Below are 144,179 nucleotides of genomic sequence, written 5' to 3' on the forward strand. Positions count from 1 at the left end.
GCCCTACCCAGATCCACTGTTCCCAGCTACTTAGGTGAGAGTGGATCAGTGTCACCATTGCTGTTGGCTATGGTTACATCTCCTAGAAATGCTGGATCCAGCACACATGATGGCAGTTGCCTTCCTAGCAATCACCTCTACACTGAGAGGATGGACTATCCCCATGCTCCTCCTTTTTCAACCTTGTTATATATGAAGTGTCAGATACCACAGTACCCTGAAAAACACCAGTCTGGACTGAGCATTTTGCCCATATGACCCTTTGCATGTTCTCATCTTCAGCCTCTTTCAGTAACGAGCAAACCACACACATGCTCAGACACACAGAGTCCACAGGTGACAGGTCTGTATTGGAATCACAGCTTCCAGCTACATTAGGGTGGGCAGTTCGTGAGCTGCTGTCCCCATGTGGAGACCAGCTCCCAGATCAGCACGTCTAGTCTATCCGTCTGGAAACAGGACAGCTGAAACACAGCTCTTCCGAGTAGCTGCATTTCTACAAACAGTGACCAGCTGATTAAACTCATTGTTTGGCACTTAAATACCTTACCCTAATTTAAAATTAGTGTCTGGTTTTGTAACACCAGTATTGATTTCAGTGACAGTGTTTGAGCTTAGGAGACAGGTTTGAAAATTTTGGCCCTAATACGTGTATTATTACCAGGTAACAGCCTTTCACTCACAGAGACAACCAGTTAAAATAAGCTCTCAGTGCAACAGTTCATACTGTCTGTGTCCTACAGGGATTGAAAGTCCTTTGGTTTCCTGTTTGTTGATCGGATGCTTTCACCAGTGCTCAAGTCCGTCAAAGGGAGGAAAAAAAATTAACAGAGCTTCATAGAAATATTGCATTCTTTCCTAGAGTGGAGGCAAAACAAACAGAAGTTTAAAGTAAACAGTCGCTACTAGCAGATCTTTCCCCCTTTTATTGCATGAATTACAATGCCCTTCAGCCAGCAGAAGGCAGAGAAAGCTCTGCCAGGAAGAAGAGTTATTTGAAAAAGTTTACTTTAGACTTCTGTTTGCTTTGTTGTGCACACACACACACACACACACAAAAAGAAAAAGAAAAGAAAGGCTTTCTTTTTCCATTTTAGTGCTAGGTAGAAAAAGTGCATTTCTCTTTATCGACTGGTATACGGCTGGCAGAAGTAAAGCCAAGTTTCCTCATGGTCATGCCTCTGTGCTCAACCATGATCTGGAAAAACACTGTAAGAGATAAAGCAGGACTCTCCTGTTCACCTAGGGCATGCAGACCAGTGGAAAAAACAAATGCGAGCGTCTCTGATAGTTCCACTGATATAAACAAGCACAAAGCTACCAAAGCCAAACAGCATCATTTTATTGTAATAAAACTGTTCGATGAATCTTTTTCTTCTAAATCTCTGTCCCTTTTGTAAGGAAGACAGAAGTTGCAGTCTGTTTTCATTCACACTCCTGTAAATCTAGAGTAACTGAAAGAGAGCTAAAAAAGCTCTGTTGTTGGTTAGGACAGAAATGCTGACTAAAAAGTAAAGTGGTCTCAAAACAACAGCCATCACCTTCTGTGAAAAATGCTTCAATTTCTGATCAGTTCTAATGTTTCTGTTTGAAACAAACTCCTTGATCAGAAGTTAATAAAAGCATGTCATGTGAAATACGCGGATCACTTTATAAAACACATATGAAAAATAGGGTTGTGTCCTGAAGACTTTATAACAGGCAGAATAAGAAAAAGAGACAAAGGAAGGTAAAAAGAGATCTCTAGCAATGTATAAGCAAAGCAGGATAAAGCTGAATAACAGTTGGATTAGTGCAGCGTGAGTTTGTTTTTAAAGTACATCCCTTTTCTGCACTTCCACCCTCTCCCGTCTGCCCCACGGCCCTGACCTTGTTCCTCCCCATTTCAAAAGAGCCGTCCATCCTTATTTCCCTTCTGACCCGCATTCCTCACTGCTGACTGTAATGTGGCAATAAAGGCACCAGTAAACCCAGCCAGCTTGCCTAAGATCAGAAGATACGGAGGGTGATGTTAGCAAATTAACTGATTGGGATAAAACAAAAGGGAAAAAAAAGGTTGTCAGGAAGCTGAGAACTTTTGAACCCATTTAAACAAATAAGTGGCAGAGGAGCAGGTTTGTCTTTCACAGGAACCTCGTCTGCAAGAGCCAAGCCAGAGCTTGGCAGCTACAATCAGATGCAGCCTCTGAGAGTAGCCCCTGGTAGGGGAACAGAGATGTTTAAGAAAGGGGAGTTCTTGCCTCACAAAAGGCAGGACAGGACAGGACAGGATGCCCCCCACTACCATTTCCACTGCTGCAGACCTGGGCTTGGTACCCTCAGGTAGCTTCAAGTCTGAAACACGTACAGAGAGACAATGAAGCCTCTTTGTGTGCTGCCCTTTTGGTTATGCTTTCCAGGGCCCTGGGCTAGTGGAGAAAGTGTGCTGTACTTAAAATTGCAGTAAGGCTTTGAGATACACACACAGACTCATTTATTTAGTAATATTAACTGACTTTCCTGCTTTTCCATCAGCACTAAGAGGGTTAATACCTTCCTCCTGGGCTGGCCTCCAGAGATTTTGCTCTCTGTGCCTCCAGATGGCTTTTAGAAATCTCTAAAGTTTTGCTGCCCTCATTAGTGACAGATGTGGGAATTCTAATTTGAAATTTAGGTTCACTAAAGTAAAGCATTGTGAAATCCCAGGAACTCACAGAAGCACCCTTAAATGCACCAGAGGTACAGATCACAGAAAACACGCTCTCACATAATGCTGAACAAGAGACTTTATTACTAACAACATCTCTTGCCTTTTCCTCCTCCACTTTCTCTCAGGCTTCCAGTGCAGCCTTCGCTGGGATCCTCCTGCTTGGCTTCTTGCTGCTCCCCTGCAGCAGCAGTGGCCACCCGTGGGGTCTTGCAGCTCACGGCAGTGGCCGCACCAGTAACAGACCCGGCAGCACTTGCTCCTGGACTGAGTCTTGCACGCCTCCCACCACCCCTGCCTCAGATGGTCACTTGCCCATATGGCCGGAGCCACACACTAACTCTATACTGCTATTAGCCCTGTTATTTCAGCACATTTATTTCAACCGGCACCTAAAGTAACGTGAACCAGAACCCATCTCAACCACTGCTTTGTCATAACAGCAGACACGTTTTTCATTACCTCCATGCAGCATGCTTGAGAACCACCTCAAGAGCATGCTTTAGTTACAAATTCCTTTCTTCCTGCTACAGAAACGGGAGATCCAAAATGTGACTACACTCCTGGAAAGGGTGTTTGCTTTGGCAATCAGCCTGCAACACTCACCTGCAGAACCCAACAGGTAAAGCCTCTGAGGTCAGCCTGCATTGGCACTGTATGAGGCCAAATATGTACAGCCCTTCACCAGCAGCTCTTGCACACAGAACAGCCACTGTACAACTGACACTTGTAACATTCTCCATTAGTATTGCTTGAATTTTGATCTGTGGGAGGAGGCCTAAAATAGCCATGCAACATGCGATCATTTCTGAATGGGCTTGAAGTAGAAAGTGCATAGTAGGGAGAATCTAATTTTTTGGTCATTCAAGTAGTTAAGATAACATTGACCACTTGGAAGGACAGCTTATTTTAAAAAATAGGTTTATGTAACTCTTGTACGCTATGTATAAGTACAGGGTATATTTCTATTCATCCTTCTCAACACAGACATGTAACACATGCAGAGAAAAGTATCTCTGAGATAGATGCACCCCAAGGTTGACAGATCCAGAAGGATACTACTTATTTGTATCTTACAGCATACATATTCCATGCACAAGTCTTTCTGAAGAAAGAAGTAGTTTTAAAGGAGAAAAACCAACCAAACAAGACTGTTCAAGCCATGTGACAGTATAAACAGATCTCAGACTTACATGGTTTCATGGAAGCTGAGCAGAACCACAGGATCTTTACCATTTCCTCTCTTATTGTAAGCTTTTTTCCTGCTGTTTCTGCAGGATTATGCTGTCTGATTCACTAGCCTGTAATATTTTTAGCCCAGAAATATTGCATACAAATAATTCATTAAAAAGGTAGCATATAGGATATCATTGGAAGTTGCTTTAAGATTCAGTTGATTATTCTTTTTCCCCACTTTCATTTAGTTCCAGAAGAGACATTTTTACCTTTGTATCCCAGTTCTTTCTCTTTCTGCCTCCCAGTTGCAGCACTGAGATCCCTTACCCACTGCACAGCCAGATGTTGCAGTCCGGCCTCCTCAGCTGTGTGGTTAGACTCAGGTTGGAAGGCACCTGCAGGTGGGCTGTGGGTGCTGGGTACACTGCAGAAGGGAGGATCCCTGGATAGGTACGTCCTCTTTAGTACCTGCCTGAGCAGGGTGGATACATTGCTCTGCCCCATCTCTTTAGAGAGGGGCTGTATGCACCACTGCTTCTCAGAACAAGGAGTCAAACCCTGAAGCCTTTAGGAGTTATATTGTGGGTATTAAGTGCTGACTGTAACAAAGATAAACCAAAGCTGAACATGAGAAGGTAGATTATACTTCACTATGACATGCACTATGATTTCAGTGAGGTTATATTTTGCTTTTCTCTTCTTCCATTTGACTCACCTGCTGAGAAGGTGTAGGAGCTGCCTCTCCCTTGGCTGGCATCTATGCTAAATGGGTTACAGCTGCTACTAATTTCATTTAGGGCTTAACCCCTTGATGACAGAAGCCATGACTTGTGCACAAGAGTTTGATGAGTTCTGGCTGGGTATGTGCACATGGTATTTCTGTAGCTCTCTTATACAGAAAGGAACATATTTTTAGATTAAGAAGTGTGACCCAATCTTTCATCACCAACATAAATGAGCTGATACTAACGTGGTTAAGGTGGGCATTTATAAGCATGTCAACAAGAGGAAAACCTCACATACATTAAGGAAGACAGCGACAAAACCAACACTGGCTCAGGAGTGACAAGAAAAGCAACCTTAAGTTCACATTAAAAAAAAGAAAAAGACTCATAACATCAGTGAATGGAAAAGAGTTAAACAAACTATTGATAATGAGAAGAAAACCCAGTGCTTGGGATCATGAGTTTATGCAAATCTGTTATTACTGCAAATTGGCATCCTAAGACCCCAATCATACAACACTTGCACATATGCTTAACTTATGTACATGAGCAGTCTCATTAACGCCAAAGACTTAGTCGTGCATAAAACTGAGCAAATCCATGAGTGTTTGTAAGACTGGGATTTAAACACAAGGGATAGAAAACAAATTTACTGTATCATCAACAATTATTTCTGAAACCCATCAGAAACTAAGGTGGTGCCAGAAGTCTGCTCAGTGTAGAAACATTCAAAGAGCAAGAGGAGTGGGATTTTGGAGATTGCTGCCTTTAACTCAATCTATTAGGCCCAATAATAGTGGGCCCAACACAGGAGGAAAACATCCCTGACCAGATTAAAATATAACTGATGATGGGTATTGGAGATACAGTATTTCCCATCTCAATTTACAAGACAAACTGGATTGCCCCTTAAAAACACAGATTTCAAACTTAGTTATTCTAAAGAAGTGCTTATAAACAACCCGGATTTGACTAAATTATTCAGCAGTATATCACAAAGTCTTACAAAATTAATTTAAATGGTGTTAGGTTTATGTGGACTCAGAGCTGACTGCAGCATTTATATAAATAGTTACAATAAATACAAAGGCTTACATTGGAGGAAGGTGCCTACTGTGCTGCAGTGAAGACTGATGGCTAGTCTTAGAGCTAGTTTTAATTAGAATATTCAGCAATGCTTCAGAACACAGAAGAGCTCGCTTATGTTATGAAGTCTGATGAAAATATGCTATTTCCTTGGGAATCCAAAAGAGTAAATACAATAAAATTTGAACACTTACCAGCAAGACAAGAAAAACCAAAGAGCTGTAAAACAATGTCTGTAGAAATGGAGCTTCTGCCAGATTTAAAGGGATAGCTCTCGAAAAGGAGTTCTGAGAAAAGTACAACCCCGCATTGGGAAGATGTAAAAATAAGTCCTCTACAAAAAGCAACATCTTGTTATCACAAATAGAATAAATAAGAAGTGATATTTATGTTTCATGATAATTTCTGTATGCTATTTAAGGTGTGCATGCTTCTTGTTTTGTTTTTTTTTGGTTTTCTCCCAGTTTGAAAAAAAGTAGTACATTCTCAACAGTCAATTTTACTGCTACTTTTTGTTGTGTGCAATTTTGCTGTGTAACAGTAAAGTTGATTGAATTATGGTACATTGCATCAGTCACATCTTGCAGCTTGTTTCCAAGCAGCAGTTCCAGGGCCTTTGGTCTGTATGTGTGGCCATGTATTTGACTCCTGGTGAAGTGGTTGCAAGGGGTCTTGATTCTCCATAGGGTTTGTTTGGGAGGTTTGTCATGGAAATACAGGGTCTGAAAGAGGCAGTAGGGTCTTTGAGGTACTGCAGTCTATCTGGACAGCCTGCTCACAGCAATGGCCAGAAGAGCTGAGCTGGCAGGACACCAGGCAACTTGTGAAACTGTTGTAGCACATTTGCACTTGACATTTTGATTGTAGTTAAATGGAGTATTGGTGCATTGATGACCAGCTGTTTTCAAATGTGCATCCATCTTAAAGGTTTAATTTTCTATAAAAATAGCTTTGGTGAGGTAGCATCTTTGCTTTCGTGAACTCATAGCACAAAAATGCTGCATGTCTGAAATGTATGAGAACAAAATGAAAAGTGTAACACAGGCTGGAGTAGGTTGTTGGCCAGGAGCCCTCCTCCCACTGGCTCTTTTACCAAAGGAAAGTTTTAACTTTCTTCATGGGTTAAGTTTTGGCTTATTTATCTCATCTATACAGGTTTTAAAGCAGGAGGTAGGACTTCTCCTGTCACTGGCATCTGGCAGGAGTGTGATTCTGAACTGGGCCTTAAGGGAACATCATGACAAAGATATAAAAAGTGGTATTATTGGTGATAAAAGTGATGCTGGAGATGTAGCAGCCAGAGGAATCAGCCCCACAGATATTTCTTTATTCTGCCTAATGTCACTGTGTGCAATATTGTTTTATATGGCTGGTCATTAAGACGCACAGTTTGCAAATTCCTGGCTTTGGGGTACCACCATGTTCTGAGCTGAAGGACTGTGACAGCTGAAGAGTGGAGGAAAGCCTGAAATAAATCTGAAAAGTGTTTATGGTGTTTTCTGCTTCATTCCAGTAGGCAAAGAGCACAGACGATCTGTTCATCAGCACAGCTCTGGCAGACTGAACCTCCCAAAGGCTGTGATGATAATTAACTCCTAAATGTTGCGGTTTCTTTGAAACACACTTCCAATTCTTTGAGGAAATAATTATTTCAGAATAAACCAGTCTTTTTTAATCCAGACCTTATTTATTATATTCTGAAGCACACCTTGAAATGCAACACTGAACACAAATTTCTCTTTGATTGGTTTAATGGAAACAATTTCTCCCTTCAGCAAGCACTTGCTTTCAGAGAGAAACCTTCACATTTTACTTTTTATCTGTCTTGTCAATCATTGATTTTTTCTTTTTCCTCTTGGCCCCACCTGGAGATGTCATATACGTCTCAAAAGCATGTAATCTGAAAAGATGCCGAACAACGTTTTTATTTTTCAAACCAGTCGACTAGTTACCAGTTGCTCTGACAACTATGTCACGCAAATTTATTTTTGGAAAAACAGTTTGTTCAGCTGATGCACAGCACTTGAGTGCAAATTTGCTTAACAAAATAATAACTAATGCCCAACTGTTATTTTTCTGATTTCGTATCATAAAGTCATAGAACAATTCAGGCTGGAAGGGACCTCAGAGGATCAGCTCATCCACCTTCCTGCTCAAAGCAGGGTCAGGTATGAGATCAGGTTGCTGCGGGCTTTAGAAACCTCCAAAGATTTTAACACAACTGCACAACCTCTCTGGGCAATCTTTTCCTACACCTGAATATACTCATGTTGAAAAAGTTTTCCCCCTTATCTTGCTGAAACCTCTCTTTTTTCAGTTTATATCCATTGTCTCTCCTCCTCTCTCTCTGCTGGGTTGGGGCTCATGTTAGTAAGGGCTGCAAAAAATAAACCCCTTTGATTTCTCATCAGTATTTCTGTATGCATGAAAATTAAAATATCCTTTAAGTTCTAGGGCAATGAATCTAAACAATTTTTCTACTCCTTACATGCTGTATCAAAAGATGAAAACTCATCCTTGCATGTAAGGAAAACAGAGTTTCAATGAAGATGTGACCCAGAGACTGGAGAGCATGGTTTTCCTATAAAAGATGTGCTTTCATTAAGAAGACCGTTGTAACCTAAACAGTTTATGATATATTTTCTTTCCAAGGAACTTTTTCAATCTCACTGAGCATGCTGAAGTCATTATATAGTTACTAGAGATGCTTTGTACAGACAGACTTACTATACGTTACATTTCTGCAGGAGATTAAAGATGATGTATTAGTAGATATCCTTCTAAAAATACTCTTGTAAGTAATATGGATCTGCGTCTTCCCAAACAAAGAAGAATATATACAACAGAAAAGGAAATACAGAAAACAATTCAGAGCAAATAATATAAAACCATGAGAACTTTTACCACTGTATTTATTTAAATGAAGGGAAATGTCAAAATGTGAAAGCTAAGCACTTCAGTTTATTCACATATTGTACATTCAAAGGACTGAGAATTTTTTTTTCAGAGAAAAAAGACTAATTTTGTGGTTTCCAAAATTTCGACAAAAACATGGAATATACATAATGAAGCATGTCACTGCAGTGCATATAATAAAAGGCTTGTGTATACAAAAAAAAAAGATGTAAACCAAACAGATTTGACCATTAAAAAAAAAGTTTCCTTTAATATAAATAAAACTCAGAGTAGTGCTTTATTTTAATAGACAGTACAACAGTGGGATTTATTAACAACAACCTATTTACAGTGCCTCACTGGTAAAAATAATGGACTTCATCTGAGATCTTAGACACTTCCTGAGAAGGCAATGTGGACTGAGGGTTGCTCAGTGCTTCACATAAGCTAGGTGCTAAATGGGTGAAATTAAAGCATAATTTTAAAATAAGCAAGATGGCAAAGGTGGAACTGCTGATACATCATGTTTGTGTCCTGATCCAGCAAAACTTGCACTTCAAGTACTCCCTTTGATTTCAGTAGATCTTTGTATTCTCCTACAGTTAAATGTAGGGTGCTTCAAAACCTGGAGCCTCAGAGGAAGACAAAGATGCCACAAGAAAACTGCTGTAATTACAATTTTATGTGGCACGGAGGCATATGACCTTGAATTTAAATTTGTATTCTTCTGTATGGGTAATTTCTAGCACTTTATTTTAATTTGATCCTACAAGGTCTGGATTCCAAATATCTCTATCAAGTGGCAAACCTGTGAAAGCATCTCCTTCCCAGAGCCTCCAAAATCATAGTGCCAGTTTAGCAGATCTCAGTCTTTTTGTCAATTAAATAAAACAAGAACTAGATCATTTTCAAAGTATTCACAAAATAATCTTTCACTTATAAAATGGCTGTCCCAGCATTCTTGTATCAGATCTGACCTCAGCTCTTTAGATCTAAACAGTTCTCTAAAAGTTATAAAAATAAAGAATTGATTAATATACAAATATATATTTCAGTGATAAGAGAATAATATTAAACAAATTCCTTTTTTAATCTACTTTAAATTAAAATAAATGTTTTCAAAAGTCTGGGCTGAAGCAGATCTTTATCTATTGACTCTTTAATGGAACCCATTCCCTGCAGATGGCCACATACAACTTAATGTAAGAAGTTCATTACTACAAAAAGACAGTGAACATATTTCCACTAGCAAAGCTATTCATAAAATCTGCTGTGCCAGTTGGTTTTTGGTATCTTGCTTTCAAGAAGTACAGATATTTCTAATATTAGAAGCAAACCCTAAGTAATGAAAAGTCGTGAGCTTCTTTAGAAATTTACTTCTTTCCCTGTTAATATTTGGTTTGCAATAATCCAATTTGGTTTGTATACTGTTTGTATACAGCATAATATAAACGCTCTGAATGAATGCACACATATGTACAAACCAGTCAGTGATTGAGTTAAAAGACATGGCTGCTCACTGGGTCATTTCAGACTTTCACAATAACACATTTTTCTGTAATATCCATGACAACATCATCTAGGTTGTTCCCTTCTTCCACTGATATGCTCATGCATGTTTTCCTTCCATTTATCGCAAGCAGCCAAAACAGCAAGGAACATTTTTGAACAATCTGTAATACTCTTCCTGAATCTGAAATAAAAATATTGAATTCAAATATTAAACAGATTTATTGATAGGTCTATAAGCCTTTAAACTCATTTTGTATTATTCCCGTCACTAGATGTTTTAAGATGAGGCTCCTTTTGACTTTAGGAGAGAATACTGAAGAATGTACCAAAACAGGTCCTGAAGAATATACCATGCTGCCAGCTGGAAAGACTGGAAGTGAGCTTAGTTGTACACATTGCTTTATTTCGTCAGGTTAATGGCACTACAACTAGTTTTAAAATTTAAAAAAACCATTTTTCCATGTTTCATAAATTGGTTTTAAACACAGCAGGAAATATGTGAGAAGGTAAAAATTGGTTAGAGATTCTGTCTCCACTGAAGGCAATAGCAAAATTTTCCTTCTTCCCTTCTCTCCCCCATCAATGGCACAAGAATTTCCTCCCTTGCCCTGATTTGCACCACAACTCCACTCCAGGGCTGGGCACCTGCCTGTGTAGGTACATGAGACTGCCCAAATCAGAATCCCACAAGGAATGGGGCACTTACCTTCCTAGACAACACGCAAAGAAATATGAAGATGAACATCCCCTGGAATGCGTTGAAGATTGTAAAAAGATATGCAGTAACCACAGATCCCTGGATGACATGGAGGACCCCAAAGATCCAGGTAGCCCCAAGGAGGAACAGGAGAGCAAGAGCACCTCGGGCACAGGATCTAGAGGGAAGGAAACATTGTAAACGGCATGTGGACATGTACTATTTTCCTTCCTTCACTGTCCCGGGTGATGAATGCTGCCCAGGCCATTTTTGCACAGCTGCAAGGGCCTGGGAAGCGCAAATGCATGGGCTGCTCTTTAGGGTGTGCTGTAGCACTGCGTCACGAATCGGCTCACATAATCACTGCAGAAGAGCAAAGGAGTAAAACTGGAGGGCCTGAAAACACTGGCTTCTTTAATCTTCAGATATGTTTTCTCTGGTGTACTGCAGCACCATATGATTTGATTTAAATCTACTGTTAGTGTAATTCCCCAAGGAAAAACATATGTCTGTTATGAAGCATTCCCCCACTTTGCCTCCTCCCCCTTATCTTCCTCAAAAAAAAAAATAACCCAGAAAAATGTACAGTATGCTCTTAGGTCAGTACGTGTGCATGACATCAAAGGATTCCCAGGCTGCCTCTCAGGTTCTCTGCAGAAGACAGTGCCAGTTGTAAAACTAGACTACCTTTCTTCCTTTCATTCTTTTTCTTAAAAAAAAAATAAAAAAATCTTGTTTTTAGAACACAAATACTCTCAAATAGTTCCTGGGTCGGCATATAGGCGCTTTAAAATTATAGAAACTGATTGGCTACGATTTTTTGTTTTCCAAGATGCTGTAGAGTCCTGCTCACAGGCTTGAGCAAATTACAGCGTGTTGTCTTGAAAATGAAGCCACTGATTACTTTCTTATTCATTTTCAGCCCAGTCGTTGCAGGACTTGCTTTGAACAACAGACATTTTTAGCACTATTCCTCTGAAAATGAATAATTTTCAATTTCATTAAAACCAGCTCACCACATGAAGCCATGAAGGGTGAGGAATAAGAGAAAGTAATCAATCAAACAATTGCTAAATCCTAACTATAAATCTAGTGAAATACATTGAAACTGCAGGAGTGTTCCTAAGCAACACAAACAGTAAGTTGTTTTCAATGTTCCCTGTAGTACACTTCAGCTTTTCCTGCACAAACGGTTTTCAAGGTCCCTATAAATCAGTTTTAAAGAGAGTGAGTTGATGGAAAAATCATAGCAGCATGCAAAGTAAAAATCCTGGAGAGAATCTCCCCACCCCCCCAATGCTCCAGAAGCACAATGTCCTACTGTAGACTTTTTACAAGTAACATGAATGGCTTGATTCTCTTATCACCAAATTCCTTGTTACTTCATGGCAAATATTTTGGTTCCAATTCAGGCATAAGTTTTGAAATCTGGTTTAGCTTGCATTGAGGCTGTGGAAAGTACTTAAGAAAATAGGACAATGACTGCTTTAACCTTGCCATCAGCCTTTACCCTCTGGTTGATACAGGCCACTGGAATTTGTCATACACCTCCCACACAACCCCAGTGGCACTGTACAAGGTATTGTTCAATGGGAATAAAGATTGCAAATCTACCTCCAAATCTATATGAGGGGATAACATGGGAAAAAAAAGGAGTTTATTTTTCTACAAATCTTCAAAAAATTAAACTGTTCTTTTTGAATACGCCCTTTCATCTCTCGCTGTATTTAAACTTACAGAATGTAGAATTTGAATTAAATGGCAAACTTACCTTATATTTTCATAACAACTAACTTCTGGCTTTAACATTGCAGTGTGTCGAAATACTTTATAAATAATCACTCCAAAAGCCAACAAATTGACCTGGGGGGAGTGAAGAAAGGCACTTTTAGTTCAAACCAGGATGCTTCTGAATTTCTGTAACTGTTACACATTTAAATGAAACAAGTCAGGTAATGTTTCTGTGTATATGAAACCTACAGAATTCAGTGCCGGGAGGAGAAAAAACCTACCCTTTTCTCATCCACTTCTATTAAAAAAATACAAGCCCTGTAATAAACATCGATCACACAGGGCTGTAACTCTACCTTATCTCAACAGTATCACTACCGAAAGTCTGCAAATGTTTATTGATTTTATTGGTAAATCGCTTTGATTTCCAGCTGAGATTTTTTTTTTCTCTAAGTAGAGTTGTTAAAGAAAAGGGAAAGGGAAAGAAAAAGGGAAAGGAAAAGGAAAAGGGAAAGGGACAAGGAAAGGGAAAGGACTCCTCATCTCCATGGAGTTTTTTAATTGTACTATATCACGTGGATCTTGACAAAATGTGTGTCTTTTGTTGCTGAATAACATTAATACCATCATATGTTCTAAGATCTTTGGGGTATGAAAACTTCAAAATGGCATATAAAAAGTTTGAGGTTTACACAAAGAATTTTTAAGAAACTAACTTTGGTTGAAAGGCTCCATGCTGGGTATTCTCCCTTATATTTTGTGTTTGTTTCATAGGTGAATAATTTCAGTGTGTTTTTCTCCTGACTTCATTATAATGGCATTGCTTTGAGTTTGAAACAGAAAAAAAGCAACTATAAGAAGCACTTTTGCAAATGATGCTCAATTGGGGTTCTGAACCTCTGTTTGCTCAGCTAGGCTTCACTGATCTTTCATTTAAATTTATACAGCATTCCTTTAACAATGAGGATGGGTTTGCTTTCTTGCATTTAAAAAAAATTCTTATCTTGCTTTGCAACATTTAACGTCAGAATCTATTAAAAATGTTAGTAAATGGACAAAATTTTAGCTGGATGTCATCCAGATACTATTTGTAGATCTTCAGCTGTAATCTCTTCGTTGGCTCCTGTGGGCTTCCAGCTGTAGACTGAAAAGAATTAATGTCTTCCCCAACTTGTTTCTCCAGAACGACTGTGTGGTTTTCCTCCCTCCTTCTTTTTCTTCAAAAAAAATTATCCAAAATGAAAACAAAAGGCTGCTGTAGGAACACAGCATCACTTTAAAAAGAATCACTTGCATTTGTTAACACTCGTTATGCACGTCCTTAGAACATTTTTGTTATGTCAAGGGGGGGGAGTATCTGATATTAAATGCAGGCTCGGCTTTAATTAGCTGCATGCTCATACTTTAATACAGCATGATGTATTTACAATTTGATAAGACAGGAGATAGAGCTGATTAGCAGTTTAGGGAATTAATCCTTCACTGAATACCTTGTACTTGCGCTGTTCGTGAGAGCTATTCTGAAGCTCCTTATATTTAAAATTGTAATCTATAATATCTCCTAAACCAGCAATTTTTCAAAGTTAATTATAAGTCAGTCAGCAGTTGTGGGTAATTATATGCAGACTTACTTTTTATCTTATATTTGTTGTTGAATAATATCTCAAATAACTTGGTGCGCACACTCTAATCTGCATAACCCACCTAATGTATTTATTAATCTGAAAAAGGTAGGGTGAAAAGTGATCAAAGTTCCATGATCACGGAGAACACACACCGCTACTTCTTCAGAAACCGCTATCAATATCGCAGCAGAAACCACGTGACCAACCTTCCTCTCTGCTGACCTGTCACCAAAAGCCCTAATGTCAATGAGAGCCTTCCTATTGCCATTAATATGTTCTGTAAGAAGCTCTGGAGCCAAACCCCCTTATCCTTTGGCCATAGAAACCAGCTGCAGACCCAGAGAGGTTTTGCTGAGCAAGGATGGGGCTGATGTGGGGCCTCGTGGCAGCAGACTTCATTTCTCTCTGTCCCAGTGGGGCTCCTTTACACAAATACTATTTACAATGTCTGTTGCACAGGATAATAGGATTTGGCCCTCTGCATTAAAGTAATACCCATTAAGTATGATCTTTTCATTCATCAATCCATTCCAATGGGAATAATCTGTACGTATCGGGGGAACAGGAGAGGTTAACACCGGCTTCTCAGAGTCAGCTGCCAGAACACAATTATTGTACAATACATCTCAGGTAGCCTCGCAAGAGGTAGTGTTACAGGGTAATGAGGGGGAGCTTAACTTCTGAAATACCCAGTCATTTCCAAGATTTATTAAAGTCTTAAGTTGTTTTTTGCCCCATTTCGAAACACTTCATTAATAAAAAATATCTATAGAAAAGTATACAGACTGCCTTTACACAATGTTCAGTATCTCAAAACAGTAGCTTTTGCACAACATAGTATTTTGGGTTTTTTTTTCCTTTGTTCCTTCCTTAGTTAGAGGCCTCTGGAACTGCATTTTGTCCTTTGAGGGACAAAATAGGCAACAACAAAGTAGTTGTAACTGTCTCATGACACAGAAATGCAACAAAACTTAAGGGAAAACAGTAACATGGACTCATGGGTAAATCCAGGAGAAATCACTAGTTAATGTCAATAATGTGTCATGTGTGACCTTTAGAGAAAACTGGTAATGTAACAGGTATCCTAAACTTTATATATTGTACTTCAAATTGATACTCTGTATATTCTTTGCTATGAACATACCAGTAGTCTCAGCTATCTCTAGGAAATGTAAAGTAAAAAGTTCACATTGGGCAGTTGGACTGAGTAGGAATACTGAGAAGATGGACTCAATAAGGACGGATATCCCCAAAGAGCCATACATATTTCAACAAATGGGATGGGAAATCAAATCACCCAAAATACCTAGTCAAAGATAAAACCATTTAATACATTTGAATTTGTATCCAAACCCAAACTTCTAAGGAGCATAAATGTAGGTAGTAGGCTGTAAAAGTCATCCAGAACATAGACAGGCAAAGGAATTCTGGACCCCCAAATCTTCCAGCTGAGATAAACTTGAGAGACATCCGCATGAGACACTGAAACATCTAAAAATGCTTCAGCTGCCACTTATAGCCAAATATTGTGTTTTATACTTATACTTCAGTTGTAATCGCATGTTTTCATTTTTGTAATTAAACCACAATCTTCAGATCTTGTTGAATAAACCTCTGATGACATTATAATTAATGCTGCCTTAAGGTGACAGGCAAGGTGAATGAGAATGAAATGGCAAACATAAGGCACGGTGTCTCCGGAGAGGCAGCACGCTGGAGCAGAGCAAGATGTGCAGGCAGCTGTGACAACACACTCAGACCAGGCTTTGCACAGGCCTGGGAAGGACCAGCCTGGGGACAGCTGCTGCCACTCGCCGGCTTTGGGGAGAAGTTACCTGTATAATGAGCAGAGCTACTCCGCGGCTTTGGGCAAACCCAAAGCGTGAAATGTTGTGGCATGGCCACAGTTCTGTCAAGTGAATAACGACATACAGTGTGACACGGTAAGTTCATGTGCCTTTGTTTTCAGTGTTATTACACGGCTGAGCAGTCAGAGAAACTGCTGCATGTCCTGAGAGGGGCTTCTCGGCAAGTCTAATAGGCTAAAGGGAAATTGCACTGATTCCAAGCCCAGACCTGAAGTTTTTTTTGTACTTAACAAACTGCTCCAAACTGCTGTTGGGCAAACAGGACACTCAGTGCTTGCTATTTCGCAACAGAAACCTCTGACTTTCCCCCTGTGACCCCAATTCTGTGACATGCTGAGCATCCCCAGCCCCACTCCCCAAGTGCAAATCAGCTTTCACTCAGGATGCTCAGGTGAACTACAGGATTAACAAGCTTTTTTTTTAAGTGGTTAATCAAAGACAAGAGCTGCTATAGGAACAGCCTCTGCTCATAGCATCTTCAGGGAATCATTTCTCAAAGATATTTGTAGAAGTATTTTTAACTTTCTTAAATTCTATAGATGTTGTGTTATATTTATGAGGAAATGGTAGGAAGCTTAAAATACGTTTACGTGAAACAGCCATTAAATAAGGGGAGTTATAAGGATCCCATAAAATCAGGGTCTTGTAGATACGGGCAGCTACATTTATGTATCTGTATGACCGAGGATAATCTCCAAGGAGTCACAAATCTGGATGAGCTAGGACTGATTGTACACTTGCGAGTTTAAAGGGAGGATGGTAAATGTTTGGTACATCTCTCTTGGGAGATGACCTGAGTGAAGGGTCATGAGGATTTAGGACTTTGGAGTGACTTCTGGCTCCACTAAACCAACAGCAGAACTCTGTTAAACGCCATGTTCGCAAATGTGACATTGGTGGTTAAGGTAAAGCAGGCACGCAAGGAATTGTTCAGAACCATCTGGAGTGGTACAAGTCCTCAGATCAGATCTGACCCACAGCCACAGCCTGGTCAGGAGAATTTCCTCTTGCAAAGAAATTCACAGGCGAGAAAGACCAATTGAAAATTCAAAGAAATTTCCTGGTCCTTTCCTAATCATCTTGTCAACAATAAGGAGGTTTTGCCAAAGGAATGAGCCTGGGGAGTTCTGTTCAATCAATCACATGTATTTTAGGATAGGATGGGAAAAGTTGTATGTGGTGTTAACATATCCACACCTAGAGCTAGGATGGCTCTGTAAATCTGTTTGCAGATGTGTCCCTCCCTCTGTCTCATTACTACCATGGCTAACTGAATGGAGTTCTTCTGCACAGGCTCTGTAAAGAAGGGAAACTGCCCAACAGTGGGCTTGGATAGTGCAAGATACTGCTGCTTTGGCTTCTACTAGCAGTTCTGGACCACCACAGCAGAATTTCACCCATCCACAATTTGTAGAAAAAAATAATAGAGTTGTATACATATCAAGACACAATATTTTTTTTTGTTTCTTTTTTCTAAAATGAGGATCCAGAAGAACACAGAAAAACAATCTCATCTATTATCTAAACAAATTACAAACATCCCTGTTGATTACTAACTGCATTTTGCAAGCTAAATAATAATATAAAAATGAGCACATAGGTCCTAAAATGCTAAATGTTCCAAGCTGTTGAAGTTCTGCTAATAGCACATTGCTTAGCAACTGCTGTATTTAAAATAGGTCCTTAATTCCACTTTTAAATGTACGTATTTTACATACTGGAAGACTAACATAATGTTCTATCCTCAAGTAAATATGATGTTAGTGCTTTGCACTGCATGAAACACTCTGTGTAGGTACAGAATGATAGTTATTTTTAGTTGAGCACTGAATGGTATGAAATACACTAAATTTAATAAAGCATGCAAAACATCTGCCTGCAAATAAAAATATTTGCACTCGTGTTGAAGAGTTGTAGTTTCTTTCATAATTAATTACAATTAAATTATAAGATACTGAGTGAAGTGATATCTCATCATTTTGCCCCATCAAGGTAGCTGACAGCTGCCAAATTTGGCAACTAAGAAATCTTCTTTTCCTTCCTCCTCATCACTATTTTTCTAAGCAACACAAAAGAGCACTTGAAGGCTCAGAGGGAAATGGTCCATCTTGCATGGTGGTGGCTCAGGTAGCACCTGGATATCTGGTAAAATGAAACAGATTGGGACGAGAAGCATTCAAGAAAATGTTGTCCAACTTTTTTTTTTTTGTCAAAAAATGTCAGTTCATTAGCACTAGAAGACATTAACTGTTTAAGACTCTACTTTCACCAGGCAAGGCTTCCTGGCCAGGATAGCTTTTCTGATTAAAACCAGAAAGGACACTCCTGAACAATGAAAATCCCTGTGGACAGGGCATTTATTCAGGATGTTGAAGACAAAGGCTCAATTTTCTGCTGTACTTAATATTCAGACTAGGCTATGACCCTTAGTTTCTGCAGCCTCCGTACCAAATATTCACTGCTATTGCTCTGTCAGCCCTGCTGGATCTATCCCATGCCATATAAATAATTAAATATTCACTGAAGGGAGCAGGGAGACCTGGATCTCCCTTATCCCCCTATTCCCCATCCAAGACAATGTGAAGACAGTTCTTTTTTTAACAGTGGAGTAATCGCTTAACGTGAGGCTGAGTTTTTGAAACTATTCCTATACACATGTATTTATAGAATGAAAAAGGAATTAGTAATTTCATCTATGATACCTTTGTGTAAAAGATACACTGCAGCCCTTCAAAAGTTATTAAAACATTTTAAATACCAGCCTTTAAAGGCTCTCTAGTGTCACAAAGAAGAGAAGGTATAAGAAAGAGGCAGCTAATTCTAAAGATTCAGGCACACGAGTTCTGATTCAGTCTGAGGACTTTACATTCAAACTTCAAAAATGAACCCCCCAAATCATTCCCTTTTCCTTTCTTAGTCTCTGTCTCAATAATTGATGAAACCATCTATATGCTGATGTCAGATCTCACAAAAAAAGAATGAGAAAATTTCTCCTGCTGCTCTCTTAGGCATATACTTGAATTTTTTACATATATCATATTGAATTTGGCTTTTTCAAAGAATGTCTGAAGTTCAGAGCAGCTGTATCTGTATCAGTCTTTACAATGACCCTCATTATGAGTGTTTGAATTAATGAGCTTGTGATGGTCTGAATTCTGCCACAGAGAGCAATACATTTCTGTCTCTCTGGCTGGATGTCTAATGGCTGGGTAAAATGACAACATTCAGTGGGTCATCGTTATTTCAGTCAGAGGAGAACGGAACTAAGCTATTAACAATACAACAGTTTAAGCTTCAAAATGAAAATGTATGCCATATTAATTGCATAAAATTGGACACAAGCTGGCAGTCAAACAGTCTGGGTTTGTCTCCTGACTGATTTATCTCATGATTGTGTCCCCAGTGAATATACCTTCTTGAGTGCTTTAGGTATACAGTCTTATCTGGCAGTAGAAAATGTAACAAAAACATTAGGAAAAGCCCTTTAGGCTCTATTTTGGGGAAATACTTTCAATAATACAGTAACAGAATTTTATGATTCTAAGATTTTAATATTTTCACTTGTTTTAAAGGGTAAAATATAGCTAAATGAGTTTATTTCAAACCCCGTCTCAGGAAATACATAATTTTCACATAGGGTTGCTCTTTATGTATGGATACTTCAAAGCTGATTTTTTACATACCTCAAGCTGAAGATTCGGACTCAATTAAATGTTTCCTTTATATTTTTAGAACACTTACACCAAGCTGCAAATGAATAAATAAATGGGCAGGGTTTCTCTATTTCTCATCAGCATAAACAGTTTCCCAGCCTTCTGGATGCAATGTTGTTTCTTATTGGATTGCAAATCTAAACACATACTAACCTAGACGTTTTTATTTCACCTCAGTTCTGCAGCCAAGGTCAGGAGGGATGAACCAATAGAGCTGTACCTGACCTCAGCCATAAATGCTAGCCCAGCTAGATCTGATGATGGGAATGGGGTCTGTCTTGGTTGCTATGTAATTAATTAGGAGGTTTACTCATCTCTTTTTCCAAGAAGTTTTTGAGAAGGCATATTTACTTGGGAGTTGTTAATGACATAAATCAGATGGTTTAATGAACTGATTACAACTGCATCAAAGACTTCAGACTACATGTTACACCTGTCCTATGCTTTCTTCGCACAAATGCAAAACTGTCTTAGGCTGCTTCTGGACCATTATATAGGAGCCTTGCAGAACTATTCTTACCTGGCACAGAGGAGCAAAATAGTTGTATATTACCTTTTAGCATAACCAGCTTCAGTGAATGGATGAGCTACCAGGAGGGAGGCAGCATGAGAAGCACAACTGAGATGTTGGGTCTGACAACAGGCTCTATTTGCCACTTTGGAGGTATGAATAGCAGGCAGAAAGCTGTCTGTGCCTTCCACAGTTTGCCAAATCCTCTAAAGGATTTGGGCCTTTGCTTTTATAAATATTCACAATTCTGCTGCAGATGTGGTCACAAAATCCTATGCTGTGGCATATGCAGTTCTTTCAATGACCCAATGAAATTTCCAAGCAGAGTATTCACATGCAATTACTACTGGAAATTTAAATTTGCTTCTCTAAAGGCCTGCAAGTGATTAATCAAAGGGTCAGTAGAATAGTGGAAGGAAATGTGATTTTAGTGAGAAAATATGTAGTGTGGATGTAGTCATTATGGAATTACTAAATCCAAAAGATAGTCCAGTCTCTATTTACTTTCTAAAGCAAACCCACAGTGTCCTTTCAATGAACAATTTAGGGTAAGCATATGTGTTTATAGTAATTGAGCTTATAGCAAACCAATGTAAAGAGTCACAAGAACATCTAAAACAACTATATATATATATAAACCTGATTCAGATAGGTGTGTGGCTTTCTTGACAAAAAAATCCACTGAAGCTTAATATACATGGATCTATTAAAATGGTGGGCACAATTTATCTTGCTAGAAAATAAGGATGCCCGGGACATTGACCTGCACGGAGCTGTGGGACGTCTCAGGAAATGTGCAGAGCCAGCTGGCACCTGCGGGTGCTCTTCCCTCTCCCCTGGGCATCCACCTGTACTCCTTCACCTGCTGTTTCTGCTTGCTTCACTCTGGATGACAGAGAACACATGTGACTTTTCAAGTCTAATGTCCTTTCAGTGGATCTGATGGAGAAAGTCTTTCTTCTAACACTACTAGCTAAGTGTTTGCTGTGTCTTTTTGTTGTTGTTGTTGGGTTTTTTTTTTAAACAAACAACTTTTATATGGAACATCCTTCAAAGATCCTTGAGCCTTATGTGATGAGTTTGTTCCTATGCAACAAAATAAGAGCAAATAATTTCCATTTTTGAGACTAATGGCCACAGCCTCTTTTTCCAAGTATTTCCAGCGGCTTCAGAACAGGGACTTTTATGACAGAGGACAGTAAGGAAAAACCTTAATTTCACATGAAAGCCCTGGTCTTGCTGAGAAAATGCATCCATTGGGTATGCCAGTATGGAAGCTGTGGCTTGGAGATTAAAGCGGGTCCTGTCCACTGAACAGGGCAAGTGCTATTCTGACTCAGTGATTATTTAGCACAGCGGGTATTGTTGTTGCTGAACAACATTGTGGTTTGAACTAATCTGTTTCCACCAAAGCTGCAGACTCAGTCTTTAACGCCACTATGTAATTAATTATCTCCACTTTATCCACAATGGCATAAGAAATGCAATGGAGACGCCCTTAACTGAAGCCACAGAGGAGCTAATGAAAAGGGGACTATTATTCTTTCATAAAGAATAATAAAGCCATTGCTAGTCCTTGTAGGAAATTTATTTCCACTAAAAAGGCAGACTGAGGAACAAGATTAGATATAAAAAATGTTTAAAACAGCTATTTTCTGAAAAAATGTACACTAAATGGTACAGAGTATGCTCTTCTCATCTATCTAAGAAACATAACTGGGCATTTATCACAAATAACCCTTTGGGGAAAAAAAGAAAAAGAAAAAAAGACACACAAGAAACCCAAACCCACATACACAGGATTTTCCAAAGCATAAATATTCACTAAAAAATGTAAGATGGTGATACAGTTTGTTTTGATGGAGATCAGAGGTAAAAAAAAAAATCTATATTACTCCTTGGAATATCAAGAAATATCAAGAATAATGAACATGATCCACTTCACTGAAGAACAGGAATAATAATGTGAAGAAGCCTGAAGAGGTAGTATACCTGATTACACCAGTGTGGTGTGATTGACTTCAAAGGGTATTGTGCTTTTTCAAGCAATGGGCTATCAGATCATGCTTGATATTGAAGTTGGAGAAAACGTATAACTTTAAACTCTTTGAATATTTGCTTTTCTACAAGAAAGATGTGCAGTTTGAATTGCCTAGATTAGAGTTTTAAGTACATGGAATTTGTGAGTATATGAGAAAATACCAGAGCAATGGATTTGCCAGGAAATTTTTCTGCATTGATTGCAGCAGTAATACTAATCCTGAATCAACCTAAATGCACATAACTGAATAAGTATTAGGGCTGTCCAATAAGATATGATGAATGCACTATTCCATTAATTTTACCTTTTTTGTTGAATAAATTATTTGACAAATAATGGTAAAATTCATCAAATAAATTATCTGATGAATATATTTTTAAGTAATTGACTAGCTCTAATGAATATGCAGGCAGTACCTTAATGAAAAGCATTACTCTACTGTTAGCCTGCTTTCATCACTCATATGTCACTTTTTTGTATTTTGCAAGTGCAATCTGTATATTTTATTCATTTACCCATTCATTTATACATGGGAAGTTCAAACCAGTATGGTTAATCAATCACTGCAATTCTTAGAATATTTTTGCTTTACATTTGATTATTCATTACATTTACTATATGCAGGAATGCTTAATAAAAATAACTTTGGTTCTTGGGAGAGGTATCCTCAGAAAAGACTTCTTGGCTTGTATGTTCCAAATCAGGTTTACAAGAATGCTCTGAAAATTGCAGGGTCCATTTATAAGACATTTTTGTAGTGCAAACACTACAATTACCAATTATTTGGAAAAATCAGAGCTTGCCAGACACCTTCAAGGTCTCTGATAACACACATTAGAGAAGGAAAACAAGGAAGAGTGTAGAGGAGCCACCTCCTCACTGCACAGTGCTAGGATGTTTGGATAAAAGCCACGGAGAGGATTATTTGGATGATGTTCAATTTTGGAAATATTCCAATCTCAAAAAGCATGACTGCATTTTGTTATTACAGAGGTGATCTCAAAAAATGATAATGATAGATTGATACTGTTAAACAGCAATTGCACCTGTTAATGTTACAACATGTCACACTACTGAGTCCTGGTTCCTCACAGATGTATGCCCATTTATTGTGTCAATGACAGTGGGTACAACAGTCAAGCCTGCCTGACTCCATCAGTACTGCAAAGGTGCAAATCACGGTGTCATGGGTGAATTTGAACTTCCCGCATGAAGCTCAACTGAACAGATTTAATAGGAGAAGGTTGTGGGAGACAGATATGTTATTATAGAAGAGTTGTCTATAGCTGCACTTGGAGTAGCAGCGATTCTCTTCCAAATTCTCCTTTTAATGGCTTTTAGACTTTCATAAGTATAGCATTAATAGTCTTTGCCCAACCCTTTCAAATGACATTTCTTCTTCTGGTTTGACAACTAACCTAGAGCTGTCCCTCACAGTAGGTACAAGTGGAGGGACTTATCCTGCATTCCCAGAGTTTAAAAGATGAAGTTTCCAGCAACATGGGTGATGCAGAATAAAGTTCTTAGACAGGCTTGCTCTCACTCAATGGAAAGTGAGCTGTCATGCCAGAGGTGAGGGAAGCCACGTAGAAGTCCTCCACAATGGGAAGGAGTTTGTGCCTGGCTGACATTATATGCTTATCAAAACTGCAGCTGCATTACCCTGCAGACACACGGTTATTTCTATTCTACGCACTTCTTATTACAGGGAGGTTATTATTGTAAGAGTGCATTACAAAAGAAAAGAAAATGTTCTGGGATTTTTTTTTTCATTTTCATACCTTTTATCTCTGGAGCTTATATTTGTATTTGCCTCAATCAGGCATGGGTTGTGGTGTGTGTGAATGTTTGTCCCTTAAAGCTTGTGATAAACTCACTTTTCTATTAAAAAGTTTAAATACTTGTTATAAATAATTTCTCCATAGTTGTATGCTTTGATCTAATCTACTGCATAGTTTTAGCTAAAATGGTTGTGGTTCTAAAGATTACAAATATTAGGAGGAAGAAATAAGTTGTAGAAATTATCTTCAGCTTGCAGCTTGCTTTACAAAGGTTTAAAATGCCCTTTCTTTCGTAACTCCATCTAAAGAGCTTCTGACCCATTCCTTTTCATGTACAGTCACCAATCTAATAATATTAATAGTAATAATAACAATTTTTAGATGAGATCAATAAGGCCAGTGCTTTACACTTAAGAATTCTAACAGAACCTTAATATTAATAAGCCAACACCTTCAGAAGTAGTGTTACTGCTTAGGCATTCAGAGAACTTTTTTGTTCTCCTGATAAGCACTTGAGCTCCCTTGTGCTTCAGTATTACTGCAGATTTAAAGCCTAAGGATGTGTTTGAAATAATGTGCAGAAAATCCACTGATACAGAACCGGTTCTGTTCTTCATCATTTACACACTGTCTCAAAGGTACAGTACAGTATAATCCAAACCACAAATCTCCTGAGCTCCCATTCACAGAAACTTAAAGCACCATTTGGGTACCTGGGCATTTGTGCTGACAATGAGTTTAACGTTTTTGTGCAAGAATCAGATTTGTGGTGAGTAGTTTTCCAGAGGTTTGCTATCCAAACCCTCCAGGCTATCCTGGGAAACCTGCAAACTAAATGCTATTAGTGGGCGAGGCTCAGGATTAAAACTAAGCTTGAAGCTACAGATTTTGCAGCTTTCTATATGAGGGTTGTGGTGCTCTAACTGGCTACCCCAGAACAAAGCCAACTTATTATTTTCATAGTCCTTAATTAGATTATTTTAAATTTATTTATTTATTTATTTATTTATTTGATAATTGTGGGCAGAATGGGAATCTCAGAAAGAGATGGGCTTCGGGCTTCCTGAAGGCCACTACTTTGGAAAGAGTTTAATCTTTATTATGGTGGTGCCCAGGCAGTATGCTGAACAGGAAGACTGGACAATGGAAGCAAAATGAGCATCACCAATATGCCTTCCACAGACCAGACATATAACATCAACTTCATCTTCTGGAGTCAGTACCTATTTTCATAAAGTTTTTCATATTTTCCTTAGACAATAACCTGGATTGGGTGTGAGCAAATTAGCTCACTCCCTGCACTCTTTGAAAACATCCCTTTTAGAGTTCAGCCTTCAATTTGCTATCACCCTATCAAAATAAGCTGTCTAAATGCTCAAAAAAATCACACAGCAGATGAAGCAGCTTGCTGAAAGCGAGTTGCCCTTCCTCCCAGGTTTAGTAGTGCACTATTGTGAAGAGACAAAGGTATGCAAATACTGTGAAAACAAGCTATGACAAAATACTTCCATAACATAAACTAAAACAGTAAAACAACCACAGGTCTATTTACTGTCCAGCTATAGCTCTGTGTGTGGCTTTATTTAAATTATCTGGCTGTTCTCCTCATCCATAGGAGAACTGCATTGGTGCACAGGGCCTGTATCAACTTCCACCACTTTCCTTTTTTCTTTTAATTTGCAGGGATTGCTGGAACATCTCGAGTGCTCAAAGGGACTTCAGAGCTCAGCTTGCTGGCCAGCTAGACTGATACTAAAGCCACTGCAGACCTGCTCTGCCTCTGTGCTGTGTACCTAACAGCCCTCATCAGGCACGGCTCAGCTGGGGCTGAAAACAAGGTTACAGATACATCCATTTGGAGCATTTTGTGTATTTTGATAGTGCAGTTTTCCTGTACTGTCAGTGCAGTGGTACATCACTGCCCATAAACCTTCACCTGAAGGCAGGTGAGGAACAGGAATGAGAGCAACAACAAAACAATCCCAACCTTGCTGCCTTCAAGGAAGACACTAGGTCCAAAGAGGAAACAGGAAATCGTCAACTTAAACCTGGGAGTTGTAAGAATTTCCATGTAAAGGACAGTCTCTCCCCATTATTCTGTTTTATCGTGGTAACCTGTTGGCTGCCAGGGCCATCTGACTCCAGAAGCACTGAGCCAAGGAAGGTTCTGGTGCCTTGTCTCTCTGAAAGTCTGCTGTGCTTAGCAGGAGGGTGAGACAGGGGGGCATCCTCCTGCAGTTACATCTGGCAGGTTGCTCCCAGTCTGTACCAAATCCACAGCAGGAATTTGGGGTGGAAATTGACCAGAATCATACCTGATACTTTATTGAGTTTTGAAATGGCTAATGCATTGAAACAAAACTGCTTTGCTCTCCTTTGTGTTAGGCACTGCCACTTCTTCCCTTTTACAAATCTTCGCGTTTATCACCAAATAGCTTAAAAAGCAACAAAGGGTTATAACTGACTTGACCACAGATGTCACAGGGCCTCACCATTGTACCTTCTCCTCCTGTTAGCTCCAACTATTGCCAGATCACTGTCAGCCCAGTCATACACAATATTGCCCCATTACAGTTGGAATGGTTTGTTAAACTTCACAGCACTTAGAAACGCTCCTAAGGCACCAAAAATGTCTCGATTCAGAACTGAACACATAATACCTGCAAAATTTGCAGGTTTGAAACCACTTCCAATAAGAATTAAAAAGGCCCTCTTCACAGCTGAAATAGGGCTATCAATACTTGACTTGTCTGCCCATGTGAAATAGCAGGTTCTTTTCTCTGACGTCGCAATTTAGTTTAAAATAGCTTTGATGATAACAGGGTACACACGGGTAATAAAACCGTAAAGATGACAGTCTAATCTTACAAAGATGACCGATCACTGATAAGAGATTAAGTCACACAACATTTGAAAAACCAGAGTATCTGCCTGATAGGATAGTGTCTGTGTACATCTCCTGCTGAGCCATGCCAAGATGCCAACAACATACAAAGATGCTGCTTCTTAAGAAACAGAAATGCTTCACAGAACTTCTCAAACCATTGGGTTAAAAGAAAGAGAGTAAAAAAAAAAAAGATCCTATCTTATACTGATTTTTTTTTAAACATTCATTTTTCACGCTAGTGAAGTATTTAGATGTACAGCACATAAATAATTTAGAGACACCATAAAAAGGTCTAAATTAGCCAATTCTGCCCTATAATTAGCACTCACAGCTATGCTGGCAATGGGTGGGTGATTATTAAACACCTTTTATTATCGGTTTTATGTACTACAATAAAAAATGAAAATTATACTTACAAGAATTATTAGACATGCTGGTCCTATAAAACTCCATATAAAGTTATTCTTTGTGCTGAGCCAACATCTGAAAAGTAAACAGCAGAAAATGCCTTGAAACCTGTTATTGTGACTACTGAGTCCTTATGTATGTTGATTTGGACACAGAAACAGTGACTTACACTTCTGTGGTGCCATAGTACTTGTATCCCAGAGCAGCGGAGATTCCAACAACAACGGCTGGACTGACGTAGCCAAACACATAGAAATTCTTGTGCAAGAAACCCTTGTTGTAGATGACTCCCACAACTATAAGGTAGAGGTGAATACCTTCAATGCACATCCACGCAAAAGCAGCTAGGAGGAAATAATGGAGTAATCCAGCAGTAATTGAACAGAAGAGCTAGAAATTCAATCAGAGAAAGCAAGAGTCATAATTCTATTAATATGTCTCTGTTAATATAACAGCATATGCACAGCAACCTAGCAACTCTAAAGTGGTGATTCAGCAACCCAGATGTAGTGCTGATTGACAAGAACTTGGCCTATACCCACAAGCACACTTGTTCACTAGTGTTTTCTGTAGCAACTGCTAATATAAAGGGTCTACATTCAACTTTTCAAATTGATGAACATCTCCCCAGAAAAACTGCATAAATACATTTATAAGTTTGATCCCACAGTTACCGCTCAATAGTCTTTCCTTATCTAGACAAAGTTTATGATTCTGAAAGAAATGTAATGAGGCATCACAAGGTATTATTTCTGAAATAACTTCTTTTACTACATAGTGTTTGTACAATTGTATTTATATTCAGCTATTTATAGTAGGGTTTTTTTGATAATTCACGCATAATTTAATTTCCTAAAATGCATCCAAGATGCAAGAGTCAACAGCCAAACTTGTATGAAAAGCAACAGGGACAGGTCAAGACCTCATAAGCAGAAGGGGTAGGGGTCCTGCAGCCAACAGCATGATATCTTAAACTCCAGCCTGGGACTGCAGCTCTGGTCTGGCTTTCAGGGAGAACGGTCACACAGAGAGCCACCAATGGGACTCTGCACAGCGTCCAGCTGGATGTGAAAAGCAAAAATGCTGAACACATTGAGGCACAGACTTGGTTATGGTGACAAAGTCTAAATCAAATCCAAGGGGCAAAGTCAATATATGCTAGCTCAGGTGAAGGCCTTACTTCTTTAAATGACCATTTTATGTTCCCTGTTACTAGACTGGGAAGTCAGTGTCACTAGAACATCCATGCTGATACTGGGAAATATTACAAGTAGATGGAAGATCATATCTTATACTGTATATTTAATTTACAACACAAAATCAAGATACAAGTGAAAACTACCCACCTTATTATTGTTCATATTAATTCCAATCAGAAAAATAAGTTCCGCCAGGAAAAGGCTGCAGCAGAGGTTTTTGTGAATTGTCGTTCTAGTGCTTTGAATTTCACTGAAGAACCAGAATGTAAAAATGCACATGGAGAGGCAAATCAACGAAATAATTATTCCTAGCTGAGTGATTCTTGTAAGAATGTTATAATTTGTAACACCCTAGGGGAAAATTATAATATAATATTTAAAAGAATGGCTTTGTACCTTCTCAAGAAAGACCTCATTCTATAATACAGTTCTTTTCTTCTTTTCTACAAAATATTAATCAAAGCTGTTTGTAGAGTTTCACTGCAAATGTACACTTTGGATAATCTAAAAAGTATTGTTTTATTGTGAGACAGATATAATTCTAGGGGAAATTAGTAATGAACTGTAGACATTCCTGCTCTTGCATTTTCTGATATTTCTTAATAAAACTTTTTATTAACATCAGTATCTCCTAATAAGATTTTAAAAATCAGATCATTTTAGTGAATGACAAATTCACTGGCAGTAGGACATATATTAATATGACATGAACATTTTCTAATATAAAAGGACTTATCACAGCAGTGACTTAGATAAGCAAAATTGAATAACCGTCTTACTGAATTTGCAACATGATCAAAACAAGACTCTGAAATAACAATCACTTCAAACAAATGCTATTCCAGATTTGTAACATGAACATTCTCCAAAGAAACATAGGCTATTTTAATATTGGATGTGAATATTTTCTCTACAGGAAAACAGTTACATTTGCTGCTTGGTATTTGCACAAAGAATCTCTGCAATACGTTATTGTGCATCAGCATAAGGAGAGTATTCAGCTGACCATAAAATGTCTCCATTTTTTTTTTCTTTCTAAATAAAGGACCGGAGATTATTCTCCTCCCAGCCTTCCTTTTGAAAATAACTATATAAGTACCTGCAAAGGTTTTAAATCTGAACTGAAGACTTAGGATGCTATTTAGCAACCAGGAAACAGCCTCTATCAGCATGACATTCACAGTGTGAGGGAACGGTCTCAATACAGTATATTCATGCTAATATTCTGCTTGCTGTCATTTCTGATACCTCCTAAAGCTGCCTCCTGAGGCAGGACCTGAGCTCCTTCAGATCCCCACACAGACCCTGGAAATTTATATGGCACCTTAATATAAGAAGAACATAAATTGAGTGGTCATTCTCATTATTTTGTGCTGGCCATGGGTGTCCATGTTTAATAGTCATAAACTTCAAACTGATTATGCTATTGTAAATTCTCAGGAGAGAATTTAAAGCAGAATTTTAGATGCCAAGGTTAGATAAATGGGTGGTAAAGTTTTGTGAGAGACAAATTCTGGGCCATATGGTTACTGACCACCAATGAATGCCAGTTAAATCCCACAGCAGTCTTAAAGTTGGGATTTAAAATTTAAAGCAATGCACCAAAAATAAGCACAACAGGCTGTGTCTTTGGAACAAGATACTTTGCTGCATCACTGCTCTGTAATACTGCAGCGAGGACATAAGGAAATTCAAACATATATGGGAGGAATTTTGTTTGCTCTGTGCACAATAAATTGTGTGTTTGCTGAAGAAAAACAAGAGACAACCTAAAGGGGGAAAAGTACATAAGTTGCACTGAAATAGAAACATGAGGAATGAAGACTGGAGAAAGTATCAGGTAAAACACTGAATTAAAATAGCACTTACAACAGAGCCACCTGAGGACATCAAAACAGCAAAGTGCGTCAGATGATTACATTTGCATGAGATATGAGTGGAGTTGGAATGTGTCAGCTCGCAGCCTTCTGTAGCCCAGTTGCCATTCATTGTGTCTACTGAGTAGTTCCAAAATGCACATTTAATATCTTTATCTGCAGTCTGGAACAGAAACAAGATGTTTTACTGATGGCAAAAGGCAGGATATTTCCTATCAAGAGACTTTTCTCACGTTAGCCAGAGCAATTCATTAAAAATTGCTCGTTACCATTGGAAGGTTGGGAAATAAAACCATTTTGCAAGGCCTATTCCAAGCAATTAAAACAAGTCTGGGGATGGAAGCATTTTATCCTCACAGCTAACACCCCACCAAACATGCAGGCTAATCAGATTACTGAACCCTTCTGGCTCTTTGCGAAGATGTTGGAATTTTTACCTACTGAAAACATCGTTATATTTACTCCTGCACCTGCTGAACACGGACTAAATCCCAAGGTTACAGACACATTGCTTGTCCTGCTCATAGTTCCTTCCAAAGGAGCAGTTCAAAAACTGAGACCTATTCTGTGCATTTTATTAAGTAATCTGGGATAAAGGCAGGGTCACACCACACCTGATATATCAAGTGTGAAAACAGCAACGAATAAGACCATTAGTATTATTTATTATGGCTACTGCTTACTAACACTAGTCAAAGTCCCCACTGTACTAGATGTTGTATAAATATATGAAAATTGATATAAATGTGATATCTAGCGCAAATATTAGAAGTAACAAATTTAAAAGCTGTATAACCAAGACTAACACCTTGCCCCACTGCCCACCCTCCCTACAGAGCTTCACTTTCTTGTTATGCTTCTGCAAATTCTTTGTGCTATTTAGATGATTCTTCATATGCAATTGAAGTCAGCAATCTCTATATATACTGGAAGTAAAACTCAGTTTAAATTAATGCATTCAGATTTCAGAAACAATAAAGATTCAATACTATAGGTTCTCTGTTAACTCTTAGCTGCAGGTTAACTTTGTGCATTATTTTGAAGCATTTTTTCTTTTGTTCGTTTATTTGTTTAGTATGTTTTTTAACCACCTCAGAAGCTTTCAGAAAAAAAAAACCCAAACACCTAAATACACAATAATCAGGGTCCTGTACTATTCTCTGATTCAGACATCTACATTTTATTCACACTGCAACCCACCAAAGATGGCATTGTTGCCCTTGCTTTAGTCCCATAGCACTTTTCGCTGTATCATATTTAGTATATTGCACTTAGGATGTCACATTTGAGATTATCATTTATTTCTCTAATAAGATTAAACTCACATCAGCAAACAACAGAATTATGTCTCAATACATTATACAATGCAGGTACGGTTACATTACACAAAATAATTAGCTGTTGTTTGGTTTTATTTGAAGTTGATAATAATAAAAAAAAACCCCTTACCTTGGCATACTTTAAGGTAAATGTTATTTTCTCAAGCTCATAGAGTGAAGGTGGATTTGAGCTAATTGCAACAGCTATAACTGATGAGCTTACTGTCTGTCTCTGCTCTGAAGTATCTTTCAAGGAGCGGTTTTTAGGCGATGAAAGCAAAGAACCAATATTGTTATACCGCAGAAAGACAACTGCAACGGTGCCTATCAATCAAACAGACCATGTTTAGTAGTTGGTGGGTTTTTTATAGAAGAACAAAATTGAAGACATTAAGAAAACAATAAACAATCGACATTATTGCTGCTATTGCATAAAATATGCAAAACAGATGGAATCTTTGTGGAATACTTATAAAAATGTTTTAGTGACAATGAAATATAGCTTTATTTAAAACAATGTAACTGCCATTAGAAATAAAAATGTGTGTTCGCATTGGAAATTCTAATTAGATAGATGCATATATATTTTTTCTAGAGTAATTTATGTTTGCTGCTGTTCCGCAATTGGCTACACATATAGTGTCAGGTCTCATAAACTAAAATGGCTCAGACCGGAGGGAGATACTAGACCTCTCTGAAGTACTTGGCTTGTTTTGGCTTCCATTATGGTGGAGCCAGGATGCAAGACACATAGGGAAAAAGAAAGCAAAAGGTATTTTAGGATGCAGTGTTGATCTGATAAAAACGTCATGCTTTTTCTCTCTGGTACCAAGATAAACCTTAGTTTTAGATACTAGTGAGATATTAGTGAAATTCAAATCAGCTAGAAGATTAAGACTTCAAAAAATCTTCTCTGTGTTTATTAGTTTAGGTGGTTTAATTCCAGAGCTGTTTAAACACATTTATTTATTTTCAATGATGACGGTAGTCATGAGCCATTTCTGTAGCACTCTGAGGTCCATACCAAGATCTGGGCCCTGCTGGTTTTGGTACTGAAGAATGCATGGTCCTGCCCCAGCGAGATATACTCTAAAAAGAAAAGATGCACCAGTTTTTGAAGAACTGACACAGAGCATTGAAGGGGCTAGTCCAAAGTCACACTGTAGATATATGGCTAAGAAAAGCATAAAACTCAGTTTTCTGAGTGGATGCTCAATATGCCACTGGAAATGTTAGAAATACCTGTCTTGAGACAATATGGGGCAGGTGACACAGGGATAAAAATACCTTGACTTCTGTGTAGTTGGCAGAGCTGAAGCTCGGTCTTGGTAAACCGCAAATTCGGTTATTTACTAGTGAGCCAAACTCTATCCAAGGTGTTTACTAACCCACCTACTCGCTAATCTTTTTGTTTTTTCTTACCATTAGGATGAGATTCCTCTCTCTTCTTTGGAGAGATCTTTATGTAATCTCCCCCCGTGTATACATGAGGGTGAATATGTTTCATGTGGTGTGAATCAAAAGCAAAAACCTTGAGTGCTGCAAAAGAAGAAAAATACTGTACAAATCACAGCTCCATTATGGTCTACCGTAACTTACAGTTGGGTTAATAAATGTGTTATTGGATTGCATAATTACTCTGAATTTTAAGAATATATGATTATGCCAAATATTTCAAGAAAAATGCTATTAATGTAGCATGTTTGCTTAAACCTCTATATTTTGTTATTTTCCTGCATACATTTTGCTCTCATACTTTTTATTCCTTCCATGAAAAATACAGTCTTTTATTTACCTTGCATTAAATTAGGCATTGGAAAGAATAATGTAGGTTACTTTAGAAAGAGCTATTGCTTTATTAAAGATGCATTTCTGAAAGGGACCACAATTCACAATTATAAAAAGCAAAGCATAAAATTCTCTACTGAATAGCAACATTTGATAAAAGCCAATTTTTGAAAAGTATATATTTTATAGTTATCTATCCATGCTACCAAATGCACACTGCACCATGAAATAATGATGTGTCTTGTCAAAAAGCAAACAAACAAGTATCACCCCTCAGGACAAAAACTACATTAGGGGACATTGAGCTCTTTACTTGGTTCATTATAGTGCTGAGTTTCAATCACCCAGGATGGGAACAAAAAAAAAAGTCAATCAAGGCTTTTTTTAAAGAAGAAAACAAAACAACAACAAACAAATCTAAAACTTGACTGATGGAGGAATATCACTAAGCTAGACCATCTGCATTGCTTATAGCACAGCACACAAAAATAATATGAGCTATTCAATAGACCAGCTGTCAGAAAATGTTTGTCAGGACGTAAGAAATAGTTTTCCGTGGCTGGAGTTTTGAAAAGCTTGTAGCTCAAGAGCTTGCACCATAACAAGCAGTGGAGAGAGAGCAGTAATGCTGTGGGTCTTGTCCCAAAATAGATGTGTGGGGCCCGTATAAGCTCTGTGGAAAATATATTCACGCTGAGAGTCAATAACAAAAGATGTTAGTCTTTGGGGCCAGTTTGGAAAAGAGATCATAGAGTTTCCCATTTTGGAACAAAAGCAAGCCAAAAAATGGTTGATCTTTCAACATGGAAATTCCTTCCCATTCTCTTGATCAGCTTTTTTTGTCGCCTTAGTCTAAGTGATGTCCACGCTGCCACCAGAGTCCGCACCTGAATCCTCCCTCTGCTTGACCTTCATGGCCCCAGCTCTGTGGCCATGAGGAACTGGCCCCTCAGTGCTGGCTCCTGGCACCACTCTGGATGTGCCGCATGCCCAGAGGTGCTCTGCACCAGCAGAAACCTGCTTCTGTAGAGTTTATGTCATAGAAAAAAATCCCTCCCTATATTTTCATCAATCTTGCTAATTTAGTTTCAGAAAGGTGAGGGAAGAACAGGAGGTTTGACCTGCCTCGGGACCAAAGGAGATATTTTTCTCATCAAATCATCTTCTAAACCAGCAAAAACCAGAAAGAGGTACTGAAGCACTGTACTGAATCTACAATAAGAAATCAGGTCACATGCAGTTTGAGTAGATTCAGGAAAAACAAAAATGAAAGAGTGGCCAATTCCAAAGGAATCAGAAATGCTTTATTAGGATTTTCATAAGCAGGTGGTATTATCCTTACTCTGCTTCCTTTGAAGGAATGGTAGAATTATTATTACCACAGGGAAATCAGCAGGATTTGGCGTGAAGACACCAGCACACAGGGGCAAGGTAGGAGAGCAAAATGGACTAACCAGTTCTTCTCTGAAATTCCTCTGAAAATGAGGAATTTCTCTGAAAATAAAGCCATGCAAGACTGGATTCACTGCGTACAATCCTTATTCCAAGTTCATTTATAATACCTTCACTGAACCAAAAAGAGTAAAAAATCCATATAGAGCAAATACAATTTTGATTCCACTGGTGTTTTTATGCATATAAGGCGTATAAGATAATTTTGTGCGTATAAGATGCATCCAGATTCACAGTGACAGTGTGACTATAGCAAGAGATTGAAACACACTCTAAAAGGACAACTTCCCACAGCCACTGGGTTCTGGGCTCTAAAGTTCAATCTTTGAAAATTATGATATCTACACTGAAAGTCAGGTGTTATTTATGAAACTCATACAAATTAACACCTGTGTGTTTCACATAACAGCATCTCTAATCTTCATAGTTGTGCGGAAAAACTTCTTAGTGTAACCCACATCTAAAGTATAGCTTAGATTTATTTTCTTTATCTTACCTATGTCACTTGAATTAGCATCTAGCTGTGTTGTCTTTTTTAAGTTCTGTGACATGAGAAGTGTCGCTTGTTCTGCAGTGTGCAACAGCTTAGTCAGGCTCCGTCTTTGGTTATCTACAGGCAGAGCTTCCCAGGCTGTAATTTTGTCTTTTTGTAAAAAATTGTTCAGCGTGCTAACAAAAACCTGTAAATAAAATAATATTTTTAAGCCGAAGAGTCATACACTATTTGTAAAATAAGACAAAATCACACAGCTTTCAGGCTTGATCCACTCACATTAATGGTTGTATTCCGAAGTGCTTCGTTGTCAGAAACCGAGTAATGCATGGTATTCAGTGATGAATACGATAGTGCTTCAACATATGAAATCACATCTACAGGTAAAAGTGGTCCCAAAGTATTCTTATTAATTTCTTGCAGCATCTCCAGGGGTGTTTTAAAATGACTAATCTGAAAAATACAAAAATTCACATCTTATTAAAACAGGTAAAGTCACATTTCTGCAAATGAAAGTAAAGCCAATGCAAATGACGAATATCCATGAGTTAACATACTGGGTTTTGAGACGCTTGTGCATAAAAAGAAGCAGTAATTAAATCAACAGGTTGACTTATAAATCAATGGTGTTACACATGTCTGGTATAACCCTAACAAGCAACTATGATTTTTTTTTTTTTAAAGTAATCTGCTATCATTACCCTTCTTTCTTCTCTTTTTTCTCATTTATTACTGTAGCTCAGTGTTATCTTAATGCATCAAAACAAACTAGTAAATGTTCTGTAAAAATAAATAAGTATTTGTGATATGGTTACTCTCTTGATTCTTTTTTGTCAACTTTTAGCTGAAGAGGTGGGAGCGGATGGGCGGTATTTATATTTTTAGGGTTTTTTTGGTGTGTGTTTTGTTTTGTTTTTTTCAAATGCAGATTATAAAGTATGTGTCTTAGTGAAATTGCACTGCCTATTTCACCTTCGCTGCTTCAGTTTATGAACTGCTAAATGCACTTACATAAAACAATTAGTTTAAAAAGTAATAAACTAGAGAGGGTGAGATGAAGACTAAAATTGCAAGTTTCAGTCTCATGGGTGGAAAAGAAAAGAATTATTACTTCATGATACTGAAATCTAATGAGATTTTAGCCATCAACCCCCCCTCCCCAACACCTGATTTTATAAGATCAGGAGTCTCTGCTGCTGAACAGCTTTTGTGGGGCTTCCTTCATCTTTGACTTCGGCTGAACAGAACTAGAATATAGGCTAAAAAAATTGGCTAAAAGTTGACACTGTTATTTATAAGAAATTGAGGTATTTTGCCTTATTACTTTGATTTACATTTAGTTTGACTTCATATTAAAAAACCCCAAACAGATAAACAAACAACAAACAAAAAAACACACCCAAACAAATAACAACCTTCAATTTAAGATCCTGCTGTAGCATTTACCATGTCTTTATGCATAAATGCATTAAGCATGTATTATATTTAATATAATATTTTACACTGCAGATTAACATAGAAAGCATGTTAATACAATGGATATCTTATACTAGGTAAGTGTAAAATGCTCAGTGTAAAATGCAAACATACACAGCTGGTTTTAATTCATTTATGCTTATGTTTCATTTATCCTTTTAAATTAGGCAATACTATAACTGTACACTAATGAACAGTGAATTCATTAATATTTTTAAAATTCGCTTCAGGAATCTCTGCCTGCAGTGAAAAAGGTCTTGAGTCCAGAGTCTTGGAGTCTATACATTCTGTGCCACTTTACATACTATGCTTTGAGGAGTAAATATACTAGCATACCAGGATGTTATTGCTCCATTTTCTATTTTGTCACTTGTTGACATTACTTTTGTAAGCTATCTTGCTGCCTTTCAACTCTGAACAAGCAAATAATTGCACATCAGTAAATGCAGCAATGTGTAACTTCAGAAATTACAGAACCAGTTGAGTGATTACCACACTTCTGAATTTTTCATGCATCATGACTCACTTTGCTGGAAACACAACACACAGACTCCCAGCAAGTTGTTATCGTGATTTGAACATACAACTCATTTCAAATAATTTGCAATTATTAGAGAGACCTCTGTAAACGTGCTTAAGTTCAATTGTATGCTTAAAGCATTTGTTAAAAGCTCCTTAAGAACTATTATAACTGAAATAACAGTTTCAAACAGAAACAATTAAAGGATTTGGCAATTAATCTATAAACCAATGCTACTTACTCCAGCTAAAGTTCTATTAATATGTTCAGTTATGCAGTCTTTGTATAACTCACACTTGGCCTTTGGATTTTCTGTAGAAATTAAAGAGAAAGTAATTATATATTGCAGTTTAATCAATATTCAATATATACTCATTGTAAGAGCTCTTGTCTAAACCACCAGCATTGTGAATTTATGCACATAAGACACAGCACTGCATTCTCAGACTTCAACTGCTAAGACTTTTTCTTGGCCAAATTTACAGCACTGGATTGGAAACAGGCTCTGAGCTTTTGTTTTACTCAGGTAGAGAGTTTGGCCTCTTTTCTTGGGACTTCCACAAGTGAAGTTAAGACACAGCTCAAATTTACAGAGAGGAGAACAGGTCTGACGACTCAGAGGAGGGATCCATTATTTCAAATGGATTTCATCTCACTGGTTAGCAAAAATACATTCATGAAACAATTCTATTCTCAGGAAATGTAGATACCACTGCCCAGCCTCTTTTTCTTGTCTCACTGATTAATCTTACTGAAGATAAAGAGGCACTGGTGGGTTTCTCAGAAGATGTAGCTCTATAATAACACATAAACCTTTATAATATCAGGTACCTTGGCAGGAAGTGCCATCATTTGGCTTAAACTGCAATTTTCCTGTGGATGGTTGATAACCTTCCTTACAGGAGCAGTTATACCCTCCATCCACGTTTTCACATTTTGCATGATCTCCACAGGCAACAGTTCCTTCAGTGCTGCACTCATCTACATCTGCAAATATTGTGAGAAATTGAATTTTTTATTAAGTATTTACAGACTAACACCTTGTGCTTTGTTGGTAATAGCCCTACACACTGCAAGCAGTGTCATAATAAAATTTCATGGGGGAAAAAAGAAAAAGGCAAAAACTTAAAGACAAACTTAAGGGCAAAACACCTCCCAATTATAATACTTAGGGATTAGAAGAAAAAATCATAATTGATCATCTTTTTATACCACCACTTTTATTACTATATAATACTGCATTGTTCATGTTTTAAACCACCAGTTTAAACATTAATTCTATCACAACAAAATGCTCAGCATGATGCAAATCATCTGAAATCCATTTTCCAGAGATTAGACTAAATAGATTTTCTCAGCCTTATGATTCAGTTAGAAAAGAGAAAGAAAACTGCAGCCTTTTCTTTTAAGTCACGGCGTTAAAACGATGCTACAAAAGATCACTCTATCCATCTCGTTAATCTAAGATTTAAGCTCTGTGCCCCTTAAAGTTTTTGGCATGTCTTTTTATTTTTTAATCCACATTTAAATTACATTTGCCTAAAATGGCTTTTGTGCTTGTAAATAATTTGCCATTAGGAAGACAGGTTCAGTAGCTGGGTGGGGCACAGTCCAAGAGTTAAGCTGATGAATTCCGGTAAGCGAATCCATGAATTGATCAATTTCGGAGAGCTGGGTCCTAACTCTCTGGCTGGAGTAGGGATTATTTTGCATTATTTGGTTGGCTGAGGATAGAGATCAAATAACTCAACAGAGAAAGTAAACTGGGAACAATACCAAATAATTCTGAAGAATGAAGTAATGGACTGTGAAATGCTGTGCTGGAAAGGAGAAAAGAGTGAACAGCTTTGGGACAGGTATATCTAATGAAATGTGTTGAGAAATGAAGAAGTGACTTGTGAGCAGATTTAAAGGAACAGCACGAGGGGAGAAGAGCCTGAAAACTGAAGAGAAGGACAGTAAAGGCAGAGAGGGGGTGAATGGAGAGGAACACAACTTAAGAACTTGCATGACACTGAATTTGGGAAGTTAGTGAAAAAGGAGAACAGATTAACTGATAAGTGGAGAAGAATAGTGACCTGAATTGATAGGGGCCCGTCGTGCAGCCGGATGGGTTTTAACAACAAACAGGCAGAAAGGAGTTATAGGGGGCTAGAAATGCACTATTAACATACGTGAACTATGTTTTTGTGTGTGCTTTTCTTTTGGTAGAGCATCGTTGGTGGTTATCAAAAAAGAATGTAACAAAAATGAGCAATAATGTATGTGAAATAAGATCGTTAGAGAAATTGTGGAAGAACAGAAAAATGTACTGCATGTCTGTGGGTATATCTAGGGAATACAGAAAGATATCTGAAGGATACCTGGGGGCCATTTGCCTATTTGGACAGCATTTTTGTTAACTTTGTAGAACTTTACTAATGGCAAGAGAGCCTTTCTGCATCCACACGCTTTTTTGCTGTTTTGTGCCTCATTCCCCAGTTCCTTCTGTTCACAAGCCAAGAGGTCTTCCTAGGGTTCACGGAGATGGTTAAGGTCCCACCTCACTTTCAGACCCCTACTTTCCTCACCAAGCAGTGACTCTGATTTGCACGTGAAATGCTGCTCTTTAAGCCCATGGTTCAGAATCTCCCATTGAAAAGCTGTTCAAACACCCACCTGCCAGGGGCAAGAAGGAGAGGTGGGTCTGGAAGCACATCCACCCTCCCCAGCACAACCATCTCTGCTCTTCAGATGGGGGCACCAAGGGGGCTGTGTGTCTGAATGGGCTGGGGCAAGCCCTGAGGTTTAAAGTACAATGTTAAATTACAATTATCTGCATTAGGGCAATAGTTTGTTTCCATATTTAATGCCCCAAACTGCAAATGTTTCTATTTAACAAGCTGAGTTTTGCATTATCGGTACTTTCAGAATAATGGAGCTAACCATGCTATACAGCAATAAATCTGGCAAAAGTGAAGAAAAGGGGAGAAAGAAGCTTAATATACTGCTACACACAGGCTACCTCATAATTAAATGCTGTCATTTAAAGACATAAGGCTGAAGTTCTTACTCTTGCCATTTAAATAACCTCTAACATCAGTAAATTATAAAGCTCTTTTTGAAACAAGTGGGTGCCTGTCAGTGTCCTGTTGTGTGACTTTGTGTAAGACAGAGAAACTTGGAATGAATTGAAGTGTCAAGGGTGAAAACCATGACAATACCAGTTTGTATAACAAGAACACACATCAGTCCTGTACCAAAGATTTATTTGGCCTTGTCAGCTACACAGAGAAGGACATGTACATCTTCACAAGATATTCAGCATGTAGCACAGTGCTAAAACAGCAGCAATTGAGAGCAAGCTTTGCTAAAACTTACAATGACTTATAAATAAATAAATATTTGAATACTTTCCAGACTGCGATTGCTAAGTATCACGTTTCCATGTAATTTACTGATGCAAGTATTTCAAAACTATTATGATAATTTGCTTTTCATGAACGTAGTTTGATAAATCATTTATTTGTCATTATTGGGTATTCATACAAATTACTCTTCCTTTTGTAATTATGTCAGATATTAAGTGTAATGGAGATTTTAATGAGAAGTCAGGATTATCCAAAACAACAGCAGAAACTCAAGTACCAAGGCACATATCTGGCAACAGGATGGCTATTTAAAGTCTGATAGAGACACCCTGTCGAGTACATGCAAATAGACTTTCTGCAGTTAAGTCGTCCATATGGAATGAGTCCATATCACGTCTATCTAATTGACTGTTTCCTAGAGAAGAAAAATCTCCTAGATGACAAAATTAAAAGGCAATAGGCCTGATCTTGGAAGGTACTAATCAGCTTCGTATCCCTTTTAAATCAATGAGATTGTCAGGGGCTGCCAACAATTTGTGAGAGTTGCAAGAATGCTGCTTTTAAACTCCTGCTTTGAAATACTGTGTGCGGTAGCTGTAGGCTTTTGTTTCTTTATATTTTGTAGTTATGTCTTTTTAACCAAATATGCAATTGTTGGACCACACATGAACAACAGCTTTTCAGTGCTTTCAGCAATGGAGCTTTGGGGTGAGGATCTCAAACCGTCCTCCTTGATCTACTACAGGAGCGGGACTGGGCTGCCAAGGCTTGTGTGAACAGTCTTCACAGACAACATTCCGGAGCAAAGGTTGAAGAACAGCAGCTTTTTAAACAGAAGAGCATTTGCCACAGCTCTGCAAAAAGCTCTGGCCTTTTAGTAAATATTCAAAACAACTCCTGGGGCTGAACTTTGAAGCTTTTATAATAGCTCCGATCAGAAAAATAATATCACCAACACCACTTAGGCTAGTGTGAAAATAGATTTATAACCTTTTATTTTATTTCTGTGCTTCGTCACTCCTCATTTACTGCAGCAGGCAAGCAAATCCCAATTAAATTAAAAGTACTGAGAACAGTTATTATGTTCAGTCTTGCCAATTACCGGATTGTACCTACATCGCTTTGATTCTTCACCAGTCAGTCAAGACAGCTTGATGTCTACATTATACCTTCTGCTTATTAGTAGCTTGCAAGTGATTGAAAAGTCCAATTGCAAAGGACTAGATGTTCCCTCCCCATGTTTCCATACTGTGGAAGGCAGCAGCAGACACAAAGTAAAAATGAAAAGGCCTACGAATGGTACATGTAAAAGAAAAGTTGGCAATGTGGCATAATGCCATGTCCCATCCACTGAACAACTCCCCTGGCACATAAAAGGATGTGATGGAGAATGGGTGTGTTCTCAGTACCCTCAGAAGAAGCCAGGAAAAACTTGAAGAAAACTAACAGCATGTTCGTGGAAAAGGCAGAATAGCACAGATGTTACTTTCATCTTAAAGAGGGCCATTTTCATGTTTTTACTCTGCTGACCAGGCTGAAAAAAGCAGGTCTCTATTTCACCTTTTTATCTGCAGTTGAACATTCAAGAAAATGTGAAGTCTAGGGAAAAAAATGTGGTTTTTACGGAGTAAATAGATTTGAATAACTCACATTCAGAACAGCAGAAAAATATCATCTTCTGAATCATCACGTCTGCATACCTCTTTTTTAATTCTCCATTTCCTTTCTCCTTCTCTTTTTTTTCTCTCTGCCTACCCTCCAGTTCCTCCTCTATCTGCAGGTTTCATTGTCATCCCTTTGCTAATTCTGCTTAGTAACATGGATGAAGTACTGCTGAATCTCAACTCAAAACTTAACCTTCTGGTCAGATTAAAGGTGAACTGACATTTCCCAAAGCTGTTGGCCCAAGTTTTCTTTTGAGTCACTACCTTGAGAGTTATAATCACCTTGTATGTGGAAGTTTAATACAATATCCAAAGAGAGAAGGAACGCACATGTATGTGCCTATGGCCTTTGAAATAGACTCATACACACAGTGATGTACCACGTTTGAACCACTGGGAACCCCAGGTATTTTTGATGGCATCTGACTATAAACAAACAGGTTGCACGATGGAATACCCTCCAAAATTCAACCTATATATTACTGCCACATACATTATATATATACTAAGAAGAAAACATAAGAATTTGCAGAATGTGAAAATATTTTGTGGCCCTACAAACTTGGGTAGGATGAGTACTTGATAGCTCTGTCCTCTGATTTCTACTGGATAACTTGTACTGTATTTACAAGGACAACTACAGTAATTGCCTCAGCTATGTATAGTACACCCTGAATATACTGCTGTCAGCTGCTTCTGCGCAAGTCATACCTACTACCTGTAGCAGCAGGACTATTTGGTACAAAATACATATTATGGTTCCCCTGGCAGATAAAGTAGAAAATTAATTGTGGATCAAAAGGTTGTCTTTAGGACTCGCTGCTTGGTAAAGTAATTGGTACACTTGTTTAATGAGAAAAGGTGCCCACAGGTAATTTTTTATATCAGTGTGCGTTTTTGAAGCTCTGAGCTCCTCCCATACGGATTTGCAAAAAGGAGAAGAAAAGTGGTAAACTAACTGCCAGTAGAGGATAAAAAAAGATCAGTCTGCCCAGGAAAGAAAAGAGGGCAAAAAGAAAAAGAAATTAGCAAGCTAATGGTAAAAACTAAAGTGACAAGAACAGTCAGAGAAATAACTTTGAAGACAAAACTTCTGAAGCTGAGGAAAAGTCATAATGTAAAAATCAAAGCCTGGACCAGAAACTGTGAGAAAATTTACAGCTCAATGTGCTAACCATCTCGGTCCCAGCTAATTTAAGAACGATTCATAGCGGCTGGATAAAGCAGAGCTCTTTTAGATGGATATGAGCAATGGGCAAGAAATGTTGATTAGATCACTTGCTGGCTTAATATGCAGCCATTCTGCTGATATTAAGAGCTGTAAGAAGAGAGGTTGTCAGCACTCACAAGCTCACAGGAGACATATCTAGAATGAGACACAGTCAGCATAAAGGTGTAAAGGGCAATAGATTTATTTCTCATTTTCCCATTCCCTGAGGACTGTTGCAACATATAGAGAAAATTACCAGGAGTTTGAAAAAAGAAGATAGTTACAGTTCTCCCATTCAAAGGAAATCCTAAAGGATTGCATAGTTGTTCAGAAATAACATTTTTCCAGAGAACTTTTCCTACCCTGTAATGTTGTACATGATCCATCCAACTGCTACAGAAACAGAGACTGGTGGATGGCACAGGAGGTAGGATAACTACTGACCTTGCTCATTGTTTTTGATCAGACTTGAAAAATTACCAAAATATCCCAACCAAAGCCCCCAAACAGAAGATATTTGGAGCACAGTAGGTCAAATGTATAGGGAATTTTGTTGGTCCCAAGAGACCTGAATACAGAATACTTTCTCACTCTGCTTTGTTTTAAGAATATTATGACCTTGCTCACAAATCAGTGAAACAGTGGCATAATTGGGTGGAATGGGGATTTCTGTGTTACCTTGACTATATATTCATAATTTAAAACTGTGACATGTGGATTAAAAATATTGTAAGCAGAGACAAGATTGGAATGTTACTGAAAGCAATGGCAGCTGCTGTGTTATGAGTGAGAAGTGTGGGCCTGAACTGGAATATAAAGTCTGTACCAGTCCAAACTGTGGGAATTTTATATCCAGATACCAAATGTCACAATTCTGAAAGCATTTTGCTAGGTTTCTGTAATTAACAAATGCAATAAGAGAAAAGTGACAACATAAAGCTAGCTGGCAGACATTAATAACTTACCCACACAGGAGGTTCCATCATTAGGTACAAAAGTTTGTTGACCATTGCTGGATTTGAAGCCAGGAGCACACATGCAGAAATAACTTCCCACTGTGTTTGTGCAATTGGCGTGCTCTCCACAAGGCTGAGTAGCATTTTCACATTCATTATCATCTGTCAAGATATAAATAATGGAAAAATATATTTGCATTTGTCGACTGAAGAAAACAGTAAAGTAAAAGCTTAATTTGGCCTCTGGTATTCGATTTATTTGAGATTTGAATGCTGAGTTGACACTCTTGGTGTTTGTCTATATAGTGTTCCCATTGCCAAAGATGTAATCAGGTGTTCAGCAGCACTCTTCTGCCCTCATTCTGCATGAGTCAACAAATGAGAAAACCAGTGGGATATCGAAGTGAGTGGTTTAATTGGATATTCACTTTGAATAAAAGATTGAGACAAGTACAAGTTCTGTGATGGTTGTATTCGATAATGTTACTTTCTTCCCAAAAATCTACAGGTAGAGAATCATCCTGAGGATGCATCTGGGAATTAAGAACCACAGAAAATGGAGCTCTAAATGGTATCAAGAAATGACCCATTTCCTTCTCTAACACCAAAGCAAGATCAATGTAGCTAAACTAGACAGGTTTTTCCTGGTCTGTTTATGAAGACCTTCTGTGGTATTTCTCAGCAGTCCCAGAAAACAAACTTATGAAGTTTACCTCTTTGCAATTGCTGTGCAAGTCATCAGTTTAGCACCTGCAAAATTACAAGCTCTCTTTTACAGGGCTAATCCCATGCCCCAATGATATATGAAAAAGGAATTATATACACAGGTTTTAAGACTACTTCCTCTCTGCAGAGCCTCTACATGTGGTGTCATTGTGAGTACAGGGATCCAGCTATCTTGATCAAAGGTCAGATGAAATCACAAATACATGCTTTGAACTGTATGGTTGATCTTCTGCAATGACTCGGTAAAACTATTTCGCCTCCAGAATCTTTGAAGGTCCCTTTTGTCTATTAAATTTTCAGATGAAAAATTTCAAAAGCTTCCTTATCGTAGACTCTCTATTTACGAAACTGAGAGTAACACTCACAATACTGACAACTCCGTCTTTCCAAATGGACCATTTCTCCCAAAGCACCCCAAAACTCTGAAACAGACAAATCAGTGAAACTGTCCTAAAGAAGACAACACTGAGTAGAGTTCTCTAGTTTCTACATCGTAAAAAAGGAAAAGAGTTAAAGGCTTCATGAAGACTATTAGGATTTTTATCCTGTTCTCAAGAAAAAGGTACTCATAACATGATGAATGACAGCAAAGAATTCTAACAGGGAGAGAAATAACAATTTATTGCAGAAGAGGAATGATTAAGGAGGGTGACAGACAAAAGAAATATGATTTCAGAAAAGACACCCAGGGATGAGTTTCAGAAAAGTGCTACTGCTTCGTGATGGTCAGTGTTCTCATAAGGTGTTTACAAAGACAGGTTACAGATAAGTAAAGTGTCATGTAAGCTAGGGAAGTGGCAAGATTAGACTACACCAACAGCTGTAAAGGATTGCAGGAGTACATTTCTGCAATATAAATTAGTCACAACTTCTAGAGTAACATTGGAAAAGGACATTTTCCAGATTTGAAGTCTGACTTGATTTTGTATGTTACTCAGTTGACTCAGAGATGCAAATACCAACTCAGAACTGCAGCTTTCCTCAGGGGAATTTGGGTCAACAGTATCAAATGGATTATGCTCATTATAACTAAAATTGAATGTAATTTAATGAGGAATCCAAGTATAAAAGCACTTTGGCAACACACGTCAACATTTTTTATTCTACAGCTCTGGTATTCATGAGAATACTGCAGAGAAGGTGTATGATTTGGATATTACTTAAAGAATGCCAACGTAAAACCAAGCCAGTGTAAGTAAATTATGATAAGGAGGAAAAAAACGTGGTGTTAATCCAAGTTCAAAAGCTGAGCATGAGAATATGAAAAACCCAGTTTGGCACTGGCATTGCAGAGACCAGGCCCCAGAACACTTTACAAATCATGGTAACAAGGTTCAGTCGTTCAAGTGTCATTTGTGTGTGTTTGTGTGTCTGGGTCTTTGGCAATCCCAGTTTGCTTCCAGATCCTGGCATTTCATGACAAAAACAAGTGGACTACCATAAACTTAGTCTTGGGAAAATATTATAGATACTAGAAAACAATGTGTTGACCTTGGAGAGCTCACAGGATGGTATTCATGGAAGATGACAAGTAAAAGGACACTGATCACTGCAGGACTTCATTCAAAGTAGAGGAATAACAGAGCTGACAAGAAAAAAGATATAGGCTACGTACAAGAATTTTCCTTTTCTATTTATTTTCTAGCAGCTCAACTATAGTCCTCAAAATCCAACACTAATACCTTTCTTCCGGTAGTTCAAAGAGTTCATAAACAACATTAAAATGACTCATGCAGTGGTCATGAATAAATTCTTTACAATTAGGCCTAATTAACTCTATTGGATTACTGTTGTTTTTCCTCAATATTTAGGATGACTGTAAGGGGTTTAATGATGACTATATTGCCTTAGAAGGCTTGCCAATTGAGAGAACCTTTTCAATAATTTGAGAAATCATCAAAGAAGAATAGAAGAAATTTACATTGCAAACACAAGAATGGCTATTTTAAAGACTTAAATTCATAAGAAGATTTCAATATTCCTATGGTCTAATGCAATACTGAGCAAATCATGCTGAGGGATAATTTGCTGGACCACATCCTGCTTCCATTGAAATTAATGGCATAAAAATCAGTGATGTAAGTAGGCCCAAGGTGGTACTCGCTATGGAAAACTACTGGGTTAATGAGAAAGGCAAGTGTGGAAGAAGTTTTCAAGAAAAAAGGAGTTTCATATACAGTTTGACTAGATGTGTTTAAATAAGCTGTCCAATTTCACACAAAATGTTTTACAAGATCAACAATGATGGCAAAAATAATCTTCTAGTTCTCTGTAAAAATAATTTGAATTTTTTCTTCAGACAGCAGTTCAACGTGAAGCCCAGGGGCTTAAAGTAATTTTCCAAATCTTAGATGATGTATAATATTGTTGGATTTGTGATTTAAAGGACATCAAGAAAAAATATAGGATTTCTAGATGGAAAAAAGTTCTGGGGTGGGTTTTGTTTGTTTGTTTAAGAAAATCTTCTGTCTATACTGAGAAGATATTTTTAAGGGAGCAAGCGTACAATCCACCTGCATTGTTGCTACCTAATTTAATTACATCACGTGCATTCATTGCTGGCACAGACAGTCATTGAACACCATAGGCAGTATTGCAGGAATGCACATTCCTTTAAAGGTTTGTTTTCATTGTTAAGTGAAATATGCAGGAATTTTGTCTACCACTATATTACATTTTTTTTTTGGTATAAAGAACATTCAGTTCTTTCGGAAATTTTGAAGCATGAAATACAAAAAGGAAGACTGATTTGTGGATTTTAGGTCCATGATGCAGTTGAAAGCTAGAGGAATCTGATAAGATTTTAGGAAAAATGATAGAGGAAAGTTTTACCCTGTCTTATATCCTATTTTAACATTGGATGGTTTAAAAATTATAATCTACAATAAGAAAATGCTGGGGCAGCTACAGCTACAAAATGAGACCATTATTATTGAGATAACCATAAGAAAATGCTTTTAATTATCAATTTTAGATATAAAATTTTTGTAATACTGTTTATGTCTTTTAAATAAAAAATGTCATAATGGAAAATCTTATGGTGGCATATTCATCAAAACAGCTTTGAAGGCTTTCCATTGCACTGAACACATCTCCATGATAGACTTTCTGATGTTATGATGACTGGATTAAACAGTGTGATTGGTGCCTGTTCAGTCTTTTCCAACACATGCAAAATGAGATTACTGTAGAAATGAAACTTTGTATTATAGAATATATTCTGGGATCTCCGGTACTGTATTAAATTGATATCAGTAAGGTTGAGGACCTTTATTAATTGGTAAGTGGAAAGACTGGAAAGCTAGCCATATTGAACCTGGAGCTTGGTCACTAGTGGTAGCCAGCTGGAGGACTCTTGTGATGAGAAGGTCCATGGTTGAAGGAGCTTGCCAACCTGTGAGCCCACCACAGGGAAAACCTGCCCTGGAGCTGCACAGCCCGTGAGCTCAGCCCTGGACTTTCATGCTCTTGGTCACCTGCAGAAAAGGTGGAATTCCCCAAGTCATGTATAAAAATCCAACAGTTAGACCTACATCTCTCGAGGCTGTCTGCTGAGGCCTCGCTACAGGTAAAGCACTCAAGGCACTTGCTCCTCTGCTTCTTTGGCGGTGGTCCCAGTCTTGCTCCCCACAGAGAGCAATCTGTGCTGTGGCCAGGGCGCTTTGTGGGGTCTGACCTGGATGCCCAGCCAGGCTGGCCAGAAAGACAACAGGCTTCCCAGGGCAGCAGAAAGCTGGCTGTTCCAGGGGAATTCTTTTGACACCTTGGCATTCCAGGGAAGGACCAGGGCTTGACAACTTGAATTTTCCCAAAGCCAGCCTGAACAAGGATAGGCACGATGGTGTGATTTTCACAGGTTTAATGAAAGCCTAGTGTTCCTAAGGACCACAAGAGGCTCATACTGAGGCCATTGCTATATTATACTGCAATATATTCACATTCTATATGATGCATTGCACAGGTGACATATATTAAAAAAAAAAAGCAGCAATCAAACCATCAACAATTAATTTTGCCCCAGTCCAAGCCTTTTGAAACCAAGGTTTGAGGCCTTTGAGGCATACCCAGCTAATCAGAACAGCAGTGGCAGCACAGGGCTGGGGACCAGTATCAGACACAGTAGGCTGAAAAGTGGACAGCACTGGGTAGGAAGGGAAGGTGGCTGGAGCGGCTGGGGAATACATTGATTCACTGCATCCGGCTGCTCTCTTTCGACAGCAGCCTCTGCTGCCAAAACTGCTATGCAGCCCCCGGGGGAAAACTAAAACTACCCTTCCCTAGTGTAACCCTCATGGGAGAACAGTACTTCAAGTGCCTCACTTAACCCCTCAAAAGCAAGGAAATGAAAGGCTTCCTGTAAAACAAATTCCAGTGCTACTCACCCCGCTGTGTTTAGCTTGTCTGGAGGTCTCAGAACAGTGGGTGATCTTACATACATTACTTCTGTGCTGCAGGACTGTGTGTCTACAGCCATCACAGCCTGAGTTAAGAACAGCGATACCATTAACAACCTTGCCTTTCCTTCCTTGTGATGTGTTTCCATTAATGGTAATTTAACACAATTTGTTTATGATTCTCCAAAGATTCAGCGTTCAAGTTTGGTCTAAATCAGCATGAAAGAGCAGATGCTTAGAAAAACCTCTTGAGACTGCAGAACTGGGCTGGAAATCTCATTTAAATATGAATTGCTTTCATAATGGGCCCGATTCATCTTTGTCCTACACCAGGGCAGGGGACCATGCAGTTGCAGCACAGGAAATCTTGCCACTGCAAGCTCTGTCTAGCTAAAATTTTGTAACTCGCTCCCTCCTTGCATAAGCTTTTCACAACGCCTTCTCAGGATGTTCTTATAGCTTGCCAGGAGCTTTTAAATGGTTTGAACTTTATGGCTTTGCAAATAGCTGGACTCCAAAAAGCCCTTGTTCAGCAAACAAATATTTTCTCTCACATCCTTCACAGGCTATATGTATACACAGAGCTGATTTCGGATCAGCAGTTCTTTCATGTCTAGCTGCACTGAAGTGTCTCACAACAAAATTCCCTTAGTCTCAGTTTAAGGAAGGGGGCAGAATAATCTAAAAGAACATGTTCCTACATATTCAAAACACACTTAGGTTGAGTTTCAGAGAATGGATAAGATTCAGAGAGGTTAATATATTATCTAAACTGCTTTCCTCATCTTGTGCTGGTATTTTCAGACATTACAAATTAAAGATGAAAAGCATTTATCATTGGGTAAGTGCCAGTGATGAAACTGTTATTTGTTCAGCCACACAGAACAACTTGCCTTTTCAACACTTGCGAAGTATCAAAGAAAGAAAATCTATAATTTCTGATCACTCATATGTGAAGAATAAGGGGGGAGATGGGGAGGGGATGGAATCTTTAAAAGGCTAGTCCTTGGCTGGAAACAAACCATTTACCCAGACAAGTATCTGTAGGAATTTGAAAATATAAAGGAGAACAGGGCACTCAGATTACTGAAACAGAGGAAGAGTGGGGGGAATAAAAAGCTGTTGAGTGGCCCTGTCTCATCTTTTCCCCAGCATTACCTCTGGGTTCACCACAAACTGTAGCAGCATGCCCCAGAGGAGATCTTAGAGCTGCACTGACCTGTGGATACTCAGCAAGAAAGATTCAGAGCTGTACAGCTACAAGTGGGGAGCTTCAGTTTGGGTGTCCAACTCCCAAATTTATTATCTGTCTGATACCCCTTCCCTGATCAGATCATAAAGGAAAGACCTGTAACTGCTGTGAAGATTCACCCTTTCTATTACAGGCAAAGCTCAGAGCTGGTCAAGCATCCCCCGCTGATGTGGTGAGCAGGGTCTCAGGGCACCTGTCACGGGTGCGGTTGAAGAGCACAACCCACATTGCAGCGCAGGCACAAGGGACCAGGAGCTGCCACTCACTCTGCAGGGAAGCAGACCGTGACCTCCTTGCACCTGGAGCACTGCAGGCTCCCCCTCTGCCTTCTTCCCAGGAACGTGGCATTAATTCACCAGCTGAGCACCTGGCCTGATGAGCTGTTAAAACACAAAGCTAAAAAAGGAGAGAGACTGTAGCACAGTAATGTCAGAGACAGGAAAATGGAAAAAATCCAGGATGAAGATGGTCTCCTGGAGTTCTCAGATTGACTTTTTGAGGTAAGGAGTGACAACTGAAGGAATTATCTGGAAAACTAGATTACAGACACTGAATAGGAGAGGGTAAAACAATTAGCCCATTTTCAGTACAAGTCACACACAGCTCCTGGCTAGCCACACCGTGAACTCAAACAACCCCAGGCTCCCATCTGAGGGGATGTGAACGAGTGAGACATCACCACTCAAATCTAAACAGTTTGGTCCCAAGCAAGAGATAAGACAGAAGGAAAACAACTCAGCAAACAGTTTGATTAAGGGGAAAGAAAGATTTCAGGCAACAGTTTCCCAAATTTCAAAACAGAACTGAAAGACATTTATTTAGAAAGTGCAGCCAGGAAATGCATCAGCACTTTACAGCTTATATATGAAAACCACTGTGGTGTCATCACGGTATGAGTAAGCAAGATGTGAAAAAGGGGGTGAGACAAAACACAGCTTGAATGAGGCAGAGGAACATTAAGCATTATCTGATGAGCGTGATCGAATTTGCTACGAGCACGCAGCAAAGGCTCTGATAAGAAATAATGGTGTTCTCTGTCAGGATATGGACTTAGTCACACAGGACTAAGTCCTGGGGACTTGAATGCCATGTGGAAACAACATCTCTAATTCTGAAGAAGGCTTTCCCATCACTCCTTCTTGTGGCAGGCTCTGAAACAGCAGGTTTGTTTTTGCATTTACTTCTGCATGAGCAGAACAACATTCTCATGTTTAGTTTAAGTGTATGAAAAATCTGTTTTCATAACAGAGCCCGACCTGAAACTCACTGAAGTCCAAAGAACGGCTCCCACTAACCTGCATCTTTGCTTTTATAGAAGCAAAGGGGCAAAATCTGCCAAGAGTAGAAGTCAGGAATGAAGACCACATTACTCTTCCTTTCCTCACCCCACACAGATCTGATTACCAAGACCTAATCTCAACATCCTGGCAGGCACCTTATGTCAAGGTTATTACTTGAGGATTAGACAGAATGTAATTGAGACACATCGTCAGTTTCTTGGTTTTCTTCCTTGCAAAACACAGAACTAAAACAAGGTGAAGTGCAGCTGAATGGGAATATGCTTTCGAACTGCCAGCAGTGTATAGGTGTCAACGTTTTTCCCAGTGCTACCAGCAGAAGGCTTTTAGAAACTTCCCTGTTACTAAATTACATCATTCCCAATCCAGCTTTCACTTTTCCTGTTAGCTTGCTTATTTTCACTAGAACTCATCTTTTAACTGAAAAGTAAAATGGCATATAGACAATCAGAGAATATTTTTGCTTAAAGGAAAGTAAGCAACACAGCGGTCCCTTGCTGAAAGGGATTTACCAGTGGGTAACTATGACCCCGGCAGAACTGAATGGGCAGCCCAAGTGGAAGTTCTGTTTCAGCACTGCTGATAGAGCTGTACTTTATGTAAAAAACAAAACAGCAAGAAACAAAACCAAACAATGACAAAACAACAAAAAAACCCACAAAAAACCAACACCACCTCCCCACCCCCAATAAAGCAAACACCACAAAACCTGTAATTTCTTGCAGACTTCCCACTGCATTTTCCACTTACCATAATGCTGACATAGAACTGGCACCATTAAAGTAGATACATTGAAACATGAGGCTGAAATGTTGATTACATTGTTTAACCCTTTCTTCAGTTTATACACATAAATGCCATGATTTATTTCTGTTGTGCTCGCACATTCTACCCAACACTCCCAAAGCCACCATATAACAGCATTCAGGAAAACATGACTCAAAGTTGTTGTTCAATTCCTAATGCAGCTGGTTGTTTTTACTTCCAACACTCATTTCTGAAAACTCTGTTTGCAGAATTCTCTGGACCAAATAACATAAATTCAGTATGGCACATTCTGGTATTTGTCTAAATCCAAACTTTCTCTTTCATATGACAGCAGAAACTATAAACTGCCCTCTCATAGCAGCTGCAAAGAGATTGCACTCTACCGTGTACCAAATCTTGGGATCCACCTGAACTGCATCCAACAAACGTTAAATGCATCTAAAGAAAGGCAGTATAACCACATCAGGATTACTTAATCCATATCTAATCTCCAACAACTACTAGATGGATGTCTGCTACACATGGGCCATCACTCAGAGGTCTGGATCTCTCTGGCTTCTTCAACAATGCCCCATCTAACAGCAAGTGAAACACAAGGCTGGAAGTCAGGATGAACATGAATTCTTACATCTCACATTTCCAGGCTACCTTTTTGACCCTAGGGAGATGAATGGAAACTGACAGAGTTTATCACTTTAGCAGCACTTTTGGAAGGGAAAAGAAAAACTGAACTCTACTAAAAATGTGGGTTTTTTTGCTAAATCATGATATTAACATGATTTAAGAGCTTTAGTAGGAAGTCTTTACTTGGACAATAAGGACAGATCCATATGTAGAAAGGACAATCTGGCTCATCAGTGTTTAACTAGAAATCCCTCTTTATGTTTTTGAATCTGTTGCTTAAAAATAGGTGGTACATTACAAAGTGCAGGTATCATTGTACTACATTATCTTCAATAAATTTTGTCCTTTGAAAAATAATTCGCTGTAACATATCCGAAACAGTATTAAAAACATTTCTTGCTTTTAGGTTTTAGATCTGTATTATGTTCCATTTTGGATTTGAAAAGCAGAATACAATAAAGATGTGGTAAAATTGCTGTGAGAGAAGTAATAGCTCAAATAACATGGAAGGCCATAAAACAGTGACTACAGGAGAAACTATTTTTTTCCATTGTGGAACAGTATTCATTGATTTCTGAAACCACAGGCTAATTATGCTCTGAGTGGACAAAATACTTTAAGGAGTCTAGTCTGGGCAGAGACATTGAGTTCACAATGTACTTTTATCAAACCCAAGTTACAGTACTCAAGACAAGAGTAGCTTGATGAAATTTGATTGCTAGTCCTATTCAGAAGGTTAGATGAGGTGACCTAATGCTAGTCTATGACATGCATGGACCTACGTTGCTCTAAGTTAATGCTAAGGTTAGGTTGTTAGAAGAAGATAACACCAACAGCAAATAATAGATTGATTTTTTGTTGGTTTTTTTTTTTGTTTTTTTTTTTTTTAATTTTAAAGTTGATACTGTTTCATTCTTGTCAAAAATTACATGAGAACTAAGCACCTTGTAGAGTGGCCCTCATAGCTTTCATGTGGCTTTGGTGACAGTGTGTATTTTGTATTAGCTCTATTTGTAGGTTTTCCTATTTAAATGCTCTGGAATTCAATAGCTTCACTACTGGATAACAGAGTAATTCAACAAAAGGAAATAATTTCAATCTATAACTGAGAAAAGCCATTAATTACTGGAAAACATCCAGTCTCTAAACCTGAAGATATCAAATATGGTCTGGCAAGGAGGAGACAATTAGACTGAGGAATTCTACCCAGAGGGAAAACATGCCAGCATTACTTCAGCTAGACTAATGACTTGAACAATAACCACTGAAGTATTTCCAGCCACTGTCAATGCTGTAAGTATTTAACTCTGTGGTGAAAATGTCTTAACTACCGCATATTCTCAGAGACTGACTCCAGCTGTTCATTTCTGATAACAAAAGTCACTATAAAAACATATAGCATTTGGTGTCCTCCCATTTTCTTCTGATGTGAATTAAAGCTAAATATAATTATGCCAGTGGAATTAGAGGTTATAAAACTTGAGAGAAGTTAGGTCTATGGTACTGTTCAGGCTCAGTTGAAGGATCGCAGATTTTTGGGTGATCACAGTAATTTTGCGATATAATAGCCAAATATCATCTTAGCAGAATTTACTTATTTGAGAAGCATGTAGCCTTCTTTTCTGGAGTAACCTCTTCCAAAAAACAGACTGCTATAAGGGCCAGTTTTCCTCTTTCATCTCACCCTCCTGAACCCTACAGCTTTGAAGTGATGGAGCCTGCGATCTCCTCATGCCAAATGGTGTTCATAGAAAGAAAGATCCAGAAAGAGCTAAGACATATAATCTGGAAAACTTTAGCTCCATGTCAAATGTCAGAATAAGTTAAATCAGTCAGGTGCCTTAATGAATTTTGAATATGGGGGGAGTATATAGCATCTTCATTTAAAGTGGCTTTTCCCTTGCTGACTACAACAACTCTGCTCTTCAACACTTACGACATACTAGGTTGAAATACTCTGTTTATTCGTAATCACTGTCATCTACATAATTTTGTCATTTTCTAGTGAGGGTGTTTATTCTTAGATACAGGGGCTAAGGATTTTATTATTCCAAAGATATTAAACACACTTAGTAGGCAAAACCATAAAAGTTCCATTAAAAGCACATCTACAGTTTGGACAGAAATCATGCTTATAACAGGGAATAATGTTGAAACATGGCACAAGTCAGAACTGAAAACACTTTCAAGTTGGCCTACCCTAATACAACCTGCCACCTGAAGTATTATTATGTACATTTTATGCTTGGGAGTGCTGAAAGGTGGGAGGGCATAAATGTGTTGTATAAACGCTCTGTATTTTTCAGCAACCAGAGTCTGTACACCATGCTGGAGGGCTGTGCGGAGCCCAGAGGCTGGTCCCACCGCAGGCAGAGGTGCTGTGTTAGCGCTGCGCTCTGGGCAGGCTAATTAGCCCTTTAAATGCAGTCCCCATTAGCTTGGACATGGCACCACGCTGCACAGCCACACTGCTGGCGGCTGTTTGACTTGGTTTATCCAGTTACTGCACTGTGTCAGCCCAGCAGACACTTGGAGACAAAGTCCCAATTAGAAAACGCTGTTGCCACTGATTAAAGTGAATGGTATAATTTACATACTAAGAAGGCAGAAGACACAAAAAAGGAGAATTGTCATAAGGTACTGAATAAAGGCATGTAAAATACCACAGATTTCCACAAAGTGCCATGCTGGGGATCTGTCAGAGAGGCAGAAACCTTCCACAAGTATTTTTCTAAGTATTACTCATCTGCAAAGTCCCCAGTTAGAAATGTTAAAAACTTGTTTCCTGTGCAAATAACAACAACAATAACAACGTGGCTTCCCTTCCTTTATTGAAATAAACTTCTCAAAATAAGTGCCTAAATCTAAGGTCAAGCAAACATAATCAAGATAAACATCTCTATTATAAAATAGACTGAACTTGCAGAAGCATTGGGTACATTTCTAAAGCATGTTAAGTAGTATCCCTGAAAACTGGGCCAGTTATCAGATATGCAGAGAAGTCCTGCAAACTTGTTTGGAAGTGTTGGACAAGAAACTGGTTTAGCAGAAAAAAAAGTAAGAAACACCCAAAAAACCCCCACAACAGTAAAGACTGTTTATTTTTAATCCAGGAAAACTATTACATCATGTATCAAATGTTTTGTTCATTAAAAAAGTCACTGCCTTTTGTCCTCTGCACCCATCTCTGGATGTACCAGCACAGGCAGTTCTATAGGATATCCTTAGTTTTGCTCCAGAAGTCCCAGCTCATTCAAGATACTGAAGATCCCAGAATAGTTTGTTGGGAAAGATTCTCTGTGCTCAGATTTGATGCAAACTTTTTATTATAGCAAGCATTAAACATTTATTTTGTTTATTGAGTCAAGTGGAGTAGGTTTCCATCTCAAATCTAAATACAGACTATGCACAGAGAAAAGCAGCGTTTAAAAGACATTTATTTTCAAATGGTCAAGCTGCTAAATGTGAAAATACTGGGTTAGAGCTGAAATTCTTACTCCAGCTGCCTTGGCCCCAGATCAGGCTCCGTAAAGTCAATCTCAATGATCTCCACCATAGACCCACTGAAAGATCTGGAATAGGTGACATCTAGAGCCAGGAAAAAGAGCATGTTGGAGATGCAACACACACTATTGCAAAAAGGGTACTGTCATGCTTTGGAAAGGCTGACATTTCACAGAGGGCTGACTGTTGTTCAGAGGAGGGCTTTATAAGTCCGCAAATCTACTCAGGAATCTAAGCAAGGAAAGGGCATTCCTTTTCTCTTAACCAGTGACATCCATGTTATATCTGTTAGAGGCAATTGGCAGAGCCACCCTGTGAGTTAAAGCCCAGGAAAGAAGGAAAAATTGTTTCCTAAGCAGGTCCAGTTTTAGGCTATTAAACTGCAAGATAACGACAAGTTTCTTGAGGAGCAACAAATTTCTTTGGAACTTCATTTGGTGCCTGTTTTAGCCAAAGGCTGCACTGTTGTGTTATTTTATGTTTAAACAGGCCCTACTCTGACAAGCCACTGAAGTCTTTTAAGTCTTCTCATCTTTATTGAAGACAGTACTTTGATCTCAATGCCAGAAAAGGTCAATGCAAGAACTTCAGAATTAGACTTGTTTACATCCAACATATAATACAAATAAATGAATGTGGCATGGATATTCCAGGCAGATTAAATGAGGTCACGTTTTCCTAGTTCTGCTTAAAATGTTTTTGTTTTGTGTCAACCATTGTGCAAGCAATGCCATCATCAAATCCAATGAAATTCACTTACTGAAGTGCTTCCCCCTTCAAACTGTTTCATCAATCATAGTCCAGAAGGGCTCTGTCATAGGATAATTGCAACTTGGCATATCAACAAAGAGCACCCAAAAGTCCTCAGCTTCCTTATCTATACAATGGGCAGGGATGACAGCCATTTTATTAGCTGAGATATTGCTACCCCCATCAGATAAAATAGTGTGTTTTGTTGCTTTGATGTTTTCTGTCACCACAGCAGAGCTGCCGTTTTCAACTGCGTGTTTAAAGGATGGCTGTGGTGGCAGCTTATGTTCCTCCACTATAACACTGCCTACAAACATCTCGCAGAAAGAGGGAAGGGATGTACTAATAGCACTTCATCAGAAAGAAATGGGAAGAGAAAATTCTGCCACAGCTATTTCTATTCAAGGCATAATTATGGAGTCATCTGTCTTGTATAAATTTGTTTCATTGACGAAGAAAAGATCACTGAAGAGTGAATTCCTACTGAACAGACAGCCAATGGAGAAGACACCCCAAAATTATTTCAGCTATCCCTGTTCTCCTGCCTCCACATAAAGTATCATTAGTCCACAGAATATTTAGTGGATTAAAATAGCATTTGTGGTAACTGCTTATATTTAACACTTCTCCACAATAACTACAACTATTACTACACTCAGAAATATATATTTTACTTCCACATGCTTGGTTAGATCATGCAGACTTCGAAGGCTAACAAAAAAAATCTGTCATGCAGAGCAATATGCAAACCCATTTATTTTCTATTTAAATCCTTCTTGACGGAGTGGACTTTTCTTGAATTTGAAAACAGCAAGCCTGTTAACTAAACTCCAAAGGTGGAAAAGTCTGCTTGTCGACACCAGGCTTATCTCACTGTACTATCACTTGCGCAATAATTATATCAAGTGCTGTAGACACAATTTAATAATTCAATGCTTGCCAGCTGCTACTGAAGACTTCCCATCTACATTAACCATGGGGAAGGGCTGTGGACTCTCCAGTGGACTGCTTGACAAATTTGTCCCCATCTTTTATGTCAGCAGTGCTCTAGCACACCTATTTCTGTTGAGGGATATTGGCATAATAATAGGAACAGCACAATTAGAATTCATCAGCTCAGCAGAAAAGCTCACCTGTTGTGGCTATTCAACAAGAGGTTGCCCCTGATAACAACGAGCAAAGTATGGAAGTGTAAACTGTTCTGGCAAATACAGGCATCTCTGTTGACCTTCATAGTTCTAGACATACAATATGCCTCAATAAAAAGGCATTTTGATTGGTGCCAAATCCAACAACCCTGACACAATGACGCCCTCTCCTCCCTTCGCAGACACAAAAGATAAGTTCTACCACAATTTTCCAGCTCTGTGTTGCTCCTTCTTCTCCTGGAAGGTAGATACTACTCCTTCCTTTACAAAGTAGTTTCCTTTCCTAGTTTTTGAGCTCCACCCATGCTCCTTAGGCCACCTCCACACTGGAGATTATGAGCTGGATGCACCCTTGGAGAAGTGACCTTGGGAGACTTACAGGTTTCATTTTTGTTTATTGACTTTGATATAGACTGTGGGTGGATGTCCGGGGAATCACTTAACCTGCCTTTGTCTCAGATCCCTATCTACCAAATTCTCTCTTTTACCTTGTCTGTTTTGATTTAAGCAAAACAGACCCCAACTCCTAAAGGTCACATGTGCTTCAGGAGAAATATGAACTTGTTTGGCACCTTGATCTTGTTAGGGTAAGCATAAACCAAATAATTAATCCTAAGAAATGAAACAAACTGAAGCTTCCCTTCAAGCACTGCTCTCCAGAATATTTTTACTTTGAGTGAAGGATAGTGCAAGAATAAGTTGCATAGTTAGAAATATACCTTGTTTACCCACTAACAAGCAGAGCTAAAAAGTAAATTCTGCCATGGGATTCAAGCGATTTGGAGATTTAACGTTGAATGTCCTTTTGATATTGTAGAGAAATTACACAGTGCACATACTAGTTTCTAAGCTCTGTGCTCTTGTTCCCATTTCTGAGCACTGGAGATGGTCTGGAGACACAGAGGAGAGGTGCTCCAGCCTAATTGAATGATGCATCTCTCTGAAACAGACCAAGCCCTTCCCTAAATCAAGTTTTCTTATCCTGTGGAAAAAATTGCCTAGCACAAATTTAAGATAAAAATTGTGGCCAAAAAAGAGGGTTGTAATAGTCTATCCTAAGTAGAATCGGTTGTTATTTTTAAGCATCAATGGGCACCTCAAGGCTACAGTGCTCAGTGCTTTAGAAATACTGTCAGTATGCAAAATTAATACTTTTAACAATATCTGGTATTTTTTTTATTTAAAGCTTGAACTCCTGTAGTCACATTAACAACTTTAATACTCTGAGGTTGTACAAGAGAGAACAAAACCCAAGTATCAAATTCCTAGCGACAGAAAACATCTATTTTAAATAAAAGAAAATGACATATTTTCATGTTTCTATTTTCCTGGTTTGCAGGGTACACACATACACAAGATCAGATTCACAAATACATAACTTGGCAACAAAGTTCTGCAAACGCATCAGTCCTACCACTTCTCTCATGAAATCCTTTTGTTTTCCAATTTTGCGTACATGCCCTGGGTATAATACATATTAGACCTCTTGTAAATTAATAAAATTTTAAGTATTATATAATTATGCAATCTCATTTTTTGATGAATTTTTGAAATTCTCCTCACAGGAATCTGACAGATGATAAACTAACAATGAGAATGGAGACTAGCAAATAGTTACTGGGAAAGTCAAGGGTAGAGAATTACATTATCTGTACCTGTTCCTTCAAACAAAAGCTACTGCCACACTTCAGACTTAGGGCTCTGACTAACATCTACTGACAGACTTAGCTCATGCCTACCTACCTGCTTCTCAGAGAAAGTAACTATGTAAGGAGTCCTACCTTGCTGTCTGCATTTAAAAACAGAGAAGCGCTTACCCTTGCTTGCTTTTTTTTCCTTCTGCTACACATTGCCATGATGTCTGCCTATATGCTGAAGCAGACTGTCAGTGGAAATCTCAGTGCTGTTTCCACTTCCTTCCCTTTTAATAGCTAGTTCAAGAAAGAGGTAGTAAATTGGCATCTGGAGTATTGGGGCCCAGGAAACTACTCAGCTGCAATTGAAATCTGGTGTGTGTCAGGTGTGACGAGTTCTGGGAAAAAGAAATCAGAAACGTCCACAAATGCCAGAATCACAGCATGGCGATGAAAGAGGCTCTTCAATGAACAGAGTGCTCCGTGGTCACTTATAAAGGATTATTCAATTATCTAATAACTAAACCTTTAGATAATGAAATATTTTTCAAAAGGAGGAGGGGAAAAAAAAACAAAACCAGCAACAAGGACTTTGCTTGAGCAGATTTAAAACTGACACATCTGCCTCCCTCGATACTAGCAAATTGGCTCTTTCAATATGCTTCATTTGTTCTCCTGCCAATTGCTGATCTCTTGTCAATTTACTCTCAAACTTGGAAGAAAATTAAATGGTTTGATGACATATTGGTTTCTGTATTTTATCTTTGAAATGCAAAATATCTATTTCAATGATCTTAGAAATGCTTCACATCTTTGAAATCTTTGCAATTGTAAGATGTTGGGCTTGATCCCCATCTGGAACATAGGGGTATAACTCCATCTAACTAAATTAAGCTAGGCAGTTTGTCACAGCTGGTGATCTTGTCCATGGGTTTTCCACACATTAACACAGAAAATGTCATATACTTATTTAGAAATATGCAGCATGAAAAGGGGTGACTCCCTGTATGCTTTAAGCATGCTTGAAATTACCTATACTAGATGATTGCCTAAAAGTGCTTCCTAATAGCCTTAAATACTCAAAATGAAACAACAGAACTGTCATCACAGAAAATCACACAAAGAAAGAAAAATGATAGCAGCATTAACTGCACCAGCCACCTGCTCTATAAAGGTTATTAAAATGATAGAAACAGTATGTTGGCTATGCCATACATGCTGGCTAAAACCCCCAGCAGGTCCAATATCCTATGCTACAAGTTGTAATTTATATGCCTATAATTTATACAACATCTATCAACATGCCAGCTGGAAAAGTCTGGCTACTGACTGGTGTATTATAATTCCTTGCTCTGTGGCTACTTACTTCTTTAGTCACAACTTGACAGGAGGATTTCGGCACCAAAAGCAGGACTTCCACAAATGCCTGGATTGTGCTCCTTGGTATGCTCGGAACTGCCTTGACCCTGACAGCAAGAAGTGGCCCAGTCTCTGTTTTTTTTTTAGCAATGCTTCAATTTCCCTAGGAACACTTTGCCAAGGGATGGAGTCCTATAAACATATATTCCTAATTCATCTATGGGGACTTGTGCTATGCTCAACATAGCTGCAACCACTTTTATTCAAACACAAGGAGAGAAAAAGGAGAAAGAGAAGGAGATAGAGGCAATGTCCTCCTCATCAGCAGTGTGGCATGCAGAAGTTTAAAGACAGTCCTAAACAAACCTGCCCTCCTCTGGTCCTGAAAAGCACCCTTATCACCCGGCTCAGTCCTTGAGCAGAAACACACCCCATCTCTCCTACTGAAGCTACTCCCATTGGCAAAAGCCGTTCAATTAGCCCGAGCCCACGAGCACATCTCTCCAGCTGGGCAGGTAGCCTCTTCATGCGGGAGTCTTGATTTCAGGTTCCTGCCCTAGGGATGCCTAATGTATTTTTTCCAAGAATTGTTTAAAGTAAAATAATCTGTCATATAAAGGAATGGAAAGAGGCTCATTTTCAGAGCCACTGCCACTGTAGATGGCCAATATAGATGAAAGTGTTTCCATTTAGGCATTCTTGACTGAAAACAATGGCTTCCCTCTCTTTATGCTAAGTTTACCCATCTGTGAAAGCAGACACATTACAGTTTACCTAACTCAGAGAAATGGGATAATACAACTTCGGCAAAAGAAAGGCTCCATCTCATTGCTTTACTAGACATAAAAAGGTAATATGAATATATGATTTTAAATCAACATTGAGATAGTGTAGACTCTGGGACATTTCTGATATTGCTTTGGCTGGATAATGTAATTCATTTTATAACAGGTCTCTTGCCATGCTTGATATTCCACAGAGCCAGCCTGTGTTACAAGATGTACATAGCTAATCTGCTGAGAAAAGAAATCATAAACAACACTTTAGCCTGCATTATTTTATTCATGAGAGCATTATTCTAATCGGTGCAATCTTAAAGTATGGGTTGGATCCTGGGATCATGTCGCCATTATGACATACTCAAGTCTGTCAGCTTCAAACATTCTTTAATTCCAGAGGAAGAAGGTGGTGCAAAATCTTTAAAGCTGTCATATCTGTTTTAATGATTTTTTTTTTTCTTTTGTTTTTGCATAGTTGTATAAGGAAAGATCTCATTACATTATTACCCATACTTTCCTAAGTGAGTAGTTTGAGCAGGGTATGTACTGCACTGGCAGTTAGTTTCCAGGGTGGAAGTGACAGTATGTGCCTCTGATTGTCCCCAGCACAGGACGCCTGGCTTTCAAGAGCTGCCAAAGCAGGCATTCAGCACTGCAAGAAACAGGAATCTCTTGAGTGAGTTTAGGCTGTTTGTTTTTTGTTTTGTTTTGTTTTTCCAGGACCCGAACAGAATTTTTTGTAATATGTACACAATGTCCACACATTCCTTACAAGTCAGCCATCACATAGTTTCAGTAGCATTGTTTTCACAAGGTAATCCTTAGCGATATACAAAATGAAACCTGTTATCTCTTTGATGAATGTGTTTTAAAGTCCAAGGATAAGCGTGGGTAAGTGACACAAAGAAGACAGTGAGGATTTGCGGAGTGGTGACAAGAGCTGGCAGAAAGGAAAACTAGTTTCTTTAGCAGTGGCTTCTCAGGGGTTATCTCCCAATATAATTTAGCTGTACAAAACCACACTTGCGCAGTAGATATAAACTGGTATTAAAACTTCATTAGACACTATCCATAGAAATTATTTTAGAGGTGGATCCCAAGGTCATGCTGACATTGACCAGAAGGTCTTGCTACGTCAGATGCTGAGAGCTGTCTCCCATGACAGTCCTGGTTACTAAACCACTGTTAAATGTCTGTCTTGTCACAGATTTATTCTGTATGTGCTTGAAACTGAACCATGTCACATATTTGGCAGGAAATGTAATCCCTCCACAAAGAGGATTTGATCCTCAGTGTGATCCTGCCATTCTTACACAAGAATAGCTCTTGGTAAAGCCAGTATAAGGTCTGTCCGTGTAGTTCCATTTTGAATCATAGAATCATCTAGGTTGGGAAAATACCCTCAAGATCAATGAGTCCAGCCACAACCTAACTCTGGCACTAAACCATGTCCCTAAGAACCTCATCTTTACATCTTTTAAATATTTCAAGACTCAACCACTTCCTCGGTCAGCCTGTTCCAATGCCCAGCAACCATTTCCATAAATAAATTTTTCCTAATATCCAATCTGAACCTTCCCTGGTGCAACTCAAGGCCATTTCCTCTCCTCCTATCAGTTGCTACTTGTGAGAAGAGACCAACACCCTCCATGCTACAACCTCCTTTCAGGTAGTTGTAGACAGCAATAAGGTCTCCCCTCCGGCTCCTTTCCTCCAGCCTAGACAGCCCCAGCTCCCTCAGCTGCTCCTGGGCCTGACTGCTTGGTTATCTTGTATGTGCCACATGGTGGTTGATCTGCTCCATGACCTCTGAGTAGGTGACAAGGCTCAAACATGGGGTTACAAGAGCAAAAGCTCCTATCCCAAATAATCCACATGGCCCAAATGGCATGAAGAGAGATGGGCTACAAACTGCACAGTGCACAAACAAGATGTCCACATCTGAATTCACACAAACTGGATTACTTTTAAAAATTGTTTTCCAAAGACCGAAGTAACAGGTGAGGCAAGCAGGAGCACAAGAATTGCTGCAAAAGAGAGCAAGGCATGGTTCCTGGTTTGAACAGCACCAGACAAAATCACTGAATGTATGACAGCTTAGGGATCCATTCCTAGAGTTGACGGTTCCAGAATCCCCCATCTAATCAACTCCCAGTTTTGAGACTCTCTTTGACTTCCCCTGCTCCTTTCTTCAGTTCAGACCATCACGGCAGTCCTCCTCCCCTCCTAACAGCCATGCCATGCCATCCCATCTCTCTGACTGTATCACTTGGATTATAGCTAGTCGCATCTCTCTGCCATTCCTGGTGTTCTTGTGGTACTCCTCACATGTGACGCCACATGGCTGAAAGGTGCGCATTTGGGATACACTGCCCCCTTTGCCTGAAAATACTACGTGTGAATCAGCAATTGCTGAAAGTCCTCCAATGAAAAGGGGAAGACAGGGAGATTGAACCTGCAGTTATCTTCTGGTATGATTGCTCTCAATCTCTTCTAAGATAATGGAATAAATATTATGAGCGTAAAAATCATCTGGAACAACAGGGATACCATGACCAATACATAGTTTGTATTTTCAAAGAACAGATCATGCCAGACAAATGTAATTGCTTCTTCACGATTTTCTGGGTTAGTGTACGGAAGGAACAGAGTGGCTGCAATACATCTGGGCTGTAGTATAGCATTCGATTCAGTGGCACACAAAATCTTATTAGAAAAATAATTTATAATGTCTTGGATAAGAGTGCTGTCATGTGGATTGAAAACTGGCTGAAGGAATGTAAACAAAGGATAATGAGTCATGACAAACAGCACTGCACTGAGCTGTGAAGAGGTATGCAGTTGGGTTGCTACAGGAGTTGGTGTTAAGCCCAGTTTTATTTTACATATTTATTAATGCTCTGGAAAAAGATATGAACAGCCGGAGAATAAATTCACAGATGAGAGTAAATTACTAGATGTTGTTAACACCAATCAGGACAGAGATATTATATAGAAGGAAAGCAGAGAGGATCAGAATGGGAAGAGTCAGTGACCAGATTTACCTATACAAATATGTGAGGTTTTTATGTCCCAACTGATAATAATGGGAGCCCACTGACAGACCAGCCAAAAGCCATTTAAATCTGTTCTGTCAAAGGTTGGAATAGAGAAATAACAACAGAACCAGCTAGGAGATAATTATTAATGATAACATTTCCTCAAAAGATCCCAGAAAAGGCTTCACTCTCATTTTTTAGTCTCTATAAATTTCAGCATTTGGGATTTTCAAAAATTTGGGCTGGTTGTGTGTTATAGAGAAGCATACAGCAATATAATACAGAGTCGTCTATCTTCACATCGATGTATTATGCCACTTTTCTTAGGAGAAATCAGTGGCAAAAATCTCACCATTTTCTTTGTATACTGTGTTTACTTATGCCATTAACATGAAGAGAACAGAAGTAGTAAAAACTGACACAGAGGTAATAAGATCTTTCAGGAGTTTCACTCTCCACAATCAACTCAATCCTCCCAGATTGAATCTGCTCAGAGGTGTTAAAGCACAAATAAATTCTCTGGCTATTTGCAGCAGCTGCCTAAGAGATCCCACATTATAGAAGCAAAAATGTTGTTTTTTCAGGCACTATATTCTACATGCTACAGAAAAACCTGTGAAAGTATTCTATTGTCTTAATCTATCTTAGTGAAACTATGCGCAGAGTGCTTAATTACAGTATTGTTTCATTTATTTATTTTTTTAATCCATTTATATGGTTTATTTGTATGATGAATTTCATATGGATCTAAATTTTGTGAATTAGGTTTTGGATCATTTATATAGACCATAGGTCTAATGAGACTCTTCAGTTCAAATAAAATTTTGCCTCTTAAGATAACATTATGTTACTCAAAACGAAGCCAAGCAAAATAGGTAGGAACATCTCACATAAAAATGCTTCTGAATACCAGTAACAAACAAAACATTCCACAAGACCTGCAACTGTTGAGCCCTAGCTTCCTACTATTTTATGTCTTGAGTTTGCTTGTGTTTGGTGGCTAGGGAAATGCAAACTCAAGTTCAATTTGTTTTCATGGCTCATTCCAAAGTAAAATTACCCTTCCATGTGGATTCTTCAGGATATGTGAGTTTACATTGTAAGTTCTCACATCAAGTTATTTTTTTTTTAGATTTAGTGGAAGACAACTTAGTTCCAAAGGTACTGAGGATGATGACACTTCAATGTCACTCCCATAGAAAACCTGAACACACCAGCTAGAATAAAACCATCCATTAAAGATTTCATTGTTCTCTACTTTCCTTCCTGGCTGGTAAAGACTGATATGGAAAACTGGAGAAAAATCAACCTGAGAGGGCATAAGTCATACACAGATGCTTTCAGGTAGCTTCAAGGTATGAGGATGACTTCAGCGAGGAACTGAAAACCATGTCTGGCTCCAAGCATAGATCCTGAATGCTTGAGGATCTGATTTCAGACAGCATGGTACAGAGCAGAGGCTCTCAATGACTGTCATGAGAAATCAAATGAATCAGCCTTTTGAAATATCACTACCAGTGGTCACTATTTTTTCATATAGATATCCCCAAAGAGACTACTAAGGAAGCAAGGTTAAAAATTTCCAGGAGGAGTTTAGCTGTAGTAATATCCAAGTAAATATAAGTGACAATGCTATTGCTTGCATGACATAAAACAGTAGTGTGTGGATGTTTTATTTTTTAAGGGAATGTTACATCTTACAAAATTCCTAGGACTGGTACGGGAAAAATCCTTTGGCCTGAATATCATTTGATGAAAACTGGTGTAGTTATTTAAATTTAGAGAATGCCTTTCAAAAATGATAAAAAGTAATTTCAATGGGCTCTATTGTATTATAGTTTTCTCTTTTGTCTCAAGAACTGAGTCTATTTCTCTGGAATATTTGCAGATACTTTTCCTTCCATCAAAATTTGTACCAAACTTAAATCAAAATTTGCCTAGAAAACTTATGTTGAGCTTGTTTCTGGCAGTAATCTTGCAGCATCTTTATATCTGCACAGCATTATCATTATCTCACAAATTCACAATACTTTAATGCTGAACCATACTATTTTCCATAGAGGCAATATCCTCAGTGCTGGTCTGAATGCTCTGAATGTTAAGTGTCTGGCTCTGGCTGGATTCTCTACATTTTCTGTCTGTGAACACGTAGCACATGGCTCTTGATTACTACTTTTAAATTGATCTGTGCCTGCTATGAAAATATATTGCTTCATAAAAGTCTCTCAGAGTATCAGCTTCCAAATTAATGATTTTTCTCTCAAGCTCTGACTTTGAGAGCTTACAGTACAGATTCGTGCAGTCCAGCTACTTGAATCAAATTGAAATCCATCCATCTGCAATTCAGATCCAAATTCTTTCAGTGCTGTTGGCTCATCTCTAGGTAAAGAGCAGCTGTTGTCCTGTTAAAGTGACTGTAAATAATTCTAACTTCAAGCTTCAAGAGTGAAATTCACTCTGCTTCACTGGGGACCACTTAATCTCCAGGATATGCTGGGGTTTAGGCTTCAGCTGGTGGGAGCTGCATAACTCCACTGTCAGCAATGGAGCCGTGTTGCCTTGCACCGGGTGAAGACGTGGCCGTGGCAGCCGGTGCACAGAAGGGCAGTGCTGTATTCCAGCTCCTCAGCCAACAGGGCAGCCAGCACTTGCTGGGTACAGAGGGATATGGGGTCATTACACTGAGCCAGAAACCCTGACTCGTTACGCTAATTGCACAGGGCAATGCACTCGAGGTGAGGAGGTGAAAAAGGCCAGGCTTTCCCTCTCATGCTGTGACCATCTCTCATTTTTCATCCCCAGTGAGCCTGTTACTGTGCTTTTTGGGGGCTTATGTGCATTCTGTAACACAAACAGCCCCACACCAGAGAAAGACTTGTTTACAGCAGGAATTCAATAACGTGTCTAAAGGAAGAATTTTCCAATGAAAAGAGATGGGCCCTAACCAAGAAGGAAGGTACTTGTTTTTAAAGAAACTATATCAGAACAGCAGATGAATCATGATGTGATAGCACTATTTGAAAGGATGTTTTGAATGGAGCTGTCAGCAAGTATTTTAATAGCAAGTCTTCAATTTCTGCTTTATAGGGTTTTTAACCACCAGGAAGAAAACATAAGTAACAAGGAGGGATTTAGGAATTGTTTAGCGTTTGGCTGTTCAAAGAAAGAAAAAGAGCCCTCCACATGCATTGCAGCTAATGAAAATTGCCATTATGGGTTTTTTTTCCTCCATTTGCGGATGTTAAACACTGTAATAATGTGAAGTCCTTATGATTTTCTAAATCTTCTCAATAAGGAGGATATTATCTACTTATTTAACTACCAAATCTCCAACTGCAAGGAGCTGCTACCACCAGCAGCTCCTGCTCATTCACATAGTTCCCCTCCCTAATTAAAGGGTCTTTGCAGTTAAAAATAAAGTAATAAATCAATCAAAAGCCCAAACTGCCAACAGATGATAGGGGGGAAAAAAAAAGCAGCACTTCAGGGACAGATTTTCAATTGCTCAGCACCCACAGCTGGGATTATTCTTTTGAAACAGCTCAGTCCTCCTTTAGGCACTTAGGATAGAGGCATACAGTTCAAAATTGCTCAACAAATATTTCCTTGGAAAATCCACCCCTAACTGTGGCTTTGTGTCCTACAGTCGTTGTGGCTTGCAAGAGTCAATCGCAAGTCACCTCCCTGTTGGAGGGAAGTCATCAGCATCACCCCTTCTGCAGGAAACTATAATAAAATACATTACTGTACTCATCCGTGCTCTTGCTATTCCTTACTGCAACAAGAACAGAGGCAGCAAGGATATCAAGAGACTATTTTTACCACACTGCCAGTGAAAGCAGAAATAGCCCTGCACTTGGATTTCTGTTGCAGCACTCAAAACCAGATGTCCATGTTGAAGCACAGACCCCTTACTAGTTTGAATATCAAGCTCAAGCTTGAATGCTGCTGTCTGCATGGCATTCCTTGAGACTCATGTCCCATTGTCAAGTTTAAAGTTTTGTGAGTGTTCATCAGTATAAGGCCAAACCTTGAATAATAATTCAAGAGCACTTCACAGCTAATAAAAACTGCAATAGCTTCCTCTGAGAACAGAGAATACAGCCCAGAGGCCTCTTAGCACATCCCTTCCCTCCAACAAGAAGCATTTGGTGGTATTAGCATACTACCTATTTATTCAAGGAGATGTACAAAAAGTTCAGTTAACAGTCCTTTCCTTTGCAGCCAACAGCTGTGTAAATATTATCCCAGTCTCTCCTTTGACATCTGTCTAAGCCTCAGTGCAAAATGATGCAAATGGAGCTCAACACTCCTATAGCCCACCCTGTGTCCTACACACCTAGAACTGAACACCCAGCTTCTCCTGTGAGAGCTGTGATGACAGATGATGCACCCCTGAAGTGACCTCATTTTCTAGAAATAGCCTTAGTAAGAATTTCCCAGATTTTAACCATAGAGCTGAGTAAGATGAAAGCTTTGCAGAATCAACATACCAATATTTGCATGACAACCCTAAAAAAGCAGCCAAATGACAGCTCTGTATGGTTTACAACTGGTACTCCGCATAGTTTCTGTTTTGATTGGGCAAGATGAAAAGTTGTGTTAAGTTTTAGAAACTTCTCCTCATCTCTGCTTTCAAGTCAATAGACTTTTGAAGGCTATTTGCCTTTCTCATTTTCTCTGTGGTAGTTAAGGAGATGAATTTCTTTCTGTATGCACCAGATATCACTTACACAACGGGACAGAAATATTGATATTTTTATATTGCACAGTGGGTCACATTTATGAATTGATGCATGCTTCATCATAGCTCTAAATAATGAAACGTTTTGGATAGGCACAAAGGGCCCAAAGCTGTTTGCCTGAGTACCTCCAGGTTCCACTGCTCTCCCTTCTGAATTACTTACGGTCTGATTTTGAAAAGGTAGAGGTTCGTCAGGATCAATGCTACCCACCAAAATGATTTATTCAAGACAAAAAGTAAGGCAAAGCCTCTACCATAACATGATTTTCCCCCTACTCATTTTCCATCACCACAAAGAACAAATGCAAGTCTCAGAGCTCCTATTTAGGCCTGCAGAGCTTAGCTGAAATCCTTTTTCAGTTGATGACATCCTGAAGAGTTTCTCTGCCATTTTTTTAGGCCCTCTGATGTTTACGAGATCAGTGATGAAGACCTTCATGTGGTGCAGAGATCACTGCTGCAATAACTTGCTGTCCTCTGTGACATTCCTGACACAAGCTGTGAGCCAGGGCTATGCTGGCCTCAGCCCATTTGAACTTCGGGGATACCAAAAGCCATTATGACTCTAAGAGAGCAGTGAGGATCACCAGGCTCTCTCCCAACCTGGGACCAAACATGAGAAGACAGAGCAATGGTCCTGGAGATAGACCTGCAGCCCCTCTGCATGGATAGTGCAGGAGAGAAGCAGTGGTCTCCTGGTGTAGGATGAATTCACTTTTTCTCTTAGTCTTCCTTGGTTACATTTCTGGGAATAAAAACTGCAATATTTCAGCCTAATTTCACATTCTTTAAAATTGAGATTCAGATGCTTTTCCCCAAATAAGTATTAAATATATAAACATGCAAGTCACCATCTACGCTTATGTTCTCCCTCACTGTAACTTATGTAGATTGCTGCCTATGTGCATAGCTTTCATTACAAATAAAATATAAAAGCCAAAGCATATCCTGAAGAGCTATTTTTCTTTATTGCCACACCATTACACGAAGCCTACTAACATAAACAAAGATTGGACTTGGCTGTTTTTGAACAAATAACCATTTATTGTCAAGACTTTTCAGGAGCTTTCATTTCCCTTTTTGAAAAACATGATCTTGTGCCAACCTAACAAATGTGTGACATTAAGTAATAAGCAAAATAATGGGACACCCTGCCACACTAGTTTATAGACAACTTTAGACTGCCACAGTTGTACAAATCTAAGCAAAGACAGAAACCCAGTTAAATAAAGCAGACAAATCAAAACCCCACCAGTGGAGACCCTGGGGGGCGTAGCTGCTCTTCCTAAATGCTACAACTGGCCTTTCAAGCAGAAGGATGCACAGGAATAAAGGTCCAAGGGCAAGAGCTGCCCATGTGCTGCTCTCTCCTCCCTGCCACTGGAATAGCGTGTGGGGGAGCACAGCCAGAGAGCCTTTTCCCTCTGCCATCTCCTGGCACAGCAGCAGGACAGAGCTGTCTCAGCCTAAAATGGGCAGCCATGAGCATGGGGGCAGATCAGAGCAGAAGCCCCCACACCTCTGCTCTGGCCACTACGCGGCCACAGGTGAAGCTCTGGCCAGTGGTGCTCGTTGAATGTTAATTCCACCAGAAGCTTCCATTTTGAAGTTATCGCGAATCTCTTAAACTTAGCCCGAAGTAATCACACAACAACCTATCCATTAGACAATGAACAGATATTATTCAACTTCCTTGTACCACGGCGAAACAGCCGCTTCCTTCCTGCCCGTGATTGTGCTGGTGATTAACTGCGCAGTTCAAGGTGAAAGAAGAATGCAGTTCCAGGCGTATATGGCTTCCTTTAACCTCAGCAAAATACAGTGCCAGATATTTCAATTAGTGTGTACCAAGGTCAAAAAATCAATTTCTTATCGCCGAAAAACACACATACTGTAAATTTCATTTTCAAGCCATAATCTCTAAATTAAATCTGTGTACCTAAAAAATATACAGTGCAAAATTGCAGTCCTTCAGCCCCCTCCTCCTCCTGTAGCCGAGCAGCATTTTCACAAACATCACCTGGCTTTGTGCTCTATATTTAGAGCACAATGTTTGGTTAGATTCTAATCTTCTTGGAGAATGTCATTATCTCTTTCTTTGGCAAATAGAGGCCCAAAGTGTCAATTACCTTCTTAAACTCTTTCATATACACGGGCCTGAGCGGGGTTTGATATTCTGTCTGCCAACAGCTCAGTCGGCAATTTTTCACAGTCGTACACAGAAAAATTGTTCACCAGCATATCATCCTAGACAAATTACACATTTCAAATGAAGTTACAGACAACTTCACCACTCCTGGCTAGTTTATTCTGGAAGAGGAAAACAAACCAACAAACCAACGCAAACAAAAATAAACCTAAAAGAACACTTTTTTTTTCCTGCTATTGAATTCTCTGAGTTATTGAACAGAGACAAAAGTAAAATCAGTATAAGAGACTGGAAATCTATGTAGCTGCACAGAAATTACACTATTGTCTCTTATGTGTGTAATTCCTTATGATACTTTCCTCTTTACATGGGTAACACTAACATTATAGCCCCAAAGGCAGCTGCAGAATCCCACAGCTGTAGCAGGCTCTACAGTGTGCAAACTGAGGTACAGAAGATGTCTCAAGGAAGTAGAATTCATCGAAACAATTTCTTTCCAATAAATCCTGGTCTTTTCTTAACAAAAGCTAATTTCAGAATGCATAAACCTGACAATTTTGAGTTTGCTTTGAATTTTTTCACAGAAAAGGTTGGTTTTTATTCACATACCTACTTATGCATAGGTCCCTGTGTCCACGTTTGTGTACATTTAGTGTACATGTATGAGTATACATGTTCTGGAAATATCTCCCATCCTTTTACTTCAAACCAGCAAGTGAGAATAATGTATTGTTACTGTTGGACCTTTTGGGACCACTTCAGATGCTAAAGATCCAGGAAGTGAATCATATCTCTGGCAGACACAAAGTAAGCAGACTCTGAGATAATAAGTTTAAAGCTCCTTAAATGAATTCTCCCACATCCTCTAAACATGTAACATATTGATTGATTCTTAGGACCATAAAGCAGGATGAAAAGAGTATTTTCTGAAGAAAGGAAATTAGCATTATTTGGCAAGGGTTAAAACACATTTTGAATTAAACAAATAAGAAACCATCCATGTGCAGCTGATCAGCTTGAAAGTTTGGGTACATTTTTGAGAGAGACAACTAACTCCTTTCCACCATATAATCTACACATATTTTTAAAACTTCTTAGATGGAAACAGGACTAATTTAAAAGAGAGACTGGATATGATTAAAGATGTAACAAGAAGAAGTTTTGTTTCTTCCTGACCCATTCAAAAAATACATTACTGTATTTCAGTCATGCTCAAAGTACTGTTTCAAGAAAATGTAAACAAAAACATGGGAAAAAAAAAGATAGAGCTGCTTTTTTTTGGCTCAAATTTTGAATGTTATGTGTCTATCATGGGTTTGGTCCAAGGCTTATTAAGATCATGGTCAATCTTACACCTCATTATAGTGGGCTGTATCTCTGGCCCAGGCAAACTGCGTTTTCTGGCAGTAGGAAGCCTCTGAAAATTTCTGTCTCATTCAAGTGAGAAACTGGAAGGGATTTTTTCATATGAGTGAGAAAACTGGATTTGGCACTTTGCATAAAATGCTTCGAGTCAAAAATTCATGGACTCAGCCATTTATAGGAGTAAGACAATTGGAATAAGACAGCCTCCACTGTGTCTTATTCAGCAGGATCATATTGTTACTTCAAAAATATTGCACTGCTTTCCATCTGACTAATGTTCTCATGCATCACCAGGCACTGTTGTAACACACTCTCCCCTTTCAAATTTCCATTTACTCTTAAAAGCTTCAACTAAAATATACTTTCAGTAGTAGCTAGTTACAATAAGCAATTTCAGTTATAAAAAGTAAAGTCAACTCTGCAAAAACACTGTTTTGACTACTAGTGTTAGCCAAGGGTATGGCTGTTTTCAAGAACATAAACATAGCTCCATCCTTTACGACTGGAAGGCAACCATGCAACAGCTGGTTAGTCCCCAGCAGTCTACACACATCACAGCCATCAGACCCCTCCCAAATTCACAGAAAAGTGTAACATCTTGCGCATTAAAAGGTAAAAGCTATACATAAAGCTGTAGGTCCCCAAATGGCCAGGAACCTGCTGCATTAATCTCTGCATTAACACCCAATGTTTCCCAGGCAAGGGAACTGTCATGCACATATAAAATCCTCCCAGATAATTTGTCCAGGCTTTTCAATTCCATTATATGCCTACAGTTTTATTCTGGAATGTGGGATCAAGATACCTTAGATCGGTAACATTGCACGGCTCTGCAATGTCTGCGCTTCAAGAAAAAGTGAAAAATATTCAGTTATATTATGACTGATGAAGACGTGGAAGGGAAGAAAACATTTTGTCCCCTGGAGAAGAACTCTGAAGGCATGGGCTTAATTAAATATAATACCTCCATATGTAATAAACATGTTGGTGCCTCCTAACATGTCTTGGGATCACCATAAACCAGACGTGAAATCTGAAGTAGGAATCCTGAATTCAAAGACTTCTGCCCTTTCACACAGCCCATGCTCTGGTTTTACCACGTTCCACCCTGAAATTGTGTAAAAGGTCCAGCAGAATTTGGAGGCAAAGCAGGAGAGACAGGGAGACACAGGAAGAAGGGCGAAAGGAAAAAGGGTGAGAGAAGAGCCCAGAATCTATGAGGAGTGTGTCAAAAGGGCTGGGAATTTGTGGTCTGCTTTGACCTCCTGCTTAGCACATCCCAAATTTTCCAAGCTGTCACCCGCTGTGTTGAGCCCTGTTATTAGTGTTTGGCTAAGGCATATCTTTCTCCTGCTGTGCTATGCTAGAGCAGCTGCAATTTGCCTTTTTTATAGCTTGTGGTAACTGATAGCAGTGAAATGAATTTAGGAAGTGTGTGGATTGGATCTTCCGTATCAGTGATTTCAGACTATTTGGTAAACACAGAAGTGACATGCAGTGACGTATGCCTGCTGGTAACACAAAAAAACTTCTCCTCTGGTGAACTAGCATTTGGATTAGATAGTTTTCTATTGAAGGACACTTCTGGATAGAGTTAAATATTATACACAATGGTTTTACAGGGTCATGTTAATGTTAAAGGTAAAAATTCCCTCAAAACTATACGCTGATTGGGTGCTTCAGAGTGACAATGGTGACACCAGTGAATCAAAACGAATTCAGTGACTGCAGTAAACGCTGCTGGTGGGACACAGCGATGTTACCTTAGAGCAAGGAGCTGATGTCTCACAGGAAAGCTCCTTTTTTACAGCTGGCAAAAGCCAGAGAGTTAGTTGCATGACCTTCACTAAAACAAGAAAATATGTTTGTGTTCAGATATTGAGTAGGCTTTCAATTTTATTCAGCTGAGTTTACACAAATTGCCCTGTGTTCTAACAGAGATTCTACATTTTGATATAAAATACTACTTTGCACTGATGTATTTTTTGCCTCTAGCAAATGATAAATCCTCCTACACTACACTTCAGAAAGAGAGTCAGTGCCTGATAGTCTATGTCCCTGCTCACTATTTCTGGAAGAGCTGTAACTATTTTACAAGTAAGACTGATTAATTTTGTGGTATAATTTTCAAGCGACATTTACAAGGGAATGTTGTGTAGGGATATCTGGGAGGGATATTGTGTTCAGGCTTTTCCTGCTTGCCTGCCTACCCTCCTGGAACAAACAGCACTGCTTCATTTTCCTTCCGTATTTTACAAAGTTAAAGTAAACACTGCAGTCACACTGTTTACTTTAATTTCCTACAGTGTGCCAGCAAAACAGCAAATTGGCAGTCACCAGTCAAGAAGTAGCCAGTATTAAAACAGCAGAGCTGCTTAGGAAAGCATCAGTGATGCCAACTCATTCTTCCTTCTGTTTTAAAAGTAAAATATTGGCTTCTATGAAGTTTAACTTCCACCCCAATCTTCTCTAAAGAATCTGAAATTGTGTTTGTTTCCTTTAATTTGCTTTTGGAAGAAAGCTGGGTTTATGAGCAACACCTAATTTATATGGTCAACACTTTTTATATGAAGAAATGGATTTAAAATAGTGGCTAATATATGCTATTTATCTGTAAAAAATCCATGGCATTTTTGCACAAGAGGAAGTTGTCTATAAATCAGTCTTATCTGAAAATATTCTTATTTTTATGCCAAGAGCTCTAGTTGTCCCGTTTCAATTAGGTATATGATAATGTGAAGCTAAAACCTCATGCATTACATTCAGAATACACATCTGTTCGAGAACAGAGTCCTAAAAGGCAAATAGTTACATTTTCAGAGGCCATTCTCTTTTATCTTATACTACACAAAGCAAGGAATATAAATACAAAATAAGTAAGAAGCACAGGATAGTATTTTGTACCTCAGAGGTATAAAGCTTGACAAGGTGACTCATTTATGGTTTTCTGGAAGATACTATACAGAAGGAATTTATTGCTATGTAAGTTATAATTCCAATATATAAAAGAGGCCAGATCCTACAATCAGTTATTCTCCTGACTATGTGCATTTCTGCACATATTCTTACTGAAGACAATGAGATTATGAAGAGGATTAGCTTTTTGTTAGACTGGCCAAAGTATGCCTTTGCAAAGTCCAAAACATGACCTAATTTAAAGTGGTTGAAATCTTGTGGGAAAGATTGTAAGAGGATAATTATTTTAAAAGCCATGACTTTGACACCAGGAAATTAAATTCATATCTATATGTCTTTATCTATACACAGCAAATCCAATAATCTTGAGCTTTCTGCATTCACTTAGCCAGCTGGCAAAGGGAGCAAAGTAAAAACTAACAAACCCCATTCCTAAGGTATCCTGACATCAGTGATTCACGATTCATCAATAATGGTGCTGGGAAATAAATGTAGCAGGGCATTATTGCCTTTTGCAGCACAGTAAACTCAAGGGAAAATGTCTAAGTGTATCACATTGAAAAGACAGAGCTAGCAAAATAACTTTTACAAGTATTTAAGAGGTGTTACAAGCAAGTGAAAGTAGAAAAACAAATGTAAACCTTTTAAATACAGTGAGAATGTACCTATAAATAAAAAGGGACAATTTCCAGCTACACAAGCTTAAGAGGACTAACCTGAAATCTAGCATCCTCTGTCGTTCAGCATTTTCACAAGGAGAAAGAAAGAATTGCTCGTTCCAGAACAAACTCTCAAAACAACCACTGTTCTGCTTTAATTGTCTATCAGGATTAGCACAATGAAGAAGCTGGTTCTACTCTATGCAAAATTAATAATGTTGTTGACAGTAATTACGACTTTCACAATCTATCTAAATAACTAAAAGGGCAAATATGTAAACACAATGTACTGCCTATACTCTTTAGAAAATGATTGTATTAGCACATAATTGATGATCTCCTTTGAAGGTGACTGGACTACCCATTGTAAAAGTCAAATATTATTAACTAAAGGAAAATAAGTAGCTATCTCCAGAACAGCAGATACACCTGCTGCTTTCACCACACAGAACAGCAACACCTAATACATCATTAAACAACTGAGGCTTTGCTTTATGTTTTGGTAGCTTTAAACTGTTTATGATGGGGTTCAGCCTACATTTCTAATCCTTTTTAGAGCCTACACAATTAAAATTCAGGTTACTTGTTTATGCTATTAGAGGACTACTGCACAATATCAATAATGCACCGTGTAACATGCTGCCCTAGAGAAACATCGTCTCTCTTTGAGGGGCAATAGCCACATTGTGCTGATACAAGCTTTGCTGCTTAGCTGGAGGGTAAGTGACTTTGGTGGTTGTTGAGGTATTTTACCAGAGAAAGAATTGGTCTCCTGATATAAGGCTTGCTTCAAACGATTGCCACTTAACTGCAAAGCACCACAAATACATGTAGTAACTGGTTTGCCTGGACTGACATTGGAAATTTTATTTTTAAGATTATGCTTCCAAACACTTAGTATAATTATTAATAACCAATTAATTAATTCACAAGATTTGTGAATGTATGTTTCACTGTATTGAATTTTCTTTAAATGACTGATAAATGTTTTTATTAATTTTGAATGTAGCTTTCCCCAGAAAAAAATACAAGAAAGAAAGAAAGAAAGAAAGAAATACTGTATGAGAAAAAAGAACATGGAAGGTAAGATAAATCCATCCTCACACAAATGGATTTAATAACATCAGCAATGTCAGTGAAGAACAACAGGTATCTTCACTGTAAATTTAATTGATCATTCATAATCACAACTTTCTAGAAAAAAACAGACAATGTAGAGGACACCGGATCATGGCAGATAAGCAAATGCTGGTTTGAGTTGTTCTGGGTAGTATTGCTAAACATTAACTTGTTTTTCTTCTTTCTCTGCATTATTCACAAGTGTAGGCCCTTGACTCTGCGAACATAATGTGCACTTAACTTTCAAATCAACCATCTTACTCATGATGGTAAAATTGAATTAGTGCAAATACAATACTAGTGTGGTGAAGGCCATTTCTTCTTATTTTCATTTGACCAGCTTGATAGACAAATAATGATGGACCTATGTTTAGGGCAAGGTAAGCATTAAATTTAAGAAATATGTTTAGTGACAACATGACATGTGATGCAAAGAAGAAGCTGAGGAGAACAGTGTTCAGGCCTAAGAAGAGAAGGCAAACAGGAAATCGCATTGCTGTCTACAGCTACTTAACGGGGATTCATGGGGGTTTACAGAGGAGATGAAGCTAAACTACTAATAGAAATGTACAATGGTAAGTGCACATGAGAGGCAAAAGTTACAAGCTGCAACAAGAGAAACCACAAATAGATATGAGAAAAAAGTTTTCAATATTATAGCAGTCAGGCTCTGGAATAGGTGTCCAGAGAAGTGTGCAATCCATCCCTGGAGATACTCAAAACTCAGCTGGAAAAGGCCATGAACAACCTTCTCGAAGTTGGACCTGCTATGAGTGGGGAGCTGGACCAAATGACCTCCAGAAGCCTCTTCCAAACTAAATCTACAATTTTGGTGATTCTTTATTGTTTGTTATTTTAGCCAACTATATTTTTCTGCAAGCATTCCCAGCTTACAAAAGGGTAGGCAGGAAAAAAGCAAAATCCTCTTCACATTCTTAATTTTCCTAAAACAAGCACACTTCCAAGTACACCATGGCAAATGAGCCATAAAAATCCAAACTAAAGGTGGGCCACTTACTTGTGCTCACAGCAAATCAAAGTGCCTCTGTTACTGCTAAATTTCCCAAGATGCATGAAACACATAAATCTAACCAAACGGATGGTTAATATTCATAACTGCTTCTCAGGACACTGAAAACTGACAAGATTCATATGAATTTCAGCCTACCTGCAGCTGGGCATAGCTATATCTAACAGTGGAAATAAGTACTTGAGCTATTCTTAGTGGAGGACGACTCAAAAATGGAGGCATGGAAAACATCTTTTTCCTTGGATGGAGGATAAAGGCATCTAGAGGCAGACCTCTCCATAGGATTTCTGGCATATTTCCCTTGCAAACAGCTGTAATGGGAAAATTAACATTGACTTTTCAAGCAGATGTCTCTGTGGCACACCACACATCTCCTCAGTCTTCTGGACTAGCCCAGGAGCTGTATTATTTGTCCATGGTCAGCTGCTGGGAAGAGTAACCTATTGTTATTTGTGTGTGGATGAGATGTGAGGGCTGTAAAGTAGCAGTCATGCCACCTCCAAGCTTCAGAAGTCCTGAGTCACAAGGGAAATTGCTGAAGCTGAATCAGAGAAGACACATCAGCATCTCTCATGGAAAAGGAAAGGAACAAAATCGAAGCTGCAAAACAGGTCATACCCAGCTGGGATGCATGGTGTGCTATACTAAAATACTGGGTTGAGGGAAAGTTGTAGAATTTCTCAGAAACTTCTAATGTTTTTGGCTTTGCAAACATGTTTGTACAAGATGTGACATTAAGTTTAATCCTTGAGCCAGCGGGCTCTTGCTAAGTTTTTCAAGCAAGCACATAACAGACATGCATATAGGTGAAATCTGTTTACCGTAACAGAACGTTATGCCATTTCCTGTATATCCTTGGGAGCAATAGCAGCCTGTTGTCCCACCCTGAACTTCACACCGGGCGTCTTTGTGGCATGTCATGTTGCAGTTTGCAGAAGTACAGCCATAGTCCAGCAGACTGGAAATCAGAACTGGAGCAGAGGAAAATGAGACTCATTTGTTTATCTAAACACCTAATTCCAAGCTCTAAAAACAGATCTGGGCAAAAGGTGCCAGTAAAATTGGTGTATTCCAGTAAACTTAACATCACACTCAGTTGTATCGCAGAATGGGACCAGGGCCACCAACTACGGGGACTTTGGTAAAACCACACAGGGGCTAGAAACAGCGGACACTGTGGATTAACAACTTGTGTATGTGCTCAACTGGTATAAAATTGGTAAATAGTGTAGAAGTTACTCAGTGATCCAGGGAATAACATTTGAAAGGCTTTCAAAGCTCTCTAGTACTTTCCAGAAAAGCACAGCCATTTATTTGCACTTTGAATTATGTATTTAGTAAACCACCCTACACCGTTCCACACTGTGTAGCTAACAGATATGCAATGGTCTGAGAAACTAAATTGACATGTCACAGTATTTAGTGCATTACGGCACTAGAGTTTAAAAACTTGTCCAAATTATTTAATTTCTTAAAATACCATTTCCATGTTATGAAAGCACTGTCTTTTTTTTCTCCATCCACTGAATGATTCCTAAACAGTATAACTACTTTCCCATTGTAGGACTGCTTATGGTTTTCAGCACAAAGGAAAAAAGAATCTCCCCATTCGAGAAAACTAATAGCTCACCGAATAAATTATACCTATTCTGTAACAGGTTAGAAATGAGGCAGTTAACTCAGAAGGGAAAGTAAGTTTTTTTACTTTGCAATTTATAAATTGTTATCAGGACATAACTAACGTTGCAGAACACAAAGCCCTTTTAGGATGCTGTCTTGCCCTGTAGTTCTACTTCACCCTACTCAATTGTTATTCTGGATCTTTGCTAGCCTAGTGTTACAACCATAGGTTTCATTGCTTCAGGAAATCCCACTGAGGCATTGTTTTCTCGGACAAATTAAAATTTCATGAAAAATTAAAAAGACTAAAAATTACACAGAATTTTTTAACAATTATATATCATCTAAATCAATTTAGGGATCACCCAATTTCATATTTTCTTTCTGTTTTTGAGGAGACTACCTTCCAGAGATTAAAACAGGAACGTATGGGGTTCCGTTGTCATTTTACTGTTTATGGCGTGTAAAATCTAAAAATCTCCCAAGAAGATGGGGTGCAAAAAGAAAAAGACAACCAACCAACCAACAGCGTCCCCCCCCAAAAAAAAACACCAAACAACCAAACAACAACCACAACGAAACAAGCAAAAAACCCCACAAACAAAAGAAACCGATACAAAACCAGAAACAAACAAACAAAAACCAAACCCACACAAACACTCAGTGTTTCTGTTTTTTACAGAACAAAAGCCACCATGAGATAAAGACTGCCATTTGTGTCATTTGATTTTAGGGTGATCCTAACCATGCAATTACCAAATCCAGCAGCAGCGCTAATCAAAGCTATGGGAGCTTTCAGTCCCACATGCTCAGCAGTTTTCCACCATCCAAACACACTAATTCCTCCCCAACCCCAGCATTGCTGCCCCATAGGTCTCCCTGCCAGAACCCCACTCCCTTCCCACCTGCCGCTTGCTCCCCAGGGAAGGAGATTTCACCCACCTAGGAACGGGAGCAGTTTCATTGGTGATGTTGCTGCTGCGCGGTGCCCGGTGCAGAGTCCCTGTTTCACAGAAAACACCTCCCTGCCTTACAATGTGGGACTATGTGCAAAATACGCACACATGCCTATCAGGAAAGCGACGTCCGTGTGCAGGCGCTGCCCTGACGCTGCTCTTTGTCCCGAGCTTCACGTTTGCAAAAGCTCCCAAGACACACAGGCAGGACAGGGAGGGTCAGAATGCACTAAGGACCTGGTCTTCTGGTAAGCAGGGAATAAATGAGAAAGTATAAGAGAAGCAGGAGCCTGAGTCTTGCACGGGATATTGGAGAAGATTCAGGGGTGAGGGAGTTAGAGGGAAATGGGTTAAAAGAGCTTCTTGGGAGAGCACCTGGTGCAGGGAAGGATGAAGGTGGAAGGGGTGAGCCACAGCCTGCTGGCAGGAGTAAAGGAGCAGCAGAAGAATGGTGGAGCAGATCAGGGAGGGTGAGGAAGAGGTGGAGGAGATTAGTAACAAGCTCAGGGTTTACAAGCTTGGAGGTAGCTGTCTACAAGCTTCCTTCCACCTTTTCCTGGTGAGCTGCATGTATGTGGGCCCCAAGACCCATGTTTTTGGAGACAATCTTGGCTGGCTGCAATCGTTTTTCCTACTGCTTTCTTCAGTTTTGGGACAGATCCTTACTGCAGCCTAGCAATGTGGCTTTAAGGGTAGTGGCCTGTGAGGAGGTACAGGAAATCCACTGAACTCTGCTTTGTAAGGAAAACAAAGATGTATACGCAGGGAGGAAAGAGGCAGGAAGGCAATTGTATGGCTGGGAATCTCAGGAGCCAAAGAAACTGAAGTTTCTATGGGTTTATGGGACCGAAACAGGGTGTTGTGTAATAGGACATACACAATATAGTGAATTTGGTAAACTGTTTGTGTGTCTTTGTGTTAAATGTGAGAACAGTTCTCATTATAGCATCCTAATTGAGGAGACTTCAGCACGTACTTATATTATGCATGGACATGGAAATATTTCCTCTAATCTTGTTACGGATAATGTGCATACCATCACTTCCCAGCTTCCTGGAGATGATGACTCACATATTGAAGCACTATAAAACTGAAGCATTGATATATGTCTGTCTTTATAGTTGGAATCAGAGGGACATGAACAAAGAAGTACACTGCTGGAAGAACGAAGAGTAGCTCTAAACTAAATAAAATGGACATGAGGCTGTGGAATGTTGTTATGACAAAATATCTCATGTCTAACTAGAAAGTTTTGAAGTTGGAACTTTCATAGGGAACTGATGGGAAGACATCAGCCTGCTCTCAAGAATTATCTGTGGATGTGGGCACATTTTTTCTAAACTTGTTAGGAAATGTTTGCCCACCATCATTTTCCAGCTTCATGACTGCTGCTGGCTGGAGTTCAACAGGTTAAACTCTACTCAGGCCAAGGAGGTATGAGGCATGTAGAAACAGCACGTAGGTGTCTGGTTGGCACAAAGTACTTCTGTAGTACCTCGGCAGAGAGAGAGGAAGCTCCAGCAACCGGATGTTAATTTTCGATGACCCACAGAATAATGAACAAAAGGTCCAGGTGTAGGAAGACTGTTTGATTTTGTGAGGGGGGGAAGGACTTTAAGGGGAAGAGAGGAAGGACTAGGAGCTAGTTTGTTTTGTTAAGTTTTCCCGTAATCTAATACATGGGGACACGGAGGAACAGAAAGCCAGATGAACTGAGGGGAGCTTTGATCTACATGTCCTGTCCTTCATGCTGACATGCGCTGAATTCCAGCAGACTAATAATGGCTGGGTTTGGAAAGCCTATAATGCAAAAATTATACCTTATTTCCCTGTGTCTTTTCACTCACCAAAATCAGCTAAGAGGTTTTTAACAGTAAGCAAGTAGAGAGAGCAAGAATAACCTAAAATTCAGGTCTTAAGAGTTGGAGACATAGTTTTGAAAAGTCAAAGACGTGTGTTTCAATTTCATCTAGACATAAGCTTTCTGCCAGGGGTGTTTGGATAGACTAGTTGGAGAGCAACTTCATGAATCATAGTGATAGTAAATTGGTAGCAGAAACTTTACTTCCTTTTCTTATTCAAGGCCTAAGGACACAGGAGAAATAGAGGATGACTCAGACAAAGACATAATTTCACTATGAGAAGACAAATGCCTTTTTACTAGAAAAGCACAAGATAACTTGCTTTTTAGTAGTCAGTGGTTCAAACTATCAAGGGGCAATGCCAATCACATCAGGATACCTTCCATCCGGAATAGTATTTCTGAACTACTACTTACCCCACTTACAGTTATAGTGGACAACATCAAAGCCAGTGCACAGGTCCAACTGGCAAGTGGTTTACATTTGCGACCGGCAATGGGTGAGGAGGGAGCACATAAAGAAGAAAGATGTGGAAGAACAGAGCAAGGACAGAAAAAAAGAAGGTTAGGTCAAGAGGAACTCTGGGTGATAAAAGGAGCTTTGATCAGATTTAGAAGGCAATAGGGAGACAGTGAAGAAGAGGGATTTAGGAATATCTTAATGAGATCTCAATACTGGGAGCAGTGGATTACTTTTGCATTAGACTACTTTAAAAACTGGCTAATGTGAGTGTCAGTTAGAGCCTGAAGACAGCAAGGTCGCAGTAGGCATGGATGTGGAGAAGGATGGACCTGACAAAGACTGTATGGGGAAAATGAAGAGGAAATGGGAGATTTCTGAGACATTTTGGAGATTAAACCAGGAGGATTTACCGATAATATCTATTGGCATATACGGATAAGGAGTTAAACAAGTGGAGATGAGCAGCTATACACATGAGAAAGCAGACTCTTTCAAATTTGTGCTGTCAAAATTTTCAAAAGATGCTGAGAAAATATATTGAGGTGTCATAAAACAGAACTATTTATGGGCTCCTGTCTTTATAAGCAGGGAGGAGAGGTATGCGTAAACATGTATGTTCCTGGAAGACTGGAGAATATGTCTAAACTAATGTGGAAAGCCGTTACTGCAGAATCCATCCCTGTTTGCCTCAAAATAAAGCAGCATTAAAAAATAAATGGTTTATGGAAAATAAAGCCTTTCCAAAGCCCCAATTCTATATTTAAAATTGTTCATCTTATAAATGGGCTCATTTATCTTTGCAAGTCTGAGTTAGGAGGGCATAAGTAAATGAATATACACAAGTTAACACGCTCAACTTCAAACCACACATTTTTGATTACTGATCACTATGATTACAATATCTTATGTCTAACTGTAGAATTCTCAAGGTTTTTGTGGGGTTTTTTTTGCTGGTGAACTGATAGGAAGACATCAGCCTGCTCTTAGAAATTACTGGATATTTTGCAGGCTTTGCATTGTGAAGAAATGTATTCATTCACAGTGGTTTTAAATGCAATTGGGATGCTGATTGCGCAGACAGTGCTATGAAACTAACACCCACAGCTGATGAGGGAGGGAAGTTAACACTTCCTAGAGCTCAGCCTTAGGTAGCTTTCAAAAGATAAGTATAGATAAATACAGAGCAACTGCTTTCATTCCAGAAACTGCCTACCGTACCAACAAGGGAGCAAAAACTGAACAAAGCCAGTATTAGGTGTGTTTCCTTTAAATGAACATAAGCATGATCTACTGTATTAAAGATATTTATTCCTTTGGTGTGATCAAATTTGGACTGTTAACTGGATATATACCAGTGAGCCTTTAATGCCAATAATAAAAAGATGATAATGATCTTTACTTTCAGTCTTTTTTTATTTTTTGACAAATGACGGTTCACTTGAATCACAAAGTTTGCTGCCAAAAGGAAAATGAGATATAAACCAGATTGAGGATGCACAAATACCTTGGATAAAGCTTTTTGTGCGATGCATGCTGTTGTTTTTGTTTATTTGTTTTCTTTTTTAAGATGAAATTAATCTATTGGCTTCAAACCAAATTCACTTCAAGAATTTATGTGGTCTTTGTGCTACTTCAGAAAAGTTTCATTTATCCTACTCAATAGAGCAATTATAGGGTATTTTTTTTCCTAGTCAATAAAATTGAAAACATACTTAAATGTCAGATCAAAATAATGAATTTCCATGGCTGGTTAAAATTATTTTCAAAGAAAAAAACCATTTTTCAAACATGGATTATTCTACCATGGAGCAGCCTACCTCAGAGGACTCTAGCCCAAAAGCAGTGCTAGCATCTGTTTTATAACTGCCTCATCTTCCTGTCTGAGTACCTCATGAATCCTCATCATTTTATGTGTAAACATCATATTCCATCTGAACACAGAGGGCTGAATATATCTCTAGGGATGATGTAACTCTAGGCAATTCTGAAGCAATAAACACACAAACACACATAAACATATGCATGCGCACATCCTACTAAATCTGCGTAGCTATGTCCATCCGAAAGAAATTGCACATTTCAGTGTTCACAGCCAGCTTCTTTCTGCTCTTTGCTCTACCTAGGATGAAGTCATGAAATGAGGGAATTGAAAGTGAATGCAATGTTTCTGAAAGCCAGATTAAGTGCCCTGAAATTGGGCTCTGTTTCCGCCCCTGTCATAATACAGAAGCAGTGTACAGACCAAGCATAAAGATCCTCACAGCTAAAAGGATAAAGTAATTCAGTTTACATGCCTGTTTATGTTCTCCTGGGACTGGTCGTGCTATGGTAGTGCTAATGATAGTCACATTTCTGGAGGAGGAATACAAGGAATCCCATGAATAATTACACCAATGAAATACCAGACTACCAGTTGTTTTTAATCCACACTCGTTTTATACCACAGCATTAGATATGAAGGGCTCTTACATTGCTATGATAATATGTTAACCACTAGGTAACCAGGCTAGCCCCTGGAAGACCACAGTTAACTCTTCTTTGTTTTACTTACATGGGAGAAGAGTTCTGACACTTCTCATTCATCTATTGTAGTCTTAGACTTGAAGTAGTGGCAGTCACTGTCTGAACCTGTCCAGGTGCTTGTCCTCATAACATTCCAGTCAATATTCCAGTAGCCAGTCAAGACATTCTGAATTTTTTCTCCTCACATAACAGGCTGAAAGATGGCTGAATTATAACACAGGTTTGGATCCTTATTGAATTAACTTCTATGCCTGTTGAGAAATGACTAGATCCTAAGCAAGGATCTCAGGATTTGGTGCTACACTTCCCAGGAACCTCCAGTTGCCATTGGGCTGTGTCTTGCAATGATGGAGGCCCAAAGGGGGCAGAGGAGGAGGTGTGCCCAGCCAGATGTGGACACAGGGATGGAGAGCACCTTGGTCAGATGAAGTATACACAATGCTAGAATAGAAGATGCTCTTTTCCATCCTCTCAGTCCCTCACAGTTACAAAAGTCCTGTTTAACAGCTCCTGGAATTGCCATCTCTCTGCCGCTTTTGTGCACTGCCCCCCTTCTCACTGTCCGGCCATGGCCAGAGCACTCTGTCCCCAGCCCCGTCTGTGCTGCACCACCTCCCCCCAGCTGCATCCCTCCTCCTTTCTCCCAGTGACTCCTCAGGAATTTGTGCATTTCCCATCTGAGAACCCTTGCAAAAAGAAAAACGCTTGAGGACCACGCCAGGGAACAAAATAACACTCAGAGGAGGAAAATATTGGATGATCATTTAGGACTTAGAGCAGAAAGTTCATCCTATGAACTGCCAAGAGTACTATAAGTCAAAACAAAACACCTGCATACAAAACAATTGTATCATTACTGACTTTTTGCATTATCCCTTCCTAGGCAGAAGGCTCTCTGCTGTATGGGTCAAGAAAATAATTATTCCATAACATTCTTTTTCTATGATATCATCTCCTTCATTTAAGGTTTCAGGAACATGGTAGTTGACAGGGAAGTTGTAAAGTTTGAAGAAAAGTTGGCAGTAGCCCACAGAGCACAGGTGAAATCTCTCCACTCAATGACAGCATGGACAATACTTTGACAGAGAGAAGACCAGAAGAAATGGAAGGGACAGGTCCTCAGTCCTCCCCACTGCTATTTGATTGCTTTTCTAGCATCCCAGTCACTTGGCAAACCATGTATTCGTGTGGACTGGCTCCAGAAAGAGCTTCCTCTGGACCCCAGTACTACACAGCAGAGAGTTTGTAGCAGCTACAGAAAAGCTCAGGCTTTGTTGCTGCCTGGGACACTGATTTCGAGCCATATTCTCACTCACTTCTTCATGCTAGAGGCTCATGTTCCCGTGGTGTTAGGGCATTTTTGGCTGAGCTCTGGCAAGTCCTGTTGAAGCAGTTCAAAATTGAAGCATGTAGTATGCTGGCTTGACCCTCTGCTAGAGACCACCACTACAGCAATTTATCTCAGTTCCTTCAATTAAAAGCTTAGGATCTTCATTTCAGCCAAATTACTCATTGCTAAACCTTTCTGTTTGTTCTTTAATGCAAGCTGATGGATTGTGACATGTCTTGAAAAAAAATGAAAATAAGCCCATCACAGAGATGTGCGTTATTTTGTATGATGCTGATGTTCTTTTGACTCTAAAAGTAAACTGTTTTACTTGCATCCTTCAGACCACCTTTCACATGTGTCTGCCATATCCTCTGGAGTTGTTCATTAATATTTTGACTATGTCCCTTCAGAGCTGTGTTTTAGCTTAAATTGGTGTAATTCCATCCTTGATATGGTAAATTAATTATAAATAAATACATCTAGCAATATTTTCCCCAACTTGGACTCCTGTACAGAGGTCTAGAGGTCACTAATTCTTACATTAGCCCTACTTTTGGTAGAAGCAGAACTGAAGAAATCTTTCTGGGCCAGATTCACCCTTCCCCAGGAGTGGCTTCTAGGCTTTTTTCCTTCCTTACTGCTGCTGGACAGTACGTCCATCTTAACCCAAAGAGGTTAGAGCCAATTCACTCCCCATCAATAAGTACAAATAGTTCAAATGATTTCTTTTAGTGTTCATTACCTTGTACATGTTTGCACTGAACTTCATCTGGTATCTTGTTATTCAGTCACTCAGGTTTTATTAGCTCCTCCTGAAACTCCTTACTCCGCTTCTTGGTTTATATTAACTTCAATAATTGTGTATTGTCAGCAAATTTCAGAACCTTGTTATTCATCCCATTTCTCATATCATTAAATATGAGTGGTGAGCAAATAGTGGAGGAAATTATTCATGAATATTCATTTGAAGTTAAAAGTAAATTCCATTTTGACAGCATTCGTGACTAGTCCTTGTTCACTTTCTGCAAACAGTTGAATGCTAGAGATTTACTAGTGCAAATGCATTCAGGAAATTCACATTTTACTCTCATATACAAATAATCCCTCCAAACAAAATTTAACTTGCATGTTTCTAGGCAAATCTCACAGGGGATATCTCTAGGGAGGGATAGAGTCCCAGAAGCTGAGAGTATGTTTTGGAAGATCCCTCCCCTTCTCATGCAGAGATAATCTGACACAAGTAAGGAGAGAACTGCATTTCTGATACATCCCATCCACCATCTGTATCTGTGCCCACCCAATGCCAAGCGAAGCTTGTAGTCCTGACCAGCCCTCAGTCGCCATCTGCACTGGCTCCTGACCAAACCCATATTTCCAACTGTTTTGGCTTATGGATTGGCTGTTCCATGCATCCTGGCGTTCTGGTTCAGTCCCATCTGGCAGGGGATTATGGGCTCCCAGCAGGTTTGGTTGTACAGGTGCTACCTGGTATTGGTCAGCTGAGCCATTCACGGCTCCTGCTAACAGGCTGCTGGCCACCTCTGCAGCCCCAGAGAAGCCACAGGCAGGCAACGGGACTCTGAGGGACATGGTCAGCCTCAGCCATTTCAAGGAGTAACAGTGTCCCTCACCCATACAGCAGAGATTGTACTGCTTACATGAGGCACAGCTTCGTTTTAAACATGACCCCATATATCTCTGAAACAATGTCATAAGATACGTCATAAATCAAGATCATAAAAGAATGAGATATTTTATAAGAGCAGTTAAGAACTGGTCCAGTCTGTTACCACATTTACATGTGGCACAGCAGCGCTAGATCAAGGTTACCTATTAAATTCACACAGATACTAGAAAGGTAAAACAGAGAAGCAAAGACTTTGAATAAGGCAGAGAATCTGCAATACTCTGAGACAGTGCACAAGAAATGTTTCTATAGCAGAGAAATTGATTTGACTTCCATATGCCAAGAAGAGTTTGAATGGCGGTAGCTGGTGAGCAGTTTAATTTGATTCTCCCCATTCTTAATTCCTTATTATTTTTGAGTAGCATTGATACTGTGTTAAGTGTAAATAGAAGCCTCTTCAGTTTTTTCAGTAAATTCAAATCTATGCTCCACATTAAGCTCTGTGTGAGCACAATGTCAAAGTTCTCACACACACTCACAGAGGACCATTTGGATGATTAGCCCAAATTGTTTTAAGGTCTGTTCTGCACATTAGTATAATGACAAAACCAGAACGGGACATAGTCTGCAATGCTCAAAAACCAGCAAGAAATATGTATTTGTCTCTGTTATATATAGTTCACAATGTGAACACTCAGGTATGGCAGGCACTTCCTGAATAAATTCCTACCTGCAAACTATAGTGGAAATTTTGCTTATGCATGACTATAGGATTTGTTCTTTAAAAGAACTGAAATGCAGTGAGTCTGTTCATGTACTGCTTGGACTAGTACACTGAAGTCTTCATTTACTAATTCAGATTTTTCAGATTAACTATTTTAAGTACTTTCAAAATATACTGCTGCTATATACATATGTAGCATAGCCAGTATTGATTATACCATATGATACAGCTTTTTTCATAAGGCTACAGGAAAGGAGACGTGCAGATATTCATATGTAACTTCCTTCACAGAAATCCTTGTATTTAAAGCAAAAGGAAGTCAAAATGAGATTCCATTGTTTAAATGAGAAAGTGCAAAGGTTCATGACTAAATTAATGTAATTCTAGTTTTGACCTTTAGACAAAGCATTTAAGAGCTTTCCAATAGTGACATCATTTTTACTTGGTGCCTATGCCTTAGTTTACATTGTTTTAATTACTTAAAGAATAAAACAACTATAAATTCATAGTATATGGGTCATATACTATATATGTTATAACCCTAACATTCATCAGAGCTGCTTTAATTCAACTTATGATATGCTGGGCTTCTGCTCACAAATCCCTTTCCTACGGCCTTACAGCCATGATCCTAGAAGCATCTGGGCACACAATGGATGTGTGCAAGAAGTTTCTGTGTGCTTCAGGGAACTACAGAGACATGGAAGATGCACATGTACATTTGCTATTCTGTATTTCACACTGTTTGCCAATCTCAATTCTTTAAAATTCTCCCCTAGGTATCTCGAATTATCTTTTATTTCAGTATTTTCAAAGCCTCCCTATCAAGAAGAGGGTTTCCTTGGAGATTTTGAGAAGATTTTGAACTCACTGAAGTCAAGGGAACTATGCTGCTTTATGCAAGCTGAGGATCTAGTCTGATAGTTTCATCTTTGTGAATACAGAGCAGAATGAATTTATTCAAACTTATGTAAGCCACATGAATAACTTTGTTTGAACAATTCTGTTGTATCCCCTCTGCATTTACAGTATAATTTAGCAGACTGAAATTAATTTTTCTTTCCTGATTATGGTTTCTACAGACATTGGAAATGTTGATGAGTACAATATAGTTTTAAATGATATGTCTTGTTTATGCTTTTTTCTTTATGGTCCATTACTTTAGGATTTGAGTGGAACCATATGATTATAGTCTTAGGTTGTCATGCAAATGGACTCATTTTGTTCCATTTCCCATTCCCCTCACTGTCCTTGTCAATGCGATGGATAAATCTTGCTCTGTGCTCTGTTCCTCATAGACTTGCAAGGCTGTCATCAGAGTGGATTAATCTTCTGCCTGTGTTATCACGAAATTCTCCGTCCTAACAATGACTTATCACTGAATTTAAAGCCTGATACTCAATCTGTAGACTTAGTCTTGCAACAAAAATTGTAATGAGAGCTAAAAAGGGTACAAAACTAATCCACTGTTATCACAGTCTTTGAATTGTAATTTCATGGATTTCCTCAAATACGACATTTTACTGAACAATATCAAGAGAGAACATGGTAGAATAACCTACTTGAAATTTCAGTTTTAAATGTCACCTAAAGCAAACTTCCAAATTGTTTAATTACGTGACCATAACTGTATTAGAGGTTATTGCCAGCACAACTGCTGCACAAGCAGTTCCTTCGATAAAAGCCAGGATGTGGACAAACTATTACTCAACAGCAGTATGAAAACACTATTAAAAATAATGATAATGGTGGGACTTAAACCTAGAATATTACGAATTTTAGAGTTATTGCTTCCACATATACTCCCTTAACTCTCGCTTTCATGCTTAGCTATTGCATGTTTTTTAAACTGACATGTGGTTGTTATGCATGCTTCTAATTTATTATTTTCTCAGGGTTCTTACACTGGTCTGTGTTATAAGAAAAAGATGTTTTAAGCATTTCTTTAAACTATATTTGTGTGTGCTCAAGATACTAGATGAAATATGGAATGTTTAATATTTCTTGCTCTCTGATGTAAAGGATAAATGGCCAAAAGAAGCCAATTTAAGCTATTCTGGATGAAAATGAAGTCTAAACTTCAAGCTATCTTGATGTTTTATTAACACATTAGGCTTGTCTACATGGAGATTTTAACATGAGGAAAATAAGTCAGTACTAGAGTATGTTAAACAAGTAAGGGCTTCCACACCACTTCCTAAGGCTGATTTACAGAAATTCCCATGTTAACCATTTCATTTACAGATTCTGTTTGTTTGACTTCATAGTTGGCAGTTTTGGCCAGGAACCCAGTGCAAACTTTTGCATTTCAGCTCTGTGATTTTTCTCACCGTGCTTTATGAGATGCCTCCTAGAACTGGCAGGAGGCCTGAGACTTGCTGTGCTAAACTGCCATGATGCTTCTCCCATAACTCAGCTGTGTTTTGCCAGCTCCATTTCTAAACTGCCATGAGAGCAGCCTGGAAGACGCGCTGCTCACTTACAGCAGTCTTTAATATAAACAGGATAATGTCTTGTATTGGCACTCACACAGTCAGATGGATTTGGCTTTGTAGCTTTGGAGGTGCAGCATTATGGATTCAGGGGAAGGAAATCTGGAGGGTGAAGTAAAAAGCAGTGTGTGGTTTACCTTTTTTTTTTTTTTCCCTTTCCCTTTGAGGCATTTCTCTGCAAATGCTTTCACAAAGTGCAACATTGCTGCTCTTTACTTGGCGAGCTCTGAATGCTTGCTAGGATGCAATCCTGAGAGGAAAAGCATTGCTGGAGAATTTTATGCTGGAGAAGGTGATGATCCTGCTAAGCTGTTTGGCACTCATTTGAAGTGACAGAACATCCATGTGAAAACCCTTTTTCTCCCCCAGATTTAAAGCAGTGGGAGACTCTTGTTGCCTACAATACCGAAAGAGGAAAAACTTGAAAGAGAGCAGCAACAAGCAGGGAATGTACTGGGTAGTTTGGATGTTCCCTACAGGCATTAAGCAAATTCAGCTAGGACTGTAATATACAGTGCTGCCACTGGGTGAGAAATTACTTCCTCAGAAATGGAAGAAGACCTGGTTAGAAAGACAATCTTAAGGATGAAACCTGCCTTGAAATCAGCATGATCAAAAAACCAAACCAAACCAAACCCCAAAAACCCCACACCAAAACAACAAAAAAAGACCCCCACACAACAAAAACTGCTTTGCTACAAGCTCTTTACGAAACCCACACCCACAGATCTCACTTTGCACCCACAGTACAAAGTATGCTTTGAAAATTATTAACATTTCCTAAGAAGTGTTCCTAATTCAAACATTAAACCATCAATGCCCACAACTATACATTATGATTTGCAGATGCCATGCAGTGTTTATCCCCAGTGCTCTCCCTGAACTATAGCACTGACACAAAGCTCAGCCTTTGGACCCAGCACCCATTCCTGGCTTTTCCAAGCTCCACAGTACAGACTCAGACATATCTGTACAGGAACATCTCTCACTTGTCTGCCAAGTCACGGGATTTATGATCACTCTTAAAAGTCTCGTCCTGGTCAGACCTCAGCATGTATGTCAAAAGGGAGGGGTTTTTCCTTTATGGTATCTTGGGAGCCTGTCTGGCTACAGCAATTTGGGAGAAACTTTCCAGTGTGTTGATAAACACACTGTATGTGCGCATTTGTCGAATGGTTTGCCAAGGTACTCACAACTTCCCAAAAAACCAGGCAGGTGTTGGGAGTACTGACTGAGGCTTGATCCTGTCCTGTCTTCAGTCCCCATCACAAAGCATTTTTCCTTCGACTCAGCACTGGGAGTAAGAATTACCATCACAGTTTTAGTTACTCCAACAACATCTCTCGGACGTTTACTTTAGTGACACTCCTCCAGATGGGACTGAGCATGCAGCTCTTTGAGTCCCAGAGCTCTACAGATGTCCAGATGGAAGACTAGGGAGCACAGCAATCAGTGTGTAATTGGCTAAGTGATAGATCTGCTGCAAAGCAGCATTACCTCAGCCTTAAGGAGGATTAATTACGAAAGACCTACGATGTCAATTAATTCTCTTTAAAAAGTTGTGTGTGGATTCAAGACACTTTAAGTCAAAGAAGCTGTAGTTAATTCAACATAATGTGCCTAGATAAATAAGCAAGTGTTGCAAGGTATTAAGCATTTTATGTATCCCACAAATTGAAGTATCTAGGATTTTTTTTTGTAAACGGTAAGAAATTGATCCCCTCTGCCACCAGAGATGGTCTTCATAAAGCAGACTGTAACTTCCAGTTTTGTTTCACATACAGCACCCAGTGCTGAATACTGAATGGGAAGTTTGATCCCAAAGTGCTGATAAAATACAGCTGATTTCTCAGCTTAGGCTGACAAGATTTCTTCATGCTTAAAAAAAATAACATCTCAAGTGACAAGCCCTCAAGATTTCAAAGGAAGCCTAAGAGAGTTTTGTTCAATCAGAAGGTAAGAGAGATGCTCTTCCTGACACATCACTGCAGTCTCAACGGAATAAGACAGACACCAAGGAGGGTGAAAAACTACTGCTCAGGTTAACATGAAAACTTTCTTTGCGAGCGCTAATTGGAATGCAAATCTTTGTACCATAAAAAACCTGAGCTATGAATAGAGCATTGGAGTTTAATTGATTAAATCTGTCAGTTTCTAAAAAAGCAGGAGATACATGCTCTGATCTACTCGACTCTCAACAGTTTTATTAATAGACGTAGGGTACTTCAGCTTCCTTAGAGATGCAGGTATAATACTCTGTATATTTTCACACTGAAGTGGATTTCCTGTGAAAGGCTCAGAAGAACAAGACTGATTCAGCAGGTGAGCTGGACTTGCCTGGCAATGGAGCGCTGGCTCCGTCATCGCCAGCTGACCTGTTGGGGCTGGCAGAGACTGAATGTCATTGAAAACAGAGGTTTGCCATTGTTCCATGGAAGATATTACAGTAAAACATGTTATACATAAGCTTGTGAAATCAAAGTGAAAGAAAGAAAAATAAAAAAGCACTACCTGAAGCTAATTGTTGTTTTAATTTCATTGCCAAATAAGTTTTAGCACTAATATGATGATATTTTTCCAAACCTTCAGCTGTAGAAAGCTAACAAATTTATGCACCTTGCACTGAGTAATGCCCTCATCTTTGGATGGGTATGACAGAGCGTATGGATGTATGTGTGCAAGGAGAATGCTGGCCCATCTGCATAATCTTTATTGGTATGCAACGTGACAACTTCCCCCTACAGCTGCTTTCTCATTATAACTCAGGTGGGTTAGTTGCAAAAATCATATATCCAGTAAGTCACTCTACAGATGTTCACTTTCACCGTACAAATCCTCTCCCTTATTTCCTCAAAGTAAATTATACTTTTCTTAAATCCCGGACCAACATTTATCAGAGCATGAATCACAAATTCTCAAAATTACTGTAATTAACGGAAAGCCTGTAAAATCCTTACCTATCCAAGGGCAAATATAAAATCCTGCAAAAAAAGTGTCACTCTAAATTAGGGAATAAATTAAATCTGAATTAGAATGCACTTGTTAATCTTCCCTCCAAACTAAAAAAAAAAAAAAAAAGAAAAAAGAAAAAATAAAACCAAAAAGACTTTATGATCCTGTAATCCAGAATTACAAAACTCAGGTATGTAGCATGATGCATTGTATCACGCAATTTCATTAATGTGACTAGTATATAACTTCTGTTTTATTGCTGGAATAGTATTTAATAGATTATGATTGCATTTTGTATTGCATACCTGGTCTCACATTATAGCTCAGAGATTTATTCTTTAAAGAGAATATGAAAAGAGGAAATAAAAAGGTAAATCAACAGGCTCATGTTTATACTTTGTGTATAACCACATGAAGCTTTTCTGATTTTCCAGCAAATCCAAAAAGCCTGAAACAGTTCCAAAAAAACCTGAGTCAAAATGAGAAAACATGAACTGCCTGAAAACATATCATTTTAAAAATTAAAATAGTAAAGAAAAAAATATTCAAATAGAAAAATCCTTTCAATTTAAAATACTGAAATATCAAGATATTGAATCAGAGTAAAGCATCTTGACTTCTATTTCAGTTTTTATTTAAATTTCCATCCATCTCTTCTTGAAACAAACAATTCGGAGAAATTGAAATGGAACCAAGGAAAAACTCATTGCCACCCAATCAGTGTTTTCCCACAAAATCTGACCTACCTTTAGCTTTCTCCTGATACTTGGCAAGGAGATTAATTTATTTATGAAATTTTCAAGTTTATGTTTTACATTTCTCTAGGAAAAAAACCAAACACAATCGGGGAAGAAGTGCCAGCATAAATGTATTTGACATCTCATGGAGAGAGAGTTTCCTGCCATTAATCCTGGTGGCTAATAACTGCACAAATTTACTCCTCCTTCTGAGGGTATGAACAGTTAGGTTTGGAAAGACTAAGTAAAAAGTAACTTGTTACCATGCACAGAGGCTTTGTGGGTGTGAGGAAGGTGTGGGCAGTGTCTTGGAGACCAAAGCCCAAAGGCACATGGTGGGTGATGGGGGGATGGCCCCAGCCAGCGTTTCACGGCCAAAGCAACTACAGCAACACAAAATTTCTGAATGGCCATGCATCCAACAGCCCATCACTCACCTCACCCACATGAAGCCTTTGTGGTCAGGGAAAATGAGTCCCACAGGGAGGTGGTGGCCAGCAAACCTGGCTGCCCACCTGTCCTTGCAGGGCAACACATGCTCGGTGGGGACAGAACCAGAAATGTGAAATGTAAATCATCCCCCCCTGTTCAGGTGAAGCTGGGCCTGAAACCTGTATAGTGTGATTTTGCTCAAAATGTCATAGCAGTCAGTTTCAGGGCTCAGAACATTTCAGTAGAGGAGCAGAGAGTATAAATATTGCCATTTAATTAACATTATATGATATGTTTCCTATACAAGCTGACATAACTGTCTATACTTCAAGTGGTAGGTTTATACAGTGATGGTTGGAAATGAGCAGATTTACTGCAAATACTACCATAAATAAACTTTCCCAAACCAACATCGGTAACACAAACAAACTATTATGTCTGTTGTCTGAAACGCAGCAAAAAGCAAAGTTGTGGCAGGTGTGACACCTGATAGCTAAATTGAAATTTATAGAATGCATATGGCAGAATTTCATTTTTCTTTTTCATTTAGTGATCAAAAACTAGATGACAGACAGTGTAAAATGAAAACAGATGAAATGAATTTCCGCGTGGATCCTGCCAAGTTTCATTTTCTCCACAAGTTCTTGGAAAGCCCAGAACCTATTCCCACGTGCATGGCCAGAATTTGCAGATCCTGTGCTTTACCTCTTCATCCTGCCATCTGACAGTTTGCCAAGTCCTGTGTGCTGCGGAGCGATTGCGAAGACAAGTCAGTTTATTATGGTACCAAGATCTTTCTGTCAGACTTGATAGCCTAATTTTTATAAGGAGTATACATAAAATATAATAAGATATAAATATATATATATACACAGACACATTAGTTATAAAACTTTTCAAAGTCACAGTCATTATAATGCTTTTTCTGATGAAAGTAGAAAGATTGGATAATAAATGAAGTGTAATGGAAATTTGATATGAGTTTTTAAATGTGTGCTGAGGTAAAAGGTGAACCTAGTTAACTAAGCAACAGATCTTTTTACTCGTCCGATATGAAACAAGATTCTCTGTGGAATAAGTTTCAGACAGGCATGGAGAATTTATTTTTAATCAGCTTTAAAATACAGTCTATAATAAGCATGCCCTTAGGCAGTTATACTGTGCATGCCATCATAAAAAGAAAAGAAAAAAAGCTTACAATGAGGCTTAAGAAAAGTGGTCAACTGGATGCTAATTTTTAAAATCTGTGGTTATTTTTGCCCCCTGCTGAGGATTCCTGTATCATCTTTTCATCAGGAGAGTTTGGCAAAGCCACTCAGTGGGTGCTGTATGTTGGGACTCACAAAAATCAATCTAGGGGATATGAAGGCAATTTTTAAAAGGTAATGTGTGAAACATTAAAAATCCATGCAGTACAAACCATATATAAGCTTACCAACTCCACAGCTCAAACGGACCAAACATAGCAGAAATCGTGGTACATTGCACCCTAAAGTGAAATAACCTTTAAGGCTGAGGATTGATTCTTTTGGGAAAGTTTTTACAATATGGTATATTAATCACTTCAGATAAAAATAACATTTCTTCTCATAACAGGTAAATACACTTTTGAAAGAAAACAACTGGGCAGTGATTTTATGGGCTAAATGACGGGAATTAAACTTATGGAGAGAAGTTCAAATTTTATGCCTCTGGTACAAAGTATAAGAAAATGATCAGATAGTTTTATTTTCATTGTATAATGTCATTCAATTCCAGCTCTATAATTGGGATGTACTTGTTAGAAAAATGTTTAGTGTTTTCTTGAAGAAAAAATAATTCATATATCACTAAAATTATTTAGGTTAAAGCTTCATATACGTCTTAAACAGCTGATGAGCTCTAGAGAAGAAATTGCCTTTGACAGAGTTTTCATGCACTGAAGTTATCCTACTAAAATCAAGGAAACCATTCTGCAGAAAAATCAAGCAAAACACATAAGCATGCTACAATCTAGTCCACAAAGATGAAAGAGGGAGTATTTCTGTCTTGGCTTGGTAGCTGGGAACCTGAGGAACAGAGGGATGAGGGGACATGCCAAGGTTACACAGGAAGCCTTTGTCAAGGCAGGATCTAAATATACATCTTGGGAGTCCTAGAGGGCACAATATCATCTCATTTTGAATCTATGCACTCCGTCTAATTCAGTGCAATCTTTCAAAACAATTATAGCCTACAGCTTGTGCACAATATCCTTGAAAAAAATTAACATGTATTTTGTATACAATTCCTAGAACAATTATCCTCCTAGTACACTAGCATGAAATCAAAAATAAAGAGGTAGGTAAAAGGAATCAGTAATATGTAAGAAACATTAAAAATGGAAAACCTTCACCAAACCCCAATCAGAGAATAAAAGCAGCGATTCCTGCAGTCAGCCCTACCAGCTTGTCCCTGTACTGGCCAACTGGATTAATAGGGTAAAAGAAGAAAAATATAAGTCACCTTGGAAATTATCTCAGTTCCTGTACTGATACATGCACAACACCTCAAAAGAGATGTGTATTGTAAATTTGCCAAAGGAATAATATATTCCATGGTTCTTTTCTTAATTATTTCATTGAGACCTATCGAAGTCCCCTGTTAAAACTTTTGCTCTGATATGTATTCACACTTTTCATTATTTAACATTTTAGAATTGTGGATTTTGTATTTGAAGAATTCCAGCTAAAACATTAAAACACTTCTCCTTTAGAACAGAAGTGCATTAAGTAGAGAACAGATTTGCATAAGACTTCTTTAGAGGGAGAGCACGATTAAAATACCCCTAATACACCCGAAATACATGCAAGCAGTCAAGAACTGAAGGAGGAAAATGAGATGTTTAAAAATATAATGAACTCCTGTGTGTTGTAGCAATAAAGAAAAAGGAAAAGAAGAGAATATTTTAAAATGTCCAGGGGCAAGAAAAACAAGTCTAAGTAAGACTTCTGAATAACAGAGAAGGAGAAACGATCACCGAGGACTTAAGCATGGTAAAATTCCTGTGTAAATACTTCTCTTCATCCTTTTTATAGGAAAGAATCACAAGCAGATATTTATTAGGAACAAAATCCAGGAAACCAAAGGGAAAATGTAAAACTAGTCTTCAGAAAAGAGAATGTAAACATATACTTAAGAAAAGTGAACCACAGAAAACCTCAGGATCTTAAGGGCTTTGTTCCTTAGGGAAAAGGAATTAGCAGAGACATTGACAGGGGGGCATCTGACAGATTTTGGAGACTAGGATCCACTGCCCAAATGTTGAACAGAACATAGTGCTCCAGTTTAAACAGAGAGAAAAGGATGAGTGACCAGGACATGTAAACTTTTAACCTGGCTTTTGTTCCAGGTGAAGAACTTGAAAGGATCACAGTGGAATTAATTTATGAAAACTGATGGAGTGGAAACTATCTCAGCAGAGTCGGCCTGGGTTTGCTGAACTCAGGCTAACATTAGTGATTGACTTTTTCCACATACTAAATTGGGCAAAAAAGAATGAGGTAAAATTAATCCGAACTTCAGCAAGATGTTTTGATCTAGTTGCAATCAGAAGAGCCACTGAGATAATGGAGATGAATTGCTGGCTTAAGATGATGATGCTGTGGTAGATGGCGATTAGCTTTCAGTTAGAGTATTATTGGGTTGAGTCATGGTTCAGCTCAGCCAGCACTGTACTACATAATCTCTAATGATTTTAAGGCAGTGATTAATTTGGTCTTGATCAAATCTGTTGTTAGAATTGGGAGCAGCAATAAATAATTATTTTCTTAGAGTTGATGTTTTATACTTTATTACATATGCATCTGAGGACAACTCTTGGTCTTGACTCAGCGGCAGTTATGAGCTCTTATGTCAAGGAAAGGAAAAGGTGGTGAGTCATGATTTATAAATCCATTTTTTAAGTGTTATTTAGAAAATTATTACAAAGATAGTGATGGGAGAAAAACAGTGGATAAAGTAGGGGAAGAACATACATAAAAAGGCTATTGAAAAGCCAGTTTTCTCCTGGGATGAATAATGGGGACATAAATTATGCCTACTGCATAGTAATGGGTACCTGCACAGTCCGAGTGCAAACACCACCAAGGAGTAGCTGCAGTTTCTCACCACTACCAGGACTGTGACAGACTGCTTGCGATACCGATTGGGACAATCAGCTCAACAACATTCCTGATCGAGAGAAAAGCTTCAAAGCAATTCTAAATTGCCTCAGTTAAATATAGAATACCACAAACTACGTATTTTATGTCTAAGTAGATTTTTTGAGTAAATGACATCACAAAGGGAGAACTAGTTCATGAAATGGAAATTTAACGTGAAACGCAGATTTCCCTAATCAAGGTGGAATTGAGCCTTCCTTCTCCACAACAACCCTACAAAAGCTCTACTTTGCCTGCCAATAGCACCATTACACACAGCACCATCCATTATCTTCCATCACAATGCCCAGGCTGGGATTTAGAGAAGATCAAAGTGTGTTACTGCTTGGACACTTTAGCACTTGTATAGGGGGCAGGTCCAACAGTGTCTCTTGCAATAATTTCACGTTTGATGTGGGGAAAAACTTTCAAAACTGTAAACACCAACAGTAGCAAAGTTATGCTGATTTGTCTCAACATGGTCATTCAGAAATCAATCATTCTTATTCCAGTCCAGATCTGCTGGAACTGGAATACTAATTTATGCTGCCCAATGTTGTCTTGATTTTTCCTTTGTAGATACCAAATTTTTATTCCCATCCCTCTAACAGGATGTGTTTTTACTTTTTCCAGTCTCTTCTGCCCAGCAGGGAATCACATCAACTTCTCCATATTTAGTGTAAAAAGAGATTAAAGAGTAAGACTGTGGCTTTGGCCAATATTTTTCCATAATGTCTGTTTTCAGAGGTTACTACTCGACAGTAGGTACCATTTCCAGAATATTTCTCCCTGCTTTTTTAGTGTTTTTTTCTCCGGGAAAATGAAGAACAACACGAACATTTTCTTTTGGACTGTCTGCCATCCTGACAACAAAAGAGAAAGAAACCAAGCTGGCTTTATTTTAGCAAATTGAACATACGCCTGACATCAGTGGGAGATATGCCCTGTTGAGAGAAAAGAATAGCCCCTGATTTTATGGAGATCTTTGCCAGGCTGTGGGCTTGGCTTCTGATCTGCACACACAACTTTTATTGATGCTTACAGGTTTGTTGGAACCTTTCCTCTATGCTTCTGCTGATAAATACCTAAGCATATGAGACAAAGAAGAAACACTGCTTTAGACTTACCTCTATAGAAGGGACATATTATATTATAATAATAATATTACAACATTATGGTCCAAAACATGGTGGTGTTCCATGTTTCTTGATACAGTCAAAAGACAGAAACGTCTACATTTCTGACCCATTAGAACAGACAGTCCAAAGATTCTGACCCCAGAAACATTTGTGCACATGTTCAACTTCTAGTACTAACAGTAATCAATCCTTTCCACTGGTCTCATCACATATTTAAAGTTGAGTATAAGACCAAAGAATTCACAAGGCCAGAAATATGAGTCAGGGTTTACATGGAGAGAACTGAGGTCCAGATGGATTAAGTGAGCTGCCAGGAAGTGACTATATATCAGAAGTAAAATTGAATTCAGACCTCTGAGACCCAGTCATCCAACTAAATCGCAACAGCACATTTCCTCTATTTAATCAGTAGAATAAAAAGTGAGATTGAAGAAAAACTTAACTTCAATACGTTTCGAAACATTTTTACCTCTATTTTTGGGCCAGATTTCAAAAGTAGTTTCTCTTTTTCTATACCTAGACCTATAAAATTCAGAAGGGTAAATGTCCATGATATGTGCCAATGGACAACTGTGATTTTCTGCTTGCTTGTTGTTTTTGTTTTGTTTTGTTTTTTATTCTCCACTAAAAATAATTCCTAAAATAATCTAAAATGTCTGTTGTTTCTATCTCAAATAGACAATAGTTTGAAACACGCATACCTGTTTCTTGTGAGTTAGCATCACAATGTAACTATGATTTTATTACCATATCTTTTGTTCTCTGGGTTTCTATTTCAAGGGGTTTATCAAAATTAATATGGTCTCTCTACCCAATGGCATATATTTTGGTTATAAGATTAGAAATGTAAATTTGCAATAAAAGAAGAAAATAGGAAGCTGTTTTTAATGAATATTTTACACATGACTAATTAACAGAATCCCCTACAGGAATTTGGAAGTAATAAGGAATTGACTGAAAATAAATTAAAAATTAATAAAGGGGTCTCCAAACAACTTTGTTTATGAGCATTACCAGTTGCATTCTTAGTTATGAATATTTCAAGCTGCTTTGCTATTCAGGATGTTTTATTCTTGGAGTGTTCATAATTTTAGAGGTGATTAGACAAAAAAAGAACAACACAAAACAAAATGTCTTGAAATGATAAAACCTACCTGGGGAAAACTTGCTAATGTACAAATAATGGCTTAATATCCATTGTTTTTGTCTAATAATACCTGCAGTATGATGTTCCTCTTAACCTTCAGCTTCTAAACAGAGTGAACAGAAATGCTCACTAATTCATGGAGAAAAATGAAAAACTTTTCCAAGATATTATGTTAAGACAAGAACTGCAGACACTCAGCTGAGCATAGTCATTAATAATTGTTTGCTGAGCCTGGAGAGGCACTTTGGTGTATGTGGTGTATGTGTGGGCTGCTGAAGCAATCAGAGCTAGTCTAGCTCTGTTTGGAGGGGGATGCAGCATCAGAGCTGGGATGTCAGGCAGCCATGGACAAAATCTGCACAAATATACTTTGCTAATAGCAAAAAGCATGGTTACAACTTAGCTATTCTGTTCCCCATCTTCTTTGCTAAATCTATATATTGAAGTGCACTGCAAGACAATGGGACAGTTTACAATATATCTTAATTTATATAGTACAGCAGAAATGTTACTGAAGGGGGGGAAAAAAAATGAATACCAAGTGTTCTTATATGTCTGAAATATTTTAGCTTGTTAAAAATCTTTGAAATAAAAGTGATTTGAATCCTATGGTATTGCCTCTGATGCAAAAACTGATACAAAATCTTCCTCAGAGAAGTTATGCTAAACCATCCAGCAGCTTTAGCTGTGGAAGGCAAGAATGCAAACCTTAGGAATGGAAAAGGAAATAAATGATCACTTCAAAATAAATAAATAGATCCACTTCACTGTTAGATGATCCAAGATGATCTGATCAATTGAGGTATCCTCATACCAAAGACAACTTACAGCAAAACTGGAATACAATAATAAGCATTGACTAAGGTGGGTTTGTTGTTGTTGTTATTGGTTGGTTTTTTTTTTCTTTAATTCAAACCAAAATGAAACTATGGCAGATTTTGCACAGTTGGTCAGCTCTTCCTCTGAATTTTAAGGACTGAAACCACTGGGAATAGAGTTCCAAGACAGTGACACATAGGATTTTATTTTCTTTTTAAAGCAAAGGTGCTTCCTGAACATATCAAATGTTCATAGAGAAAATACTTGGGGGCATATCTTAAGAAGTGAAGAACTAACACGCCTAGTGTAATCTGTGAAGAACGCGTGAAGTTCCTTCAATGAGAGGTTGAGTATCACTGCCCAGAATAAAACGATCAGTAGTAGTATTTTTGTGAACTTATCCCCACAGAGTGTTTGTAAAAAATGTCTTTGTCATCATCATAGTAGTAGTAGTAATAATAACAGTGATTACAATAATTAGATTCAATCACATACAAAAAAGAAAACAGTCACACAACTTAACATAGGAAATTTTAACTCTTTGCATGAGTGGCACAGTTTCTCTGCTACACTGAGCTAACAGATCTTTCCTAGCTAAGGCCCTGGGAAGTGTTTGCACCTGGTTCAGTCCCATTTTACTTCACATTCCAGGCAACCAAATCTGCCAGAGGATGTGTGTCACTAGTGTTTGATGGTTCTCTTCAAAGGCTGTATTAGACAAGATGTCATCTCAGCCCTTTCCCCAGGTAGACAGATGATGAGCAAGAGGGTGCTGCTTCCTCCCATGACAAAATTACATTGATAGAATTGCCTGTCTAAGGCAGCTTAAATTGTGAATTAGGATACAGGGTGTGAGTTCCTTCCTTGAAAAAAAACCCTGCAGATTTATTGAGAATAAAAAGGAATGGTGATTCCACTATGGTCAAATGCAAAGCTTCCCTTGAAGTCAGTAAGAATCCATTACATTTCAGGCATGCCTGCTCTTACCATAAAATACAAGTTTCTGCTCCAATGCACTACAACTTCTCCATCACACAGAGCAAGAATATATGTTTCTCTGATCAACAGCACAGACTAATTCATTTTGTTTAAGCTTTCTAAAATATAAGAAATTCCCCGTGTCTTTCAGGATGAAGCACACAGAAGTAATGGACATTTGCAAGAAGATTTGGTCTCAGGCACACTCAGATGAAAACCAAGAAAGATCCTAAGCCTCTGAATTACTATCTGAGCATCACAATCTTCAGATATCATGTGCTGGTAGTTTAAAATAACTATGTACTCTTGAAAAGCCAAGGAATTCTCTCCAAGTGTGAAGACACTGGTTAGTCTCTGATCTCTTTTCCCACACCCCTCATCTAACAAAGAATGAACCAAATAAAAGTTCAAACAGTTTTCACCAATCTGTAAATGTGATGTGTTTCTTAAAAATAAGTAAATGATTATGATGATTTAGTTATCACTAAAAGCTTTTAAATAAAACCTAAAATACGTCCTCATTGTAAAAAGAAATTACAGTTTCTGAGGTTTATTGATAAGGCCATTTATTAAGGACTTCTGAGCTGATTTGCTCTTTTGAAGATAAGCTCCAAACAACATTTGTTGGATATTCATTATATTCTCCGCAGTCTCTAATTCATTTTCCCCATTCTTAATGGATTTTTTTTTTTTTTTAAGGTAGAAAATCACCTTGAGTGTTTCCGAGTGGCTTGCAAAGACTAAACCAAAAAATGGTTGAAATTTAAATATCAGTAGGTGCCAGCAAATACTGGCAAGGACGCCAACTATTGGCAAGAACTTTTTATTGAAAGAAGCAACACTTATCATGTGGTTGGGAATGAAGGCCTGTGGCTGCAGCAGGAGTGGAGCCGTGTGGCAGGAGCTCACGGGGAGCACGGTGTAACCATCAGCATTAATCGGGCTGCGGTGCTGGAGGAGTCGGCAGGTAGTGAATGAACAGCTGGGGAACAGTTTGATTCACAGATGCTTCAATATTGCTAGAAGGGCCTGTGGTGAAATTCATGGATGTTTTACAAATAACAAACCCATGGCTATTCCAGCTGTGAATAGTCAAGTTGCAAATAATAGTCTGAGGGTCCAGGCCAATTTTCCCCAGAGCTACAACATTTGTAGCGGATCAGTCTGTGGCTGGGCAATACATTTTCCCCCCAGGAGTGGCAGAAGGAGGGAGATGCAGCCTCTGCTTTCTTCCCCTCCCTTTAGCACCCCAGACCATGCACAGTTCCCACCATGTGCCAGGGAAGAGCCAAATTCAGCTGCGTCTTTACACAATTAGCTCCAGACTGCAAAAATGTTGAACATCAAGCCTTTCAAACCACTCTACCAAAGAACTAAACTTTTGCTTTACGTAAAGGAAAAGCCAAATGAAAAGATCAAATACTGTTCCTGATCAACACTCTGCCAGAGTCCTTTTTTAAAAAGCAATGTTTTGATGTATAAATTCCTGAGAAAACTCTAGCAAAACTTTCTCACAAGACACATGTAACAGGGAAGTAAACGATAAACCAGACTTCTCAGGTCATATTGTTTAGTGCAAGAAAACTGGAAGCAAACAGAATAAACAGTGAAAAGTAAATGAAATTTTTGAAGTCTCTTAGGTATAACTTCCTCAAGTTCTCCTCTTACATTGAGTTTCCACAGCAAATATTACAGGGTTCAACTCTATAATTTGTATTTATATAACAGGAGCAAGTAGGTGATCAGTAGAGGTAGTAAGGATTTGTACTAGCCATTGTGGAAATACTTACAAATTATAATTGCAATATTCTCTTATTGTTCAATAAGAAAAAGTATTAAATGCTGTAAAATGGCATGCAAAACAAGCTTATAAGAACATATATATATTTTATATATATATATATATATATATATATACACAGTATATATATAACATATACGCACTGAGGCATACTCCATGGAAGCAATACAGTTACTTTTCTAAAAAAAAAAAGTAAAAATAAGCAGTAGTAATGATTTGAAAAGCAGAAGTCTGTCCATGTATAAAGAGCTAGAGAGGATAAAAAAAAAGAAAAAAAACAGATTGAAAAATGTGTTTAATTGACATTTCTAGCATCTGTTTTGTTTTCATCTTCAATTAGGAACCAAATCCAAAGAAAATAAGTGTTTTGGCTCTAAGTCAAATTAGATTTTTCTGGCTTTAGTTCATTTTTATCAAGTGCAATTTTATTAACTTCTATTTATTTATTTAAATGGCCCAGTGTTTTTGTAGCACATTTTTATCTTGCATATGTGGGTAAATTTTATATGTATTAATATTTCCACTAAAAGCTTCAGAAATGCCATGAAACTCTGACATGCCTTCCTCACCTTTCCCCCCTACACCCAAACCAGCAGTAATTTATGGCAATTATTTGGATCCATTGTCTCTCCAATGCATAAAGAGTCTTGAGCCCTGGAACAAGCAACGATCAGAAATAATTTAGTCTTTTACTTCAGCCTCCCAGCAGAACCCTGCCTATAACAAAAATGAACATGATTTCCTTCCCTATCACAAATTCAACCCCTAATATGTTTATCTCTCTGCAGACACTATGTACTGTATATTCTGTCCTTTCCCCAGACGTCCTACCTGCACGGCCAAGACCAAACACTCAGACTATTTTTGACTTGGTGGGTTTTTCACCTTTCCCTGGCTGCTTTTCCAAAGCTTAGTCCACTCACAGCCACCCCTCTCAAAACTTCTAGGGATGCGGGTGGCAAAGCGCCACCAACCACAGAGATGACTGTGGTGGATCGTGCATCCCATTAGAAACATTCCAAATTCTCTGGAACTCTGCAGATTAAAATTCACACCCTAAATCAATTCAGGGGCCCATAAGAAACCAGTACTTACTATCTGCTTTACTATATGGAAGCCTTGCTAAGTGGGCAGCCTCCTGCACACAAGAGTTTAGATATGATTTAGCTAAGATACAGCTGTGTGTTGGTCCCTTGCAGAAACAAAGGTTGCGATCAGAGAAACAGGATCCTTATTTGAAAAGAAAAGGTCATAAAATGTGAACAGGTGCCAAGTAATTTTTGTCTGCAATGACAATACAGTGACAAGGACAGAGCTTTTAAAAATAAACCCAACTATTCACTGTAGCAGCAAGTCCAAATAAGGTGTATTTTATTGCTTATTTTCCTTGTTGCATTACCCAGGGACTGTAATGTAATTTGCTAGTGCCACCTGCCCTATTCAAATACATTAAAATAAGGATTCTTCACTGTTATCCAAAGAACATAGCCACTTTGTCCTTTGATCTCAAACTTTTATTAAAAATCATGTTTGGATGTTTGATTTGTTTTTACAATGAGTAGGCAGCCAGTGTTTTGCAGTCTGTTTCCATAATCAGATATTCACTTCTATCATTCACTTTTAAATAAAGTATAAAGCATTGGCATGAAGGGAAAGTACAAAGCTGTTTTAAATTGAAGCACACTGATTAAAAATGAATAAATATGTTCAAATAATGAATCTGACTACAGAAGAAGCCAAAATCTACATTCCAGTGCAGGCAATGTATGAAGAATACAAACGTTTACCTTAAGTTTCTACTTAACTCTACTGACAGCTATTCTCAGTAACACTGAAATAATGATACACCCCTTTCATTCTCTTTCCCATATACATGTGCATATATATATATATGTATTATATGACAGACAGATAGTAGTACTGGTGTTTCTTCTGAAAATCTAACTCCGATTCAAACCTCAAACCAGCAGCCTGGGAGACTGAATTACCTGATCTCAGCATTTTCAATGAATGGTATTTCTGTGCTCACAAGAGCTGAATCCCAGGAATTAAACTGAGAGTGAGGTTAAGTGCTTACACCTGTCTTGCCTAGGACCACCCCCTTTTGGTACCATATTTAGCTCCTTATAAGAGATAATTGAGTCCTGAAAGCCTTTTCATGGAATACCTTTGAGCATTCACGTACATTAGAAGAGGGCTGGAACGTGTGGTTTGCTGATTAAGTCCCTTTCTCTCATAACATTAAAGTACTTCTTTTTTATTTCATGAACAGTCTTTGAAACTGCTCTTATATCCACTAAAAACTATAGCAGAGTCCATTAGACTGTCATATGAAATTGATTGGGCATTAAACTGAAAAACCTATTTTTAAAGCCTTGCCCTCATGCAAGCTGGATTTACACTTGGACTGACCTATAGCAAATAGTCAAGACCCAAGACATGGTATGATGGGCCATTGTATAAATGGAAGCTTGCTATCGATCAGAAGAGTTTGCACTTCATTGATCAGCTAAGATGAGAAAAAAGATCTGTAAGTGCAATTCTGAAAGTCAGGGGAATTCTCACACGTCTTGTTTACCTGGAGCAGAAACTAAACTGCCTGGATTCCACAACACTGCGGAGCTGAATTTAAATATTCAGCAAACCACCGAAATATTGCCCTAAACCAATCTGTAGCCAAAACCTCAAGCAACAGAAAGAGCTAAGCTGCTGACTGTCATGGGCATTTCTGAACTGATAACATGTTGTAGCAAAATCAGCTTGCATTTCACACAAAGAAATGAATTATTTTTTGCATAAGTATTGGCAATTCTAAAGATACACAGTAGGAATAAATGCTACATACTTGTCAGTATGAATTATGGTATCAGACACACACAGCAATTAAAAATATATCTATCACAAGAAATAGGATAAATTAATGTAAAACCTGTTAAAAGATAGGACTGGATTTTGGCCAGTAGCATCTTTTACCCAGTGTCCTATCCAGTAGGAAGCTCTCCTTCCTGGTGAAAGGTACACTGAGGAGAAGGATAGCAGGAAAACTGAGCGCTGTAAATACAGTGAACAGTTCCTTTTATAATGGCATGTTGCTAATGACTCCTGAGTTAAGATAGGATTGAGATTTGCATTTAAATCAAGGCTGAAATCCCCTTGTTTCACACTTTAATGGTTGAGTAGTCTCTAAATTTGGCACCATAAACTTCAGAGGAGAATTTTACTTGTTATTTTCTTCAGTAAATATTTACTACGTGGTTATTAAATATTTGCAAAGGACAGTTGCAAAGGAAACAGCTTTCCTCTTGTGTCTCATTTTCTTGGGCTTTAAAGTCCTCAGGCACAGCTAACTTCACAAATATATAAGTGCATATATGTGGAGGTACACACCCTTCATATATCTTCTACCTGGTAACTTACTGTCAACACAGACCATTCTAGAAATTCTAAATTAAGCACAAAATGCTACTTTGCTAAACTAACTAAAATACTGGAGCTGTATGTAGGGAAGACCCTTCATCCAGGTTCTTATTCTGGATGTGCCTTGTGCCCTGAGTTCGCTAGTCCTTTTTTTCTGTGTGGAGCCAGGCAACTCACCACATGTATAATATTATTTTTTTATTATAGTTTGTTGTTACAGTCATGGATTTTTTATGATTGCATAGTTTGATCCATAAAAATGGTGCAACCATAACAGTTTTGGCAAAATAACACATGCTTTCTTATAGAGATGCAGGTGACAGAATTGGAGAACTGACCCACAGCTAATCATAAGGACTGGAAAAGTGAGTTGTGATAAAGAATAGAGTTGAGTTAACTATGTACTTCATTCATTCCTGCTGTGAAGCTTTTCTTTGCAGACCTGCTGTTAGCGTCATGACTCCTTCACTTATTCCCCTTTTTTGTTCGAATGGCCAAACTCCCCACTGCAGGACAGTCCCTACACAAGGGGCTTCATTACTCTGATGTGAGTTGTTTCCTTCATACTACACCACAAGAGATTCATCAGACTCAAGCCAGGCAAGAGGTGAAGATTTGAGTTAGACTAGGTTAACAAATCCAAGGTTTAAAGTGGGTAAGGTTAAGGATAAGGCCAAGGAGAGAAATAATAAATCAAATGCCAGCGGAATATTAGGTAACTTCAGAGCTTATTTGCCTTTCACAACAGCAATTACTGGTATGTATAATCTAATAAACCCATCCATGGAAAAGAAAACAAATAACAAACCTGTACAGACTTCATACAGTATAGCAAATATTTGGCTTAATGTATAAAATTACAATTGGATTATGAAGGAAGGGTGGAATTTCTCTTTAAGTAGAACTGGATTAGTAAAAGAGTAGACTCAGATCAAACAGCTTGTGGAAAGACTTAACACAATTCTTGAGAATCACAGCAACCACCAAAAAAATGAGAGGAGAACATTTAAAGAGCACAACAAATGATTCCCCACTTCAGAGGGAAAGGGATACAACCAGTCTCCAAAGAGCAGTGAACCTGGGGTGTTGCGTCCTGCCCCATGAGAAGCAGCACTGACCAGTCATGTGCTGGAAGGTTTTTCCCCTGTGTCCATCATGTTTCCTCCAGTTCCTCCACTGTTCTTCTGTGTGAAAGACCCCTCTCCCCTCCCCCTTTTTTTTCAATTACATAAAAGGACAAGAAGAGATAAAGGCTGGGTTCAGGAAGTTATGCTGCCCAGATAATGACCCTTTCTTTGTTAAAATTCCTAAATGTGAAATCCCAAAGAGAACAAATTCAGCCTCTCATCTTCTATTTCCCTTCCTCCTTTTGTTCATGGTGCTGTCAGTCTCTTTGACACACTCTTCTTCAAACACTCCCTATCAGCTCTAATATTTCCCATGAAGGAGACTTTCATGTTCTTCATCATCATGGAGACACCATACATTTCTTCAGGTCAATGAACAACTTTCTCTCTGACCATTCAACCTGACAAATAAATTACACTCAAACTTCAGAAGAAAATAATACATCTATGACCAAGATCAAACAAAAAAACATACTAACAGTGTATGATTCACCATAAGCCCTTTATTCAGTTCAGTGTTACTGGAAATACAGCTTATCAACATTAAATAACCTACCTATTTTTCTGCTTTTAAAATCAAATACAAATTTTAAGATACCTGTTATCTCTAATCCAGAAAGTCTTTGATTTTTCATCATAGCTTCCACTGATATAACAGCATTTCAAGAGAAAAGCTGCCAGGCCAAGTATAGACCAAATGAGTAACACGTGTAAATTATCCATCCGTGAGCCCTAACTGGCTGCAAAAGAGACACCCCTAGTGCACTTTCTGTGAGCGCAAGTGATGATGAAGTGCTGCAGGTCATGGAAGGGAAAGCAAGTGACTACCAGAAAGGAGCCCAATGATATAGTAGAGGCAAAGTAGCAGAAAACTGAGGCAGTGAATATTTAGACCCAATACTCTAAACAAATATTTCCATATAGCTTAATTTAAATTTTTTGATGGAAACACTTTAAAAGTATTACAGCTGCAACAAAAAATGCCCTATAGGTTTGTCTTGAAGCCTTTATTTAGGGAAGGGCTCACAATTTAATTTCTGTCCTGCATCATGTACCAAAGAGACAGATAAAACTAATAAACGCTGCATGATTGTCTTAATATTCAAAGCGTTAGGGCATATACAAGCAGGTAAATAACATGAATTTAAGAGACCAAGGTGGGTTATACATGGGCTTTTACAGCCTGAAGAAAATCTCACTGAGATGTGTATAGCTTACTCAGGTCTTGCACAGTAAAAGCGGTAGAACTTAGGAGGAGATAGGAAATTACCTATCAAAAAAAGAACAACAGTATTAACCTGTTACCTGAAAAACTTATTTTTAAATAATCAGTATTATACAATTCCTGAGCTGAACCAGAGTTAAATACAGGCATGTCACAGAGCTACAAACAGGTAAGTGGAACTCTGACAAAGACTAGAAAGGACTCAGCATCAGATGATGCATCTTCCCTCAATAAGAACAACAATAATAAATAATACCAGTGGTCCATAGTCATGCAGAGAGATGCTCAGCTGCTGAAACATGCTTTACTGTTATTTTTCGCTCCTTAAAGATATTGAAGATTTAAATCTTCATGAAACATTTTAGCTCCCAGTGATTTTTGAGTAATTTGTACTTTAAGGAGATTTTTTTTTTTTTTCTTTTTCTAATGCTTTCCAAATTCAGGAACTTCTGTGTTTCTTTTGTGCACAGAAACATTAGTATGCTATAGAATAGGTAGGGTAGAAATGATGTACAGAATATACATAGCTTTTGTGGGCAAATTTTGAACTTCTGAGAGATGGAAATTCAAATTTGTCCAAGAGTTGTCTGGCAGCATATGTTAGATGGTTTCTGCTCATACTTTAAGAACTAAATCATTCTGTTAGCCTATGTCACCTATTGTTGTTTTCAGATCAAGCTTTCTACCTGATGATTGTGTATTTCTGCATTGTTAAATAAAATAATATTTTCTACACCAAAAAAGAAACGCACACGGAATCAAATCTGGAGTTGAAAAAGTGTTGAATAATAAACTTGCTAAAAAACCAACCAACAAAATCAACCCTTCTTCAGTTGGTGGAGGGAACCTATTATAGCAAATTCAGGTTGACTTATGCAAATAGTTTGAGCCAAAACATGCAACATTTCATTTTGACATATTTTGAAACTGAAATGTTCCATTTTGGAAATGTCAAAAGCTTTCACTTTGACATTTTCTAAGTAAACCTTTCTGAATTTTTATTTTGAAATTAATTTTTCCTTTAAATCAGACTCAAATGAAAATGGATTAAACAACCTGGAAGGGGGACAGAATATTTCGGTTGGGGTAAAAGAAAATAAGTTTTTTGCTTACCTTAGAGAACACAAATAAAAGGAATATTTTCCAAATTTCATTATTCCTGGGCCTATACTTCCCTGTGATTTCTAGTTTGCTGTTACACCTATAGCACATTCAGTTATAGCAAGCACCTAAAATATATACTGTGGTCCTTTCACTTCCACTGGGCTCTGCCAATTTACTTCATTTGAAGCCCTGGAATGCGCTCTTTATCAAATGAGCAAAACATAGGATGCTCTATATTCTGTTTAAAAATGAGAAGACTGGATGGAGAGAAAGGGAATGCTGTCATTAGCAGTGTGACTGTGTGTGTGCGTCCCTAACTGTCCATCCATCCCTCCCTCATAGCCGATTCCCCATTTTCCATCTGTTTGATTTGCTTAAACAGTTAATTAATTTATAGGCAGCTTCTGTCAATACATTAAGTTAGCAAGTAGCTGTCACAGGAGTATTCCATCTTACTAAAGAAGCCAAGGCAGCCAGGGACTAGTGGGATGATTATTTTTAGTTGTCAGATGAGATTAGAATTTAGTGATATAAGTGTGGGTGTTTTATCAGAAATTCGCCTTCACGTCATGGGAATGGGAACAGGGTATTTTATGTTTTGCTGATAGTGAAATGACAGTCATGGCCCCATGGGAGCTGCCACCAGAAAGGGAAGGGAAGGGCAATCCAGCCCAGCATTTACAAGGCCTGCTCAAGGACAGCACACCTGGGCAAATTTTTTTCTGTTTGTACTTTTTAGAGAAAAGTTCTAGAAACTGTCAATGTCCCTATGAACCATGAGTTGTTTTCTTTATGTTTTTACAGCAAAAGGGAAATTCACTGCTTGATTCTCTTAAGACCTTTTCTCCCACTGAACTCGGGTCCCGTTTGATATTCCATATTTTCCCATTTCATAGGTACTTTTGGTTCTCTCACTAGAGTGGGCCATTCATGCATGGAGACGTTTATTGACAAATCAGGCTTGAAATGCCACTGCGCTTTTGCTTTTATTAACCGCCTCTATATGATCATCATCATCTTTTTCACTGTGACTCAGCACTGAGCAGTGGCGATCTCTGTGCACCAGATCGCTGCAGTTGGTGAAAGATTTGGGCTTTTTCCTGCCCTCCCTGATAACTGAGGCTTCACTTAGATGGAGAGAAAATATTAACACCTGAAAACCGAAGGAAAAACAAACAGCATTGTTGAGCTCCATTGTAACTAAAAGCTTTAGTAAAGGGAACATCAGTGCAATTAGGGTGTAATCCAAAGCCCATTAAAGTCATTGGGAATCAGTCCACTGACTTAAATAGGCTTTTGATCACGCCTGTATTGCATATCAGAAGGCAGTGCTATCCGAGGGAGATTGCATTTCCAAGTGTGAATAACACTGCTGCACACAGCTTTGCTGTTAGAAATTCCAGTTCTGTCACATTTTCTGTTGCTGGCATCCTCTTTTCATCAACATTTGTCTTGTAGCAGATTGTGGTTATTATTCTAAATCCAAAGTGCTTTTTTTGCAAAAGCATCGTCATCATCCAGGCAGATCTGTTGAGCAGTTCTATAACGTGGTGGGCAGAGCCACGGTTGACACCACGCAGTACTAAAAAGACACCCTGGAAACCTGTCATTTTAATGTCCTATCAATTTTATAGACTTTTAAAATGTTTTCTAGTTCTGACCAAAACAGGTCCTGTAAGCAGAAAAAGAGGATGATTAGGGTCAGTTCCTCAGAATGCCTGAATGTTTTGTAGAAGCCCAGTGTTAAAAGGCCTCGAAATAACCATACATTTCTTCCCATGATGCTGCCAAGAGTGGGAAGGTGACAAAAAGTATTCTAATCAATAGTAACAACTTTGTCCCTAAATTCATTACTGGTATCGATTGCTGCCCCTGGTAATTACGGTGAGTCAGGACAGCACAGAATGTTGCACTGGCTGAATTTAGGATGAAAGCAAAGGGACCGTACTAAGGGAGCTGGTGGTAAACACACTATCCCTTCACCAGCTTCTAGACCACACTGGGGAGACAGTGTTCTTCCTTTCTGTTTCCAGGTGGTTAAACTTACTTGCAGGAATTATGCTCCCTATATGCCAGCTGCACTTATCAGCACCCAGGGGTAGGGAACCTTTGAAGAACTGTCACACCCAGGAGATGCTCAAGGCACCCCTGTCTCATTGTGCTGGGGAACTTTGCTCTCTGCTACATACTTCTATGGTTAATCCTACTTTGAATATGGGAGTCACTGTGAGAAAGAAAATACAAAGCTAAATGGACCAGAAGGAAGAGATTTTCTGAGTTCTTTTTATGTTCCTCCCTGAGCCACAGGACAGTTATTACCTTACTTCCCCTCACTAGATGCATTTCCAGGACACTTCCAAAAGCTGTGTTTGTAGAAAAGGTGGCAGAAAGGTAAAGGAGTGATGCTTATTGTATGCCTTAAGGGGACGAATGAAAAAACACGAAAGATGTAAAAAAAGCAAGTTATGTAGCTACTTAGCTTGACACAGGATGGTAAGAATATATACTCTGCTCTTTATTGCTCAGTCCAAGACACAAGCAAAGGTAATAGCTCTATGGGGTTGAAGAAGGCAACTAGTGGAGCACCCTACCAGGCTAACCCAAAGGAAATTAATGCAGCTCACAAGAAGAAGTCATCTGATGGGGGAGGCTTTACAAAGCCTTGAACAAATTAGCCTTGATATTTCAGGCCAAATGAAGCGATAGTAATATCGCCAACTAATTTTCATTGTTGTCCTTTTTCATTAGTAGCTTCCAAAGAGATTTACAAAGGAGGTCTGTACCAATATCTGACATACAGAGAAAGCAAAGAGATAGCACATGAACTACACTTGAAGAGCCCGAACACCCTTTGAACAAGCCAGGAAGAACAGACAGAAAAAATAGAGAAAAGAAGATGCATTTCTTTTTCACCTACTTATGACACAATTCAAGATAACGATTAAATTAATCTATAAAAGCAGGAGAATATTCCTTTATCAAATTCTGTGACTGGACTATTAACTCTTGGATATTAGAGTTTAAAAAAAGAGAAAACCTCTTGAAATGCGGTTGCTGAGAGCATGAAGTTTTGCTATTGGTAGCAAGTAGCAAAATATGGGAAGCCAGAATATAGAGTTTGCTATTCATGTTATAAATATGCATCCTCCTTCACCCGGCAGAGAAGATAAATTTAAATTCTCAGTTCTTCAATCCAGCTGCATCATTTGGAATTAATTTCCCTGAAGAAAAGCAAGGGATCAAACAAGGTTGATCTCTGCTACAGTCACTGAATAAAATTGAACTTGATGCCAAATATTAATAATCCTTGAGCATAACCAATGGTAGCAACAGCAAATTTCTGACTCAAGGCAAAATGTGTTAGCTCTTGTAAAAAGGCTTGGATTAAGTTTATGATCTGATTTGCAGATGAAGCATCTAACACAATCATATTCTAATGAACTCACATGTTCAGAAACAGACCATCCTTTCTTTTACTGTTTTGTTTTGTCATGACATCGAATGTCCATCTTGGAAGAAGATGATTGAGAGTTTGCACTTCTGTACCTACTTTCTTTTGAAGACATAGAGTGACTTACAGACTTCACTTATTCAAACAAATGAAGAATGGATAATTACAAACTGAAATAAAACAGTTCCCGGTGTGAAATGCGGAAACAGCCCACTAAAATGTAATCAGGGGGGAAGATTATTCTCCAGTGGAAAGAGGAATAGCAGTTTGGAAGTGCAGTCTGCACATACGTACTTTTATGCAAAGTGGTCAAGACCTCAATTTCACATTTTGCATTAACATTCACATTCAATAGCTTATTACTCTGAATACTTTCCTGTATCTTTAATTTAATGATAACCAAGTACTGAAATGATGCTCATTGAATAACCAGTACCACTTTCTACAGCATAGTTCTTCGCCCATTTAGAAGGTCTGATAGAAGTATAGCATAAAGTGGCATAACAAAGCGTTATTGTATTGTGAAGTCAAGGAAATTAAATAAAATTAACACCAATTTAATTTTGAATACAAATGTCCACAATAAATTCTTAAAGTGATTTAGCTCCACTATTTTAATGGCTATTTCAGATTAATTTTCTGGTAATCATGTAGATAAACTTTTATCCTATAGCAGTTGATTGATAGTCTTGTCACTTCTGCTAAAAGGTTTCAGTGAAAATTTAGGAACAGGGAAAGTTGTTCATAATATGTAAAGAAAGTTTGGTTATATTTATGTTAAGGCTCTGGAATGAACTGCTTTTTGTTATTTATAAAAATAAAAATCAGAAATTATTATTTTATTGGCCGAACCCATATATTTATGAGCAAAAAAGTCAAATAGATCAGTAGAGTGCACAAAGCATTTTGTTTCTATTGAAATAGCATTTCTTATTCTGCTGGCATCAGTTACCTGCGCCATCTATTAACTGGATAATTTAACTGGATAAGTTAACTAGGAAGTAGCAACAAGATGATTACATCCAGATTACTTTAAACCAATACTAATCTCCACGGTCATGGACAATACAGAAGGAAGTGGGTAAATTATCACAAGCTTCTTGAACTTTGAATAAAAATAAAGGCAGGAACTAAATACATCAACATGCAAAGCTTTGAAGTGTGGTCAAGTCAGAGAGCAATCATTTTGCAATTTTAAACAATTTTGATTTCCATTAAGGGCAACTTTCATCTTCTATTTTATCCACTCGGAAAAAAGCTGTTTGTATCACAGTGTCAGGCATCACCCTTTTAGAAATGAAATTTTATCTGTCAGGTATTAGTGGAACATTAGTATATACCCGCACCACATACATACTAGCATTCTCAAAATGATTTTGTGAAGATAATATTTTAAACCATGCTTAAGCAGAACAAATTAAATGATTCTGTATCTATTATGTGCATATCAGAAATTGATTGTAACGTTACTTTGAAACACATCACTTCTGCATAGTGCTTCCTTTGGATTTTCTGCAAACTCCATCTCCCCTCTAGCAAAAACAACAAATACAGAATATTTCTACCCAAAATCACATGGATCATAAAACATTGTGTCTGATGGATGTAGGTATCATGTTTTGAATGGCTGAACTGGCATCCTTCCATAAGCTGGTTTGGGTAAATCCTTTTATTCACTGTGCTATTAGCATCTTTGAGTTTTCTGTCCTCCCAGCATTTTGTTTTTAATATTAAGAGATTCAAAGTAATTTACCTGCACTTATCTTCAAAAAGACATGTTAAAGAGACTAAGATGGAGGTGGATGAAAAAACAAACCAGGCACTTTTCATTTGCTATTCACTGGCATTTCTATTTAAGAGATCTTTCCTGTATTTCAAAAAGGCAGTTCTCTTGCAAGAATGTATACAAAAAGACAACTTCACCTTCCTGCTTCCTTAAAATGTTTTCCCAAGGCAGCTGAAGTAAATCAGCAAAGATAGAAATATAATTGTTTTGATTCCAATAAAAGTAACCAATTTCACCTCTCAGGTCGGGTGTTATGGTGCGATAATGCCATTTAGATGCAGAGCCATTTGTAAAGCAACAAGCATTTTTATAGCCTAAGGAACAGTGGTCCAGCTCTTTAGCTGGCATAAATCAGCATAGTTTCACTGAAGCAAATAGAGCAACTCTGATTTACATAAGCCGAAGACATGGTCCTTTATTTCTCAGAACCACATTTCGGAATATCCCGAGGATACGTTGTGAAATAAATAAATAGTTCCATGCTGTGTTTTTCACCTACCAAACTCTGCTTGCTTTGTTGAGCTAACACTCGCGCACACCCCTTATGGTGCCAGGCGCTCTTAGCTGGCAATTTCACACCAATATAAAAAAATCTTCAGTTTGATTCAAGAACATTATGGAAACCATTTCCCCACCCCAGATATCTCTCATGGATGAAAATTAAATTGATACTTAACACAAGAGTTTCTTCTGAAGAAATTGGCCATCGGGTTGACACCTCATGCTTGCAGAGAGCATGAAACTCAAAATCCTACTGTAATTAGTGGTTGATGAGGGTGGAACACCCAAAGCAGGGCAAAAGCAAAGGAAAATAGAAGAACAGTGTTATAAATAAAACTAGTTCATGCTGGTTATCAAGTGTTATAATTCAACAATATGAGAATTTTCTATACTAAACATGAGGAAGTATGTGGGAGCCCTGGGTAATTCCCCTCAGGCCCACCTGTATCCCATACTTTAAATTAAGGAGAGAGAAAAATACATTGGTTTAAATTTTACAACAATTTTGGCCTGAAGCAAACCACACATTTTCCCCAACACAAATCAGCTGCATTTAATTCCCCAGACAGCTGGCATGAACACAGCCTCTCCACAGGACACCTGAATTACAAAATTAGCACATTCAGAACTCTAAATCACATTCCATTACATTAAGCCCTAAGGTCCAACATTACTGAGAACGAGAATAAATTGCAGAACTTCTCCTGAATTAACCCTCTTAGCACACTCTCAAAGTTAAATTGCCCTTTCCTCCCCTTTAAAGAGACATGGAAACTTAAACACTCCCTCTGCCCTTTCTCATCTATTTCTCTTCTTGCCAAGTGGCACGGTTTATGGGACATAAATTGAACGTCTTGTCAGAAACTCACACTTGTAAAATAGCCCATCACAAGCTGTTTTGACTCACTTAGGAAATTTGCAGGTTGATGTTTATGCCTGGTCCTTCAGACAACACCGACCCATCTACTTATCTTTAGCAGCTCTTTATTCCGGTGTGACAGCAAAGCCTCCCTAAAACAAACATGTACCCATCGGTTTTTCTCATGTGCAAGCTGCTGCCAACAAAGTAATTCCCGGGAGAAGTGACTCAAGTTTATGAGACAGATTTGCTTGCAGCTATACAGCATGGACTTGATCTTATTAATATAAATTTGCCAGTTCTTGCTATGTTATGATTATGTTATTGTTCTCTTGCAGTTAGTATGAATTTTGATGTTAGATATTGCACACTTAAAGACAAGTGTTTTACAAGCTAGGCTTTTAAGCCAATGGATGTAGCTGATTAAAAAAGTAATGTAAGAGCAGGCCTTCAAGGAGGAAGAACCGGATCAGAAAAAGTGACAGTTGTGTGCTTTTGAGCAAGCACAGTATTATATTTGAAAAAGAACAGCTTCCAGATGTTGGAGATTCTTCTTAACATTAATTACGGAATATCAATTCAACGTTAAGATATCTCAAACAGGTGTAAAAATGTGTATATTTACTCTACGTATGCATTAACAAAACGTTGCTGTGTGGAATTTGGTGCTCTCACCCGTACACCTCACGGTGGCTCTGGGCAGACCACGTGTCAGCCAAGCTGCACATTCACAAGTCTGAGTGTGCCTTGAGCTGAAAGTATAATCAAGATTCACTGGTATTTGCAGGGAAGCTTTTTCATTTGTCCGTTCCCTGCTTCCAATGACCTCATTTTTCAGTGTGATAGGAAAAGGACCGAGTTGAATCATTACTGGCACACCCAGTATTTCTTCCTTGAAATTACCTCACATCAAAACATTAGCAATATCTGCACGGAAATGCTGCTCTGCTCTTGAATCTGCTCTCTTCCATTTTTATTACACTGAATTTCCATTCATACTTTGTTGACTGTCGCACAGAAGATAATTTTTTAATGGTGACATTCATTATTTATCTACCTATGATGACTTGTGCTGTGCTAACCCCAGCCAGCCAATGCTGTCTCTGCTGTGAAGCAAGATGAAGCTATGCACTGCTATTGCACTCTTTCAACTTTAGTCACTTAAACCAATTATTTCTGAGGAGTTTTTGACTATGTGCACATACAGTGCATCTTTTCCTCTTATTTCTTGTTACAAACATTAGATTATTATATGGGATGCCAGAAATCCATGAAAGCTATGGCAATGGGTGCTGCACCTCATATAAAGTTTCAGTGCTTGTAGAATGAGAAAAAGCAATGACCCAGTATTTCTCACCAAAGCCTTCCTCGATCCATCTTTGCAAAATGTATTTGATAAGCAAGTAACCTGTGTAGATTAAATTCTGTTTTAAAAGTAGATGTAAAGCTCGTGATAAACAGACTGAAACAAATAGGTTATGGTAAGAAAAACCCTAGCAGCTAAGCTGAGAATTTCAATCTTTTATAAGACTGGTAAGAGAGTTGCAATAGTTAGTGGAGTAATTTGTTTATAGGTGTCTGATTTGAGGAACCAGCTCTTGTGTGAACACAGCCTGATCTGGAAAGGCTCCTACTTAGGCTGTGATATATTTTTATGATGCGGGGGGACTGCCAGGGCCAGTTCCAGACAGGACATCGAGCTCTAGAAATCAAGGTTTGCTGAGACAGAGACTTTAGCAGGTGGGCAGCAGCTTCACAAAGATCCACTGTACTCCAAAAGCAGAAGGAACCGGCTATACAGATACAGCCATTTAGCTACTAGCACTCAGAAATCAGTCACCTAAGGGAAGAGGACAGCCGCAAAGGTCTATGTATCTCACACACCTCAGGAAAAGCGTGTGGCTATTTCTACATTGTTTGTTGGCCATGCCAGGCAGTGGGTTCAGAAGGGATATTGCTTTACATGGGAGCCTTCTGCTGCATTTTGGAGCAGCACAAATGGCTGAGCCCCAAGTCTGCATTTCTCTGCTAAGCAAACCAGATGAATTTTTTTAGGCTAACACTACACTGTAAGCAAGAGACAGGTAATAAATATGTAACTTTGTATGGGGAGGTTAAAAAAAGAAGACATCATCTCCAGTATTAAGAAATCATATTGTAGCAGAGGAGAAGAAAGAAAAAATGATGGTGGAACAGTTGCATGTGGTAGATAGGCAACTCCCTCCCCCCACAGTGATATTTAAGGAAAATAGCTACAGGGTATTAGTTTTCGGAATATAGGAATTAAACCATGTTGTCATTTGATTTGTGTTTTTTTTTCGGTGAAAACTAAAGGCATAGAATAACTAGTGAACACAGACTTAGTTTAAATATGTGCATTACTGGGTATTTCAAGAAAGGATTCACAGAATTCAAAGAACTTAATGAAAAATAATAACAACCAAAGAGAACAATTTGCAGTAAGTGGAACAAATAGAAAATAATGAAAGCAAACTGGATTCAGTCTAATCTACTGAAACTAAACTCTTAGCTAAGTATATGATAATGGAAATCATTAAAATTACTGATTGTATGTGGGACAAGAAAATAGCAATGAAGAATACTGAGCTGAAGGATGGGAGAAACAGATGTTTTTGCAAATATTGTGTGTTAGGCTCAGTGAGAGTACAAAAGTAGCAGCATATTTAAATATAAATAAAATATCTATCGTAAGCAGTGTTTCCATTTTTTTTTTTTCCATGGCTTTTGCTGCCCTGTTAGTCAGTTTAGTGAGAAATACATCCTTGGGCATACTTTTTGCCTTCTCTATCACAGTGCATCAATTATACGTCACACTGTACAGAGATACTGGCTTTTAACATTGTTTTATGCCCTATTCTGTTATTATTTATTTAAAAAATCCTATAAAATATTTTAGAGAAAAAAAAAATCTTTAACACATTTAACCATGATTTCTCATTCATGGTGAATTTTAATGTCCTATATTAGTTACCGCTAAGGACAATGTTAAGTTATAGAATTCCAAAATCTTTTGCTTCCACTCTGCACAGATTCAATCATTGTCTCTTCAAAGTTCACGGTGTGTGTCAGCTCATGCTCAAGAACCCAACAGTGACAGAGAATTGAGACACGCTGCCTTTTTTTCATTCTTTATCATACTTGCCTGGAAGAAAGAATATTTAGTGCAGTCCAGTAGCTGTGAAAACACAACTGAGTATTCAGTAAGCATCTAACTAAAGTTATTTAGGAAAAAATAATTCAAAGAATGCCTACATGAGGACAGTGTTCAGCAGGAAGACTAAGGGTCAGAAAGCTTGGGTTGTGTAAGTGATTCTTCTATCTACTGTTGTACTTGCACCTTGTCTTTTGCTCTTAGGTTCCTGACATCCAGATGAGTTTGGGAGAAATTACTCTGAAGATATCAGTTGTGACAGATCATTATTGCCATCACTATATGACTTAGATAGGAACACTGCAAACCAGCTCCTTTGTCAGCTGAAGCATGTTTTACTCCTGCAAGCTGACTGTGCGATCCATCTCTTATTCTTATACTGTTTGGAAGGAAAGTACTTTCTTACCACTAAATTACAATCAAATAAGGCATTGGTAAAAGTATTACCTAATCTGTGCCTCTTTACTTAAGCAGAAGCATGGATGAATTCATTTATCAGGATCATAGATCATGGTTTTCTGAGAACACCATTTATATGGAAATTGTTAGCAGAAAAAGCTTTCCCATTCCAACGTAAAAATTCCATCCTGTGCAACCTTAAAAGCTCCAGGAATGTCCCTTTCTCTCCAGAGAAAGATATAAACTTGCCTAGAATGTGATCTTAACTTGTCTCTAACTTGGTAACACGTAGATCTCTAACGTTAATAAATATCAAAGAGCCATGAAGATGACTGACGGGCTCCAGCATCTGCTATATGAAGAGACACTGAGAGCTGGGATTGTTCATCCTGGATAAGAGATGACTCAGGGAGATGAAACCCGTGTGTGTAAATACACAATGGGAGGAAGTAAAGAAGATGTAGCCAGACTCTTCTCAGTGGTGCCCAATGACAGCACAAGAGGCAATGGATGCAAACAGAAATACAGGAAATTCCATTCAAACATAAGAACCACCCCCTACCTTCCATTTCTTTTTTTCCTGTTCAAATGATCAAATGTAGGAACAGTTTTTCCAGAGAGGGTTAGGAGTCTCCATCCTTGCAGATATTCAAAATCCAACTGAACATGCCCTGAGCAACCTGCTCCAGCTGACCCTGCTTTGGGCAGGTGTTCTCCAGAGGTCCCTGCCCACCTTAACTACTCCATGATCCAGAGCCCAGAGCTCACCAGGCGTTTTTTAAAACCTCACAGAAATTTCCTAGCTGAAAAAAATAGATTTATTGCAGCTGTAAACTTTTCCAATGCTTGATGGTCTTTACCCTGATCAGGTCCTCACATTGATAATGAGAAACAAGAACAACACCTTAATATCCTTTGCTTAGAGATAATAGCACCTCCTAAAAAACAGGTTTATCAAATACTGTTTGTGGGTACCAGCTGTGTTCAGTGAAAAAACACACAAAATCTGGATGAAGACTATGAATTTTGGTGATAATACATCAATAGATGTATTGCCTTTTTAATATTAAGTGAGGGGAAAAAAAATCCACATTAATTCAATATTTCTTTGCCAGAGAACTCAGGAGCTGTCTAGTGGGAACCACTCAGAGATCTGCTGTGATCTGCCCAGAGACATAGGATAGAAAGTTTCTTCTTCCTTCCCACAAGGCAAGAAAGGATGAGAGTTAGAGTTAGACTGAAAGACAAGGTGTCAAAAATCCCACAAAATTTGCTATCACAAGAACAGAAGATAACTGAACAGCCTGAAATCTGACACCCTAAAGTGTCAGCTTCTATGGGACGTGTTACAGACTCAGCTTGCAGAAAGCTTTGCATCCTATTATTTTAAAACACTGCAACACTAGCAGCAAGGCTGATTCATCACATTTACATAAGGCATCAAAAAAAGAGCAATGGTGCTGGAAAAGTGATTATATTAGTCTAGAGTATTGAGAAAACAACTGGTTGTTGGTGCAGTGTCCATGCTGTGTGCAAGACCATACAGATTTCCTGGCAAGAACAGACTTAAGAGATCCATTCTTTGGGAACTCAACCTTGTGCAGCACTTAGCTGCATCAAATGGAGTTAAGATCTGCAAATAAAAGAGTTTGTTTTGCTCTATTTTTGCAAAATAATCTAAGGTCCTTGGGTAATGCTGCTGTACTGGCACAAACTAATGATTAGTGTGAGAATATTCTTCAACGCAGTATTAAGTTTGACCCTGGCTGTCTCCTTTGTATTGTGCCATCAGTGCCAGGAGAATAAAGAGCTATTTTAACAGGACAGCTGGAGATTGCTTTGATGTAGACAGTGCTATGATACCCACAGTCGTTGGGAACATTGCAGGGTGGGCCCGAAAGAAAAGCTTTGGGTAGGTGCAGAGTGAACTGTGCTGGTGCAGCACAGCAGGCTCGGGAGGATCTCTCCCATGCAGCATACTTTAAAGATCCCTTAACTTCCCAATGTGTTTTAGGGATCATCTTCATTTGAAGCAAGGATCTCAGGGAAAGTCAGCATGAAGCCCATTTTTTCCATCTTTGACCTTGCCCTTAAGACATCACAGCTAGATATTTGCCGTCCTTTCACATGAGCTGTCTATGCAGGTTCTGTACAAGATAACTAATGGACAATACTGATTCTATTGTAAGAAAACCTGGAGTACTAACAAATCCTTCATTATCATTGTTTAACACAATGCATGAATGTACCTTAACCACAAGAAACTGCTAGTGGTAAAATTGTCCTCCTCCAAGCTTTTTTATTTCTGTTAAAGTTTAAGACAGGAGAACTACTCTTTCAACAAATGAGTCCCATAAGACTATTGGGTAAAGCAGTTAAAGCAAAGTGATGTAATATGCAGGATGTTTGCCGGCATAGGTTCAATATGACTACATTGTTCCTTATTTATAAACATGTCACTTTTTACTGGAACAGTTTCACACATTTTTGATGATGACAGCTGCTCTTTCCTTGGCAAAACACCACATTTCGTTACAGCGGGAGGAACCAAACCCACAAGATTTCAATGAGTAGAACTATCTTTTAATGACTCAAAGCTCTTACTCAGAGATAGGGCAGATCAAAGACACAAAGCAAGGAAAACCATTCCTGAAATACAGGAAACTAACTGCAAAATACGTGGATTTGGGAGGAAATGGGAAATGTATGCTTTCTGTGGTGTATCACCTTATTTTGGAAAGAGTCAGAATTCTCTTGTGGGTTTGTCTCTGATCCCTTCAAATTATTTTGATGTATACTTATATGCTTAAAATTATTTCTCCTCCCTTTTATTGTGCTGTCACGTTAATGGATTCATGTGTCACTTTCTATTTTCATTACAATTTCTGTCAGGAACATGAAAAACCCAAATGTCTTAGTAATTTGTAAACTACCACAATGTACTCTCTTTGGCCTGACCTTGTCATTATTGTATAACTTAATTGGCCAACTATTCCACTTCTTTTCCTTTTCATAGCCTTATTACAGTGGAAAATGAGAAGAGACTTGTCATTGACCAGTCAGTCAAAAATACACATCATTTAGAAATGAAAATAACAACCTCTCAATTAATTTCATAGAATTAACACTCATTATGATAAAGGTCTCCTGAGATAAAGATTAAGATCAGAACTAATAAGCAGTCATTTAGCCATTCCTCTGACAAAGCCTGTAATAAAATTAGGAAATGGAACAGTTTAATTCAATCACAAAATTGCAGTTCCATAGTTTCCCCCTCAGACTAGAAGATATTTAAGAGACCTTCCTTTTTCTCTGTACAAAGAGTCAGAGTATATCTCATTTTGCTAACTCTGTTGGCTGAAGTGTAGATCTGGCTGTAATTTCAAAAAATGTCTTTCCCAAGATACGTGATGACATTTTCACATTTTGGGCTACCTCTCTGATGGGAAGCATAATCATTTCATGATTACGTTGTTATTTCTTGCAACGGTTTTCGTTTTCCTCACATAGTTTCTGTCTATGGAGTCATTTTAAACTTGCCAAGGAAAGGACAGTCTTTTCTTAACCAGTGCCCATAGTGTTCCCAATAAGATGCTCTGTGCTCTATCACAACAGTAACAATAACACAAAAGAAAACAAGTAACAGACATGACAGAAACCTGTGCTCCACAATTGGCCATAAATCAGTGAGATGTGGGGAAGAGGAAGCCACTGGGGAAGGTTGCTTTATTCTGGGAAAATCAGACACTAGTCATTTAGTACCTGATTTAAGGTAACACAGGCTTCAAAATGAAAAACTGTTCAAGGCAGAAGCTTTTTATTTCTGCAAAAAGGAGCACCGTTATCACAGAATCTGTGGTTATCACAAAAAAGTACAGTCAGATATAGTTATGAATATTTGTTAGCCCAGTATCCTGGACAAATGGTTAAGATTAAAAATTTTCAAGATTGTATCACTAATTTAAAACTAATGGCTAAACTTGATTGAACGTTACTGTCATTCATCTAATATTTTCCCTAGTAACTTTAATTGAGACAGCTTTCTCTCCTGACTTGTAAAAAGCTCCATCCAGAGATCCTTCCTGAGATATTCACCGACACTTCACCTTCCTTCCTCTTGTCTCCACAAGCTGCCTCTGCAGAAAGCCCCAAGCAAGGAAAACGGACACGGTTTTAAAAGAAGTCAGCTAAGCGTGCAGATTGCCTGATGGACACCGGATTAGAGGACCCACGATAGGGACACAGTGATCAGGTAGAAATTACCTCACTTTCCCATTCTTTTTTATTTCAGGTCAAAGAGCACAGATTTGAAATGAGGCCGTGGTGTTTGGAAAATAAGCACCTAAACCTTTCTGTCATACACTACAGTTGTTCAAGATTATTAGGTTGCACATTATTCTCTTTCTCACTCCAGCAAATCAATTTACTGCTTGACAAATAAGCACATAATGCAAAATGCCAACTTACAGATTGGTATCATTAAAGAGAGAGCATGGTTTTATTGGCGAGGGAATATATGTCACCTGCACCACAGATCTTGGGGCAGAAAGCTTTGTTTATACAGGATATGTGACCCTTTACATCTTGTGCACTGCGAGGTGTAAGTGTTCAGATTGTCATACCCACGCCCAAAACAAAACTGTTTCTTCACAGGCATGTCAGAATTGGGAATTGCTTTCTTACAATAGGTGCATAACAGAAAAATGGAAAAACATTTTACATAGAAAGGGTTTTCACTGTCTTGAAAAGCAGAAGTGTCTAGTGCTCTGCATCTAAAGTTTTAAAGAATTAGTCAATTTTCCAGGACGCATATGAAAATAGAAGTCTCATTGATTAAACTTATTAAGGTTGCATTCCAGAAATATCACAATCATTTAATAGGAAGACGGGGAAAATCTGCCTTTAATATAGAAGTTCTATAGCTGTTTTGAAGATTGTAATCAAAGTCTGGGAGGAGAAGGATTAAGTTAAGCTGTGTCTTGAGTGTCGTCTCTTCCGTTGTATTGGTATAGTATGGTTCTAATATAGAATATGCCGTCTATGTTTAAATTATTCATGCTCTTTTTCATTAGAAAACCAAGAAGTCAATTTAAAAACTTGGTAAAATTTTTATGAAAGCCAGAGCCCTACAATAACTTTGACTCTGAATTCCAAGGTAACAACGTTTTCCTCATTGTTCCTTTTCTCAATAAGAACAAAATTTAAAATTTACATCTTTCAGGAGTGATGAGGCCCTGTAAACAAACATAAGTATGCATAGCACTGTTCCAGGTTGGACGTCTGTCATTTAAATCACTGTCATGCCGCAAGCTACCCTGATACAATCAAAAGGGAAAATAGAGTTAGTTAGATGGGTTTACAGGATGATGTCTGTATGAGTGACAGATGTTTGTGCTCTAGCAACATTATGTTTTATTATAGAACAATTGTTTCTAATAGCTTTTATGTTTATGTTCAATGTGTTGCAAATTCACCTCCATACCCTAAAAAAAAAAAAAACAACCAAACAAAAAAGCCAACAGAACAGAAAACAGAGAAGTATTACGAATTGGTTCCTCCCCTCCCCCAAATAAAAACATTTTTTTCAATAGAAAGTAATTTGGGCAACTGGTGAACTGTGGAGCTCACAAATCTATGAGTTCTCAAACACACACAAACTGTGTCTTCATGGTTCAAGGAAGAACCAACATTACGCCTGAAAGGATTATCAATCACCAACTGCACAATATCATCTGTTGTAAATTGGGAGCCTGATTAATAACAGTGATTCAAGCATGTTCCTTGAAAATTGTGATCTTTATTGACTAACTGGACTGGTGACTTTCTCTTTTCATGTTGTTTGCACTCAATTTGTGCTGCTTTCAGTTACTGATACTGTATATTACTATTTCTGTTATGATTGTTTTCCACATTATATAAAGTCAATAGTGAAGTGTCAGGTGAAGCAGGTAAATTTTTCATCAATTGTGTGTAAGACTTGTTGCCCTACTTTTGATTTCCTTTCTCATTCGTCAGTGATCGTACTGCACCTCTGTCTTCTTCTCTTGTCATTGTGGGAATATCTAGAAAACAAAAGGAATATCTAACCCTGCTGGTTAAAGCAGCCTTTGAAGTTGTTTACCTTTTTAGAATTCCATATTTGAATCAATATTTTTGGAGGATTTTTTTTTACAAGAATAGTTTTGGAAAGTTTGATTTCTGTATTAGCATGCATATATCAATTATTTTTAACCTGACTCCAACTACATGGAACTTCGTGTATTTTTCAAGTGATAAAGTCAACCTATGGCTGAAGAAAGTGACTGTGGTCTTCTATCCCTCAGTTACTCATTATATAATATTTTAGGAGCTCTTAGAAATAGAATAGGTCCAACTTAACCTGTTTGGGGGTTTTGTTGTTGTTTTTAACTCAGTAAGTTCTGTTTTTAACTCTCTCATCTCCCTCCCATCTCCTCAGTCTAGCCTTGGGAGTGTATCACCAAATTTCTCTCAGCTGACACGGATGAACTAGATCTTGTGTCCACAGAATTCCCAACAACTGTCTTTCACAAAACTGGCAGAGCTTACCACTTGCTCCTGAGGTAATATTGTCAAACTCTTTAACCTTTGAAAAAAGCCACATACTCTGCAGAACCTCCTGCAGTTATGAAAAGTGTGAGCCCATTTGTTAGACAGTGAGCAACAATAAATCCATCCAGTAGGTACTTTGCTCTCCGGATCAGCTTCACAATAGCCACAGTTGTGGAAGCTTCATTTTTTTATGTGCTGCCTATCTTACAAAAAGGATATCAGTTGAGACTGTTACCTGACAGTATTCACCACAAAATTTTTAATAAACATATCAGCAAAACCTTGCAGTGCAAAAAAACCCACTAAAACCAACCACTCAACTAAAAACTGACCAACCAACAAAACCAAACACAAAACAATCCAAACTTCATCTATTTTAGCATCGTAATAATTAAACTAATATTGACACATTTTGGCAACCAGACCTCATAAATGACATTTAGTGCTAGTCCCTTGCAAATCTTTAAAAATCATTACCGTGGGGCAGGGTGTGTACCCCAAAATAAATAAAGCAAATAGTGGAGCAGAAGCCAAAACCTTTTGCTGGAAGGTTAATGATGAGTGTCCAAGAATGACTTTTATGACCATAAAATTGATTTAGCATAGATCATCTTTGCTGTGTTCAATTGCAAGGTATTTTCTTATTTGTAAGAACGGAAAGTCTCAAACTTCATTACAATTATTTGCAAATGAGATTTGCCTTTTTCTAGTTAGGAGAGTCATTTTATTGCTTAAGTGGTATGAAAATGGAGATTACTGGGAAGCAATGTCCTCACAATTGAGAGTACAATGTAATAGCCTTAGTTTTGCCAGTGTTTTTGCTTTCTGCATGGTCGGTGGTGCTAAAATGTGGTAGGAACTGTGGTCTGTGCATGGCAGCGGCATCACAAAGCTACTCTGCCCCAGCTATGTGGCCGGATAGCCCCCAGCACATGTTCTGAGGCTCTGTCCTGGTGTCTTCTTTCTGCTCTCCTCCAGCTTTGACAGAACACATCCCAAAAGCTCCAAGGCTGGTGTTATGATGTGTTAACTTAAGTCACATATTCTTTTCTTTATTGAAATAGAAAACAAATACCTACATCTGTGCGATGTCTCTGTTGATGTCCTCCTCCAACCTAATCACGGCAAACTCATTCAACCAAAGTTTGAGAAACGTGGTTTTAGACTAAAATCCCTGTCAGTTTTCAGATGATATTTTATAACTTAGTTTTAAAACTCTTCTAGACCCATGGTTAGAAAATAAGTGTTGACACTCCACTAATTAAAGTGGAAAGAATTTCACAAGAAGCCCACTACAAAACCATACATGGTACAAGACTGCACAAGAGAACCATATATTATTTAAGAAATACTGTTAAGGGTTCTCTGCCCACTGGTGACTCAGTTGTGGGCAGACTCTCCCAATATCTCTAGCTCCTCTGTGAAGCAGCAAAATAAAGACGAGAGAATAATAATTAAAAAAAAACTGCTGAGGGAAGGATCTCTTCCATAGAATAGCACTTTCTTCAGCAGCAGGACACTGTTTGCCCTGGCAAGACACCAAAGTGAAATGGAGACCAAGACACACTGTAAGGCAGAACATCCATCAGGCTGAAATTGTTAAGGACGCCTTCTCATGAGTGGAACTTAAAAGAAGAGGAGGTGAGGCTTACAAGCAGAAATGTTAAAAAAACAACTCACTAAGGGTGCAGGAACACGTCTAGGAAAATATAATTCGCAGAAACTCTTCCCAAACGTGCAGTATTTTGATCAAAGGGCTCAACTCTATGGTGAACCCTGTAGCATCAATGATTTAGGATCTGATTCAGTGTCCCACTGAAGTCAGCAGGAGATTTCTGCTGTGTTCAACAGGCTTTGCTTTGCACCCTTGTTGAATGGAAAATTCAGAGTGTAATTTGTAGCGTAAGGTATGCAAGTCAGGGGAAGAAAAGCACTGTGTGCAACAAATCAACCTGCAACCAAGCCAGCTGTCAGAGAAGAAAGAAAAGATATAGCCAGAGTGACAGCAGGCAAAATATCAGGCATCTATGGACAGACAAGCAGGTGGGCAACATCCAGGCAGAGTTACTGCCAACGGCTGCCCAAGGAGCACCAGCCAACATCACAGACCTGCAGAAACAGAGCACCAGAGGCATAGACAAATGAACAAACTAACACACTTTAATGAAAGCAGCCACACACTAGCTACCGTGACAAATCAAGATAGTTGGGGTCTATTCTGGCAAGATAAACGTTGAGGATGACTGGACCTGTCCTGCTCCAGGTAGCATCCTGGGGAGCATCCTGGTAGCTACTTTAAGTCCATAGCAGAGTGGCTTAACAAAGCCACCTCTTCTACACTTTTTGAAATGTTAGTGGTTAGACTGGAACTGCACAAAAGTTCCTGGTCTTGTATTGCCACTTGGGTGCTCACTTTTAACTCAAGGTAGCTGCTTGTATCCACGTCTCAAGAGAAAACATACAATCCCCATTGTGACCTGGGTAAGGATGTCTGGAGGCTGCAGAGCGGCTGAACCGGACCTGCCGTGGCAGGAGCTCAGCATAGCTCTTCCACTCTCTAATTTATCTGGGGATGTCTCTTCCTCCCTGTTGCTCCTTCAGGAAGCCCTGACCTCCCTGCTGGGCTCTCATCTCCTACCAGTCCCACAACACCACCCCCAGAGAGCACCAGTACTGGCTCTAGAGAGGAACAAAAAGCAGAGGGAGCTGCATTTATCACAGAGAAAGAAATTCACTGCTGTGTAGACAATACCAGCAATATCATTAAAAAATACCGACAGGGACATTTACATCTATCCACAGGCCTCGCTCACAGCAATGGTCTTAAATAAGACTGAACTGACACCCCACCTGAACGTTCAGAGCTTTACTGGAGCACACATGGGCAGCTTCCATTTCCATTGCTATTTGAGCCATGTTGGGAGCTATCATTGCCCATATTTCTGTGCAGGTCTAATTTATTAGGATATGCAGTAGAAAATATTCAGCTTGGCGATTCTAATATGCAGCCCCCTACAGTCCATTCAATACATTTTTTTCTAACTGGCTGGTGTTGCCCTGCTGCTGTATTAGCCTGATACTGCCCTCCTGCTGCTTTGTCCACCTGCTTCAAATTTATTTCCAAAATGCATCACTACTGCAGGATCTTCTCCCTGAAGGGGAACAAGTTAACAGGTTTACTCTTCTTCATGTACTTTTAGATTCCCTCTTCTCTAAAATGTGACTACTGACCATGTTTGTTTTTTTTTTAATCTTCTATTTCTAAGCTGAAGATAAACACCCCCTAGCCAAAAGGAAGATACCTTAATGGAAGATGCTTCAATACAAACCCCAAAATAGGCACATAAGAACATGAGTCACATGCTATTACAAGTTATATTGTAGTGCTTGTTTCTTTTCAAAACAAGAAACCATTGAAAAATATACCATGTAATTTTTTGAAGTAGATCCCAAAGTAGACTAACATTTAGAACACATAAAATTACTTCCCCTTCTAACCTCTTTATAAAATATTTAAACCATCCCACAGAATATAAGAGAATAATACCCCTGTTATGGAATTGCATTGAATGGTTTAAGCAATTTGTAGACAGGAGTTACATCTTCATTGAACCTTACACAGGAACAATCTTATTGGTTTCAGCCTTGTTAAATTATACGCCGCTCTTCAATATAAGACTCTAACAGCTCCAACTGTGCAGATATCCTTTCACATGTTACAGAAGTAAATTTGTTGCTACCTTCTCTTCTTCTAACCTAAATTATTATATAATATTTTGTAAAGTCTTATGGATTTGCTGAGAAAAAAATTCCTCACTGTGTCAAAATGACCATTTTTCCTTGTAACACATATCTATGTGTACCCAGATGATGAAGGGAATGTTTCTTGTTTTCAAATGTAATTGAATAAGCTCTTACTGGAAAATTAAGGATTTCTGGAGAGAATTCGGCAGAACAGATGTATGCTTTCCCCAAATGAAAAACATGCATCTGTTTCCTAGAAATCTAAACAAAAACAGCAAAGCAGTCACACAAACAAACTTTTTTTTAAATCTCCACACAAATGGTTGTTTTTATACAAATGGAGAAAAAAGCCACAGTGGAAGTGTCTGTATGAAGCAATGAAGTGCATTCTTATCAATGAAATTTAAATGGTCTCCAGGATGAAATTTTGTTTTATCTTTTTTGTCTTGTTTATCTGTCCAACTGTACCTGAAAACCATACAAAAGCCTTCTTTATTAAAATGCTGCCTTTCAGCCTCCCTGCTTCCATTTAGTCACTGTCTGATCTCCCTATCAATTCATTTTTTCCATTTCTGTTACCGGCAGATCATTTTGCCTTTCTCCTATAAAGTGGATTTAGAGTTTGCGGTCAGGAACTGATATGATCCAGAGAAAACCCTTTTGATTAGATGTTCCTGTTCCATGCTCAGAACTGACAGGAAGGATATGCCTTTTAGTGTCATGAACAGCACTACCCCCATCCCCATAGTCATGCTTTACAGCCACTGAAGACTGGATTGATAGAAGAGTGTTGCCTAGAGTATCAAAATTCCCCATCCAGGATGGTAAAATATCTTAATGTAATTAAGTATTAGGATTAATTTCTTAATCCTTGTATTTTTTCACTTGTCCATTTGAGAGATGGGTCTGTAATTAAATTTCACTTTGGTCACTGTAATGAAAACAATATCATGTAGAAGTCCAGCCACAGTCAGCCTGTGTGGACAGCACTGATAAGGCTGGGTAATTGCAGGATTAATAACTGGCCTTTTATTGTGTCTGAAAGCAATGTAACAGTATACAGACTTTCTGAGTATCTTGAAAACATAGCCACATTGTACAATATTGCTACCCTGATCACTTTTTTTTCCCCAAGCATGGGAACAATTGGACTACAAAGGTATAACTGCTCTTAGGTCATATTCTCCTCTAGGGTTTCCAAAAAGCAAGCAATGCCGCTCAGGCAGCTCCAGTAGCTCTGTGACAAAGTAGAACAAGTTTCAATAACCGCTGCTATTCCTCTTCATTTACAGTGCAGGCCACAGGGTAACTGTTTAATGTGGTAGCCAGTTCCCTGAACCTCTTGTACATTTGCTGAAACATGAAGCATTTCCCTAATGCTTTGAGCTTCTTGAATAAGTGTAGGATTTCAAAGTTTTTTAAAAATAAAAATCTAGGGACCAATGCTGTACTGAATAATCTAGCTCTGGAGACAGAGTGTCTGCACAGTAGCATCCCTCCTTTGTGGCTGGGACACTTCGCCCTCAATTAAGGAAAGGTACCTTTTAATAGAGCTGTTCCCCTTTGTGGCTGGATAGCGGCGTTGAAAAAGAGGCAGGAACTAGGAGCCAGGCAACCAGCGTGCTCAGCTCAGCTGCCACAGATCTTAATTAATGTGCAGAACAGGGTGTAGGTTTGGACAGTTTATCCGTGCCATCTGGATACGGCATGGAGGCAAGTGAAACCTGAACCTAATCTAATAGGTATGTAAGTTGTATGAAAGGAGCTCATAAAAAATCCCTATGTAAAGCAATCTTGTGTTAAACACACAAGCTGGCAGAAACGGTTGCACAAGTTGCTTAGGCCACTGGGAAATCCCTTTGTGCCCCCATGGGACCCGCAGGGAATTCGGCCCTGTCTGCAGAACGCCCCACCAATGCCCCACCTCTCTCTTCAGTCCAACTCCCCACCCCGCCTCCTCCTGGGCACCTTTCCCACAAAAGATTTGTTTTCACACCTTCTTCTGCAGAAAATATTGGTTTTATCCCTACCTTCCTCATGAAATCAGGGCTCTTGTCCCTTTCCTGCAAGGGCATTTCAGTGGCTCTGCCACATACATTGTCCAACCCAAAGAATAATTTTCATAATATGTGCTCAAATACAAAGGGCCAACTGCAGTTCTGTCTGTCCCATCCAGTGTAGTTCTGCAAATTTGGCTTAATTATCTTGAAGAAAAAATACTTTTACTGAAGTACTGTCATTTTGGTAGAAGAGACTAATTTGCATCAACGTAGCGTATTTATTAATCCACAGGAAGGATTCTGAAAGAGTACATCCTGCAAAGTTATAAATGCACTTAAAAATCATTGTTCAACTCTCTTTTGGATCATGTTTAGCTCATTCACCCTTCCACATCATCCTAATTTCCTTTTCCTTATCTCCCTGTACAATTATTCCCTACATTAGGAGAGTTTATAGATCCTTCTCACATACATTTTAAGGTCAGTCTGAGAGAAATTAACACCACTGCTTTTCATTTAACCCTCAAGCTATATTTTCACTTTTATCCCTTTTTAAGAGTACTTTAGTGTATGTATTTCCAATGTGAACACATGTCTAACTCTGGCCAGATCCAGAAATTATGCCTCCCATTCAGTATCTCAAGTTCAACTGATTATAAAGTCTTAGATCTCTTGGGGACACAATTTCTGTGACATTTTGGATTGACAAATGAATATTTCAAAATATTGGCCAACTTAAAAGCTACTGTGCCTTTGTATATTATACCATTTTAGATATGGAGAAGCGTAGCCATTTCTTCCATATGCATTAGCTCTGTACACTTACTGTAGAATGAGTTCAAACAGACTGATGTCTTTGTAGGTGGATGCTCGTTAAATCCTGAACAGATTTAATTTTAGCATTCAGATACACAAACTGAGTACTAGTATTGTGCCTCTTTAATGTGGCTTTTTATATGTGTTTAATAGAAACAAACCTCAAATATAAAACTCTGAAAGACATGCCATGAGAAATGGTTTGAGGTACGATTTACAATATATTTTTTTCATTTTTAAAATTTTGTATTTTCATGAGAAAAGATCAAAACCATATCTGAACTTTATCAAATAGCTCCCTCATTCAGAATATAAAGTCATAAATGTTAACTTGTTTGGTTTTGACAGTTCTAGGACATTAATGTTCTTTTGAATGAAAACAGAAAGATGCTGGAAGACTATTGAAGTGACATCCAGTAATTTAGGAGTGAAGCACTTTAATTGTAGATTACATGATGGGTCGGCAAGTATGAGAGACAGAAGTGCGTATGTGTGGCTTGTGTGTCTATAAATGCCCATAAAACTGATAGAGGGAAAGAGGAGTCCTTTTTGTTCTCAAATAACACAAAATCCAAACACTTTAGTATGAGATATTACTTGGAACACACTGCTTATCCTGAAACTTCCTGGAAAAAAGATGGTGGTATTTATCGACTACAGTGTGCATCCCCGTAACTCTGAAAAATGCAGCTGGGATTGCTTGTCATTGTGCCACAGAAGTAACAGCAAAGGACTCTTCTGCTGGAGCATGGGAATGGTTACCTTGTGAGAACACAAAGTATGACTAATTTCTACTGATAATCTCTGTCCTGATATCATACACGGCTGTTCCACCCCACACTCCTCTACAGCAAAATAAGATAACAGAAAAGAATCAGAAAAGACATGTGAGCACCAAGGCCTGAAATTGTCACCTAGTTATGGAAGATTTTGCCATGCTTATTAATCTGTAAACCCTTAAGCAACCTTTTTATTTCTCCTTTAAGTACTATCAAGTCAGTGAAGCTGCACAGCAGTAAGGTTGTGTGCTGACAGAAAATACACATCTAAAATTCTTTTGTAATCCAAACACAAACACACACTGCAGCACACTGCATTTTTGCGGTTTTATTTTTTAAGCTGAAGCTCACAAATACCATGTATGATGTGCATGGATTACCAAAAGTGCTGCAGCTTCTCTATGCAGTGAGTGAAGCATCTTTTTGCCACTCCTGTGAGAGTGACAGGATAGCTTGCTTATGTTTCGTACCTTAGTGGTCCAGCTGTGAGATCCATACAGCAATCATTGAATCTCTCACCTCTTTTTCTTTAGGACTGTCACAACGTGCAGCTTTCTTTGTGTTGCCCATATGCCAGCAGTCTTTTCAAAAGCCACTCAATCTGCTGCTGATCATCCTTGCAACAGACAGTAAGTTGATTTCAGGAGAACTGCTCTGCTTTCCACTGCTTCCAGCAGCCTCCTGTAAAATCTACTCGGCAGAAGCAACAAGTTTTTAAACTCCTAACAACAGCTCTTGGAACTAATACTAGTGCTGATCAAATTCTCCCAATTAAAAACTGACAATGTGAAACAGTCTAACATTTTGCTGCAATTTTGTATAAAGGACAGAAGATGAGAAGGTGTTAAACTGAGCGCAGTATCTCTAGCAAGTCTATCAGATTTGTGTCATGTGCTTTAGCTGTGGAAGGGTTTTTCCTTTTCCTTGTGCTCAGCACCATGCACAATACAGGACATGAGGGCCTCAGATTCTTATTTTCATAGCCGCTATTCAGAGTGGGAGTTGCACACTTGTCCTTGACAAGACTTGAAATTTAGAATAGTTATATTCATTGCCAATAGTTTCTCAGGTTATTTCATGGACATTAATTCATACTCCAGCTACCTGAATAACCCTGGTCCATCCCGCTGGAAGGAACACTGTCTCCAAAATAACCAGATGAACTGAATGCCCTTGTTCATACTGTTGGCTGTTATTGCAAAATATCGTAGAATACTATTATCAGGATGAAATTTTTTGAAGTGTTCCTGTATCCTTGTCCCTCTCTCAGTCATCATGTTCAAAACCAAAATACTTCTGCAGTGCTTAAGTTCCTTTATACCCAAAGAGAGGAGGAGGATTTCAGGCTACATCAATACCTTCACAAGGAAAACATTACATACTTGGACTTGTCCAGCTAGCCTCAGTCCAAAGGAGGAGCCCTTAATGAGCAGCAGTTAGTGGACCTACATAGGTGAACCAAGTAATAGAGACTGAGACTGCTACACTTGAGTCAGAAAGATCTGTTCACATCCAGATGCCTCCATGACAATGACCACAGCAAAAGTTCACTCCAGGCAAGGGCTGGGTCCTCACATCCAAACGGCCTTTTTGACTGCAATAACATGTAGGTGGCTAGAAGCATTATAGAGCAAAGACTCGGGGAAAGAAGAAAAGCTCAGTCATGAGTATCCCAGATATTCACAGGTTACTATGAATTTCCAAGGCCAGACAACAAGCAAGAGGGGAGGCTGTGACCAGCCCGTGTGACAAAGGCATTTGTGAGAAGGGTCAGGCAGAGAGCACTGGTGCCTCAGCTTCTTGTGCCATTATGGGGGAAGTATGTAGGAGGGGGGAGCCTGGTGTCAGAAGGACAAGTACTGTCCTCTCTGCTTTCATCAGATCAGATAACAGCTCAGAAGGCAAAACTCTTCACACCATACCTCTTCTCAGATGCACATGAGACTACAAAGAAGTGAATGCATTGCAGAAGTAAGATTTGAAATGTGGAGGACCCAAAGAGAATTAATAATAACGTACATCTCAGAGGAAAAACTTTGAGTTTAGCCTCCAAGTTATACGCACCTATTTGAAGTCAGTAGGACTAGTCTGTTTATAGCTGTGAGCCAAAAGCAGCCCTGTGTGCCCAGGCATTATCAGTCCTTTATTCAGGAACACAATATCTGCTTGATAACACAGGCACTGTTTTGTCATTAGTTGTCAGTACACCTCCCAAAACAAGTTGTCCCTCTGTGGTTTTATAATCATGGGAATATTCTCAGCGGTCCTATCAGATGGGTTTTATTCTGGCTCCAGACGTCTCTGGAAAATAGCCTATTGAATCGCATCGGAAACCAGGGCAGAGTTGACTTCCTGGTGGACTCCAAACAATCCGTGGGCTCTGCGTGGAAAGCACAGCCTGTGCTCCACTGTTTGTGCAGCGCCGCGCTGCCCCGCAGCGGGGTAATCGGCTCCATCTCAGTGACTCCACCCCAACCAAAATGGGTAAGAAAACAGCAATCTATTGTCCCAGGAGTTTGTGCAAGAACTTTTTCTCTTAAAAATAAAATTAGCCACTACTTTTAAGAGATTGCAGTGACCTGGTTGCTGAAATGCCTCCTTATTTTCTTCTTGACCTCCTGTTAGTTAAAACACCAAATCACTGCTGCGTTTACCTGGCAAGTGGAAAAACTGCGTATATAGGACAGTTACTACTGTGAGGTTTCTACCTGATATCAAATACAAAACAAAACCACAAAACACAAGCAAAAAACCAGGAATTCCAACAACACCCTCCATTTTCCTATTACCATATGAAGAAGAAAAACATTTCCAACTCTGAGGCAGTGCCAAATGGTTCAGCAGATTTTAGAGACTTCGAGACACTGACAGACTGCAACTCCTGCTGTTTACCAGAGGGATTTAAGAGGTTCTTTCTCTTAAAATAGCTGTATTTTTGTCTTCCTGAGGGTCAAAACTTGCCACTTTCACACTGCTTTCAGCAGACATTTTAACTGTTCCATACTCTGCCATGTCAACGGACTCTGAAGAGGCACTTGAGATTCTTCTGTCTGAGGCTAAACGGGAAGGATTGGATGCACTCCTGCAAACATTCCCACTAGAAAAACTAAAATGCAAGGGGAAAACACTTCACATGGGGTATTCTACTCCACACAGAAAAAAAACCCTTCAGCATATTCTAATGGCAATGTATCAAACTGGATTACATGAGTCATATTTACCTTATGTGATGTGACATTATGACACATAGCAGAGTACCTAAAAAAAATGATTATGCCTCAAGAGCTTATAACCCAAATGGAATTTAAAGGCATATTAGTCAGCCATGCCCACCCCCACTCTGCTATTATCCACAACAGCAGGGGACTCGCTGTGATGAATCAGAGCTTAGAGATTCTTTCCGTGTGCACAGGAAACACCGATTAATTGGAACACTGACAAAAAAAAAAAAAGTCTCTTTACCTAGTAAACAGAATTCAGCAGTGGGATTTTACTTAATGAATAGTATACAGTTAAATACTTTGATCTGTGAAGGTGAGAGGTGTAGAAAGCTGATTAGGTAGTTCATATTCTATTGCTTTTTCATCTGCTGGAAGCTTGATATTTTTAGCAGTCTCCTCACACAGTAGTCACCACAACTGCCAAATTTTGTGTCATGCGGTAATGCAGAGAGAGACTTCCTCAAATTAAGAGAGAAGCAAGATAGGAATAGAGATCCTTGCTCCATCTGGTTTCCCCATAAATATTCCATTTCCTGACACTGGACACCTGCCACCTCCCAGTCCCTCGTCTCTTCCCCCTGTCCCACCACAGCAAGCTCCTCACTCAGCCCCTCTCCCCACACCATGAGATCCTTATGGGTCTGGCACATCTGGCAGTAAATCAGCCAAGGCCCTGACTACTGTTGCATTAAGCATGCTCTGGGTCTTAGTACACAGTGCACTCTGGGGCACAGTTCCACTACAAAGCATACTGGATTTAAATTGTTTATCTAACTAAGCCTTAATTTATGATCTCTACAAATTCCTCTAAAATGAAAGAACCTTTTATTTGTACCATCTTTGTTTAAGAAATAGGGGAAAATTGTCAAGGGGACAAAATGCTTCTGGCATCGACCATTCCTGCTAAAAGCCAATGGGACTTGGATATATAAGTCTTGTTTATGCCTTTGAAAAATCTCTTCCATAATCTCATCCAGACTAAAAAACTGCAGAACAAACTCTGAATTCAAATACCATTACCCATGAAAAAAAGGGTTTCTAGGACATGTGGCGGCAGAAGGCTAGATATGACTGCGGGAGCAGCCAGCAGCCCCAGGAGATACTGAATGGCCAGTTTGACCTCGTAAAGGTGTTTAAAACAGAACAAAATTATTATCTAACGATAGGCTTGCAAAAGAGAAAAGGGGATGAAAGAGACCCCAGGGAGGAGGGCTACCTTGAAGACCACTAGTGGGATTCAGAGAGAAAAATCTGTCATTAGAATTTACACCACGCTTTAGAGAAACAAGGGCACTGCATGTTGTCCCAGGTGGTGATGCAGGAAGATACTGCAGTCAGAGGCAGACCATTGCCCGAGGGCAGTAAAACAAGCAAGAGGTTCCTTGGCAAACTCTCTCTAACCTTTAAGGGTTAAGAATATCAAAATATAAGGCTTATTCAGGAAAACATCCATAGGCAGCTGTGCAGAGGGACAACAAACATATGACTGTTTATAGGGAAGGGAACTGGTCAATTACTAAATAAAGCTAAAGGAGCTTCCCCGGATTTTTTTTCAAATTAAAGAAAAATAACATTTTCATAAAGTAATTGGTGTAATCAGATTTAAATAAAAACCAAAAACCAAAAAACAAACGGAAGACAACTTTATCCTTATTTTTCAGAACTGAAATTTTCATTCTTTCTACAAGTGAGTATTATGTGTGGGTGACTACAACAATCCAGTCATCTGGCCTTCTCTCAGACAAACTCATGTTAATTGAAAGTAGACAGAAAAAAAAGTATGGTCTGCATAACTGACATGCACCGTCAGCAAACAGCAAACTTTAGAGCACCTTTAATGTTACACCACAGTGCTGTTGTAGTTGACAATTAAAATAGCTGATGTGCAAGCTGGCCTTTAAGTGTTACGCTAATCAGCTTAATGAATTGCTTTTGTGTGATGACCCTGTAGCTGCATCTTAGTGGTCACTGGACAAAGATTTTTTTAATAGCGGGCAGTTGTGGCACTTGTAATCGCACGTTTCTATGGTGGTAATGAGGAAGGATGTGACTTACTAGCAAGCTCGTTGAGGACTGAGTATATTGGTGATCTATGCAGATATTACCTGAGCAAGTGTGGCTCCCACAGTGTCATATTCAACCTCACGGTCTTCCAAACCCAGAGGCAGCGTGAGGGATTCAGTCCTTTAGCACTTCTTCATTGCTCCCACAGGCACACAGTGTTTTCAAGCCCTCTTGCTGTTAATATTTCTCAGCTATTTAGAGAAGCAGCCCTCCCCTGTGCCTACCTTTCTGTGGATTTATGGCACATAAGGAATGATAGGGCTGACCTGCTTGGCCAATTG

At 38.7% G+C, this 144,179-nt stretch overlaps 1 protein-coding gene across 1 annotated transcript; it reads right to left on the bottom strand.

The window, feature by feature from the left end:
* Positions 1 to 10,198: 10,198 nt before the first annotated feature.
* Positions 10,199 to 82,486, bottom strand: ADGRL4 (adhesion G protein-coupled receptor L4; the record flags this gene model as incomplete). Its single annotated transcript, XM_080348884.1, has 16 exons — positions 10,199 to 10,261; positions 10,787 to 10,955; positions 12,549 to 12,640; positions 27,351 to 27,417; positions 27,512 to 27,732; positions 28,689 to 28,892; positions 30,411 to 30,581; positions 31,868 to 32,061; positions 33,160 to 33,276; positions 35,474 to 35,657; positions 35,750 to 35,923; positions 37,708 to 37,778; positions 38,298 to 38,453; positions 44,656 to 44,808; positions 80,724 to 80,873; positions 82,465 to 82,486. The coding sequence occupies 16 exons, from the start codon at positions 82,484 to 82,486 to the stop codon at positions 10,199 to 10,201; spliced, it is 2,208 nt and encodes a 735-aa protein (XP_080205010.1).
* Between the last annotated feature and the right edge of the window lie 61,693 nt (positions 82,487 to 144,179).

The sequence above is a fragment of the Nesoenas mayeri genome (assembly GCF_963082525.1).
Source record: "Nesoenas mayeri genome assembly, chromosome: 8".
NCBI lineage: Eukaryota > Metazoa > Chordata > Aves > Columbiformes > Columbidae > Nesoenas > Nesoenas mayeri.